This window comes from Coregonus clupeaformis, unplaced genomic scaffold (assembly GCF_020615455.1).
Source record: "Coregonus clupeaformis isolate EN_2021a unplaced genomic scaffold, ASM2061545v1 scaf1113, whole genome shotgun sequence".
Taxonomy (NCBI): domain Eukaryota; kingdom Metazoa; phylum Chordata; class Actinopteri; order Salmoniformes; family Salmonidae; genus Coregonus; species Coregonus clupeaformis.
Window position 1 is genome coordinate 2,025 of NW_025534567.1, and position 144,179 is coordinate 146,203.

General features: G+C 43.0%; 1 protein-coding gene and 1 non-coding gene across 2 annotated transcripts; one reads left to right on the top strand and one right to left on the bottom strand.

Annotated features, from left to right (window-relative positions):
• Nucleotides 1-5,975: 5,975 nt before the first annotated feature.
• Nucleotides 5,976-83,801, top strand: svild (supervillin d; the record flags this gene model as incomplete). The annotated part of the gene is given in 26 exon segments (XM_045217550.1): nt 5,976-6,076; nt 11,285-11,399; nt 22,759-23,076; nt 23,509-23,761; nt 24,110-24,231; nt 38,446-38,593; nt 38,838-38,921; nt 39,350-39,436; nt 39,908-40,091; nt 45,839-46,011; nt 51,589-51,744; nt 52,112-52,248; nt 58,223-58,370; nt 58,740-58,885; nt 58,965-59,140; nt 59,808-59,937; nt 60,450-60,762; nt 64,407-64,561; nt 64,756-64,861; nt 74,330-74,537; nt 74,755-74,888; nt 77,133-77,288; nt 77,442-77,585; nt 80,028-80,140; nt 80,478-80,633; nt 83,374-83,801. Coding segments are annotated over 26 exon segments (4,050 nt in total), but the record flags the coding sequence as incomplete, so codon positions are not given.
• Nucleotides 83,802-90,713: 6,912 nt separating this feature from the next.
• On the bottom strand, nt 90,714-90,789 carry trnae-uuc. Its single transcript has one exon. It is a non-coding gene; the product is annotated as a tRNA-Glu (tRNA).
• Between the last annotated feature and the right edge of the window lie 53,390 nt (nt 90,790-144,179).

Sequence of the window (144,179 nt, forward strand, 5' to 3'; positions counted from 1 at the left end):
CATCCCAAACCATCTCAATTGGGTTGAGGTTGGGTGATTGTGGAGGCCAGGTCATCTGATGCAGCACTCCATCACTCTCCTTCTTGGTAAAATAGCCCTTACACAGCCTGGAGTGTGTTGGGTCATTATCCTGTTGAAAAACAAATGATTGTCCCACTAAGCGCAAACCAGATGGGATGGCGTATTGCTGCAGAATGCTGTGGTAGCCATGCTGGTTAAGTGTGCCTTGAATTCTAAATAAATCACAGACAGTGTCACCAGCAAAGCACCCCCACACAATGACACCTCCTCCTCCATGCTTCACGGTGGGAACCACACGTGGAGATCATCCGTTCACCTACTCTGCGTCTCACAAAGACACAGCGTTTGGAAGCAAAAATCTCACATTTGTGTCTGTTACTTGAACTCTGAAGCATTTATTTGGGCTGAAATTTCTGAGGCTGGTAACTCCAATTAATTGATCCTCTGCAGCAGAGCTAACTCTGGGTCTTCCTTTCCTATGGCGGTCATCATGAGAGCCAGTTTCATCATAGCGCTTGATGGTTTTTGCGACTGCACTTGAAGAAACTTTCAACGTTCTTGAAATGTTCCGTATTGACTGACCTTCATGTCTTAAAGTAATAATGGACTGTCATTTCTCTTTGCTTATTTGAGCTGTTCTTGCCATAATATGGACTTGATCTTTTACCAAATAGGGCTATCTTCTGTATGATGTCCAAACTTTTGACTGGTACTGTATGTATGTATATGTATATATGTGTATATATATATATATATATCTAAAACAAAAAAGATATCCCAGTACTGCCCCTTTTCGTGCACGCACACACATTTTTAAATCAAATTACAGAAAAGTACAGTAACAGAGTAACTGACATTTCCCAGGCCATTGGGCTTCCATGAGGGAATTGTATAGTCGTAGGCCTAAAAGAAGGAAGCTGTGCTGTTGTGGTTCTAAACTTGGCCTCAGGGGAGTGCCAAGGGTTGGCCAAGTGGACCCAGATGGTAGCAAATGACAGTGTTTTAAGAAAGAGATGCAACCACTTTGTGTGTGTGTCTGTGGGTGCTCATACTCGTAGTCTATGTGCCTTTGGAAAGTATTCAGACCCCTTGACCTTTTCCACATTTTGTTATGTTACTGCCTTATTCTAAAATGGATTAAATAAATAAAAATCCTCAGCAACCTACACACAATACCCCATAATGACGAAGCGAAAACAGGTTTTTAGACATTTTTGCAAATTTATTAAAATAAAAAACAGAAACCTTATTTATGTAAGTATTCAGATCATCCTTGAGATGTTTCTACAACTTCATTGGAGTCCACCTGTGGTAAATTCAATTGATTGGACACGATTTGGAAAGGCACACACCTGCCTATATAAGGTCCCACAGTTGACAGTGCATGTCAGAGCAAAAACCAAGCCATGAGGTCGACGGAATTGTCCGTAGAGCTCCGAGACAGGATTGTGTCGAGGCCCAGATCAGGGGAAGGGTACCAAAAAAAATTCTGCAGCATTGAAAGTCTCCAAGAACACAGTGGCCTCCATCATTCTTAAATGGAAGAAGTTTGGAACCACCAAGACTTTTGCTAGAGCTGGCCGCCCGGGCCAAAGTGAGCAATCGGGGGAGAAGAGACTTGGTCAGGGAGGTGACCAAGAACCCGAAGGTCACTGACAGAGCTCTAGAGTTCCTCTGTGGATATGGGAGAACCTTCCAGAAGGACAACCATCTCTGCAGCACTCCACCAATCAGGCCTTTATGGTAGAGTGGCCAGACAGAAGCCAGTCCTCAGTAAAAGGCACATGACAGCCCGTTTGGAGTTTGCAAAAGGCACTTAAAGACTCTCAGACCATGAGAAACAATATTCTCTGGTCTGATGAAACCAAGATTGAACTTTTTGGCTTGAATGCCAAGCATCACGTCAGTAGGAAACCTAGCACCATCCCTACGGTGAAGCATGGTGGTAGGAGCATAATGCTGTGGGGGTGTTTTTCAGTGGCAGGGACTTGGAGACTAGTCAGGATCGAGGCAAAGATGAACGGAGCAAAGTACAGAGAGATCCTTGATGAAAACCTGCTCCAGAGCACTCAGGACCTCAGACTGGGGCTAAGGTGTTCTTTCCAACATGACAACGACCCTAAGCACAAAGCCAAGACAACGCAGGAGTGGCTTCGTGACAAGTCTCTGACTGTCCTTGAGTGGCCCAGCCAGAGCCCGGACTTGAACCTGATCGAACATCTCTGGAGAGACCTGAAAATAGCTGTGCAGTAACGCTCCCCAGCCAACCTGACAGAGCTTGAGAGGATCTGCAGAGAAGAATAGGAGAAACTCCCCAAATACAGGCGTGCCAAACTTGTAGCGTCATACCCAAGAAGACTCTAGGCTGTAATCGCTGCCAAAGGTGCTTCAACAAAGTACTGAGTAAAGGGTCTGAAGACTTATGTAAATGTGATATTTCTGTTTTTAATTTCTAAAAATCATCAGTTTTTACTTCGTCATTATGGGGTATTGTGTGTAGATTGAAGAGGAAAGAAAACAAACAATTTAATCAATTTTAGAATAAGGCTGTAACCTAACAAAATGTGGAAAACGTCAAGGGGTCTGAATTCTTTCCGAAGGCACTGTATGTGCGTTTGTTTATACAGGAGTTTGTTATCTTTTATAATATATTGAATTGAGCTCTGAGGCTGTAGACCCTGGACCACATACAGGAAAAGAGACTAGTGTAGTGGTGGTGTGTGTTCATCTTTGAGAATAGTTCAAAACCATAGATAAAGAAATATATATTCAGGGTCATATTCATAAGGGCCCATGGTAAATTTTTTTCAATGGAGAATGAGCATTTGTTATTAGACAATTTTGTGTTGTTCCTCCCTGTTTCAGTCCTTTTTTTTATTTGGTGCCTAATTAATACAACCCAGGCACCAAATAGACAGAGACACTTATACGTTGTAGACTTTAGACCGTATGGTTCTCATTGACATCTGCTTTGCTGTAGGTCTGGGCTCACTTGTTGTCCAGTCCCCTGTGTGTTCTCTTGGTTTATTTATACTGAGGGCTCCAGTCCAGCACTGGCTGGCTGAGAAACAGACTACTCAAGGGAGACAGAGACACAACTCTCCTCCCTCCTCCTCCATCTCTTTCTCCTCCTCCTCATTGAGTTTGTGAATGGAGCCACTGTGTGTGAAGGTGTGCGTGTGTATGCAAAGACACACTTTCACACACTTTCCATTCACTAGGGCTCATTCTAACTACTGTAGCCTTTTCCCATGGTGTGTTTGTGTGTGTGTGTCTTTGTATGTCACCGGCCTGACCCTTTTACACTGTACCCATTAGTGGGACAATGAGAGAGTACAATACCAGCCCAACTTCCGTGGACAAAAAATAAAATAAAATGTAATAATAATTTATTACATTTGTAAAGCGCTTTTCATTATAGGAGAATAATCAAAAAGTTAATATATATATATAACTAAAATACAAAATAAATTTAAATAAATATATATATATATATATACACTGCTCAAAAAAATAAAGGGAACACTTAAACAACACATCCTAGATCTGAATGAATGAAATAATCTTATTAAATACTTTTTTCTTTACATAGTTGAATGTGCTGACAACAAAATCACACAAAAGTTATCAATGGAAATCAAATGTATCAACCCATGGAGGTCTGGATTTGGAGTCACCCTCAAAATTAAAGTGGAAAACCACACTACAGGCTGATCCAACTTTGATATAATGTCCTTAAAACAAGTCAAAATGAGGCTCAGTAGTGTGTGTGGCCACCACGTGCAGAACCACTTCTTTATTGGGGGTGTCTTGCTAATTGCCTATAATTTCCACCTGTTGTCTATTCCATTTGCACAACAGCATGTGAAATGTAATGTCAATCAGTGTTGCTTCCTACGTGGACAGTTTGATTTCACAGAAGTGTGATTGACTTGGAGTTACATTGTGTTGTTTAAGTGTTCCCTTTATATTTTTGAGCAGTGTATATATTTACAGTGCCTTGAGAAAGTATTCAGACCCCTTGACTTTTTCCACATTTTGTTACATTACAGCCTTATTCTAAAATGGATTAAATATATTGTTTTTCTCAGCAATCTACACACAATACCCCATAATGACAAAGCAAAAACAGGTTTTTAGACATTTCTGCAAGTTTATAAAAAATTAAATACCGAAATACTTTATATACATAAGTATTCAGACACTTTGCTATAAGACTCGAAATTGAGATCAGGTGCATCCTGTTTCCATTGATCATCCTTGAGATGTTTCAACAACTTGATTGGAGTCCACCTGTGGTAAATTCAATTGATTGGACATGATTTGGAATGGCACACACCTGTCTATATAAGGTCCCACAGTTGACAGTGCATGTCAGAGCAAAAACCAAGCCATGAGGTCGAAGGAATTGTCCGTAGAGCTCCGAGACAGGATTGTGTCGAGGCACAGATCTGGGGAAGGGTACCAATAAATGTCTGCCACATTGAAGGTCCCCAAGAACACAGTGGCCTCCATCATTCTTTAAATGAAGATGTTTGGAACCACCAAGACTCTACCTAGAGCTGGCCGCCCGGCCAAAGTGAGCAATCAGGGGGAGAAGGGCCTTGGTCAGGGAGGTGACCAAGAACCCAGTGGTCACTCTGACAGAGCTCCAGAGTTCCTCTGTGGAGATGGGAGAACCTTCCAGAAGGACAACCATCTCTGCAGCACTCCACCAATCAGGCCTTTATGGTAGAGTGGCCAGACAGAATCCAGTACCAAGTTTGCCAAAAGTTTGCCAAAAGGCACCTAAAGGACTCTCAGATTGTGAGAAACAAGATTCTCTGATCTGATGAAACCAAGATTGAACTCTTTGGCTGGAATGCCAATTGTCACATCTGGAGGAAACCTTGCATCATCCCTACGTTGAAGCATGGTGGTGGCAGCATCATGCTGTGGTGATGTTTTTCAGCGGCAGTGACTGGGTGACTAGTCAGGATCGAGGGAAAGATGAACGGAGCAAAGTACAAAGAGATCCTTGATGAAAACCTGCTCCAGAGTGCTCAGGACCTCAGACTGGGGCGAAGGTTCACCTTCCAACAGGACAGCGACCCTAAGTACACAGCCAATACAACGCAGGAGTGGCTTCGGGACAAGTCTCTGAATGTCTTTGAGTGACCCAGCCAGAGCCCGGACTTGAACCCCATCGAACATCTCTGGAGACACCTGAAAATAGCTGTGCAGCGACGCTCCCCATCCAACCTGACAAAGCTTGAGAGGATCTGCAGAGAAGAATGGGAGAAACTCCCCAAATACAGGTGTGCCAAGCTTGTAGCGTCATACCCAAGAAGACTCAAGGCTGTAATCGCTGGTGCTTCAACAAAGTACTGAGTAAACGGTCTGAATACTTATGTAGATGTGATATTTCCTGTTTTTGCTTTGTCATTATGGGGTATTGTGTGTAGATTGATGAGAGAAAATAAGTATTTAATCAATTTTAGAATAAGGCTGTAATGTAACAAAATGTGGAAAAAGTCAAGAGGTCTGAATACTTTCCGAATGCACTGTGTGTATATATATATATAACCTTATGATGAAAGCAACAATCAAAGTGTAGGAGGAAGGATAGGCCAGCCGGTAGAGATGAGTCTTAATGCCTGCTTTAAAAGTCCCAACAGTATGAGCAGCCCTGAGATTGTCAGGAATAGCCATATAGAAGGAACCAAAAAGTATAGTTTACCTTTGGGGACAGTAAAACCACAATGTCGCCTCCCTAGGGATGTAGTAGGGTGAAGTTGCCCATAGACACTGATCTTGGGTCAGATTTGCATTTTCCCTTGCTAATGGTTGAGGGTAGAATTAGGGAGGAGAAGCTGATTCTAGATCTTTATCTAGGGGAAACTTCACCCTGAAACCCCCGGGGACACTGTCTAATGTGGGAAATACTGATAAGGCCCTTTTCCCTTTTCCACCAGGGGCTGGAGAAGACTGAAGCGTCGTCTCCCCTGACAACAGAGGGGAGCAGCCGAGCGCACACCCAGCCAATCACAAGCGAGGAGATGGTGGCGGCAGGCAGGTAGGCGGAGTCGAAGAGATATCATTGTATTATATTTATAAGGTCATGGGATTGTCTACAAATGTGCATGGTGGTAGACTCAAAACATAAACATAAGCACACACACACACAGTTATTATTTAAGTGTTTCCTGGTGCGTGGGAGGAACATGCCACTGTAGTCTGCTAGTCTAGTGAGTCAGCACAGATAAATACACAGTACACAGTACAGTCAGCCTGTCAGATAAGTAGTATCACACGGTGGTGGTGTACGTGTGTGTGTTTATGCGTGTTTATGTGTGGGTGGGTGTGTGTACGTGCGTGACCATGCACATCTGTTTCTTTGTGCACTTCCAGTACAGCAGTGTTCCCCAATCCTGGTCCCAAAGGGGGTGCACATTTTTGTTTTGCCCTAGCACTCACATACCTTAATCAATTCAAAAGCTTGATGATGAGTTGCTTAGTTGAATCGTGTGTGAGTGCTAGGCAGAAACAAAAAGTACACTGCTTTGGGCAACACTGCAGTACAGAGTTAAAAGTGTAATGATGCAAATGATATGCAATGATCATTTTGCTCATTTGCATCATCATACATTTTGCTCTATATTGAAAGTGCTCCATCTTGAAAACTTGATTGCTAACATCCAACATAAAAAAATATATATTAACATTGGACTAATGAACAAAATACTATAAGAAATTATTTTAGTAAAACATCCCTTTCAGAGCACCTACCACTCCATTCAGGAAAGCTGTGTCTAGTAACTTTTGCTCCATCGCCTCCACATCCTGGACACCCCTTGACTTTTTCCACATTTTGTTACGTTACAGCCTTATTCTGAAATTGATTAAGTTGTTTTTCACCCCCTCATCAATATATACACAATACCCCATAATGACAAAGCAAAAACTGGTTTTTAGAAATGTTTACAAATGTAATATAAAAAATATAAAAAATATATGACATTTACATAAATATTCAGACTCTTTACTCAGTACTTTGTTGAAGCACTTTTGGCAGCGATTACAGCCTAGAGTATTCTTGGGTATGAAGCTACAAGCTTGGCACACCTGTATTTGAGGAATTTCTTCCATTCTTCTCTGCAGATCCTCTCAATCTCTGTCATGTTGGATGGGGAGTGTCGTTGCACAGCTATTTTCAGGTCTCTCCAGAGATGTTCGATCAGGTTCAAGTCTGGGCTCTGGCTGGGCTACGCAAAGAGATTCAGAGAATGCCACTCCTGTGTTGTCTTGGCTGTGTGCTTAGGGTCGTTGTCCTGTTGGAAGGGGAACCTTTGCCCCAGTCTGAGGTCCTGAGCGCTCTGGAGCAGGTTTTCATCAAGGATCTCTCTGTACTTTGCGCCGTTCATCTTTCCCTCGATCCTGACTAGTCTCCCAGTCCCTGCCGCTAAAAAACATCACCACAGCATGATGCTGCCACCACCATGCTTCACCGTAGCTTGGCATTCAGGCCAAAGAGTTCAATCTTGGTTTCATCAGACCAGATAATCTTGTTTCTCATGGTCTGAGAGTCTTTAGGTGCCTTTTGGCAAACTCCAAGCAAGCTGTCATGTGCCTTTCACTGAGGAGTGGCTTCCGTCTGGCCACTCTACCATAAAGGCCTGAATGGTGAAGTGCTGCAGAGATGGTTGTCCTTCTGGAAGTTTCTCCCATCTCCACAGAGGAACTCTGGAGCTCTGTCAGAGTGACCCCTTCTCCCCCGATTGCTCAGTTTGGCCGGGTGGCCAGCTCTAGGAAGAGTTTTGGTGGTTCCAAAGTTCTTCCATTTAAGAATGATGTAGGCCACTGTGTTCTTGGGGACCTTCAATGCTGCATAATTTTTTTGGTACAATTCCCCAGATCTGTGCCTCGACACAATTCTGTCTCGGAGCTCTACGGGCAATTCCTTCGACCTCATGGTTTGGTTTTTGCTCTGACATGCACTGTCAACTGTGAGAGCTTATATAGACAGGGGTGTGCCTTTCTAAATCATATCCAATCAATTTAATTTACCACAGGTGGACTCCAATTAAGTTGTAGAAACATCTCAAGGATGATCAGTGGAAACACGATGCACCGAAGCTCAATTTCGAGTCTCATAGCAAAGGGTCTGAATACTTATGGAAATAAGGTATTTCTGTTTTATTTTTAATAGATTTTCAAACATTTCTAAACCTGTTTTTGCTTTGTCATTATGGGGTATTGTGTGTAGATTGATGGTGTAAGGGAAATGTATTTAATCCATTTTAGAATAAGTCTGTGGAAAAAGTCAAGGGGTATGAATATTTTCAGAATGCACTGTAACTAGCCATCGCTAGCTAGATCGCTCAACAAGGCTGACTATAGTTTGTGCGAAGTGACGAGGCTAGCTCACTCAACAACACACGTCCTATTGCGCAACAATAAGCCAAGGCCTAGTTTGTAGTGACACGGCTAGCTACAGTGGGGAAAAAAAGTATTTAGTCAGCCACCAATTGTGCAAGTTCTCCCACTTAAAAAGATGAGAGAGGCCTGTAATTTTCATCATAGGTACACGTCAACTATGACAGACAAATGAGGGGAAAAAATCCAGAAAATCACATTGTAGGATTTTCAATGAATTTATTTGCAAATTATGGTGGAAAATAAGTATTTGGTCAATAACAAAAGTTTCTCAATACTTTGTTATATACCCTTTGTTGGCAATGACACAGGTCAAACGTTTTCTGTAAGTCTTCACAAGGTTTTCACACACTGTTGCTGGTATTTTGGCCCATTCCTCCATGCAGATCTCCTCTAGAGCAGTGATGTTTTGGGGCTGTCGCTGGGCAACACGGACTTTCAACTCCCTCCAAAGATTTTCTATGGGGTTGAGATCTGGAGACTGGCTAGGCCACTCCAGGACCTTGAAATGCTTCTTACGAAGCCACTCCTTCGTTGCCCGGGCGGTGTGTTTGGGATCATTGTCATGCTGAAAGACCCAGCCACGTTTCATCTTCAATGCCCTTGCTGATGGAAGGAGGTTTTCACTCAAAATCTCACGATACATGGCCCCATTCATTCTTTCCTTTACACGGATCAGTCGTCCTAGTCCCTTTGCAGAAAAACAGCCCCAAAGCATGATGTTTCCACCCCCATGCTTCACAGTAGGTATGGTGTTCTTTGGATGCAACTCAGCATTCTTTGTCCTCCAAACACGACGAGTTGAGTTTTTACCAAAAAGTTCTATTTTGGTTTCATCTGACCATATGACATTCTCTCAATCCTCTTCTGGATCATCCAAATGCACTCTAGCAAACTTCAGACCGGGCCTGGACATGTACTGGCTTAAGCAGGGGGACACGTCTGCACTGCAGGATTTGAGTCCCTGGCGGCGTAGTGTGTTACTGATGGTAGGCTTTGTTACTTTGGTCCTAGCTCTCTGCAGGTCATTCACTAGGTCCCCCCGTGTGGTTCTGGGATTTTTGCTCACCGTTCTTGTGATCATTTTGACCCCACGGGGTGAGATCTTGCGTGGAGCCCCAGATCGAGGGAGATTATCAGTGGTCTTGTATGTCTTCCATTTCCTAATAATTGCTCCCACAGTTGATTTCTTCAAATCAAGCTGCTTACCTATTGCAGATTCAGTCTACCCAGCCTGGTGCAGGTCTACAATTTTGTTTCTGGTGTCCTTTGACAGCTCTTTGGGTCTTGGCCATAGTGGAGTTTGGAGGGTGACTGTTAGAGGTTGTGGACAGGTGTCTTTTATACTGATAACAAGTTCAAACAGGTGCCATTAATACAGGTAATGAGTGGAGGACAGAGGAGCCTCTTAAAGAAGAAGTTACAGGTCTGTGAGAGCCAGAAATCTTGCTTGTTTGTAGGTGACCAAATACTTATTTTCCACCATAATTTGCAAATAAATTCATTAAAAATCCTACAATGTGATTTTCTGGAGAGAAAAAAATCTCAATTTGTCTGTCATAGTTGACGTGTACCTATGATGAAAATTACAGGCCTCTCTCATCTTTTTAAGTGGGAGAACTTGCACAATTGGTGGCTGACTAAATACTTTTTTTCCCCACTGTATTTCCCTCATTAAAATGCAAATCAATTTATAACATTTTCGACATACGTTTTTCTGGATTTTTGTTGTTGTTATTCTGTCTGTCACTGTTCAAATAAACCTACCATTTAAATTATAGACTGATCATGTCTTTGTCAGTGGGCAAACGTACAAAATCAGCAGGGTATCAAATACTTTTTTCCCTCACTGTAAATGGCTCCTAGCCTCCCACGCATAGGCTTCTTTCTGTCCTTAACACATTAAAACTGAAACTAAGTAATATAATATAATACTTTAAATAAATAAAAAAATGTGTAAAGTGGATCTGAAAACTAACTGAAAATAAACTGAATGTCAAATAAAATTCTTAACTAATAGAAATAAAAATTTATGTAAAAACCCAAACTATAATAACAGTGGTGCATGCATGGTGTTTCTGTATAATCAGCTCTAGTATTGTCTGGTTGCAGGTGTCTACCACTGTGTCATGTCCACCTAGTGTGTGTGTGTGTGTGTGTGTGTGTGTGTGTGGTAGATAAGGAGTGGGTGGTATGTCAACGCGTACCCTCCCCCTACCCTAATGGAATTTGACCCGTTCAACTGATTGTCTTCAGTTTCATTCTGAGACCAGCCACTAATATTATAACTGTCATGAATTTGTGTCTGTGTCAATATTCATTCCTTTATAAATTCCACACATAACCTTGTTGCATTCACTTTCAGTTTATAGGCATGGGACACTTTTTTAAGTGTTCTACCCACATTTATGGTGCTAGGAGTTATTTAAAAAAAGGGTTTTCATTTAATTGAATACACATTTTAATGAATATACGTTGGAATTGTGGACAACACAAACGCACTCACTGATTTTATTTTACACAAATTATTTTATCAGAAGCCCTGAATGAGGCCAGTGCCACTATCAAATCAGAAGTCAAGATACATTTAGTGCCCATGATAAACACAAATGACAGCCAGCCAGCCAAGGTGTCATAATAAAGGGGAGATAGTTGGTGGCAGTAATAAAAGTGCTGGTAGCCTACCTGTATCAATGCCATCCTCAATTGTATTTTTTCTGTCCATCATTGTCCCTCTCCCTACTCATTCTCTCCCTATTTATTTCTCGATCTCTCGCTCGCTCTCTTCCTTTGTCTCTCACTCTGTCTCGCTCTCTTCCTTTGTCTCTCACTCTGTCTTTTTCTGCAGCCCTCCCAAGGAGGAAGAGTCTAAGGGCTCAGAGATGCAGGAGACTACAGACAAGCGCAGGTCGAAGGGGGAGCGCTCCCACACACAACCGGTCACTGAGTTTGAGGTGAAGAGGGTGAGTCTGTTAAAAATGAGGGTGATAGTCTGTTCTATTATAAGAGGAGTGTATTGGTGTATGCATGAGGATGTTACAATCGGATGAGTATGTTCTTAATCAATCTGTAGGGTATGCGTGAGGATTGATTTGTGTGTTACAAAGATGGATCATGCATGTTCATGCTGAAAATACACTTATTGTGGGTGGTAGGTACAGGCCAGGGTAGGCCTATTAGCAATGGAGTCTGCTTTTGAAGATGGGATGAAAAACGTCACACTGTAAATAACCTTTATCAGTGTTGCAATTCAGAAACATTTAGCAACAACATGCATCAACTCCTCAAATTCTTTCAATTTTTCGTTCATTTCTACCTTCTACTCCTATCCTCTATTCCCTCTGTCCTTATTTCTCTCCACCTCCTTTCTTCACTTCCTTTTCCTCATCCCATTCCTCTCTCTCTCTGTCAAATTCAAAAATGCTTTAATGGCATGAAGGACAAGGTCAGTGTTGCCAAAGCTAAGTGATACATATTAAAGAATAGTAGCTATTATACTAAAGAAAACAATACTAAAGGAGTATTTCTCTCTAATAAAGCCCTTTTGTGGCGAAAAACTCATTCTGATTGTCTGGGCCTGGCTCTCGAGTGGGTGGGCCTGCCTCCCCAGTCATGTGAACTCCATACTTACTTTTGTGTGTGTGTGTGTGTGTGTGTGTGTGTGTGTGTGTATGTATATATATATATATATATATTGTGATGTCACGAGAGGCTGTGTCCTGGAGGGACGTTACATCCCCCTGAGGTGGCTGCAAACCCAGACAGCTATGGCTCCATCTGCTGGTATGGTCGGGAACTCCACCCCTCTATGGCCAATCTTCCCACGCAGCTGAAACAAATGAGGAGCTGATGAGCTGAAGGTTTGGGAAGGGAAGAGACACAGTCTCCAGGCTGGGCTCTCTGGAGGACAAGAGTGCTGCACGTCCACTTCCATGAGGAATATAAGGATTTGGAGATACTTACCTTTGGGAAATACTCACCTTTGGATATATGCACCTGTGGAAATACGTGAGAGACATTTGGAAGGACTTTTTGCTGGGTTGGCCACTAGCTGCAACGTGGACTACAGTAAGGCTGGGGAAAAGTTATCCGAGCGAGTGAGAATTATGATTTTGGATGTGGAAGAGACATCCCTGAACTGTTAACCCTTAAAGAGCCACAAGAGAACAGAATTTTGTTATATTTTCGTTAATTTCCCAAGACCTATAATAAAATCCTTGTTTTGTTTGAACCTGGTCTCCTTGCACTACTTGAGCAATCCCGCTGAAAGCTGTGTAGCCTCTCGTGACGTCACAGATGGTGGAGAATACGGGCACGCTCAAGCGTTAATAGTGCATGTCAGAGGAGGATACCGAAGGTTTGATCACCCAGTTTTCCAAGTTGGCCGTAGGCTCCCCGCCGACTGAAATGGAGGACATATTGAAAGCCCTTGTTGCTGGCCAGCAAGCCCAGATGCAAGCAAACGTGGCTCTCTTGGAGGAGCAAAAGAAAGCCAACCTTCTGAAGGCAGAGGAATTGCAGTTGCAGAGACAGAGGGTTGTCCAAAATACCCGCCCAATAAAGGCAAGTGACTTTATATCTAAGATGGGAGCTACCGATGACATTGAGGCATACCTGCATGCATTTGAGGCCACGGCCACTAGGGAAGCCTGGCCCAAGCAACAGTGGGTTGGTCTGTTAGCCCCCTTTCTAACCGGGGAATCGCTGAATGCTGTCCGGGACCTGGGCCCTGACCAGGTTACTGACTATGATGCCCTGAAGTCTGAGATCCTCAGCAGATATGGACTCACAAAGTTTGGTATGGCCCAGCGCTTTCACAGCTGGACCTTCCAACCAGACCAACCTCCTCGGGCGCAGATGCATGAACTTGTCCGAATCGCAAGGAAATGGCTGGATCCGCAGAGGAATACAGCAGCGGCGGTGGTGGAGGCCGTTGTGGTGGATCGTTACCTACGCGCCCTGCCTTATGAGGCAAAACGGTTCATCAGTCAACAGGCCTTGACCACGGCTGATCTGACCGTGGAAGCTGTGGAAAAGTACCAGGCCACAGCGGAGATGCTGAATGCTTCCCGAAAAGACCCCAGGAGTGCGGCCCCACCACAAATGGGAAGAACCCGTCCAAAGGACCCCAAGGTCTCGAACCCAGCCACGTCAGGACTTATCCCGGCTCCAGGGGGAGCCAGAAACCAGGCGGGTCCAAGAAGAGTACACCAGGAGGGGGAAACTCGACAGTGTTACCGGTGTGGGGAGATGGGACATATCTCCTGGCAGTGTGGGAAACCAGCCGATGAACCTATGCCCACTGCGGAGTCCTCCAGCTCAGCACCCACACACCGTTTTGCCTCGCTCTTGGGAGTCGTAGATGGCGGCCCAGATCGACCCCCCACCTGCCCGGTAACTGTGAATCACCATGATGTGGAGGCCTTACTGGATTCTGGTAGCCGGGCCACCCTGGTGCGTAAGGATTTGGTGGGCCCAACGTGTCTGACCCCGGGAAAGTCCTCCCAGTTTCCTGTGTCCATGGGGACACCAGAGAATACCCCATTACTGAACTTACAATGACCAGCACACGGGGAACCATACACACGACGGCGGGGGGTGGTGGATTCCCTCCCCGTCCCTGTCCTAATTGGACGAGACTGCCCAGCCTTTTACCCACTCTGGAGAGAGTCTCAGGAGAGGATAACCCGAGTACCTCGGAAACGGAGAGGCAAGACTCATCCTGGGAAGGCTCCGGTGCAATCCTCCGAATTACTCACTCCCGCCCGGGCTCTGATAGGGAGGGCAGGTGCCCAGACCGACACAGAGACGGAGCTACAGAATCTGGACAAAGAACTGTCTGGTCTGAAGGGGACCGCTGAGAGGTATCGTTTGTTAAAGCAACAGTTAGACATGAAGACAGAAGAGTTAGATATCCTCCAGGCTAAACTCCAACAGAGCTCCTTCCCTAAGCAACAGGAGGAGCTGGAGAGGCTGCGCAGGACCATCGAGGAGTGTGAGGAGACCCTGCGCAGTAGTAAGGAGGTCCAGAAGAAGGCAGAGGAGAAGTACAAGGTGTTGGAGAACAAGATGAAGAATGCGGAGGCAGAGAGAGAGAAGGAACTGAAAGCTGCTCAACAGAAGCTAAACTCTGCTAAAACCAAGGCTGATGCGTTCAGTAAGAAACTCAAGGAGAGACAACAGGAGGCTGAGTCCCTGGTCCTAGAGTTGGAGGAGTTGAAGAGAGAGCAGTCTGGGAAGCACCACGGCAATGCGGACGCCCTCTCCCGGCGTGATGCCTTCTTCGCTGCCTTTACCCCGACGAGGACGTCGGTCCCGAGGAGGGGATGTGTGATGTCACGAGAGGCTGTGTCCTGGAGGGACGTTACATCCCCTGAGGTGGCTGCAAACCCAGACAGCTATGGCTCCATCTGCTGGTATGGTCGGGAACTCCACCCCTCTATGGCCAATCTTCCCACGCAGCTGAAACAAATGAGGAGCTGATGAGCTGAAGGTTTGGGAAGGGAAGAGACACAGTCTCCAGGCTGGGCTCTCTGGAGGACAAGAGTGCTGCACGTCCACTTCCATGAGGAATATAAGGATTTGGAGATACTTACCTTTGGGAAATACTCACCTTTGGATATATGCACCTGTGGAAATACGTGAGAGACATTTGGAAGGACTTTTTGCTGGGTTGGCCACTAGCTGCAACGTGGACTACAGTAAGGCTGGGGAAAAGTTATCCGAGCGAGTGAGAATTATGATTTTGGATGTGGAAGAGACATCCCTGAACTGTTAACCCTTAAAGAGCCACAAGAGAACAGAATTTTGTTATATTTTCGTTAATTTCCCAAGACCTATAATAAAATCCTTGTTTTGTTTGAACCTGGTCTCCTTGCACTACTTGAGCAATCCCGCTGAAAGCTGTGTAGCCTCTCGTGACGTCACAATATATATATATATACACACAGTGGGAAAAAAAATATTTTGTCAGCCACCAATTGTGCAAGTTATCCCACTTAAAAAGATGAGAGAGGCCTGTAGTTTTCATCATAGGTACACGTCAACTATGACAGACAAAATTAGAAAAGAAAATCACATTGTAGGATTTTTAATGAATTTATTTGCAGATTATGGTGGAAAATAAGTATTTGGTCAATAACAGAAGTTTCTCAATACTTTGTTATATACCCTTTGTTGGCAATGACACAGGTCAAATGTTTTCTGTAAGTCTTCACAAGGTTTTCACACACTGTTGCTGGTATTTTGGCCCATTCCTCCATGAAGATCTCCTCTAGAGCAGTGATGTTTTGGCGCTGTCGCTGGGCAACACGGACTTTCAACTCCCTCCAAAGATTTTCTATGGGGTTGAGATCTGGAGACTGGCTAGCCACTCCAGGACCTTGAAATGCTTCTTACGAAGCCTTACGAAACATCATGCTTTGGGGCTGTTTTTCTGCAAAGGGACCAGGACGACTGATCCGTGTAAAGGAAAGAATGAATGGGGCCATGTATCGTGAGATTTTGAGTGAATACCTCCTTCCATCAGCAAGGGCATTGAAGATGAAACGTGGCTGGGTCTTTCAGCATGACAATGATCCCAAACACACCGCCCGGGCAACGAAGGAGTGGCTTCGTAAGAAGCATTTGAAGGTCCTGGAGTGGCCTAGCCAGTCTCCAGATCTCAACCCCATAGAAAATCTTTGGAGGGAGTTGAAAGTCCGTGTTGCCCAGCGACAGCCCCAAAACATCACTGCTCTAGAGGAGATCTGCATGGAGGAATGGGCCAAAATACCAGCAACAGTGTGTGAAAACCTTGTGAAGACTTACAGAAAACGTTTGACCTGTGTCATTGCCAACAAAGGGTATATAACAAAGTATTGAGAAACTTTTGTTATTGACCAAATACTTATTTTCCACCATAATTTGCAAATAAATTCATTAAAAATCCTACAATGTGATTTTCTGGATTTTTTTTTCTTTTTGTCTGTCATAGTTGACGTGTACCTATGATGAAAATTACAGGCCTCTCTCATCTTTTTAAGTGGGAGAACTTGCACAATTGGTGGCTGACTAAATACCGTAATTTTCGGACTATAAACCTCGCCTTTTTCCCAATTTTTCGACCCTGCGGCTTATATAACGGTGCAGCTAATCTATGGATTTTTACAGCTAACGGCCACTAGAAGACCTCCTAAATCTATGGATTTTACAGGTTACAGACCACCAACTTTAACTCTATGGGCTCTTTGACCGGTCCGCGCCCCCCACCTTTAAGCGGCGGGCTCCAGCAGGAAAAGCTGGAGGCCGGAAAAGAGTGAGACAGGTAGCGCGCAAAAGTAAAAGTGGAACAGAGAGTGGTACGAGAGACAGAACGAGAGCAAGACAGACAGACATTACGAGAGCGAGACAGTTTGTGCAAAGGAAGTTTTCATGCACAAACCCTCATTATGGAAAACAAACGAGAAATGCATATGATGCAGCTTTTAAGTTAAAGGCAGTCAATCTGGCTGTAAAAAGAAGGGAAATAGAGCTGCTGCACGTAGCCTTGGCATCAATGGGTCAATGGTGAGATGTTGGAGACGCCAGCGGGAAGAACTGTCTCAATGCAAAAAGTCAAAAAAAGCTTTCAGAGGTAATAAAAGCAGATGGCCCGAACTTGAAGACTTTCTTGAAGATTGGGTGAACACACAGAGAGCAGACGGCCGAGGTGTTTCCACCGTGCAGATCCGACTGAAAGCTGAAACAGTCGCCACCGAAATTGAAAATTTTAGAGGTGGACCATCCTGGTGTTTCAGATTTATGAGACGAAAGGGACTGTCCATCAGGGCGCGGACGACTGTGTGTCAGCAACTCCCTCCCGACTACCAGGAAAAAATAACAAACTTCGGCGAATTCACACAAAGAAAGATAGAGGAATATTCCATCGGACCGGACCAGATCATAAATATGGATGAAGTGCCTTTGACGTTTGACCTGCCTCTCACTAGGACTGTTAACAAGAAAGGTGAATCGTCCATCACGTTGAGAACCACTGGCCACGAGAGAACGAATTTCACTTGTGTTCTTGGCTGCACAGCATCTGGATTAAAGCTTCCGCCAATGGTGATTTTTAAGCGGATTACAATGCCAAAAGAAAATATCCTGAATGGCATCTCCTTTAAAGTCAACAAGAAAGTGTGGATGATGGAAAGCGTAATGAATGAGTGGCTGAATGAGTGCTACGTCAAGCGCCCTGGAGGATTCTTTCGCCAAAAAAAACTTTGCTCGTTTTGGACAGCATGAGGGCCCATATAACGGATTATGTGAAAGCAGCCATCAAGAGCACAAACTCGATTCCAGCTGTGATTCCTGGGGGCACAACGAAGCATCTGCAGCCACTCGACATCAGTGTCAATCGTGCGTTCAAAGTGGCACTACGCGTTCAGTGGGAGGCGTGGATGACTAGCGGCGATAAATCATTCACCAAAACTGGTCGCATGCGAAAAGCAACTTTCGCTCAAGTTTGCGAAGTGGATCCTGATAGCGTGGAGGAGTGTCAAAACATCCACGATCATTAACGGGTTCCGAAAGGCTGGACTGCTGCGTGATGAAGAGGAGGACGCCGCCACAGCTGAGGCCCTTCAGAGGCTGTTCGATTCCGACAGTGACGAAGAGGAGTTCGTTGGTTTTGAGAGCGACAACGAAGGAGAGAGGAGAGTGGCTGACGAAGCCACCCTGAGCCTGTTCGTTTCCGACACTGAAGATGAGGACTTTGGTGGTTTTAGTACGCAGGAAGAAGACGGAGATGAGGATTAATGACTTGACTTTTCTGGTTACAGCCGTGTACTGCACCTTAGCCTAAAAGATGAAGACGAGGATTAATGACTTTTCTGGTAGGCTGATTACCGTATATTTTAAGCAGCCGTGTTGCTGCAACTTTAGGCTTACGCGCTTACTGTCGTGTTACAGGCACTTTATTTTGCACTTTAAAAAAACACATTTAATTTAGCCATTGATATTGCCTCGTCAAGCGCTGTAAGCTTTGTTTTTTGGTATGGTACTACTGTAGGCTATAATGTAGATACATATTCAAAGATGTGCACACTTTTTCAAGGTTTTTCAAAAATAACCAAAGTTAAGTGGTTAAATGATTGTGACGCTATTAACTAATTTTGCTGGTGAACCCCTAGCACTCCCTCAAGGACCACTGGTTGAAAACCACTGCTGTAGATCACTGCCGGTATGTGCGCTGGGAGCGCACCGTTTAAGTTTGAAAGTTGAAAAGTTTGTGTGTCTGAAACGCTATGTGATACAGTACAGTTTACACAGCACAGTATATGTTCTGTAGCTACTATTGCACTAAATGGTAACACTTGAATACGTTATGCAAATATGCAACTTGTTTGTTGAAATGTTAATAAATGGGAGCTTCCTCAAGCAGCCATCTCTTTCCCGACAATCCCCTCTGTGCACGAACCCTTACATATGGTAATTAAACATTAAAACACCTGCGGCTTATAGTCCAGTGCGGCTTATATAGGTACACATTTTCAATTTAGCTGCTGCGGCTTATACTCCGGTGCGCCTTATAGTGCGGTAAATACGGTACTTTTTTTCCCCACTGTATTTGGTACAGAAACCTTTGTTTGCAATTACAGAGATCATACGTTTCCTGTAGGTCTTGACCAGGTTTGCACACACTGCAACAGGGATTTTGCCCCACTCCTCCATACAGACCTTCTCCATATCCTTCAGGTTTCGGGGCTGTCGCTGGGCAATACAGACTTTCAGCTCCCTCCAAAGATTTTCTATTGGGTTCAGGTCTGGAGACTGGCTAGGCCACTCCAGGACCTTGAAATGCTTCTTACGGAGCCACTCCTTAGTTGCCCTGGCTGTGTGTTTCGGTCGTTGTCATGCTGGAAGACCCAGCCACGACCCATCTTCAATGCTCTTACTGAGGGAAGGAGGTTGTTGGCCAAGATCTCGCGATACATGGCCCCATCCATCCTCCCCTCAATACGGTGCAGTCGTCCTGTCCCCTTTGCAGAAGAGCATCCCCAAAGAATGATGTTTCCACCTCCATGCTTCACGGTTGGGATGGTGTTATTGGGGTTGTACTCATCCTTCTTCTTCCTCCAAACACGGCGAGTGGAGTTTAGACCAAAAGCTCTATTTTTGTCTCATCAGACCACATGACCTTTTCCCATTCCTCCTCTGGATCATCCAGATGGTCATTGGCAAACTTCAGACGGGCCTGGACATGCGCTAGCTTAAACAGGGGGACCTTGCGTGCGCTGCAGGATTTTAATCCATGACGGCGTAGTGTGTTACTAATGGTTTTCTTTGAGACTGTGGTCCCAGCTCTCTTCAGGTCATTGACCAGGTCCTGCCGTGTTGTTCTTGGCTGATCCCTCACCTTCCTCATGATCATTGATGCCCCACGAGGTGAGATCTTGCATGGAGCCCCAGACCGAGGGTGATTGACCGTCATCTTGAACTTCTTCCATTTTCTAATAATTGCGCCAACAGTTGTTGCCTTCTCACCAAGCTGTCCTGTAGCCTATCCCAGCCTTGTGCAGGTCTACAATTTTATCCCTGATGTCCTTACACAGCTCTCTGGTCTTGGCCATTGTGGAGAGGTTGGAGTCTGTTTGATTGAGTGTGTGAACAGGTGTCTTTTATACAGGTAACGAGTTCAAACAGGTGCAGTTAATGCAGGTAATGAGTGGAGAACTGGAGGGCTTTTTAAAGAAAAACTAACAGGTCTGTGAGAACCGGAATTCTTACTGGTTGGTAGGTGATCAAATAATTATGTCATGCAATAAAATGCAAATTAATTACTTAAAAATCATACAATGTGATTTTCTGGATTTTTGTTTTAGATTCCGTCTCTCACAGTTGAAGTGTACCATGATAAAAATTACAGACCTCTACATGCTTTGTAAGTAGGAAAACCTGCAAAATCGGCAGTGTATCATATACTTGTTCTCCCCACTGTGTATATATATATAAATAAAGGGAACACTTAAACAACACAATGTAACTCCAAGTCAATCACACTTCTGTGAAATCAAACTGTCCACTTAGGAAGCAACACTGATTGACAATAAATTTCACATGCTGTTGTGCAAATGGTAAAGACAACAGGTGGAAATTATAGGCAGTTAGCAAGACACCCCCAATAAAGGACTGGTTTTGCAGGTGGTGACCACAGACCACTTCTCAGTTCCTATGCTTCCTGGCTGATGTTTTGGTAACTTTTGAATGCTGGCGGTGCTTTCACTCTAGTGGTAACATGAGACGGACTCTACAACCCACACAAGTGGCTCAGGTAGTGCAGCTCATCCAGGATGGCACATCAATGCGAGCTGTGGCAAGAAGGTTTGCTGTGTCTGTCAGCGTAGTGTCCAGAGCATGGAGGCGCTACCAGGAGACAGGCCAGTACATCATGAGACATGGAGGAGGCCGAGGAGGGCAGTAACCCAGCAGCAGGACTGCTACCTCCGCCTTTGTGCAAGGAGGAGCAGGAGGAGCACTGCCAGAGCCCTGCAAAATGACCTCCAGCAGGCCACAAATGTGCATGTGTCTGCTCAAACGGTCAGAAACAGACTCCATGAGGGTGGTATGAGGGCCCGACGTCCACAGGTGGGGGTTGTGCTTACAGCCCAACACCGTGCAGGACGTTTGTCAAAATTCCCTGTCTTAGGTCAGTTAGGATCACCACTTTATTTTAAGAATGTGAAATGTCAGACTAATAGTAGAGAGAATGATTTATTTCAGCTTTTATTTCTTTCATCACATTCCCAGTGGGTCAGAAGTTTACATACACTCAATTAGTATTTGGTAGCATTGCCTTTAAATTGTTTAACTTGGGTCAAACGTTTCGGGTAGTCTTCCACAAGCTTCCCACAATAAGTTGGGTGAATTTTGGCCCATTCCTCCTTGTTTGTAGGCCTCCTTGCTCGCACACACTTTTACAGTTCTGCCCACTAATGTTCTATAGGATTGAGGTCAGGGCTTGTGATGGCCACTCCAATACCTTGACTTTGTTGTCCTTAAGCCATTTTGCCACAACTTTGGAAGTATGCTTGGGGTCATTGTCCATTTGGAAGACCCATTTGCGACCAAGCCTTAACTTCCTGACTGATGTCTTGAGATGTTGCTTCAATATATCCACATAATTTTCCTTCCTCATGATGCCATCTATTTTTTGAAGTGCACCAGTCCCTCCCCCCAATTTCATGACTACCCCATGAAGCTGGTTGAGAGAATGCCAAGAGTGTCATCAAGGCAAAGGGTGGCTACTTTGAAGAATCTAAAATCTAAAATATATTTTGATTTGTTTAACACTTTTTTTTTTGGTTACTACATGATTCCATATGTGTTATTTCATAGTTTTGATGTCTTCGCTATTATTCTACAATGTAGAAAATAGTAAAAATAAAGAAAAACCCTTGAATGAGTAGGTGTGTCCAAACTTTTGACTGGTACTGTAAATTGGCTTAAAAATCTACGGCAACAACCAACTTGACAGAGCTTGAGGAAATTTAAAAAGAATAATGGGCAAATATTTTTTCAGTCCAGGTGTGCAAAGCTCTAAGAGACTTACCCAGAAAGACTGACAGCTGTAAGCGCTGCCAAACTAACATGGATTGACTCAGGGGCTTGAATAATTATCGAATAAAAAATATATTAGTATTTTATTTTCAATAAAATAAAATAAAAGTTCAAATTTTTCTTCCACTTTGACAGAGTATTTTGTGTTGATCCTTGACAATGTATATTTAAACAAATAAATAATAATCTCCCCCCAATTTCTATCTTGTTTCATTGCTGCAACTCCCCAACGCACGCGGGAGGCGAAGGTCGGGTCATGCGTCCTCCAAAACATGACCCGTCAAACCGCACTTCTCAATACCCGCCCGCTTAACCCGGAAGCCAGCTGCACCAATGTGTCGGAGGTAACACTGTTCAACTGAAAACAGAGGTCAGCCTGCAGGCGCCCGGCCCTCCACAAGGAGTCGCTAGAGCGGGATGAGCCAAGTAAACCCTCCCCTAACCCGGACGACGCTGGGCCAATTGTGCACCGCCCTATGGGACTCCTGATCACGGCCGGTTGTGATACAGCCCGGGATCAAACCCGGGTCTGTAGTGACGCCTCTAGCACTGCGATGCAGTGCCTTAGACCGCTGCGCCACTCGGGAGGCCCTTGACAATTGTTTTTACAATAAAATCATGTAAAAAATCTGTTTCTCATTTATTTAGCTTACCATTGCTCACTCTAGATGTTATAAATCCAGTTAAGTTTTCTTAATCATAATTCGATAATTCCCTTTTCCCTTCTTCCTCCCCCCCATCCAGCTCTTGTCTTTCAGTTCCCCACAACCCCTCTCCGACCAAACACCATACCCCACAAGCAAGGACGAAGAAGACAATTCCCCTACACCCTCCCAGCCTGTCTTGCTGCAGCGCCAAGACTCGGGCGCCCGCAGCAGCATTAAGGGTATCCTCAAAAAGAGTCGTTCCACTAGTGTCGAGTCAGACTACAGCGAGGGAGGGGCCCCTGAAAGCACCCCCACCACCGGGGTGGTCCGACAAACCAGCGTCACCCTGAGCCACCCCGAGAGCGACGAGGAAGAGGAGGAGGAGAAAGAGGAGGTGGAAGAAGAGGAGGATGAGGTGTGTTTTCTTACCTCTTATTATGTAAAACAGTTTGAGTATCTGAATTTATATACATCTCTATATAATTTCCATTGAACATGCGTTTTAGTCTAGGACTGGGCTCAATCTGTGCCTGGGAAATTGGCCCTATGTAATATAGTCTCCACACTAGTTTCCCACTATGAGCATCTGGAATAGATAAATCGCCCTTAGTCAGTTAAAATTTCAAGATCAAATTGTTCCGATGATAATACCCACCAGAGGGCGAAATCGTCTTGGAAAAGTTGGTTGCAATCAGGACTAAAAGATAACCCCGACATTCACTTTATGGCGCGGTAAACCGGTGACTGATGATGGTTGCAATTGAGATCAGCTGTGCGGGTGATTTTAGCTTGTGTTGATGGTTTAACGAGAGATCAGCCCAATCAATAATGATTGTTATTATTACAGGAAGATGAGACGATAGTGGACGATAGCCCTGACGGAGGGTGTTTCAGTACCCCCCGGATGCAGAGGGGCAATGGGCGTGGTGGTAGCAGTAGTTCAGGGGAGGACCTCCAGAGCCGGACCCCCTCTCCAGACGAGAGCCTGGGGGAGGAAGAGATGGAGAAGATGTCGTCGGTGGACACGGAAGATGGAGAAGATCAGGATGTGGATAGCAGTCTGGACAGCAGTGTGGGGTCATCCCTGAAAGAGAGGTACAGTAGGGGAAGTTTAAATGCATGCACGCACACACGCAGACACTCACATACGTGTTCATTTTGTAGACATCGCCTACCTATCATAAAACAAATGACTGATACAGGTCTGCGCACTTCATACGTAGACATTTAGAGCACACCTACCTACAGTGTCTTTTGTATAAACATACTGTAAAATGCATATTCTATGATATTGTATAAATACAATATGTATACTTACAATTCAGATGGAGTCTTTCACACTTTGTGTGTTACTCTGTTTGAAATATAGCCTATAAATTACATGTGACTGTCTTGGCTAGTAAGGCCTACATTTACTGACCTCCTCTCCTTCTCCCAGGTTGGCTGAGTTGAACAGTGGCGAGGGGAGGAGTGGAAGGCCAAGCTGAAGAAGCCCAAGGATCTGGTGCAGAAGTCCCTGGCTGACCGTTTCAACCAGCTCCAGGACTCTGGAGATGCCTGGAAGAAGAAGGTAAGCTTGGGCCTCTGTGACTGGAGCTGTTTGTGGGGCTAGGATTGAGGCTCGATTTGGGGTTTGATGGAGGGATGGAGAAACTCTGGGTCGGACAAGGTTAATGACTGGAGGCCTCTGAAGCCTGGGCCTCTGGTAGTGATCGCGACCCAGGAAATGTGACCTGTCTGTAAAGACTGAGGCTCGGTCTGGGTTTTGTGGTGGAAATGTGCTGAAAGCTTGTTTTCCTGTGTGTGGTGCAAAGAAGAGTAGGGTGGGGAAGACGAGGAAGACGGGGGGAGTGTAGTAGGGTGGGGAGGAGGATGAGGAAAGGGTAAGTGTGGCTGAGGTGGGGAGGGGGAGTGTGGTGGGATGGGTGGGGAGGAGATGTGATGTGGGGAGGGAGATTTGGGAGTGGCGGGCATTGATCCCAAATCCAGGGCTTAGCCATGCAGCCTCCCAGAGAGAGAGACACTCGTAAAAATAAAATACCACGCAGCACAGGGTGTTTCCTGTGGCTCTCCTCTCCTCCCACGAGCTGGTCTCTACTTCCTGTTCTCTCTCCCTTTATTTGTCTTTCTCACTTTCTCTCCTACACATACATATACACCCTCTCCCTGTCTCTCACTCATAGAAATAAGAAATGAAAGTTCTCTCTGTACTTTTCTGTGCTACACACACACTCTCTCTATCTCTCACACACATAGAGACAAGTATAATTTCCTGCTCATACTAAAATATGTTCAGTCTCTCCATCCGCTCTCATTCATACTTTTTCCATCTCTCTCTCTTTCACTCACACCAAACTCCCTTACCTAATCAATCTCTCTGTCTCTACCTCCCTCTACATCTCATGTGCACTCTCTCCATTTTGTTTTCCAACTCTGAATGCATCATCATTTTACTCATTAAATGACTTTGTATATGGCACATATTTGTGGAACTCTTCACAAATCCCCAGAACATTCAGTAGGACACTAGAAAGTATGTCATCTTTATTCATATGGATGGACCATCTTTCTAGGCTTCAACATGACACACAAGCCTCGATGGGTTTACTGGTTGTGGTGAAGCTTCCATCCAAGAGTAGCCGCCAACTTCCCTATAAATCCACTCTTAGCCTGAAAAGCGCATCTCAAGTGTTCACCGAGAGCCAAAGCATTCTCAACATAAAACCCCGAAACATTCAATTGGGCTCCAGAAATGATGTAATCTTCCTTTATGCAGACGGTCCCTTAACTATTTTTATATCAACTTTATTTAACCATGTAGTTCCATTAAGGTCAGAATACCTATTTCCCAAGGGAGACCGGACTGTTAATCCAATGTATGTCTATAATTTGTGGATAAATCCACAGTTAACCTGAAAAGTGCATTTGAGGCATTCACAGACAGCCCAGCAACGTCCCAGGAAAAAATTGGCTGCAAAGCTTCCAATATGCCTGTGGATTCCTTCCTTTAATCCATCTGAGGTCATTACTGGTGAATTGGACTGGAACCCATCATGATGCAGCTGTCAGCACTGCAGAGAGAGAGAGAGGGAGCACAAGTTTATAAGGAGGCTAGCTCCCACCAGAGCCAAGGTTTGGAATGTGTATGGCGACCATATTGACACCACAATTAAGAGGTAAGCATGCCAATTAGAATTTGGTGCCAACATGGAGGATAGTTTGACAAATTGTGTGTTAATGGCTCTGGCTCTGGCTCTGGTTTGGTGGTGCTCCTGATATTGGAATGTGGAGGTCTGGAGGGTGCCAGTGTTCCCCCGCCACCTGAAAGAGTTTGGCTTCCATTGGTATCAATTGATCATTTTGATAACAAATTTGACCCCGAATGAAACAGCATGAAAACTGTCAAGAGAGCTAGGAGGGGGGAAATTAAGTGTATTCAATCAATAATCAATTCAGTCATTATTCCAGATACTGTCATTTTTTACTCTAGGTAGCACCTTTGGTTTTCCAGGCACACGTTTAGGAAAAACAGGAACTCTCCTCTGAGTCACTGTGTAACCGAGCTGGAACAGATGTTGCTCTTTCGTCGTCGTCAGGAGAACGGGGCATGGCACATACACAGCCGCCACCTTCTCTCAGAAGCTACAGATGTTTCCTGTTAGGGCAGCATTTTCCACTCTGGTGTCATTTTTTTATTTGAAATGCTATTGGCTGTCACTTATTAGTGTACTCTACATGCAAAGTTCTAATGTCATTCAGTGGAGTAAGCTTTCGTAGCTAAAATGCTAGTTCTCATATTGAATCCCAATGTGACTTGTTGCTGGGTTAATACTTGACCAGAGCTTTGCAGAATTCAGTGTTCCGAATACTTTTGTGTAGATAAGATGGGTACTCCAGCCTTGCTATGTTCCCCTCTACCTAAAAATAATTTGACCTAAATTGGTGACATTGAAATGTTATGTTAAAGAGGTCCTGGATGTTGATTTTATGGGTGCTTTGCGGTGACTGCCTGGAAAATAATCTAGCTAGGGGAAACACTGGCTAATCCTTTTATATTTTTTTACATCAACAAAGACCACAAAGCTTATGAAATTCATTCTCACCTCTCCCAACGTGCAGTAAACCTGTGCAAGTCACGCTCCAACTTTCCCCTCTTGACTCGCCAGTAACTGGAGGTCTGCCTGACATCTGTCGACTAGGCTATAGACGGATTGGTTGTTTAGCAACAAAACTGATGTGTGCACAACTATGGGGCAAAACAGATGGGGTTGGCTTAGATTGTTGATAACATGTCAACTATATTTCGTCTCCAATGTTTATTGAAAACAAACATTTGCACACTGAGCACTCTCTCTCAAAAATGTTGTTACAGTTGTTGGTTAGCTAGCTAGCAAATTGTAGCCATATTAGCATAGACATGGTATCAAGAACAAGATAAAATGAGCTGAAACAAGCCACTTTCGATTCACCACATGGCAGGTTCTTGTCATTGTTGCTAGCTGGCCATCCAGAATCATAACAACACACAGCTTCTGCCCCTTTGAAGTGCGTGCATCGTTTTCGTGACGTTGTCTGTCAGCTAACCCATCTATAACAGCCCTAGAGTGAAAAACATAAATGTAATGACATTTAGTACTCACAGGTTGCCTCCAGTGCCATTACAATGAGCTCACCGCAACGATGTAACCCCCCACCCCCGCCCACTCCCACCTGCCTGGGCTTGGGATTGGTTGATTTGGAGGAACAGTCTTGTCTGTGGAGATCAAAGACTTGCAGGTTGAAAGACGAGGGCCATATCCTAGGTCTGCAAGGGTCGAGTCTGTCTTACAAGTCATCTGTTGTGTGTAGATTCTGTTATATTCGTTGGGAGAACCTGGGTAACCATTTACTTAAAGCCTGCAGGTATTATGCAGTTATAATGCATTGTAGTACTGTCACGTCATACACAACCCTCTTACTCATACTGATCCTGACTAAATACCACACATTTTGAGTCTTGAAATGCTGATACATAGGGACTTAAAATATTATGTGTTATTATGAGATTTTATAAAGACATGCATACATACTTATAACAAGTTATTTAGCAGACGCTCTTATCCAGAGCGACTTACATTTAGTGAGTGCATACATTTTCATACTGGCCCCCCGTGGGAATCAAACCCACAATCCTGGCGTTGCAAACGCCATGCTCTACCAACTGAGCTACACAGGGCCTCATCTAATCAAGTATCCCCCCTCTTCTCACTGAATAGGTCCACCTTTTCACCTCCCTCTCTACTTTCCCCTCTCTCTTCCCGCATTCCCTCATAGGTTGGGAATGACTCCTGTTGCTTCTCTGCATGGTCTCAAATCCCAATTTCCTCCCAGTCCAGCTGTGGTCTTGCCGGATATTAAGGATGACCCCCCCCTCTCCTCTCCCCCCTCTCCCCTCTTCCTCCCCTGCTTCCACCTCATGACCTTTTCCTCATCTCTGTATGAGACCCTGCCTTTTCTGTCAACCCTACACACTGACAAGTCAGTAGTACTCAGGTGAGTTAGTAGGCGCGTCTGTGTGTGTGTTTAATGTCTCTCTGTGTGTGTGTACACGCCTAGTGTGTGTGTGTGCGCGCTTGTATGTACATCTCAATGCCTGTGTGTGTGTTTGTATGGGCACCTCCAATGTGTCTAATGTCTCTGTGTGTGTGCGCCTAGTGTGTGTGTGTGCGAGCGAGCGCTTGTATGTACGTCTGTGTCTGGGTTTGTATGTGCACCTTGTGTGTGTGTGTGTGTGTGTGTGTGTGTGTGTGTGTAGCGGTGTATAGTAAGTACGGCGATATGCCCAAAATAGCATATCAAAATATTTGTTTTACTTTTGACTGTATGATGGTATTTGAAGGTATGTTGACAATAAGTTTTCAAATTATACAATTTCTAGGGTGGCAACACATACACTACCATTCAAAAGTTTGGGGTCACTTAGAAATGTCCTTGTTTTCGAAAGAAAAGCTATTTTCTTGTCCATTAAAATAACATCAAATTGATCAGAAATACTGTGTAGACATTGTTAATATTGGAAATGCTATTGTAGCTGGAAACGGCTGATTTTTTATGGAATATCTACATAGGCGTACAGGGGCCCATTATCAGCAACCATCAGTCCTGTGTTCCAATGGCACGTTGTGTTTGCTAATCCAAGTTTATCATTTTAAAAGGCTAATTGATCATTACAAAACCATTTTGCAATTATGTTAGCACAGCTGAAAACAGTTTTGCTGATTTAAAGAAGCAGTAAAACTGGCCTTCTTGAGACTAGTTGAGTATCTGGACCATCAGCAATTGTGGGTTCGATTACTGGCTCAAAATGGCCAGAAACAAAGAATTTTCTTCTGAAACTCGTCAGTCTATTCTTGTTCTGAGAAATGAAGGCTATTCTATGCGAGAAATTGCCAAGAAACTGTGTACTACTCCCTTCACAGAACAGCGCAAACTGGCTCTAACCAGAATAGAAAGAGGAGTGGGAGGCCCCGGTGCACAACTGAGCAAGAGGATAAATACATTAGTGTCTAGCTTCATTAAATAGTACCTGCAAAACACCAGTCTCAACGTCAACAGTGAAGAGGCGACTCCGGGATGCTGACCTTCTAGGCAGAGTTGCAAAGAAAAAGCCATATCTCAGACTGGCCAATAAAAAGAAAATATTAAGATGGGTAAAAGAACACAGACACTGGACAGAGGAAGATTGTGTTATGGACAGACTAATTGAAGTTTGAGGTGTTCGGATCACAAAGAAGAACATTTGTGAGACGCAAACTAAATGTAAAGATGCTGGAGGAGTGCTTGATACCATCTGTCAAGCATGGTGGAGGCAATGTGATGGTCTGGGGGTGATTTGGTGGTGTTAAAGTGGGAGATTTGTACAGGGTAAAAGGGATCTTGAAGAAGGAAGGCTATCACTCCATTTTGCAACGCCATGCCATACCCTGTGGACGGCGCTTGATTGGAGCCAATTTCCTCCTACAACAGGACAATGACCCAAAGCACAGCTCCAAACTATGCAATAACTATTTAGGGAAGAAGCAGTCAGCTGGTATTCTGTCTATAATGGAGTGGCCAGCACTGTCACCGGATCTCAACCCTATTGAGCTGTTGTGGGAGCAGCTTGACCGTATGGTACGTAAGAAGTGCCCATCAAGCCAATCCAACTTGTGGGAGGTGCTTCAGGAAGCATGGGGTGAAATCGTCATCCAGGGTAGGGGAGGGAATGGCCGGCAGGGATGTAGCTCAGTTGGTAGAGCATGGCGTTTGCAACGCCAGGGTTGTGGGTTCGATTCCCATGGGGGCCAGTATGAAAAATATCATGTATGCACTCACTAACTGTAAGTCGCTCTGGATAAGAGTGTCTGCTAAATGACTAAAATGTAAAATGTTTCCTGTGGGGCTCAGTCGCTGGGGTCCTGTATGGGCGAGGTATTTGCCCTTACTGATCGACTCCAGAGTTGTGCTGTGGGGCTGGGTTAAGGGGTACTGGTGGGTGTGTAGTGTGTATTTTTGCAACCCAAAGCTGGGTTGTGTGGTACTGCAGAGTGTAGTGTGTGTATTTGGGTGTGTTTAACCAACAACGTGCTATGTACGTACCCTATTTGTGAGTGCCCCTATGCAGTGAGTATTTTGTAAGCCAAAGCATGGGCATGGCTTTGTGTGCAGTCAGTGTGTTTATTTTGTATTTGTGTGTATGTAGCCCTTTCCTGCAGTCAAATGACCTCATGGCCTCATGGGTGGAATGGTATTAATATGTTTAATAATTTCATAATGAATAAACATTATTATTTTTTTAAATGCCGTAAATCCAGTGTTAAAATGTCAAACGGTGTTGTTATATTTCAGTCTTCTGTGATGTATATAAAGTGTAATATTGGGATGCAAACTTTTCAACTCTACATCTGACATGGTACAGGTGTCTTCTTTTTTTTAAGCCCATAACCTTGTGTGTGAGGTATATACTTTTATTTCAAAGTACACTATATATACACAAGTATGTGGACACCCCTTCAAATGAGTGGATTAGGCTATTTCAGCCACACCCGTTGCTGACAGGTGTATAGAATCAAGCACACAGCCATGCAATCTCCATAGACAAACATTGGCAGTAGAATGGCCTTACTGAAGAGCTCAGTGACTTTCAACGTGGCACCGTCATAGGATGCCATCTTTCCAACAAGTCAGTTCGTCAAGTGCATGCCCTGCTAGAGCTGCCCCGGTCAACTGTAAGTGCTGTTATTGTGAAGTGGAAACTTCTAGGAACAGCAACGGCTCAGCCGCGAAGTGGTAGGCCACACAAGCTCAAAGAACGGGACCGCCGAGTGCTGAAGCGTGTAGCGCGTAAAAATCGTCTGTCCTCGGTTGCAACACTCACTACAGAGTTACAAACTGCCTCTGTAAACAACATCAGCACAAGAACTGTTCGTTGGGATCTTCATGAAATGGGTTTCCATTGTCGAGCAGCCGCGCACATGCCTAAGATCTCCATGTGCAATGCCAAGCGTCGGCTGGAGTGGTGTAAAGCTCGCCGCCATTGGACTCTGGAGCAGTGGAAACGCGTTCTCTGGAGTGATGAATCACGCTTCACCGTCTGGCAGTCCGACGGACGAATCTGTGTTTGGCGGATGCCAGGAGAACGCTACCTGCCCGAATGCATAGTGCCAACTGTAAAGTTTGGTAGAGGAGGAATAATGGTCTGGGGCTGTTTTTCATGGTTCAGGCTAGGCCCCTTAGTTCCAGTGAAGGGAAATCTTAATGATACAGCATACAATGACATTCTAGACGATTCTGTGCTTCCAACTTTGTGGCAACAGTTTGGGGAATGCCCTTTCCTGTTTCAGCATTACAATGCCCCGTGCACAAAGTGAGGTCCAAACAGAAATGGTTTGTGGAAGAACTTGACTGGCCTGCACAGAACCCTGACCTTAACCCCATCGAAAACCTTTGGGATGAATTGGAACGCCGACTGTGAGCCAGGCCTAATCGCCAAACATCAGTGCCCGACCTCACTAATCCTCTTGTGGCTGAATGGAAGCAAGTCCTCGCAGCAATGTTCCAACATCTAGTGGAAAGCCTTCCCAGAAGAGTGGAGGCTGTTATAGAAGCAAAGGGGGAACCAACTCCATATTAATGCCCATGATTTTGGAATGAGATGTTTGACGAGCAGGTGTCCACATACTTTTGATCATGTAGTAGATTTAGTTTATGACTACACTCTGTGTGACCCTGATTTTGCCCACTGCAGTAAATTAACCAACAATATGGTACTGTGTAGCCCTTTACAGTTACAGTATTTCGAAGCAAATTGTGTGTATGAGTGTGTATAGAGCTTCATGCCATGCGTTTGCATACCTCTGCATGTAAAATATGGGTGATTCCATGGGAAAGTCAACATAAGCATGTACCAATAAAGTTAATAATTTCCAAATGAAACCACGTTCGTAATGATCCTCAATACGTTGGAGTTCAGGCTTTATTTGATCCGTTATAGTAGGAAATTGCATGGATTTTGACCATTACAGAGTAGTAGGCCAACTCTCAAATAAGGCTTTTCAGTCTATCATATTTCAAGAGTTTTAGAGCAGGCTCACAGAGCTTTTATTTCCACTCACAGCTGTCCCCCCATGGCAATGTGTAGAATAGCAGGAAAATATTTTAAAACGGGCGGGGGCACTTGCTCAGTTCTTTACACACATGTGTTTGTGTGTTAAAAAAAACAACTAATAATGAAATGTTAAAATACCTATCACATTACACATTCAGTAATGACAGCATTTGTTTTCCAAACTGTATGTTTTATTGCTTAATTTGTAGTTTGTAATTTTGCGAAAGGCAAACTGACAGCCACAACCAACCATAGACATATAATACATAGATGGCAGTTCCCATTCAAGTCAAGACTGGCAGCCATTGCTATAGTGTACCTTACATTTACATTTACGTCATTTAGCAGACACTCTCTTATCCAGAGCGACTTACAAATTGGTGCATTCAACTTATGATAGCCAGTGGGACAACCACTATTTTTTTTTTTTTTTTTTGGGGGTAGAAGGATTACTTTGATACTATTCCAGGTATTCCTTAAATAGGTAGGGTTTCAAGTGTCTCCGGAAGGTGGTCAGTGACTCCGCTGTCCTGGCGTCGTGGGGGAGCTTGTTCCACCATTGGGGTGCCAGAGCAGCGAATAGCTTTGACTGGGCTGAGTGGGAACTGTGCTTCCGTAGAGGTAGGGGGGCTAGCAGGCCAGAGGTGGATGAACGTAGTGCCCTCGTTTGGGTGTAGGGTCTGATCAGAGCCTGAAGGTAAGGAGGTGCCGTTCCCCTCACAGCTCCGTAGGCAAGCACCATGGCCTTGAGTTTAACAGTTAAATTTCCAAGGTTAGAGGTTCCAAAACCAAAAACCTGTGCAACAAGCTGTTCCCCAGATAGAAGGAGTGATAGGAGTGGGAAAAAGGTGCTTGTGCATTGATAAGAACACCAAAGACTGTATTAACAATAATAAAGTAAAGACGCCACTTTTAAAATCCTATTTCACACCATAGCCTGCTGAATTTGCCAGATCACTTTTCTTCTGTTTTGATTTCGGTACAAATGAAAATATGGCACTGACTCGCCCATGGATTAATGTTTCAGCACTTTCTCAATGAAGTGTTCAGCATTCGATTAGCCATATGCGACATGCAAAAGCAGTTACAAGCCTGCTATCAGCTGCTGAACAAACAATATCCACTGTTGTAGTACGGATGAAACCTGACCTTGAATGTGAAGCTGAAGCTGTCTAGCTTTATAAAAGCCTGAGTAGATCTAGCTTGCTTCGTAGTATACCACTCTGGAGTGTCTTTTTCAAACAAAAGCCCTCCAAAATATACTGACTTCATCCAGTGTCACGAAAAGTGGATTGGCAGTATAGGCACATTAATATGTTCTCATTTGCATATTTCAACAACAACAAATTATACACAAATGTTTTATTTGTCTACATTCAACTGGTAAAGGCTAATTTTGATATAATAATAATAATATAATATGCCATTTAGCAGACGCTTTTATCCAAAGCGACTTACAGTCGTGCGTGCATACATTTTTGTGTATGGGTGGTCCCGGGGATCGAACCCACTACCTTGGCGTTACAAGCGCCGTGCTCTACCAGCTGAGCTACAGAGGACCATATACACTACCAGTCAAGTTTGGACACACCTACAGTACTCATTCCAGGGTTTTTCTTTATTTTTACCAAAAAGGTGTTAAACGAATCAAAATATATTTTATATTTGAGATTCTTCAAATAGCCACACTTTGCCTTCATGACAGCTTTGCACATTCTTGGCATTCTCTCAACCAGCTTCACCTGGAATGCTTTTCCAACAGTTTTGAAAGAGTTCCCACATTTGCTGAGCACTTGTTGGCTGCTTTTCCTTCTCTCTGAGGTCCGACTCATCCCAAACCATCTCAATTGGGTTGAGGTCGGGGGATTGTGGAGGCCAGGTCATCTGATGCAGCACTCCATCAGTCTCCTTACACAGCCTGGAGGTGTATTGGGTCATTGTCCTGTTGAAAAGCAAGTTATACTCCCACTAAACCCAAACCAGATGGGATTTCATATCGCTGTAGAATGCTGTGGTAGCCATGTTGGTTAAGTGTGCCTTGAATTCTAAATAAATCACAGACTGTGTCACCCGCAAAGCACCCCCACACCATAACACCACCTCCTCCATGCTTTACGGTGGGAACTAAACATGCGGATATCATCCCTTCACCCACACCGCATATCACAAAGACACAGCAGTTGGAACCAAAAATCTCCAATTTGGACTCCAGACCAAAGGACACATTTCCACCGGTCTAATGTCCACTGCTCGTGTTTCTTGGCCAAAGCAGGTCTCTTCTTATTATTGGTGTCCTTTAGTAGTGGTTTCTTAGCAGCAATTCGACCATGAAGGCCTGATTCACACAGTGTCCTCTGAAAAGTTGATGTTGAGATGTGTTTGTTGCCATAATATGGACTTGGTATTTACCAAATAGGGCTATCTTCTGTATACCCCCCTCCCCTCCCCCCACACCTTGTCACAACACAACTGATTGTCTCAAATGCATTAAGAAGGAAATACATTCCATAAATTAACTTTTAAGAAGGCACACCTGTTAATTGAAAAGCAATTGACTACCTCATGAAGCTGATTGAGATAATGCCAAGAGTGTGCAAAGCTGTCATCAAGGCAAAGGGTGGCTATTTGAATAATCTATTTTCATTTGTTTAACACTTTTTTGGTTACTACATGATTCCATATGTGATATGTCATAGTTTTGATGTCTTCACTATTATTCTACAATGTAGAAAATTGTAAAAATAAAGAAAAACCCTGGAATAAGTAGGTGTGTCCAAACTTTTGACGGGTACTGTATATAATTTATATATAAAGACAAAACAATGACCTGTTAGTGTGTGGTGCCTGGTCTTGTATAGTATTCAGGCTACCTCTATTTATGCAATCCTAAGGTACTATGCCTTCTGCTCACATTTTAAAAACATTCCAAATGACAACAAATGTGTTATGATAGATTTTGATCAAGAAATCTTTAAGATTTGAATGTCTATTTCAGACCCTGTAACATCCATAACGGTCGTTTTTCCTCTCTAACGTAAAAATGGAAATGACAATCTTTTCAAAATTATCGTTTTTGTAATCAACCAAGCCTTTCCTTCAAAATGGCTATCCATGTTTTGACCCAAGACTTTCAAACTCAGACCTTTTCTAATATGTTCAGGTGTGGGTCTGTCGAGCGTGGAGAAATGATGTTATATGGAGCCTTGGGGCCTGAAACCCTATCTCTTTTATGTCTGCATATAACACTTACTTATACTCACATAGACCGTTTAGCTGTCCGCTAAAGCTGAACTGTCTTAGTCATTCTGTTCAATGTATATCTATCTTGCTCTATTTCTATGTAATATCAACTGTCTCAATAATCTAGATTGGGACCAATGCATTACCTACAGTTGAAGTCGGAAGTTTACATGCACTTAGGTTGAAGTCATTAAAACTCGTTTTTCAACCACTCCACAAATGTCTTGTTAACGAACTATAGTTTTGGCAAGTCGGTTAGGACATCTATTTTGTGGATGACACAAGTCATTTTTACAACAATTGTTTACAGACAGATTATTTCACTTATAATTCATTGTATCACAATTCCAGTGGGGGTCAGAAGTTTACATGAAAATTATGTCATGGCTTTAGAAGCTTCTGATAGGCTAATTGACATCATTTGAGTCAATTGGAGGTGTACCTGTGGATGTATTTCAAGGCCTACCTTAATATTCAGTGCCTCTTTGCTTGACATCATGGGAAAATCTAAAGAAATCAGCCAAGACCTCAGAAAATAATTGTAGACCTCCACAAGTCAGGTTCATCCTTGGGAGCAATTTCCAAACGCCTGAAGGTACAACGTTCATCTGTACAAACCATAGTATGCAAGTATAAACACCATGGGGCCACGCAGCCGTCATACCGCTCAGGAAGGAGACGCATCTGTCTCCTAGAGATGAACGTACTTTGGTGCGAAAAGTGCAAATCAATCCCAGAACAACAGCAAAGGACCTTGTGAAGATGCTGGAGGAAACAGGTACAAAAGTATCTATATCCACAGTAAAACAAGTCCTATATCTACATAACTTGAAAGGCCGCTCAGCAAGGAAGAAGCCACTGCTCCAAAACCGCCATAAAAAAGCCAGACTATGGTTTGCAACTGCACATGGGGACAAAGATCGTACTTTTTGGAGAAATGTCCTCTGGTCGGATTAAACAAAAATGGAACTGTTTGGCCATAATGACCATTGTTATGTTTGGAGGAAAAAGGGGGTCAGCTTGCAAGCCGAAGAACACCATCCCAACCGTGAAGCACGGGGGTGGCAGCATCATGCTGTGGGGGTGCTTTGCTGCAGGAGGGACTGAAGCAACATCTCAAGACCTCAGTCAGGAAGTTAAAGCTTGGTCGCAAATGGGTATTCCAAATGGACAATGACCCCAAGCATACTTCCAAAGTTATGGCAAAATGGCTTAAGGACAACAAAGTCAAGGTATTGGAGTGGCCATCACAAAGCCCTGACCTCAATCCTATAGAAAATGTGTGGGCAGAACTGAAAAAGTGTTTGCGAGCAAGGAGGCCTACAAACCTGACTCATTTACACCAGCTCTGTCAGGAGGAATGGGCCAAAATTCACCCAATTTATTGTGGGAAGCTTGTGGAAGGTTTGACCCAAGTTAAACAATTTAAAGGCAATGCTACCAAATACTAATTGAGTGTATGTAAACTTCTGACCCACTGGGAATGTGATGAAAGAAATAAAAGCTTAAATAAATCATTCTCTCTACTATTATTCTGACCTTTCACATTCTTAAAATAAAGTGCTGATCCTAACTGACCTAAGACAGGGAATTTTTACTAGGATTAAATGTCAGGAATTGCGAAAAACTGAGTTTAAATGTATTTGGCTAAGGTGTATGTAAACTTTCGACTTCAACTGTATCTACCTTACTCCAGTTTCCTGGACACATTAAGCCTAGTCCTGGACTAAGCAACATGCTCAAAAGGGGAATCTGTGTCTGGGATGCCGGCCCTATGTGTTTAGGTTGGTACTCTATTGTTGAATGTATCAGTGAGTCAGTAGGCTTAGTTACTTCCTAGTTGTCAGCTTAACAAAAACGCATGCAGACTTTGACAGGCCAGGTGGTTCTAGGAGTAGTCCTTTTGATCTATGTATGTGAAACAGATGATTCCCTTCTCCGCGTGGCGCTAGGCAACATTCCCTCGACGTTCATTCAATCATTGTAGTCTGTTTTATGTTTCACAATTTTCACAATTAGCGTTAACTCTCCCCAGAGTAAATTAGCAAGATGAAATATCACATTGTTGTTCTTTTCTAATGAGTAGACAACAATTGCCATTTTGAAACCATGCAGTCTCCCGAAAGGGAGTGTTTCACAGCTCACACACACACCGTTGTACTGTACTCAGCCATTGTAAATCAAGCCAAGGCCATAAAATGCATCACGTATATTTAGTGCTGGAATATAATGAATTACTGTGCAACAGCTCGTGGGACTGGTGCCTGGAAAAATTCCACGGTAATTCATTTTAATGGTGGAATTTAGGTGCAGAAACAGCAGTGGCAATGAAGGTTAGGAATCATGTTGGAAATAATAGAAGTGCGTTTGATAAAATTCATGAGTACACATTTGTTTTTCTACCGATGGGGGAAATGGGGTAGTGTAGCTCATAAGTTTCCTTAAGACCAATGTAGTTTCGGAAATGTTCCAATATGTCTTTGTGCTCTGTTCCTCTTTGTCTCTCTCGCTGTCTCTCTCTCTCTAACCCCCCCCACCCCCTCTCTGTCTCCCTCTTGCTCTCTCCCACACTCTTTGTCTCCAACGTTCAGCCGTAGAAATAGCCCAATATTCTCACAAAAATCCAGGTACGATGCTGTAACACGTGTCAACACATGCATTTGTAAAGTATGTCACGCTGCTTGCTTAGCGAGTGCCACTTCCTCCCGATTCGGCCCATACCTGGCACGAACTCGGGACCTCTGCCTTGCCAGCACACGTGACTGCCTTCCTGAATCGTCTTACCAATCGGCGCCACGCGAAAGGCTAGCTATTCGCTGGCGCAGGTCACACATCCCCATGTGCTACACATTCATTAGCCTATTTCTAACCTGTATCCCCTCTACATCCCTCTCTCCTTCCTCTCCCTTCCCACATCAGAAGTCCAGTGCAGACGTGGAGACCAAGATGTCCCTGGCGGACAGGATGAAGATCCTGCAGGAGAAGGAGGAGGCATGGAAGAGCAGGGGGCGTGGCGCCGCCAACGACTCCACCCAGTTCACTGTGGCCGGGCGCATGGCCAAGAGAGGTCCGAGTCAGACATGCCCCCTTCTATCAGACAAACCCCTTTTATCACACCTATCGCTCCATACAATGGGCATGCTGCTCCACACACGCATGCTGTTTTTATATGGGCTAATCCAATTGTATGTGGAGTGTGCTTAGAAAATGCAGCTTGGAAATACTATATTTAAGAGTATTTACTCACACTTCATATAAATTGCAGAAGGCCACTTTGACGTCAATATGACCCCAGTGTTCTTTCCCATCAGGTCTTGTGTCGGAGACTGGTAAAGAGGAGTCTCCCATTTCCCACATTAAGAAGTCCAGCGCCACGCCAGTCAAGCCACATGAAGGTATACTATGTTCTCCTTTTGATGATTTGATAGACTGTCTGGCCTAGTTTTGGATGGTCATATGTAGTCTAAACATTTTCAGTCAGAATTTTTTGCGGCACTTAAGGGATAGTGTGAAATTTTGGCAATTAAGCCGCCCTTTTTCTACTCGAGCCTATTCTATCTAGTGTTAGCGCAATGACTGGAAGACTACCAGAAGCATGGCATGCTTAAGGGCATAATTGCCAAAATCTCACACTATCCCTTTAAACCTCTGCTTGCTATTTGGGGTTTTAGGCCCATAGTTAGTTGCCCCATGACATGTATTTGTAAAAAGTGCTATACAAGTACCATTTTCCTTGACTCCTAAACCTAGGAAACTAACCATACATCAAGTGACCTGTTGTCAAAATGGCCGCCTGTATGTTGTCATCTCTTTCGCTGAGCAGAAATCTCCACTCCGAGTGGCGTCAAGGTAGAAGGGGACAAGAGGCTGGACAAGTTAGAGTCCTTCCTGGACAAGCTCCACAGTAAAGGTAAATCCCACACACTGACACTATTAGGTTTCACCATGGCCACATTTTTTGTTATGACACCTTTTAAAAATAAAGCCACTATCAGGTTTCTCCATAGGCACACTTTTTGTCATGACACCCTTTGCGCCATAGAACCTTGAAAATCGACAGACTCAACACACAATTCCCAATAAATAAGAACGTTTCTCTCTCCTATTGACTTCTGTCGGAATCTTCCTCACACTCGTAGGAGTTACAGGAAGTAACTGGAATTGCTTGTTGAGTTTCTCGATGTTCAAACTTCTCTGACACATTGGCTTGCAGGGCTATAGCGCGATAATGGGTAAACTGCTAATGAATCCATAATGTGTCATACACAGGGGGTTTGTAGAAAACTAGACAGTGGTGGCCTTTTGATCTACAGTGGTAAGAGTTCAGTCAAACTGGTTGAATCCTGAAAGTTCTAATTTCCTGCTTTCTGTTTCTTGCCAGGGCTGGGGCACAGCCGGACTTCCACCATCGAGGTGACTGCCGAGACGGAGAAAGAGGTCATGACCCTGGATGATGAGGAGACGTTTGGCCGCTTTTACAAGCCTGTGTCGCCCACTGCCCGAGGCGCCGGCGTTACTGCGCTGACCGAGGAGGACCTCAGCGACCTTCAAGCCGACACGCCAAAGTACGGTTCAGTCTGTCAATGTAGCAATCTACAAACTGTATGGGAATCAGTCCTGTTATGTTGAATATAGTTCTCATGGCGAGAATAAGTCAGGGAATTCCACTGGTCAATTTGATTAGATGAGTGTGCTGATCTACTAGAGTAGTTGGTACTTGAGGTGAGATTTGGAAACACTGTGTTAACATAAAAAAAATGTAGATAGTAGTTTTAGTTTAGTCTTTTTTCCCCAGATTCATTTAGGCAAATTGCTCTTCTTTATTTATTCCTACGAACATGACTATACAGAACCTTCCATGACTATACAGAACCTTCCATGCCAATGTACTTTATGAGATGTACTGTACAATTTCACTTGATCATTGTGGAGGCCATAGGCATTGATTGAAGCTCAATGTTAAATGCAAATCTCCCTACCATCATATCTAAGCCAATATGACACCAATCTTGATGAAAATTTGCAAATCAACTTGATTGGAGGTACACAACACACTCCCCGCCACTCGTCACGGCCGTTACCGAGAACCACATACCGGATTTAAAAAAAGGGTTGTTAGCAATTGATTTTTAAGACTATTTCTTGCACCTACCTAGCTCAAATTCTAAACGTCGGATTAAAACGAGACTATAGCATCCTTAAAGTTACCATTGGACTTTAAAAAACGCCAGATTTACCAAATGTGTAGGTGCGCAGTTTTTATAAAATGTATAATTTATCGCTCTCACATGCACATTTCCATCCGTTAAGAAACAACAATGTGCTACCTTTCTGTAGCATTTATGACAATGCTAAACATTTTTTGCCGAAGCTTAGTTCTATAACATCGGGTCGGTTGCTCGGCAACAACACAGCTGCTTGCACCATGCTGCCAGTCATAAGAAGTGTATGCGAACAAACCTAGGCTACTGTATATAGCTAGAAATATGGCGGTATTGAAGCCGAGGTTAATCAATAAATGCAAACAGGTAACTAGCTAATGTTGCGTAGCTGAAGTTAGCTTGCTTGTACAAACTCCAGCAGCTAGCCTCTGTAGCTAGCTAACACCAGTCAGCTGAAAGCTAGCTAGCTAATGAACAGGTAAATAAAGGTAAACTAGCGAACGTCCTTGGCTGCTATGATAGCCAATTAACTTTAGCTAGCTAAGTAATCTTAGCCAACATAAGATTGTAACGTTAGCTAACATGTATGGCCAGTTCATGCACCAAAATAGCTCACAATAGAGATCTTACACAAAACATAACTAGTTAGTTACGTTAAGTTTAAAATCACCAAACTTTAGGAAACTGCCATGCTACTCACGTTCATTTGCATTGCACAGACCATATTTCAGACAGGACAAATACTGCTGTTAGCTACGCTACATTTCCTCGAAGAACAACCAAGACCACACAAACCATAGCCGAGAAAACTAATTGTTTTGTTAAGAAACAGTAAGGTAGTTATGAACCGCATATAGTAAATGGTGGAACCCCAAACGCACACCTTAGTTGTGCATGCTAGCATCAATTTACCAGACTCGACTGACAGCATTACTGTTTCAAACATGTAGAATAAATTCCAGCTCCGGCATAAACTCTCTCTCCTGCTGTCTTGTCATTATTATAATCCACATTTGTGCTGACTGATCAACAGTGTCAAGTTACTTTTCAGTGTGTTCAAGTAAAATCTGAAGTCGCCATGCACAAGTGAAAAGTAGTCAGGGGGGTGCACGAGGGTAAAATAACAACATCATAATAACTCCTAACGCTAACCTTAACCCCTAGCCTAGTTAACATTAGCCACCTAGCTAACGTTAGCAACAACAAATTGGAATTCGTCACGCAATACGTATTGGAAATTCATAACATATTGTACGAATTAAAATTCATAACATATCATATGAATTGCAATTCATAACGTGTCATACAAATTGTAATATGTAACATATCATGCGAAATAGATTATGGAAAGCCACAAATTAAAACATACCATACATATCATACGAAATGTTATGAGATCAGGTTGCCGCACAGCCAGCCAGCAACGTGCAGTCAAAAGAAAAGGAAATTAATGCTACTTGATTAAATGTCTGTTTTCACCAAATAAGTCAATTAAACATGCAATTACGCTTCCAGACATTTAAATAGTATGTTGAAGTCATTTATTAAGAATTGTTGAAGTCATTTATTAAGAATTTATTAAGTAATTGTTAGTGTTCCTGCTTGTGGATTAGAACATTGCAGGTTCGACTCCTGGAGGAGATATTTTGACCATTCTTTCGTTAAACCTCTTAGATGTAAAGTCCCCTGTTTAGTGGACCTGCGTGGTTCTGGTACCGGTTCCGACCAATATTTTAGCTTATAAATCGATCTATGGACACCGTACTCTCCTTCTCCGCTCTTCTTGGCATTTTAATCCACGTGTGTTCTTCTTCAGTGGGGTTTATCAGTGGTTGGCATCCAACGTTATGGTGCATTACCGCCAGAGACAGGGAGAATCTAAATCCTACCTACCAGCTGCTTTGCTCTTTAAAAAGATAACAAAATATTTGACATTATGACGTTCTACTCAATATACTCTTTAAACTCATTTGCTGTATCCGCTTCTCCCTCATACCAGATCACATCCTCTCTCTTTCCCTGTGATACTGCCCACACTGTAGCAATACATGCTCCATGGTCTCTGTTTCCTGACAATAATCACACTTTCCTGTTGGATGCTTTCCTATCACATTTAATGTCTCATTCAACTGGCTGTGTCCCACCCTTAATCTTATAAAAATAGCCTCCTCTCTTCTGTCCCTTCCTGCCGTCCTCCCCGACTTTCCTCTGTACTTGAAATAAATGCCTTCCCTTATTATTTCTATTCCACTGCTCCTGCCATCTCTGCACTATCACTGTATATATCAGTCTTTTTGCCTTGCTCATTGAAACTTCAACGTCAACATCCCCACTACTAAGTGCACTAATACCTCTACCATGTGTTGGATATTTTTTTAACTCTGCCGTGCACACCTGTGTGAAGCTAGCCACAGTAAGGATTAGCCACAATAATGGAATTTGCGGTTCGCCTTCATAATAAAAGTGAGTCAAACTGATACAAATGTGGAATAATGCCATATTTAGAGTAGATAATGCTAGACAAGGTCAGAATGTTGAACAGCCCTTAGCCATGGTATATTGGTCATATACCACACCCCCTCGGCCCTTATTGCTTAATTATAATATTGTATAATAATTTTGCATAATCACCTTCTGGTGTAAAAAACATGGAAATTAAAAAACAAAAAACAATGTTTTATGTGAGAATAGGTATTGGTCTGAAGCCGAAAAAGAAAGGAAATTCACAAATGTGTATTATTGTTGCGTCGCCATCTTTATTGCAAAAAGAAATACAAGTACAAACAACTTTAAGCTACATATTATTTTGACAGAGGTAATGAACTGGCCATTCATTAATCAGCACGGCAATTGATAAAACAGCATCATGTTTGAAACAAATGGTTCTGAACATAATTCAGTATTACACAGCTGACAGTTACAGAAATCAGGAATGCAGACAGGCTCTATCGATCTGCGCTACTGTGTCCAACACACAACCACCTGTTATGTTTGGCACCTACTGACCAAAAAAGGATGTTATTATGATCTTTTTTTTTTCAATGACATGTTAAGCTAAAATAAAGTTTTAAGGAAATATAGGCATGCACCACATTACTTCAAGACAAATCAGCTCAATCAAGCCTGATTGTCTTGTAAGTATAAAAGCAAAGCTTGCATTCATTTAATAAAAAAAGCATGAAAAGGTAATGTAATGGGATAGTGTCTTACTGTGGGTGAAGATTCCAATACTTTACCTTGTACAGTGGGGAAAAAAAGTATTTAGTCAGCCACCAATTGTGCATGTTCTCCCACTTAAAAAGATGAGAGAGGCCTGTAATTTTCATCATAGGTACACGTCAACTATGACAGACAAAATGAGAAAAAAAATCCAGAAAATCACATTGTAAGATTTTTTATGAATTTATTTGCAAATTATGGTGGAAAATAAGTATTTAGTCAATAACAAAAGTTTCTCAATACTTTGTTATATACCCTTTGTTGGCAATGACACAGGTCAAACGTTTTCTGTAAGTCTTCACAAGTTTTTCACACACTGTTGCTGGTATTTTGGCCCATTCCTCCATGCAACGATTTTCTGGTGATGTTTTGGGGCTGTCGCTGGGCAACACGGACATTCAACTCCCTCCAAAGATTTTCTATGGGGTTGAGATCTGGAGACTGGCCAGGCCACTCCAGGACCTTGAAATGCTTCTTACGAAGCCACTCCTTCGTTGCCCGGGCGGTGTGTTTGGGATCATTGTCATGCTGAAAGACCCAGCCACGTTTCATCTTCAATGCCCTTGCTGATGGAAGGAGGTTTTCACTCAAAATCTCATGATACATGGCCCCATTCATTCTTTCCTTTACACGGATCAGTCGTCCTGGTCCCTTTGCAGAAAAACAGCCCCAAAGCATGATGTTTCCACCCCCATGCTTCACAGTAGGTATGGTGTTCTTTGGATGCAACTCAGCATTCTTTGTCCTCCAAACACGACAAGTTGAGTTTTTACCAAAACGTTCTATTTTGGTTTCATCTGACCAATCCTCTTCTGGATCATCCAAATGCAAACTTCAGACGGGCCTGGACATGTACTGGCTTAAGCAGGGGGACACGTCTGGCACTGCAGGATTTTAGTCCCTGGCGGCGTAGTTTGTTACTGATGGTAGGCTTTGTTACTTTGGTCCCAGCTCTCTGCAGGTCATTCACTAGGTCCCCCCGTGTGGTTCTGGGATTTTTGCTCACCGTTCTTGTGATCATTTTGACCCCACGGGGTGAGATCTTGCGTGGAGCCCCAGATCGAGGGAGATTATCAGTGGTCTTGTATGTCTTCCATTTCCTAATAATTGCTCCCACAGTTGATTTCTTCAAACCAAGCTGCTTACCTATTGCAGATTCAGTCTTCCCAGCCTGGTGCAGGTCTACAATTTTGTTTCTGGTGTCCTTTGACAGCTCTTTGGTCTTGGCCATAGTGGAGTTTGGAGTGTGACTGTTTGAGGTTGTGGACAGGTGTCTTTTATACTGATAACAAGTTCAAACAGGTGCCATTAATACAGGTAACGAGTGGAGGACAGAGGAGCCTCTTAAAGAAGAAGTTACAGGTCTGTGAGAGCCAGAAATCTTGCTTGTTTGTAGGTGACCAAATACTTATTTTCCACCATAATTTGCAAATAAATTCATTAAAAATCCTACAATGTGATTTTCTGGAATTTTTTTCTCTATTTGTCTGTCATAGTTGACGTGTACCTATGATGAAAATTACAGGCCTCTCTCATCTTTTTAAGTGGGAGAACTTGCACAATTGGTGGCTGACTAAATACTTTTTTCCCCCACTGTATGTGGTACAAATCACATTGTGGATGCAAGAGTATGAATTAGGGTGTTTGAGAAGGTTTGAATCCTAAGCAACCTGTCTACACATAGTTTAAAGTACAATACCAACATAGCTACTGTAGCAGGTCAAAGCTGTGTGCTGGAAAACCTCGGTAGAGCATGGGTGGAATAGGCATTGTGGTGCTCATGTGAATTTCCTTTATTTTTCGCCTTCAGACCAATGTCTATTCTCACTTAAAACTTAGTTTTTTGTTTTTTATTTACTTTGGCGTTTGTAAATTATCTCAAAGTGTATATCTCTCCTTCTAACCTCTCCCTCTTCTGCGTATGATTCTAGGTTGACATCGGCAGTGACGGAACACAAGCGTGCTGTGCGTCCTACTAGGAATAACCAGGGCTCACGCAACCCCCTCCGTGCCCTGGCGGCCCGCAACGACATCCGCCAGGTCTACACGGAACAGAGACTCAATGTAGCTACCGTGGAAACCAAGAGGATGCAAGTGGAGAGGAGTAAGCCATCCCATCCTATAATATGCGTTCTATATTTTTTATTAGCATTTTTAACCCCTTTTTCTCCCCAATTTCGTGATATCCAATTGGTAGTTACAGTCTTGTCCCATCGCTGCAACTCCCTTACTGACTCGGGAGAGGCGAAGGTCGAGAGCCATGCGTCCTCCGAAACACGACCCTGCGGCACACTGCTCGCTTAATCCGGAAGCCAGCCACACCAATGTGTCGGAGGAAACACTGTACAACTGGCGACCGAGTCAGCGTGCATGCGCCCGGCCCGCCACAGGAGTCGCTAGAGTGTGATGGGACTAGGACATCCCAGCCGGCCAAACCCTCACCTAACCCTGATGACTCTAGGCCAATTGCGCCCCGCCTCATGGGTCTCCCAGTCGCGGCCGGCTGCGATACAGCCTGGGATCGAACCCGGGTCTGTAGTGATGCCTCAAGCACTGCGATGCAATCAGTGCCTTCGACAGCTGCGCCACTCGGGAGGCCCATGCAACGTGTTTAAAAAAATAACTATCCCTTTAACAAGTTGTAAATAGATCATTTTCTAAAAGGTGAATCCAAAGGCAATCTCCAGGAGGCTAAGGAAGTGCTATTCTATTTTATTATATTCTGTCACTACACTGTTCTTGATCACAGTCTGCATTTACCTTATGCAAGAGGAAAATAATTGCGCATGAGAGTTAAATTCTGTTAAGTAAATGCTTGTATTGTCAAATGTATTGTATTGTGTAGCAAACAGGCCATACAACACATATTTGCAAAACAGCACAGCAAGGAAAATATTATGGTTGATAGCCAGCTAAATGTAGCTGAAAAAGTAGCAGTTATAGTATGAACTTGACTCTGTTGGGGCAGGGGTTGTGGTTAGGGCTGTGGCGGTCATGAAATTTAGTCAGCCGGTTATTGTCATGCAAAAGACTGCCGGTCTCATGGTAATTGACCGTTAATTAACATAAACATGTTTAGCATCTCTAGGCCTCCACACATACAAGCCACTGATGCGCACCTTTGGAACATCTACATTTTAAAAAAGGATAATAAATCAATTTAATATACATCATAACAATAAATCCATTATTTATTTTAGTCATGTCTAAAGAAACATTATGATATGAAGAAAACTTATTTCAGAAAAACAGAATGAGTTCGCCTATGTTATCTAGCTATGCTCCCATGCCATAGGCTGTAGGCTTGTTCATTTAGCTGACAAGATATGCTTATAAGTACCATGCCATTCTTTTATTTTATCAGATTTTATAGTAAGAAGAATATAATTGAACTTAGCTGAATAAAATATACTTAACAAAAATATAAATGCAACATGCAACAATTTCAAATGTTTTACTGAGTTACAGTTCATAGAAGGAAATCGGTCAATTTAAATAAATAAATTAGGACCTAATCTATGGATTTCACATGACTGGGCAGGGGCGCAGCCATGGGTGGGCCTGGGAGGGCATAGGCTCACCCTCTTGGGAGCCAGGCCCACCCACTGGGGAGTAAGGTCCAGCCAATCAGAATGAGTTCTTCCACACAGAAGGGCTTAATTACAGGCAGAAATACTCATCGGTTTCATCAGCTGTCTGGGTGGCTGGTCTCAGACGATCCCGCAGGTAAAGAAGCTGGATGTGGAGGACCTGGGCTGGCGTGGTTACACGTGGTCTGCGGTTGTGAGGCCGATTGGATGTACTGCCAAATTCTCCAAAACAACGTTGGAGGCGGCTTATGGTAGAGAAATTAACATTCAAATCTCTGGCAACAGCTCTGCTGGACATTCCTGCAGTCAGCATGCCAATTGAATGCTCCCTCAACTTGAGACATCTATGACATTGTGTTGTGTGACAAAACTGCACATTTTAGAGTGGCCTTTTATTGTCCCCAGCACAAGGTGGACCTGTGTAATGATCATGCTGTTTAATCAGATTCTTGATATGCCACACCTGTCAGGTGGATGGATTATCTTGACAAAGGAGAAATTCTCACTAACAGGGATGTAAACATATTTGCGCACAACATTTGAGAGAAATAAGCTTTTTGTGCATATGGAACATTTCTGGGATCTTTTATTTCAGCTCATGAAACATGGGACCACAAGTGTACATGTTGCGTTTATGTTTTTGTTCAGTATATAAACATTACTAAGAGCAAAGTACATTACAAAAGGAGAATGGCACTCAAAAAAGAGCATGCACAAAAATACAGGGAGGGGAAAACAACAACAAGATCATCAAAGGCAATTCAAATTGAGAGGCTAAATTCAAAAACATGTTAAAAAGACAAGAGAGCAAGACCAAGGTTAAAATGCTATAGGCTGAATGCTAGTTGTTGAAGGTACCAAACTGTCTGTTCTAGCAGTTGACACACAGTTCGGACACTCATCGGTACAACACAAGACATCAGTGGTCTCTTCACAGTCCCCAGGTCCAGAACAGAAGCTGGGAAACGCACATTATTAAATAGAGACATGACTACTTGGAACTCTCTGCCACCCCAGGTAACTCAAGCCAGCAATAAAACCAGATTAAAAGAACAATTTACGTCACAACGGGGACAGTGAAGAGACAGACGTTTTTATATATTTTGTATTGTAATTTGCACTGTATTATGTATTGTATTATGTAGGGGCTCATAGGGCAGGAGCCATCTCCTGTTTCTGAAGCGTGAGGCAGAGGCAGGAGATAATGGAGTATTATGTAGTATTATCTACAGTGCATTCGGAAAGTATTCAGACCCCTTGACTTTTTCCACTCATTTTTGCAAATGTATAAAGAATTTTAAACTGAAATATTACATTTACATAATTATTCAGAACCTTTACTCAGTACTTTGTTGACGCACCTTTGGCAGCGATTACAGACTTGAGTCTTCTTGGGTATGACGCTACAAGCTTGGCACACCTGTATTTGGGGAGTTTCTCCTATTCTTCTCTGCAGATCCTCTCAAACTCTGTCAGGTTGGATGGGGAGCGTCGCTGCACAGCTATTTTCAGATCTCTCCAGAGATGTTCGATCGCGTTCAAGTCCGTGCTCTGGCTGGGCCACTCAAGGACATTCAGAGACATTTCCCGAAGCCACTCCTCTATTGTCTTGGCTGTGTGCTTAGGGTCGTTGGCCTGTTGGAAGGTGAACCTTCGCCCCAGTCTGAGGTCCTGAGCAGGTTTTCATCAAGGATCTCTCTGTACTTTGCTCCGTTCATCTTTCCCTTGATCCTGACTAGTCTCCCAGTCCCTGCCGCTGAAAAACATTCCCACAGCATGATGATGCTGCCACCACCATGCTTCACCGTAGAGATAGTGCCAGGTTTCCTCCAGACGTGACGCTTGGCATTCAGGCCAAAGAGTTCAATCTTGGTTTCATCAGACCAGAAAATCTTGTTTCTCATGGTCTGAGAGTCTTAAGGTGCCTTTTGGCAAACTCCAAGCGGGCTGTCATGTGCCTTTTACTGAGGAGTGGCTTCCATCTCAACATGATCAAGACAAAGGAGATGATTGTGGACTACAGGAAAAAGAAGAGGACCGAGCACGCCCTCATTCTCATCAACGGGGCTGTAGTGGAGCAGGTTGAGAGCTTCAAGTTCCTTGGTGTCCACATCACAAACAAACTAACATGGTCCAAGCACACCAAGACAGTCGTGAAGAGGGCACGACAAAACCTATTCCCCCTCAGGAGACTGAAAATATTTGGCATGGGTACTCAGATCCTCAAAAGGTTCTACAGCTGCACCATCGAGAGCATCCTAACTGGTTACATCACTGCCTGGTATGGAAACTGCTCGGCCTCCGACCGCAAGGCATTACAGAGTGTAGTGCGTACGGCCCAGTACATCACTGGGGCCAAGCTTCCTGCCATCCAAGACCTCTATACTAGGCGGTGTCAGAGGAAGGCCCTATAAATTGTCAAAGAATCCAGCCACCCTGGTCATAGAATGTTCTCTCTGCTACCGCACGGCAAGCGGTACCAGAGCACCAAGTCTAGGTCCAAGAGGCTTCTAAACAGCTTCTGCCCCCAAGCCATAAGACTCCTGAACAGCTAATCAAATGGCTACCCAGACTATTTGCATTGTCCCCCCCTCTTTTACTCTGCTGCTACTCTCTGTTTATTATCTATGCATAGTCACTTTAATAACTCTACCTACATGTACATATTACCTCAATTATCTCGACTAACCGGTGCCCCCACACATTGACTCGGTACTGGTACCCCCTGTATATAGCCTCGACTATTATTATTTTGTACTTTTATTTTGTATTATTTTATATTGTATTTCTTCTGGTGTTTTTTTTTTTTTTGGGGGGGTATTCTTTCTTAAAACTGCATTGTTGGTTAAGGGCTTGTAAGTAATAATTTCACTGTAAGGTCTACACCTGTTATATTCGCGCATGTGACTAATACAATTTGATTTGATCTGGCCACTCTTCCATACATGCCTGATTGGTGGAGTGCTGCAGAGATGGTTGTCCTTCTGGAAGGTTCTCCCATCTCCACAGAGGAACTCTGGAGCTCTGTCAGAGTCACCATTGGGTTCTTGGTCACCTCCCTGACCATGACCCTTCTCCCCCGATTGCTCAGTTTGGCCGGGCGGCCAGCTCTAGGAAGCGCCTAGGTGGTTCCAAACTTCTTCCATTTAAGAATAATGGAGGCCACTGTGTTCTTGGGGACCTTCAATGCTGCAGACATTTTTTGGTACCCTTCCCCAGATCTGTGCCTCGACACAATCCAATTCCTTCGCCCTCATGGCTTGGTTTTTGCTCTGACGTGCATTGTCAACTGTGGAACCTTATATAGACAGGTGTGTGTCTTTCCAAATCATTTCCAATCAATTGAATTTACCACAGGTGGACTCCAATCAAGTTGTTGAAACATCTCAAGGATGATCAATGGAAACCGGATGCACCTGAGCTCAATTTCAAATCTCATAGCAAAGGGTCTGAATACTTATGTGTATATGTAATTTTTTAATAATATTTTTGACAAAGATTTCTCTAAACCTATTTTTGCTTCGTCATTATGGGGTATTGTATGTAGATTAATGAGGGAGGGGGAAAATATAATTTAATACATTTTAGAATAAGGCTGTTATGTAACAAAATGTGGAAAAAGTCAACAGGTCTGAATACTTTCCGAATGCACTGTATATTAGATTATGTATATTATGTATTTTATTTGTTGTTTTGTTTCCTGTTTGGACCACATACAACTAAATACTATTACTAAAAGGTGGGTTTTGAGACTGGACTTGAAGGTTTGGATGGAGTCAGATTCGCAGGTTTGGGGGGGAGAGAGTTCCAGAGAGTGAGGGCGACATTTACATGTTTTTTTTGTGTGTTTTTTTGTCATTTTAGCAGACGCTCTTATACAGAGTGACTTACAGTTAGTGAGTGCATTCATTTTCATACTGAAGGCACGATCCCCCATGGAGTCAGAGGATCGGAGGCTGCGGGTGGGGGTGTAGATGTGTAGCTGCTAACCTCCATTTTGGATTGCTACCCACCCCCGTTTCAGCTCAATCAACATTGGCCAAGCACAATAATGGCCTACTAACCTCCATTTTGGCTCTTCTCATCCACAGTGGCCAAGCATTCCAACCTGGCGGACGCAGCTCTGGCCGGCCTGGCCAGTAAGGAGAACTTCCGCAAGGTCAACCTGCGCAGCACCAAGTCCACTGAGGTGGTGACCAACAACAGCACGCTGCCCTTCAACAAGCTCATGCTCATCCGCATCAAAGGTCAGTCAGAGGGCAAAGGTCACGGGGTCAGGGATGGCATTTTTCTGTTCAGAAATTGCACCATGTTCTCTATATACTGCACTACGTTTTATTTACAATGATTCTTCATTGTAAATACAATTCACAAATGTATTTTTATTTTTATTACCAGTACTCTTGAACAATACAACAGTGGCACATATTTAAAACTTGGCTTCACCCATCCACTTCGTCTCCAAAGGAGTACAGTAGCATATATTTTAGAAAAATCTCTGAGTAGTTCCTTGACTCTTTCCATAAACTTCCATAAGCAGAGGAATGACTGGTTGGAGTAAGTGGGTGTGTCTGGTTTCTAAAGTGGGTCTGTCTGTCTGGGTGTGGTCTTCAGGTCGGAGGCACGTGCAGGTGCGTCTGGTGGAGCCCACGGCCCGTTCCCTGAACAGCGGCGACTGCTACCTGCTCATCACCCCCAAACACTGCTTCATGTGGAGTGGAGAGTTCGCCAACGTCATCGAAAAAGCCAAGGTACTAGACATGCACTATATATACAAAAGTATATGGACACCCCTTTACATGAATGGATTTGGCTATTCCAGCCACACCCGTTGCTGACAGGTAAATAAAATCGAACACACTGCCATGCAATCTCCAAAGACAAACATTAGCAGTAGAATGGCCTTACTGAAGAGCTCCATCATAGGATGCCACCTTTCCAACAAGTCAGTTCGTCAAATATCTACCCTGCTAGAGCTGCCCCGGTCAACTGTAAGTGCTGAAGTGGAAACATCTAGGAGCAACAACAGCTCAGCCGCGAAGTGGTAGGCCACACAAACACACAGAACGGGACCGCCGTGTCCTGAAGCGTGTAGCACATAAAAATAGTCTGTCCTCGGTTGCAACACTCACTACAGAGTTCCAAACTGCCTCTGGAAACAACGTCAGCACAAGACCTGTTCGTTGGGAGCTTCATGAAATGGGTTTCCATGGCCGAGCAGCCGCACACAAGCCTAAGATCATCATGCGCAATGCCAAGTGTCGGATGGAGTGGTGTAAAGCTCGCCGCCATTGGACTCTGGAGCAGTGGAAATGCGTTCTCTGGAGTGATGAATCTGGCAGTCCGACGGACGAAATCTGGGTTTGGCGGATGCCAAGAGAACGCTACCTGCCCGAATGCATAGGGCCACCTGTAAAGTTTGGTGGAGGAGGAATAATGGTCGGGGGCTGTTTTTCATGGTTCGAACTACGCCTCTTAGTTCCAGTGAAGGGTAATCGTAACGCTACAGCATACAATGACATTGTAGATGATTCTGTGCTTCCAACTTTGTGGTAACAGTTTGGGGAAGGCCCTTTCCTGTTTCAGCATGACAAAGCACCCGTGCACAAAGCGAGGTCCATACAGAAATGGTTTCTCGAGATCAGTGTGGAAGAACTTGACTGGCCTGCACAGGGCCATGACCTCAACCCAATCTAACAACTTTGGGATGAATTGGAACGCCGACTGCGAGCCAGGCCTAATCGCCCAACATAAGTGCCCGACTTCCCTAATGCTCTTGTGGCTGAATGGAAGCAAGTCCCTGCAGCAATGTTCCAACATCTAGTGGAAAGCCTTCCCAGAAGAGTGGAGGCTGTTATAGCAGCAAAGGGGGACCAACTCCATATTAATGTCCATGATTTTGGAATCCGATGTTCGACGAGCAGGTGTCCACATACTTTTGGTCATGTAGTGTACAGATGCATATACAGTGCATTCGGAAAGTATGCAGATCCCTTCCCTTTTTCCACATTTTGTTACGTCGCAGCCTTATTCTAAAATGAATTAAATAAAACATTTTCCTCATTAATCTACACACAATACCCCATAATGACAACGAGACAACCATTTTTTTTTTGTTGTTGCAAAAACCAGAAATACCTTTTTTACATAAGTATTCAGACCCTTTGCTATGAGACTCGAAATTGAGCTCAGGTGCATCCTGTTTCCATTGATCATCCTTGAGATGTTTCTACAACTTGATTAATGTCCACCTGTGGTAAATTCAATTGATTGGACATGATTTTCATGATTCCCACGGGGGGCCAGTTTGAAAAATGTATGCACTCACTAACTGTAAGTCGCTCTGGATAAGAGCGTCTGCTAAAAGACTAAAATGTAATGATTTGGAAAGGCACACACCTGTCTATATACGGCCTCACAGTTGACAGTGCATGTCAGAACAAAAACCAAGCCATGAGGTTGAAGGAATTGTCCGTAGAGCTCCGAGACAGGACTGTGTCGAGGCACAGATCTGGGGAAGGGTACAAAAACATTTCTGCCGCATTGAAGGTCCCCAAGAACACAGTGGCCTCCATCATTCTTAAATGGAAGAAGTTTGGAACCACCAAGACTCTACCTAGAGCTGGCCGCCCATCCAAACTAAGCAATCGGGGGAGGATGGCCTTGGTCAGGAAGGTGACAGAGCTCCAGAGTTCCTCTGTGGAGATGGGAGAACCTTACAGAAGGACAACCGTCTCTGCAGCACTCCACCAATCAGGCCTGTTTGGTAGAGTAGCCAGACGGAAGCCACTCCTCAGTAAAAGGCATATGACAGCCCGCTTGGAGTTTGCCAAAAGGCACCTAAAGGACTCTCAGACCATGAGAAACAAGATTCTCTGGTCTGATGAAACCAAGATTGAACTCTTTGGCCTGAATGCCAAGCATCACGTCTGGAGGAAATCTGGCACCATCCCTACGGTGTAGCATAGTGGTGGCAGCATCATGCTGTGGGGATGTTTTTCAGCGGTAGGTACTGGGAAACTAGTCAGGATCGGGGGAAAGCTGAATGGAGCAAAGTACAGAGAGATCCTTGATGAAAGCCTGCTCCAGAGCGCTCAGGACCTCAGACTGGGGCGAAGGTTCACCTTCCAACCGGACAAGGACCCTAAGCACACAGCCAAGACAACGCAGGAGTGGCTTCGGGACAAGTCTCTGAATGTCCTTGAGTGGCCCAGCCAGAGCCCGGACTTGAACCCGATCAAACATCTCTGGAGAGACCTGAAAATGGCTGTGCAGCGACGCTCCCCATCCAACCTGACAGAGGATCTGCAGAGAAGAATGGGAGAAACTCCCCAAATAAAGGTGTGCCAAGCTTGTAGCATCATACCCATGAAGATGCGAGGCTGTAATCGCTGCCAAAGGTGCTTCAACAAAGTATTGAGTAAAGGGTCTGAATACTTATGTAAATGTGATATTTCAGTTTAAAAACCTGTTTTTGCTTTGTCATTATGGGGTATTGTGTGTAGATTGATGAGGGGAAAAACTATTTCATCAATTTTAGAATAAGGCTGTAATGTAACAAAATGTGGAAAAAGTCGAGGTCTGAATACTTTCTGAATGCACTGTAATTAACGAGTGTCTGCGTTTCCGAATTCTTCAGAACCCTCTTCCCGATAGCAAAAAATCAGAAGCTTCTGCACATGCGCGGGATTCTCTACTTTACTAACAGTGTCTGCTCTACTCGTTCGGCTGCCTTGAGAACAGTCTGCTCTGGTGAATGGTGCTCGTTTAATAAAGTTACATCAAAGCTGAATCAATGTCTTTAAGATCACATAAAGATAGTATTCTACAATCTACAGAACAGAATATAACAGCATATATTATAACAATACTGTAAGACAAAAAACACCACCTCTTGAGATTCAAGGATGATTGTGCGAATGGTCAAATTTTTCTCTCATGCGGCCAAAACTCAACAGCACGCGCCACTAGGCAAAATGTGTTTTGATTGAAACAAAACACAGGTATGCTACAGTTCGTTAACACCATCTGCTAAAAAATTCGGTCACTGTACATAATTCAAAACAACACTGTACTTCGAAACACTGTACATAACTCAAGAAGATCTAAATGCATATTCCCATTAAACTGATTGAGATCAGATGGTTGGCATTGACAGTGAGAAATGTGAAGGGAGGTTGACCACAAAAATGTGTGCGTCAAGTAGAGGTAAAGAAACATATGCGCAGAACGTGATACAGATTTTTTGCTCTGGGGAAGAGGCTCCCATGGGGGTTGTGACAGGGCCGGAATGGGGGGGTTACCTTTGGAACCGCAGCCTCTGTCTATAATTAAACACAAAAACAATGTTTTAGGATAACATTTTGGACTGATCCATAGAATCCATAGAAAAATCCAGGAAATTCAAATGAGCACCATAGCCCTAACTTCACTCATGCACTTCCATGGATTTTCATCACACAGCAGTTCAGTTCAGTGCTTGGCCCTCTTCCTCTGAGACTGCTGACACTTTGGCTCCAAGCTGATGTCCACGTCTATCTGGGGAGCGTAGTGTCTCACGCCCAATGTCTCCTCCACCCCCACCCGTCCTTCAGCCAGCTGTGTGATGGTGAAGGTGGGGCACCAGAGCGCCTCCCACAGGCGCTGCTTGATCCTGCGGCCCAGGTTCAGGCTGTAGCGGGGGGGCTGGACAGAGGCAGTGACCAGCATGGAGTCCACCACCGAGTGGTAGATCTGCTGGTACTCTGGGATGGAGTGACCGTGGATTAGGGGCTCCTCCTGAGCCTCAGACCTGCCAGTGGGGCTCCTCTCTGGGTACGAGGATGGGGATGGGATGGAAGTCTAGGAGAACAGCAGTGTTTTGGAAGAACCTGTTCTTCAAGGGCTCCTTGAGCTCCCGCAGGCTCTCCTCCTGCTCCACCTCCCTCTTCCTCCTCTCCTGATGCTGGGGAGATGGATGGACAGAGAGAGAGAGAGAGAGAGAGTAGGTCAACACCACACAGTATGACAATAATCAGACCCTTAACTCTATCAAATGGAAAATTGTTTCAGAGTGGCTCTCTAACAATGCAGCTGTACAATACGGTGACATGACTCTACCTCGGTCATGAGAGAAGAGTCGTCCAGTTTGGTGAAGAACATGGCTGAGCTGGGCCTGGGGACACTCCATCTAGAGGAGCTCTCTCCCTCACCCCCTCCCTGCCTCACCTGGTCATCTCCCTGGTCAAGAACTGGGGCCCTCCGCCTGTTGACCATGGGCCAGCTGGAAATGTGGGAGGCTTGGTCTCCACCCTGGGCCTCACAGTGATGGCGGCGGGGACTAGCCTGTTTCAGTTGCCGGTGTACTTTGACCTGGCAGACCAGTGGCTCAACAGTGGAGGTGACTTCAACCTCTCCACACTGCTGCTGCTCCTCAGGTGAGAGGAACTGCGGGATGGCCTGGTGGAGGCTGGAGGTCCCAGTGCTGCTTCTGGTGTCAACAGTAGTGGGTGAAGAGGACAGAGAGACACCATCTTGGGAGAAGGAGGAGGATGGGGAGGAAGAGGAGCAGCTCTCTACCTTCTCAAACTCTGTGGCCTGCTCAGCCGAGCGGCATTTCCCAAGGGAGAGACTTGCCCCCTTCACTTAGTAGTCATTCCAACGCCCAGAGGGCGCTACACTCCTCCTAAGGCAGTACAGCTGAAGTCTTAGATTTTAGGATACATATTTGAAGAGTAATGTTTCACAGCTAGTTTCCGAGTAGAATGTCTTTTTTGGGGGGCTTGGTTGCCAACATGCCAAGGTTCTAGAGAATGTTGGGGATGAGTTCTAGCCTAGAGCTAGAGCCTAGAGTTTAAAAGTAATCATGTCATAAGAGACACTGATGCACATAGAAACCAAAGGTTCCATTTGGTGCATTCAGTATTATATGGCTGCCAGTTCTAGAGTTAAGTAGATCAGTAAAGTCAAATGTTTCAACAGTTGTATGTATTTGCTCTATGGCCACCATGTGATACAATGGCAACATTCTTCTGAAATGTGTTACTGTTCAGCTCCACACTACCCTCTCTCCTTCCCCTCTCTGCAACCATACTCACATTGATCTGGTCATCTCCCTCTGTTATAATACTTTTCTATTTGATCAACTTTTCTATTTGATCAATGTACTGTAGTTGAGGCCCCATCCAGAAACAGTGTCTAGGTCCTAATCCTCAGACACTTCTGTTGATCTGAAAATAGTCAGTTTCAGTCATGTCAGGAAGTTAGTCGAAATACAAATAATGAATTGAAAAATCGTCATAGAAAACAATGGGCTATTTTCAGTTAATGGAAGTCAATTTCGCTTCTGGAAATGAAAACTGAATTGCCCACAACCTGGCATCAAACATTACATGATATTTATCCAGTTGACGATAATGCATGCTTTAGGGGAATGTCGGGCTGTGTGTGTGTGTCTCCAGTCAGTATTGAGCCCCGTGTTCAGTAGGTGGAATATGTTTTGAAGCATTTTGATAGTGGGATGTACTACCTGAATTTGTCCAATAACAACACACATTTTAATTTTTTTGTGTTCATTAGGCACTAAATTAGAAAAAAACTGACAAACAGGGAGGGACTACCTGGACTTGTCCAATAAGAAACACTCATTTTAATTTTCTGTTGCAAAACATTTTGAAAAGTTTTACAATGCTTGCCCGAATGAACACGACCCTGGTCTAAGCTCTGTGGCCTGTCCTGTATCCCTAGGCCTCAGAGATGGCGTCGTTCGTGCAGGCTAAGAGGGACCTTGGCTGTAAGGCCTCCCAGGTGACTGTGCTGGAGGAGGGCATCAACACTGACAACAAATGGGCTAAGGAGTTTTGGGACCTACTGGGGGGCAAGACAGACTACAGAGGTACATGCGTGCATTTTCGCACGCACACACAAACACACACATAGTGTGCTCATGGATTGTACACACACACACACCAGTAGATGTGCACACACAGTCACACACACACACATAGTGTACACACAAAATAAATGCATGTGCAGACATAAATACACTCTTGTACACACACACACATACACAGTGGACCAGGTCGTAAACATATCCAAGGTGCACACTCGAACACAGACCACACACAGATGACTGTATATTATTTGATGACCATATCTAATACACCCCATCACACGCACACACACCACCTTCCAAAACCCAAAATACCACCTCCACCTCTCAACACACACATTTATGTCCATTTCCATGTCCATTTGTGTGCAGGTGCAGGGGAGCCAGAGGAGGATGAGCTGTATGAAAGTGGTGTGTTAGACTCTAATGGGGTCTACGGGCTGCAGGAGGGAAAACTGGTGCCCCACAAAGAGGCCTGGGCTTCCATCCCCAGTGTCACCCTGCTCAACTCTAAAGAGGTATATAGCTGTGTGTGTGCACATGTGCGTGCGCGTGTGCATGTGTGTGTCTGACTTTCCAGATTCCCTCTCTCTCTAGGTGTTAGTGTTTGACTTTGGCAGTGAGGTGTACGTGTGGACGGGGAAGGACGTCCCCCTGGGTGACAGAAAGGTGGCTGTCCAATTAGGGAAGCAGCTGTGGAGCGGTTCTTACGACTACAGCAGCTGCAGGGTCAACCCCCTGGATGCCTGTTCATCCAATACTGATGTCCCTGAGTGAGTCTCAAGCTCTTAGCCTGCCTTTTTTATGCACACTGTCCAATCACATCGCTAAGTTTTTGATGGCCACAGGACAATTCAAAAGGTCTTTGCAGGTTCATGCCACAAAAACGTTTGGAGTTGCTTGAAGGACTAGTGTTTGAAGGACCAGTGCTCTCATTTGAACTGAGTGCCACTAACACGAATATGCAGAGGCAAAGGACTGTCTACACTACAGTATGGCAGCATATGTCTGGCATCTGTTTAGCAGTGATAAGTATTTGCAAATGTTGAAGTCAGTGTAGATGGATAGAAGATGGGGAGAAGACAACACTTTAGATTAGGGCTGGGAATTGCCAGGGACATAACGATATGATATTATCACGATACTTTGGTGCCGATATGATATGTATTGCTATTCACGATTCTATATGTATTGCGATTCGATATTGCGATTTGATGATCCAAACATATTGCTCACTACATGTCTGCTACAGAGAGACATACTCTGAGTCAAAGTATCATTATAATATCGTCCAAAATAATATTGTGATATGCAATTGTATTGATTTTTTTCCCCCCATCAAAACTTTAGATGCACCGCTTGTATCTGTCTGTGTGAAAGTGTTTTTGTTGGTGTCGTTTTCTCAATGTTTGTGTGTGTCTGTATGTGTTTTGTGTGTAGGCAGGGTGAGGGACGTCCCAGCTGGGCTCTGTTCGGCCGTCTGTCGGAGCACAACGAGACGGCTCTGTTCAGAGAGAAGTTCCTGGACTGGGCCGAGAGGAAAGAGGAGGCTGCCATGGAGGAGGCCAAGGTATGGAAATGGGCTTAAGGTTTAGGGTGAGGCCATGGGCTTTATCTCAATCAATCAATACTTTTTTTTATAAAGCCCTCTTTACATCAGCAGTTGTCACAAAGTGCTTATACAGAAACCAGCCTTAAACCCCAGAGAGCAAGCAATGGATTGGAAAAGACAGGTGAAAGCAATATGGTGCAAGCTCATCATTAGGCTGTCTTTCACCTGGTCAGTTCTTTCAGATCAGTGCAGATGAGGAGACGGGGAGAAGAATGTCTGTGTAGACAAATGAAAAGCGTCCTGGTATCGGGATTCTAGTTTATTTTTGTAACCTTATGTTAAAGTATAAAAAATAATAGATAAATAGGTTGCACCCTTTTCAGGCCCTTTGTCACATTGGGTCATCATGTTATGAGGTATAATCACGTACTTAGTCATACAGTATACGGTCCCATTGCTTTTGTGGAAAGCTACGTCATTTAAAAAACTGCTAACAAGACCTATTTCCCCCACTCTCTCTCCCCCTCCAGAGCCCTGTCCACTCTACCCTCCGCTCGCCCCTTGAGGCGGCCAAGCCTGACGTCTTAAAACCGTGCGACGCCAAGGCCCTGCTGGACAGTGCGGGAGGCCCTGTACGTAGCCTCCTGGAGGGCGTGGACGTGCAGCGTGGCTACGGGCTGGTCCAAACAGAGGACGGACGCCAGGCAGAGCTCGCCACAGTGGCGGTGGACGCCTGGCATATCCGGGAGTTTGAAGAGGAGGAGCTGGTGGCGGCGAGCTTGGGCCAGCTGCACGAAGGAGACACCTACGTGATCCGCTGGAAGTACTCGGTCACCACTGTGGGTGAGTAATAGTGTCATACGCACATCATATAAAAAATACTAAAGGTGCTGGACGAAGGGCCGCTGTGGGTGAGTCACGGTATTAGATGTAACATTATATTGTATCTCTATGGGAGGAGAAGTAGTACAGGGGGTCGTTGAGAAGAGGGAGATTTTTGCACACTGTAGTTGTTCATAGTTCCAGAGGCATGGAGGAAAAGACTGTTGTGAGAAACTCCAGCTCACAGATATTATATCTTGAATTTCATAAACAATCATCATCAAATGCTTTGATCAATGCTTTACCAGGATTAAATACGCAATCTGTGACAGTTAGACATTTTTGCCATATATGTATACCTGTTGCTTCTTGAAGAATAATATCTCATGAGCTTACTATAGCTAACGTTAGCCCCAGATGAGTTTTCCAATGGAGCCCTCTGGAGAGGTAAATTAACGGTTCCAGCGCTGTAGGAGCTGTATCTACTACGCTTTGTTTCGGGACAAACTGGATCACTCAAAGTTCCAATGCGGCAATTGTTTGCTTGCCGTGCATTATAGGCTTGAGGTGGCTTCCTTGATCACACAGGTAGCCAGCCTACATAAGAAACTGGGGAAAACGCAGAGTGGAATGTTTACCTTTTCTACACCGGTGGCTGAATGGCGTTCGCGCATATTGGATGCATCTCCGTCTTGTCGTTTGTCATTATCCGACTGGCCGGTGTTGCCCGGGGTTCCTTCACCAGGGGAGCCATCTCCTGCCTCTCCTCCCCATCTGATAGCGGAGTCGAAGGAGCACAGCAAGAGGAGCATGGCAATCATCGATGGTCACGTCACGAGCCGTGGAAGCCGAAGACAGCGGCCTGCCGCAAAGCAGCCTATACTCCCAACGAGAGGCCCGGAGCGGATACAAACAACAAATAGTTTTGCCGCCCTGGAGCCTGATCTTCCTGCACCTTAGTCGCTGGAGGTACCTGTGTCTGCGGCCACTGTGCCTACTCCTTCCCCTACGATTTCGAAGTCGACGTCGGCAACCTTCCGTCCCTGCTCTGGATCGAGCGGGGCTTCTCCATCTGTCGGAGGCCTGCACCATCCTGTAAAGCGTGGAAGTGGGTGGATTTCCTCGTCCTTCTCGCCAGCCGTGATTTTGGGCAGCTCCATGGTAAGAAATGTGACTGTTCCTCGTGCAAAAACAATGTCCTGTCCCGGAGCTCGAGTAAATGACATTACTAAACTGCAACCAAATATACTACGCCAGGACATGGACATCGATTCTATCATAGTCCATGTGGGTTTTAATGACATTGTGAAGGGCAGCTCTGAACAGTTGAAACTGAATTTCAAAGAGCTGATTGACTCTCTGCTAGACACAAATAAAATATCCATCATATCTGGCCCTGTACCCTCTCTGAATCGTGGCATTGAACGCTTTAGCAGGATTCTTTCTCTTAAATTTTTTACATTTTTAGTCATTTAGCAGACGCTCTTATCCAGAGCGACTTACAGTTAGTGAGTGCATACATAGAAAAATAAAAATACATTCATACTGGCCCCCCGTGGGAATCGAACCCACAACCCTGGCGTTGCAAACGCCATGCTCTACCAACTGAGCTACACAGGGCTTCACAGCTGGCTACTTGGTTATTGCAGCTCAATGGGTGTAACTTTTGTTGACAATTTCGATACCTTTTGAAAACAAAATGGGATCCACCAAAATAATTTCACCTCATTAAAGGCTGCATTGAGATAATGACTTATCAATGACCCAAGCCCAGCTCAGTTAATCCCTACCATTGTGTCACTGAGTCATCATAATGCTTTAGCAAATGTACATTATACCAGGGGCATTGGTAGACACAATGTAAGTAACCTAACTTATGTCCCTCTAACTGCCCTGAATGCCTCTGCTGATCCTACAGCTATTGTATGCAGCAATCATGTGTCTATGAACCAGATTTATGCTGTTAGCACTGAGGAGGTGTGCCCTAGTAGGAAGTCCACTGTATGCAGCTCACCCTGCACTAACATAAATAACATGAGAATATCTACTTCTGCTAAGCTTCCCAGTAAAGCAATGAAAACAATCAAGCATCCCAGAAAAGTGCTCGAAATAGCCCATGTTAACATATGTAGCTTAAGAAACAAGGTTCATGAAATTAATAACTCGTAAGTAGCAGATTACATTCATATTCTGACTATCACAGAAACTCACTGGAAAAAACATTTGATGATACAGTGGTAGCAATACAAGGTTATAACACTTACAGAAAAGACAGAAATGCCAGTGATGGAGGTGTTGCTGTTTATATTCAGAACCCCATTCCTGTAAAGATTAGAGAGGATCTCATGTTAAATACTGTTGAAGTAATATGGCTACAGGTTCATCTGCTTCACCTAAACCCCATTCTTGTGGGAAGCTACTATAGACCACCAAGTGCTAACAGTCAGTATCTGGATAGCATGTGTGAAATGCTTGATAATGTATGTGATATCAACAGAGAGGTATGTTTTCTGGGTGATTTAAATATTGACTGGCTTTCATCAAGCTGCCCACTCAAGAAAAAGCTTCAAGCTGTAACCAGTGCCTGCAACCTGGTTCAGATTATCAGTCAACCTACCAGGGTAGTTACAAATAGCACAGGAATGAAATCATCAACATGTATTGATCACATCTTTACTAATGCTGCAGAAATGTGCTTGAAAGCAGTATCCAGATCCATTGGATGTAGTGATCACAATATAGTAGCCATATCTAGGAAAACCAAAGTTCCAAAGGCTGGGCTTAATATAGTGTATAAGAGGTCATACAATACGTTTTGTAGTGATTCCTATGTTGTTGATGTAAAGAATATTTGTTGGTCCGTGGTGTGTAATGAGGAGCAAACAGACGTTGCACTTGACAAATTTATGAAATTGCTTATCCCAGTTACTAATAAGCATGCACCCATTAAGAAAATGACTGTAAAAACGGTTAAATCCCCATGGATTGATGAGGAATTGAAAAATTGAATGGTTGAGGGATGAGGCAAAATGAATGGCAAATAAGTCTGGCTGCACAACCGATTGGCAAACATACTGCAAATTGAGAAATCATGTGACTAAACTGAATAAAAAGAAGAAGAAACTACACTATGAAACAAAGATAAATGCCATAAAGAATGATAGTAAAAAGCTTTGGAGCACCTTCAATGAAATGTTTGGAAAAAAGGCAAACTCAGCTCCATCATTAATTAAATCAGATGTCTCATTCATTACAAAACTGACTGATATTGCCAACTACTTTAATTATTTTTTCATTGGCAAGATTAGCAAACTTAGGCATGACATGCCAGCAACAAACGCTGACACTACACATCCAAGTATATCTGACCAAATTTTGAAAAACAATAATTGTCATTTTGAAATCTGTAAAGTGAGTGTGGAAGAGGCGCAAAAATTATTGTTGTCTATCAACAATGACAAGCCACCGGGGTCTGACAACTTGGATGGAAAATTACTGAGGATAATAGTGGACGATATTGCCACTCCTATTTGCCATATCTTCAATTTAAGCCTTCTAGAAAGTGTGTGCCCTCAGAGGAAAGCAAAAGTCATTCTGCTACCTAAGAATAGTTTTAATTCACATTTTAATTTGTATGTTTGTTTGTTTCATTATTTGTCTTCCAGTGGGTAAGAGGCAGAAGCCGGGGGAGCTGAGTAGTGGGGGTCCGGGTCGGGAGCGAAGCGCCTGTTTCTTCTGGCAGGGCCGTCACTCCAGCGTCAGCGGCAAGGGCACCTCCGCACTGATGACCGTAGAGCTGGGGAACCACAGGGGGGCGCAGGTGAGTCCACAGCACTCAAAGGGATCACTTGTGCAGGGATGCCTAACACTTCCCCGGGACAGTTACCCTCCTGCAGGCTCTCGCTCCAGCCCTAATCTAGCACACCTGATTCTATGAATTAGCTGTTCAACAGGACCTTGATTGGTTGAATCAGTTGTGTTACAATGGGGTCTGTCTTTCTTGCTGGTGGTTAGGTGTTGGTGACACAGGGCAAGGAGCCTCCATGTTTCCTGCAGCTCTTCCAGGGAGGCCTGGTTATCCACAAGGGCAGCAGAGAAGATGATGGCGTCAACAACACAGGTATATGCAGGGCTCTAAATACACGCCTAAATATTTTGCTGTGCAACTTGGAATTTTATTTGGGAGCACCAGTGCACCTAGAAAAAAAATCACCCTGATAATAATTGTTGTAATGATTAGTCTTCACTCCGTTTTTTCGGAGTGCCCTACAGAAGAAAGGGAGCGCATCTTCATTACCATCATGGTTGTACCATTACTACAGCTTGTTTATAGCCCAAACAGTTCAAAAGATTTGACCCCTATGATATGACCTATATTACCAACCTATATTTTTCCTTCCTATGTCAGATCCTACACCTAGTAGGCTAAGGAGCAGGCGTTGCGTGTTAAATTGGGACTGTTTTTATCATAATACTCATAGAAAATAGCAGTCTATATTTTCAGAAGCAGGTGAGTCTCGTGTTCATATTTCACAACCTCCACAGGCTTTTGGAGATGCCTATGCACTAGTCAATAGCTAAACAATAGGCTACCCTTGATTTAGGCTACTTTATAGCATGCTAAATGTTTCTGATAAGTGATAAATGAGCAAACAAATAGATAATCTATTATTATTTATTATTATTATAATCTTCACTCCACTTATTTGCCCAGCCAGAGATGAATTAACCAAATACAGACAAAGATTCAGTGAAACTAAATCCGATTGATTATCAGACAAGTCACAGGCTTTTGGTCGGGAGTAGCCTAGCCTAAGCAAGTGAAGAGAAAAATAATCCACTAGGCTACATAACACATAGCAAAATGTTCTGGTTAGTCCTGCTAATAGATGAGCAAACTAGACTAATGATCATAGACACTCACCTCAACTTAGCTAACATTCCCAGCCTAATTGGAATGTGTCTGGATCTCTCAAGTGAGGCATAAGACGGACTTTCCTAATTCACAGGAGAAATATTTGAAAAAATATAGTTTTTTTTTTTCATCAAAAGGCTTACATTTTTTATGCCTTCTTGAACATGTGAACTTTCATGTGCCTTAATAACAAACTTGTTGGTGATCTGTAAATATGAATGAAAATGTTAATTAAGAGCCTAGTTTATTTCTCACGGAGGAACAAATTATTTTTCCTGGTTAGTCTTGATTGGCTGAGATATTGGCGGAGCTGGTCATGCCGAGAGATGAGTCCTGATTGGTCTGCCATGCCACAAGCTACTGTCTGTAACATAATGGGGGCTTCCCTGATCAGTAGTCTACCGCAGATATAAAAAAAAAAAAGATCATAGCAATGGACAACTGCAAACGTGTTGCTACAGCTCTCAACAACATTGCTGCCCTGAATTTAACCGGTGCTATCGACAAAGCTCAGTGGGAGAATGTTGTGATGGACTATTTTTATTTATGTAAAAAAAATTTAAACTGTGCTTTTTCACAAAAGTTCTGAACCTTTATATTCTCATAGTTTCTACAGATTGTAAATTGAAGATAAACATTTTTTCTAAGAGTATTAATTATATTATTGATCGAATGACTATGTATTTTCAAATCACCCAGCAGTGCTATTTGCAGAGTTAGCTCTAGGTAAATGTTGCAATTCTTCAGTCATTCCTGAACCTGCGACCAAAAACAAGCTACATATGGGCAGGTCCAAAACAAATGATTTAATGATTCTGTCTATTCGCAGCCAAGTCTGCAGAGCTGGGATGTTTGTATCCCACATTATTATACACAATTCTTACAACTAATAGAATGTTTTATATATATATATATATATATATATATATATATATATATATACATACAGTGAGGGAAAAAAAGTATTTGATCCCCTGCTGATTTTGTATATTTGCCCACTGACAAAGAAATGATCCGTCTATAATTTTAATGCTAGGTTTATTTGAACAGTGAGAGACAGAATAACAAAAAAAAAATCCAGAAAAACGCATGTAAAATTTTTTATATTTTCATTTGCATTTTAATGAGGGAAATAAGTATTTGAACCCCTCTCAATCAGAAAGATTTCTGGCTCCCAGGTGTCTTTTATACAGGTAACGAGCTGAGATTAGGAGCACACTCTTAAAGGGAGTGCTCCTAATCTCAGCTTGTTACCTGTATAAAAGACACCTGTCCATAGAAGCAATCAATCAGATTCCAAACTCTCCACCATGGCCAAGACCAAAGAGCTCTCCAAGGATGTCAGGGACAAGATTGTAGACCTACACAAGGCTGGAATGGGCTACAAGACCATCGCCAAGCAGCTTGGTGAGAAGGTGACAACAGTTGGTGCAATTATTGGCAAATGGAAGAAACACAAAATAACTGTCAATCTCCCTCGGCCTGGGGCTCCATGCAAGATCTCACCTCATGGAGTTGCAATGATCATGAGAACGGTGAGGAATCAGCCCAGAACTACACGGGAGAATCTTGTCAATGATCTCAAGGCAGCTGGGACCATAGTCACCAAGAAAACAATTGGTAACACACTACGCCGTGAAGGACTGAAATCCTGCAGTGCCCGCAAGTTCCCCCTGCTCAAGAAAGCACATATACAGGGCCGTCTGAAGTTTTCCAATGAACATCTGAATGATTCAGAGGAGAACTGGGTGAAAGTGTTGTGGTCAGATGAGACCAAAATGGAGCTCTTTGGCATCAGCTCAACTCGCCGTGTTTGGAGGAGGAGGAATGCTGCCTATGACCCCAAGAACACCATCCCCACCGTCAAACATGGAGGTGGAAACATTATGCTTTGGGGGTGTTTTTCTGCTAAGGGGACAGGACAACTTCACCGCATCAAAGGGACGATGGACAGAGCCATGTACCGTCAAATATTGGGTGAGAACCTCCTTCCCTCAGCCAGGGCATTGTAAATGGGTCGTGGATGGGTATTCCAGCATGACAATGACCCAAAACACACGGCCAAGGCAACAAAGGAGTGGCTCAAGAAGGAGCACATTAAGGTCCTGGAGTGGCCTAGCCAGTCTCCAGACCTTAATCCCATAGAAAATCTGTGGAGGGAGCTTAAGGTTCGAGTTGCCAAACGTCAGCCTCGAAACCTTAATGACTTGGAGAAGATCTGCAAAGAGGAGTGGAACAAAATCCCTCCTGAGATGTGTGCAAACCGGGTGGCCAACTACAAGAAACGTCTGACCTCTGTGATTGCCAACAAGGGTTTTGCCACCAAGTACTAAGTCATGTTTTGCAGAGGGGTCAAATACTTATTTCCCCCATTTAAAATGCAAATCATTTTATAACATTTTTGACATGCGTTTTTCTGGATTTTTTTGTTGTTATTCTGTCTCTCACTGTTCATATAAACCTACCAATAAAATTATAGACTGATCTTTTTTTTCTTCAGTGGGCAATACTTACAAAATCAGCAGGGGATCAAATACTTTATTTCCCTCACTGTGTATATATATATATATATATATATATATAGATAGATATATTATGCAAGAATTCTGTATAATAATTTCAATAGAAAAACGTTACATTTTGAATCCGGCGTCGTTTTGTGTATCAGTTCATAAACCATGTGCCATGGAATCGGTACATCGAAAATCTCTTCCCAACTATTTTGCAATCTATATGGCACAGCTGTCAATCTTTTGGTCCTTAAATGAAACTGGTATACTTTTGTATTTATCACAATTTTCTTTAACGATTTTTGGTCATTAATTCAGGGCCGACAGACAAGTTCCTTACTTTCTCACCCTTCCACTTGCCTCTTCCATTTTTGTGGTAATGCTGCAATTAGTTGGTTGTAATTTTGGATAGAGCAGACATTTCCATATATTTTTGTTAGCTGCATGTGTGACACAACTCCACCAGTCCTATTTATGATATAATTTACAAAGATTATACTGTTTTTAAACACTTTTAAACTGGATTAAACTGAAATTTCAACTAACTTTCAATGGCTTGTTTTAAAAATAGCGTTATTTTTTTAGATTTAATTTTCAAATAACCGAAAGTGAGAGGTTGTAATCTGAATAAAGGGAATAAGGCCATTCTTGAACATGAGGTGAGACATTCTTACTAATCTGCTAGAAAACCATTTCGGATTTAAGTATAATTTTTGTATGACTGAAGCCTTTAATGAGAGGTCTAATGCTTTAATATTTAATCATTTCTGCCCTCCGAATTCATATTCATAATATAAATAGGCCCGTTTAAATTTCTCTGACTTGCCGTTCCAAATACAATTGAATATTTTTTGCTCATATAATTCAAAAATCTAGTCGCTAGGTGTAGGCCATAAGCAAATAAGTCAACTGGGAAATGACTAAAGAGTTCATCAGGGTGATTTTTCCACAAATAGACAGGTATTTTCCTTTCCATGGTAGCAAGATCTTATCTATTTTTGCTAACTTTCTATTTAAATGTATTGTTGTGAAAAAAAATTGTTATTTCGGAATATGAATACAGAGTATTTCCACTTCACCGTCAGACCATTTTATTGGTAAAGTACATGGTAATGTAAAGATTCTTTTTTTTTTGTGATCCAATACGTAAAATAGTACACTTATAATAATTTGGTTGTAATCCAGAGAAAAAATTATCTAGATCCTCTGTGCAGGGATCCAAATTGTGTATTTAAAAGAAAACATGAATCATCAGCATACAATGACACCTTTCTTTTTAATCCCTGGATTTCTAGCCCCTTGATATTATTGTTGGATCTGATTTTAATAGCTAACATTTCAATGGCCATAATAAATAGATATGCCGATAGTGGACAACCTTTTTTCACTCCTCTTGACAGTTTAATACCTTCTGAGAACTAGCCATTATTTGCTATTTTACATCTAGGGTTACTATACATAACTTTAACCCATTGTATAAGAGATTCTCCAAAATTGAAATTTTCCAGGCATTTATATATAAATTCCAGTTGTACTTTATCAAAAGCCTTTTCAAAGTCAGTTATGAGTACCAGGCCTGGTTTCCCTGATTTTTCATACTGTTATTATATTGTTTCCAGTCTTATATTATCTCCAATGTATCGTCCATGTAGAAAACCTATCTGATTAGGATGAATCATATCCAACAATACCTTTTTAATTATATGCTCTACGCATTTTGCTAGAATTTTTGCATCACAACACTGAAGGGAAGGGTCCTTCCGTTTTTTAAATGGACTGGATCTTTCTATTTACCACTTGGTCCTGTTTCAGTAATAATGAAATTAGACCTTTTTGTTGAGTATCTGTTAATCTACAATTTTATATGAGTGGTTAAAACATGCTAATAACGGTCCTCTGAGTACATCAAAAAGGTTTGGTATACCTCAACTGGTATGCCATCCAACCCTGGAGTTTTCCTGGACTTAAAGGCTTTAATTGCATCAAGAAGTTCCTCCTCTGTAATTTGGCATTCACATGAATCTTTCTGTACAGCTGTTAATTTTACGTTATTAACAGAAAAACATTATTTTCCACATAGAAATGCTATCAAAAAGAATGCACTGAAATTTACAGTAAATTCTTTTTGGTAGCATTTCTATGTTGAAGATTAAAAAATGTCTCCCCATATTCCATCCAGTTCGCTTTATTTTGATAATATATTGCACTTGATCTTTCTTGAATAAGTTCCTCCATTTATTTTTGTGTTTCCTCTAATTTATTCTGTGCCTCTAAGGTACAGTTTTTATTAGTTCCTCTATTTCCTTTGTTAATAAGAACTATTTTGACCTAAATTGATTTTGTTTTAAAGATGAGTATTGAATTGCATGGCCTCTAAAGGCACATTTTTAAGTGTTTAAAGTGTCCCATACAGTAAGGGGATGGACTACTTTCTGGAGGACGATGAGCTGAATGAATCGGATGATGAAGAAATCTTTGATTTGGTTAACAACAACATTGTCATTGAACCAAACATTGCAGAGTTTTCTTATGACAGTGATGGGGAAGAAACGGAGATCAACAGTGTTGTAACGGAAGAAGATGAGCGAGTTTTGAACTCAGTGGAATGGCTGGTAGAAGCAGAGTATGAGAAGGACAAAATTGTGAAGTTTGATTGCAAATGCGGAGAAAGTCGAAAAGAGAACTCAGAAGACTCTTGTATAAAACAACTCTCACAGAATTATATCTACAAGCAAATACCACGGCATCCATGACAGAGACAAAAAAAGATGTGATGATTCTTGGCATATTGAACACTGTCAGTGTGAACTGGAGCGACATGACATAACGTTCCAAGAAAGCTGAGCAGACGAAATGCAAACGCTAAACTATATGGGTTGGGATTATGGTTCATGAACTTGTTTAGCTAGCTAGCTGGCTTGCTACATGTCTAGACAAAAGTCTCCACTTAGCCAGCTAATTACATGACCCATACATTTTGCCAGGTGTGATATGGCCATCTACTGCATTTTTATGTTCTATTTTTTTCTATTGATACTTTTCTATTGATATTACATGTTGAAGAAGAGCTTGCAAGGAAGCATTTCACTGTACTGTTTACCTTCTGTATCCTGTGCACATGACAAATAAACTTTGATTTGGATTGATTTGATATAGTGTGTTTACCATGTGAAGAACAACATGTTTTGATATAGGCTAAGGACTAGATAAAGTGTATTTTTACCTGGAGATTTTCCTTATTGTAGGCTACTACTTTCACCACTTGTTTACTATACTACCTTAATCACTCTGTTTAGCACATAGCCACACATGAATACTTAAAGAGATGGGTGGGGCTAAGGTTTAAGAGGGTGTGAACAATGCTAAATGGGCGTACTTAAAAAAGAGCTCTCGAGCAAGTTTGAAACTTTAAAGGGAATTTTCTGCTGTTTGTCTACAAGGTGGAATAAGTTTATCGCATTTAAAATAAGAATAACTTTCCCATGTTTCCCCAAACTGCAGTGTATGACAGTGGAGGCTCCTCAGCGGAGGGAGGAGAGGACAATCCTCCTCAGTGAATTTCATAAAAATGAAATTGTAAAACATTTAAAACGTTATCCTTTTAGGTAAAACTATACTAAATATAATCACGTCACCAAATAATTGATTAAAACACACAATTTTACAAAGAAGGTCTACAGTAGCCTCAACAACCACGGTGTAGCCGGAGGACAGCTAGCTTCCGTCCTCCTCTGGGTACATTGACTTCAATACAAAACCTAGGAGGCTCATGGTTCTCACCCTCTTCCGTAGACTTACACAGTAATTATGACAACTTCTAGAGGACGTCCTCCAACCTATCAGAGCTCTTGCAGCATGAACTGACATGTTGTCCACCCAATCAAAGGATCAGAGAATTAATCTAGTACTGAAAGCATAAGCTACAGCTAGCTAGCACTGCAGTGCATAAATTGTGGTGAGTATTTGACTCAGAGAGAAAGACAGTAGTTGAACAGTTTTGAACAAATTAATTTATTCCAAAATGAAGGAGAAGCAAGATTTCGTGCATTTTTTTCAGTTTCACTTACTTAGCTAGCAAATGAAGCTAGCTAGTTTAGCATACTGAAACACCCTGCTCAAACAGAGGGATGCTATGTTAGCTAGCTGGCTTTCCAACACAACACTGGAACTCTTCCAAGTCAAGGTAAGCTTTTGGTTTTATTGCCACCGGGGCCCGCCGGTGTAACTGCTTACTGACTGTACACTGTAACGTTACTGCATGATTGTATCGGGTTTACAAACGTGTTAGTTCTATTAGCTATGCTGACTGTGACGTTACTTTAACTAATATGGTGACAACGATGTAGGCTGTGTGTAGCTGTTTGTCTTGGAAAGGTTTTTTCCCCTGGTCACATACAGCTGATGTGTTGTGCATTGAAGTCCACAAGTGAAGGGAAGAGGTGAGAGGAGGAGAGCGCATAGATGCGAGAAGGAATACAGCTTGGCTGCTATGAAAGTGAACTGTGTTTACATGTGATCAGGGGTGTATTCATTCTGCCAATTCTGTTGAAAAACGTTTCTTAAACGAACTATAACTATAAACAATCTATATCACCCTATATCAGCTAGATGCAGGCAAGAGTGTGCAAGGCGATATTGAATGTCACTGTCTGTCCATGTGTCACTGTCTGTCACCTCAAATTTGTCTCTCGACCTGTGTGCACCTACGTTGTAAACTGTCATTCAGTTGTAGCAACCTCATGATGGGTATAGGGAAAATTAGAGTATCATGTAGTAGCCTAAACCTATTGCTGTTACTTTGAACTGGGTAAATGGAATATGAATAACAGTCATCCAATATGCTGTAATAGAATTAAGGCCATCCTCATGAAAAGAAAGTGGTCCTACCTAATCTTAAACGGCATTGACCGCCACTAGTGTATGATATACCATTTTGAAACTCTGAGTCTGGCTTTTTTGTACATTTGATAAAAGTACAATCTTGGAAATGGTACATAAGACTCAAATGGGAAATGTAGTCACAAGTATCCAATCGGAGATTGGCCTTTTAACGCTATATCGGTATTCACAGATAACCGATATTCAATAAATAGGATGAAAAAAAGGGAATCTCATGCTTATCTGAACACTTGTGGCCATTCTCATGTGTGATTATTGTCACAATATAAGCATATTTCTTCGACAATTGCTCTTTTGGATGGAATTTTATGAGAATTCAGGATGGAAAAATAAAACGTTTTAATTTCCCTACTGTAAAACAGTATATCGGCAGATATATCGGTAGGTTTTGTCCCTAAAAAAATCTGAATCGGTATCGGACCCCAAAAAACATATAGGTCGGGCTCTATTATCAAGCATCATATCTCATGAATGAGCATTGCGACTAGTCTTATTTTGGTTGGTGCAACAGGTGTAAATTCTGGTCACAGACGTAGCTACGACTGACCTAGCATTAAGACCAACTGTTGTAATGAAATGCATCTCAATAGGAAATAGGGCTTTTACACAATGTAGAAACCTATTATTCCACAAATTACATTGTCATTTCAATGATAGGTATTTGTATCAACATTTGAGATTTTTATAATAAACAAATGTATTTACAGGGTTACATTAGTTTCTAGGGCACAATATGTGCTTCAGAAGTAGGTAGAATACATATAGGCCCAATATAGGCTATATCTCAATCGATTAAACATATTTTCTGGTGCTCCTAAATTTTATGTTGTGCTCCTAACTGTTATAAATTGGGAGCACCAGTGCTACCAATGACATTTTTTTATTTAGAGCCCTGGGTATATGTTTCACATGAGCACTTACTACTACTAATAATAATAATTGATAACATTTATACTGCATATACAGTATATATAGCACTCTTTTCATTACTGCAAAGATAATCTCGTAGGCTCTTTCAAAACAAAATCAGAATTAGGGATATGGCTAGTAGCTGGGCGATCACTTATTTATAATTCACTTAGCACTACTAGAACGGATACCTTGAGTGGCATTAAAACAGTGCTTCCAACTTGATTTGTGATTACCACACGTTGTCTCAGTCTGTTTTGTGCCACTGAGCTTGTGTGTGTCTGCTTTAATACGTTTGTGTGCATACTTAAATGTGTGTGTCTGCTTGAATTTGTCCGTGTGTCTCCCTGTCCAGGCGGCTGGCGTCTGTACTGCGTGCGCGGGGAAGCCACGGTGGAGGCTTCCCTGGTGGAGGTGGAGTGTTGCTGTGCCAGCCTGCGTTCCCGTGCCACCCTGGTTCTGCTGGCGGCCCACCAGGAACAGCTCTACCTGTGGCATGGATGTAAGTCCCACGCCGGCGCCAGGGAGGTGGGCACCAGGGCCGTGGAAATGCTCAAGCAGAGGTGAGGATCTTATACTGTCTCTGTTTATGGGAGAGACTTGGTGCTGTCTGCTTTATTTTGACATAGCAACTCTGCGGCTCTGACCAAACGTAAAGCAAATACATTCGTTTTTAGGCTCTGACTAGTTGTTTGGTGTGCCATTTGTTTAGTGTATGGAAATAAATGTGTTTGTTTGTTAATGTGTGGTTGTGTGTCTGCTTACGTGTGTGTCTACCAGGCATCCTTCTGAGCTGGGCCTGAACAGTAACAGCAGTCTGAAGGTGGAGGAGGTAGAGGAAGGCACGGAGCCAGTTGGGTTCAGGAATGCTCTGGGACAGCAGGACAGGAAGGCATATGACTGCATGCTCCAAGGTACCGTACCACTTCTTACAGTAACACATTCACACTCCTTACCGTAACCCTCTCTCCTTATCGTATCACATTCTGACTACACTGTAACGCACGTCTTAATGGTAGTCTTACTGTAACATACAGATTATTTAGCGTAAAATACAGATTCCTTACCCTAACATACATATTCCTTACCGTAGGCATTCTGAAAGTATTCAGACCCCTTTACTTTTTCCACATTTTGTTACGTTACAGACTTTTTCTCAAATTGATTCAATTGTTTTTTTCCATCATCAATCTACACACAATACCCCATAATGACAAAGCAAAAACAGTTTTTTGTTTTTTAAAATAAAAAACTGAAATATACATTTACGTAAGTATTCAGACCCTTTACGCAGTACTTTGTTGAAGCATCTTTGGCAGCGATTACAGCCTCAAGTCTTCTTGGGTATTATGCTACAAGCTTGGCACACCTGTATTTGGGGAGTTTCTCCCATTCTTCTCTGCAGATCCTCTCAAGCTCTGTCAGGTTGAATGAGGAGTGTCGCTGCACAGCTATTTTCAGGTCTCTCCAGAGATGTTCGATGGGGTTCAAGTCCGGGCTCTGGCTGGGCCACTCAAGGACATTCAGAGACTTGTCCCGAAGCCACTCCTGCATTGTCTTGGCTGTGTGCTTAGGGTCGTTGTCCTGTTGTAAGGTGAACCTTCGCCCCAGTCTGAGGTCCTGAGCGCTCTGGAGCAGGTTTTCATCAAGGATCTCTCTGTACTTTGCTCCATTCATATTTCCCTTGATCCTGACTAGTCTCCCAGTCCCTGCCCCTGAAAAACCTCTCCACAGCATGATGCTGCAACCACCATGCTTCACCGTAGGATGGTGCCAGGTTTTCTCCAGACGTGACGCTTGGCATTCAGGCCAAAGAGTTCAATCTTGGTTTCATCAGACCAGAGAATCTTGTTTCTCATGGTCTGAGAGTCCTTTAGGTGCCTTTTGGCAAACTCCAAGCGGGCTGTCATGTGCCTTACTGAGGAGTGGCTTCCATCTGGCCACTCAACCATAAAGGCCTGATTGGTGGAGTGCTGCAGAGATGGTTGTCCTTCTGGAAAGTTCTCCCATCTCCACAGAGGAACTCTGGAGCGCTGTCACGGTGACCATCGGGTTCTTGGTCAACTCCCTGGCCAAGGCCCTTCTCCCCGATTGCTGAGTTTGGGCGGGCGGCCAGCTCTAGGAAGAGTCTTGGTGCCAAACTTCTTCCATTTAAGAGTGATGGAGGCCACTGTATTCTTGGGGACCTTCAATGCTGCAGAAATTGTTTGGTACCCTTCCCCATATCTGTGCCTCGACACAATCCTGTCTCGGAGCTCTGCGGACAATTCCTTCGACCTCATGGCTTGGTTTCTGGTCTGACATGCACGGTCAAATGTGGGACCTTATATCGACAGGTGTGTGCCTTTCCAAATCATGTGCCTTTCCAAATCATGTCCAATCAATTGAATTGACCACAGGTGGACTCCAATCAAGTTGTAGAAACATCTCAAGGATGATCAATGGAAAGTGGATGCACCGGAGTTAAATTTTGAGTCCCATAGCAAAGGGTCTCGATACTTATGTAAATAAGGTATTTCTGTTTTTGTTTTTTTATACATTTGCTAAAAATTCTAAAAACCTGTTTTTCGTTTTGTCATTAAGATGTATTGTGTATATATAAAAAAATTTGTTTAATCTTTTAGAAAACGGCTGTAACGTAACAATGTGGAAAAAGTCAAGGGGTCTGAATACTTTCCGAATGCACTAGGCTCCAATACCATAACATAAACTGACTCCTTACCGCAACACATTCTTACTGTACCGTAACATACACATCTTATCATAACATACGCTCCCTGGATGGTAACACACTCTTTATCGTAACTTACACTAACCGTACCGTAACACACTCCTGAGTGTAACACACATAGTTTCTACTTAACACATACTCATTCCGTAACATTTCCTACTTACCGTAACACGCACTCCTTACCGTAATGCACATGCCTTATTGTAACACACACTCCTTATTGTAACACTATTCCTTACTATAACACACACTATACTGACTATATGTATTGAGTATGTCTCTTTGGATATTAGCATCTACCAGATAATTATTATAGGATATTATATGTTGCTATTGTCCTGCACTTGCTACACATCCAGCTTACCTCAGTCAGCTGTGTTGTTGTTGTTGTTGTTGTTTTTCACCTGTATGTTGTTGTTTGGTCCAGATCCAGGGAAGTACAACTTCACCCCGCGTCTGTTCTGTCTGAGCGCCAGCTCAGGGGTATTTGAGGGGGAGGAACTGCTGAGCCCGGCCCGTGTGACAGGGGCTGTCATGGCCATGCCCTTCCTCCAGGAGAACCTCTACTCTGCACAACAGCCAGGTACAGACCCTGGAAGGATAGCTCTATCTCTAGCGCTCTTCTTACTCGTTCTGTTTCTGTCCTCAATATTTATTGCATGCACACGCCCTCTCTGCTTTCTACACCTCTCTTTCATTCATCTCCCTCCATCTCCCTTACTCTGTCTCCCTCCAGCCCTCTTCATGCTAGATAACCGTATGGAGGTGTACCTGTGGCAGGGCCGGCAGCCCGACGACGGAGAGTGTACAGGCTCAGCCAAGATCCGCTGGGAGAACCAGAAGAAGTGTGCCATGGAGACTGTGCTGCAGTACTGCAAAGGTCAGTCAGAGGTCACGAGAGTGAAGGAAGACGTTGACAGAGAGGTGAACAGAAGCATAAGAGAAAGGAAAAAGAGATAGTTAAATCTAATGTATTATGATCATTATTATATTTATTAGACTCAACAGAGGCTATATTGACACAGTGCTGTTAGTTTAGGTTTTGTGTATTTATATGTTTAAGTAGATGTAGTGAATATGATATAGTAGTTGAGGTTACTATTGATAATGTGTTATATGTAAATTAAGGTTGTGATAGTTGAGTTGACTATTGATAATGTTGTGTTATATGTATATGAAGGTTGTGGTAGTTGAGGTTACTATTGATAATGTGTTATATGTACAGTGGGGAGAACAAGTATTTGATACACTGCCGATTTTGCAGGTTTTCCTACTTACAAAGCATGTAGAGGTCTGTAATTTTTATCATAGGTACACTTCAACTGTGAGAGACGGAATCTAAAACAATAATCCAGAAAATCACATTGTATGATTTTTAAGTAATTAATTTGCATTTTATTGCATGACATAAGTATTTGATACATCAGAAAAGCAGAACTTAATATTTGGTACAGAAACCTTTGATTGTAATTACAGAGATAATACGTTTCCTGTAGGTCTTCACCAGGTTTGCACACACTGCAGCAGGGATTTTGGCCCACTCCTCCATACAGACCTTCTCCAGATCCATCAGGTTTCGAGGCCGTCGCTGGGCAATACGGACTTTCAGCTCCCTCCAAAGATTTTCTATTGGGTTCAGGTCTGGACTGGTTTGGCCACTCCAGGACCTTGAGATGCTTCTTACGGAGCCACTCCTTAGTTGCCCTGGCTGTGTGTTTCGGGTCGTTGTCATGCTGGAAGACCCAGCCACGACCCATCTTCAATGCTCTTACTGAGGGAAGGAGGTTGTTGGCCAAGATCTCGCGATACATGGCCCCATCCATCCTCCCCTCAATACGGTGCAGTCGTCCTTTCCCCTTTGCAGAAAAGCATCCCCAAAGAATGATGTTTGCACCTCCATGCTTCATTTTTTACATTTACATTTTAGTCATTTAGCAGACGCTCTTATCCAGAGCGACTTACAGTTAGTGAATACTTTTTTTTTTTTTTTTTTTTTTTTTTTTTTATACTGGCCCCCCATGGGAAACGAACCCACAACCCTGGCGTTGCAAACGCCATGCTCTATCAACTGAGCTACATCCCTGCCGGCCATTCCCTCCCCTACCCTGGACGACGCTGGGCCAATTGTGCGCCGCCCATGAGTCTCCCGGTCGCGGCCGGCTGCGACAGAGCCTGGATTCGAACCAGGATCTCTAGTAGCACAGTTAGCACTGCGATGCAGTGCCTTAGACCACTGCGCCACTCAGGAGACGGTTGGGATGGTGATACACTGCCGATTTTGCAGGGTTGGGATGGTGTTCTTGGGGTTGTACTCATCCTTCTTCTTCCTCCAAACACGGCGAGTGGAGTTTAGACCAAAAAGCTCTATTTTTGTCTCATCAGACCACATGACCTTCTCCCATTCCTCCTCTGGATCATCCAGATGGTCATTGGCAAACTTCAGATGGGCCTGGACATGCGCTGGCTTGAGCAGGGGGACCTTGCGTGCGCTGCAGGATTTTAATCCATGACGGCGTAGTGTGTTACTAATGGTTTTCTTTGAGACTGTGGTCCCAGCTCTCTTCAGGTCATTGACCAGGTCCTGCCGTGTAGTTCTGGGCTGATCCCTCACCTTCCTCATGATCATTGATGCCCCACGAGGTGAGATCATGAATGGAGCACCAGACCGAGGTTGATTGACCGTCATCTTGAACTTCTTCCATTTTCTAATAATTGCGCCAACAGCTGTTCCCTTCTCACCAAGCTGCTTGCCTATTGTCCTGTAGCCCATCCCAGCCTTGTGCAGGTCTACAATTTTATCCCTGATGTCCTTACACAGCTCTCTGGTCTTGGCCATTGTGGAGAGGTTGGAGTCTGTTTGATTGAGTGTGTGGACATGTGTCTTTTATACAGGTAATGAGTTCAAACAGGTGCAGTTAATACAGGTAATGAGTGGAGAACAGGAGGGCTTCTTAAAGAAAAACTAACAGGTCTGTGAGAGCCGGAATTCTTACTGGTTGGTAGGTGATCAAATACTTATGTCATGCAATAAAATGCAAATTATTTACTTAAAAATCATACAATGTGATTTTCTGGATCTTTGTTTTAGATTCCGTCTCTCACAGTTGAAGTGTACCTATGATAAAAATTACAGACCTCTACATGCTTTGTAAGTAGGAAAACCTGCAAAATCGGCAGTGTATCAAATACTTGTTCTCCCCACTGTATATGAAGGTTGTGGTAGTTGAGATTACTATTGATAATGTTGTGTTGTATGTATATGAAGGTTGTGGTAGTTGAGTTGACTATTGATAATGTTGTGTGTTGTGCTGTCGTATTTCAGAGAAGAACTCTCGCCGCCCCCCTCAGGCCTACCTGGTCCTAGCGGGCTCTGAACCACTGACCTTCACCAACATCTTCCCCTACTGGGAGAGAGATCCCAACATCACCACCCAGGCAAGAGACCGACTGCCCTACTCCCAAACTAATACGAGAATACCCTTCTAGTCAGTAATAAAGTAGTTGATCGTGAGAGACTTAACACAAATGTCTTTGTGTTAAGGAGGGGTGGGAATCTTCCTGTGAGGTGGATTAATGTTACACTGCTAACCTGCAAAGTGATTGATACCTCCATGTTGCCATACAGTTCATCTTGTACAGCCCAAATTGTAAACTAAGGTGTACTTTGGGACAGGGGAGGGGTTAGGGTGGTGCCTTCCCCTAATATAGCATGTTGTGTTTTTCCTTTTAAGTCTGAGTATGATAAGCTGTTGCTGATATCCTGTGTGTGTAGGCGGAGGGGGCGCGCAACAAAGTGACGCTGGTGCAGGACGCCCTGAACCGGCTGAGTAAGAACCAATACTCTGTGGAGGAGCTGACGGCCAAGCCTCTACCAGAAGGAGTGGACCCCCTCCGCCTGGAGATCTACCTTTCAGACCAGGACTTCCAGGTACAGGAACTTACTGGAACCATACTAGGTGGAACTGAAACTATTTAGCTGAATGTAAAAGTTGTATTGATATATTTGAGACAAATCTTCCATAAACAACAATAGACACATTTACAACATCAAAATACGATATGTACAACAATCCAATAGGGCATAAAAGAACACACCAAAAATCTAAAAGGAAAGACATAATTTATACCTAGATTAATATTACATATAGCTTTACAATTGGAGCAAGGTTTTATTGTTTTGAAATACTGGTTAATATAACACATAAAAGTTGTATTGATATATTTTGAGAGTGAACGAGATGGAGGTAGCCGAGCGGTTATACTCTACACTGAGTATACAAAACATTAAGGACACCTGCTCTTTCCATGACATACTATAGACTGACCAGGTGAATCCAGGTGAAAGCTATGATCCCTTATTGATGTCACTTGTTAAATCCACTTCAATCAGTGTAGATGAAGGGGAAGAGACAGGTTAAGGAAGGATTTTTAAGCCTTGAGACAATTGAGACATGGATTGTGTGTGTGCCATTCAGAGGGTGAATGGGCAAGACAAAACATTTAAGTGTCTTTGAACGGGGTATGGTAGTAGGTGCCAGGCGCACCGGTTTGTGTCAAGAACTGCAATGCTGCTGGGTTTTTCACACTTTCCCATGTGTATCAAGAATGGTCCACCACCCAAAGGACATCCAGCAAACTTGACACAACTGTGGGAATCATATGAGTCAACATGGGCCAGCATCCCTGTGGACCACATTTGACACCTTGTAGAGTCAATGCTTCAATGAATTGAGGCTGTTCTGTTTAAAATGTTTATTATTTTAGAAATAAATGATCTATAGGGAATCTGTTTTTACATACAGTGGGGGAAAAAAGTCTTTAGTCAGCCACCAATTGTGCAAGTTCTCCCCCATAAAATGATGAGAGAGGCCTGTAATTTTCATCATAGGTACACGTCAACTATGACAGACAAAATGAGAAAAAAAAATCCAGAAAATCACATTGTAGGATATTTAATGAATTTATTTGCAAATTATGGTGGAAAATAAGTATTTGGTCAATAACAGAAGTTTCTCAATACTTTGTTATATACCCTTTGTTGGCAATGACACAGGTCAAACGTTTTCTGTAAGTCTTCACAAGGTTTTCACACACTGTTGCTGGTATTTTGGCCCATTCCTCCATGGAGATCTCCTCTAGAGCAGTGATGTTTTGGGGCTGTCGCTGGGCATCACGGACTTTCAACTCCCTCCAAATATTTTCTATGGGGTTGAGATCTGGAGACTGGCTAGGCCACTCCAGGACCTTGAAATGCTTCTTACGAAGCCACTCCTTCGTTGCCCGTGCGGTGTGTTTGGGATCATTGTCATGCTGAAAGACCCAGCCACGTTTCATCTTCAATGCCCTTGCTGATGGAAGGAGGTTTTCACTCAAAATCTCACGATACATGGCCCCATTCATTCTTTCCTTTACACGGATCAGTCGTCCTGGTCCCTTTGCAGAAAAACAGCCCCAAAGCATGATGTTTCCACCCCCATGCTTCACAGTAGGTATGGTGTTCTTTGGATGCAACTCAGCATTCTTTGTCCTCCAAACACGACGAGTTGAGTTTTTACCTAAAAGTTCTATTTTGGTTTCATCTGACCATATGACATTCTCCCAATCCTTTTCTGGATCATCCAGATGCACTCTAGCAAACTTCAGACGGGCCTGGACATGTACTGGCTTAAGCAGGGGGACACGTCTGGCACTGCAGGATTTGAGTCCCTGGCGGCGTAGTGTGTTACTGATGGTAGGCTTTGTTACTTTGGTCCCAGCTCTCTGCAGGTCATTCACTAGGTCCCCCCGTGTGGTTCTGGGATTTTTGCTCACCGTTCTTGTGATCATTTTGACCCCACGGGGTGAGATCTTGCGTGGAGCCCCAGATCGAGGGAGATTATCAGTGGTCTTGTATGTCTTCCATTTCCTAATAATTGCTCCCACAGTTGATTTCTTCAAACCAAGCTGCTTACCTATTGCAGATTCAGTCTTCCCAGCCTGGTGCAGGTCTACAATTTTGTTTCTGGTGTCCTTTGACAGCTCTTTGGTCTTGGCCATAGTGGAGTTTGGAGTGTGACTGTTTGAGGTTGTGGACAGGTGTCTTTTATACTGATAACAAGTTCAAACAGGTGCCATTAATACAGGTAACGAGTGGAGGACAGAGGAGCCTCTTAAAGAAGAAGTTACAGGTCTGTGAGAGCCAGAAATCTTGCTTGTTTGTAGGTGACCAAATACTTATTTTCCACCATAATTTGCAAATAAATTCATTAAAAATCCTACAATGTGATTTTCTGGATTTTTTAAAATCAATTTGTCTATCATAGTTGACGTGTACCTATGATGAAAATTACAGGCCTCTCTCATCTTTTTAAGTGGGAGAACTTGCACAATTGGTGGCTGACTAAATACTTTTTTTCCCCACTGTACATTTAACCACATACACACATCCATCTCGAACATGCACATTGTCATGTGTGTATAATAATTTGTCATAATTCTGAGTGCACTCCATGACTCGAGAGCTATTTAGAGAATCCAATTGGGTTGTTAGCGAAAATGACATCCATTTATCATATTACCGGAGTGCTTTGTCTGGTACCGAGAAAAAAAAAACTGTGCTGTGGCATAATGGTAATGAATATGACTGCTATCACACTTATTCTATTTTCCTATGAATGTCTGTGTTACAGAGTGTCTTGGAGATGACTCGCACCGAATTCAACGCCCTGCCAAACTGGAAACAGAAGAACCTGAAGAAAAGCAAGGGCCTTTTTTAAAAAGCTTTCCTTTTTTTGTAAACAAACCAAAAAACAAGAGGACATTTTAAAGTCCATATGGCACCTTTTTCATACTGTTTTGTATTCTGAGGGAAATTAAGTTGTTTTTTCATGTAAACCGAAAGAACAAAACACATGTACAGACTTGTGTCTGTTTTAAAACGATAACCTCTTTTAATGCCCATTTTATAGACCTTTCCTACAAAGCAATGTATCGTAGCCAAATATATACAGTATATGCAAATTTACTTTTTGGCAGCGAGGTTATGTTCATTATAGTGAACTACATATGCCCCTGAATTATAAATATGTATTATAAATGTCTGTTCTAACATTGTCAATTTTGTCAAGAGTGGGAGATTGTCTTTGTGTCTGTTGTTGTGTTGAATGGCTGTGACCCTATAGGGTCATTCAAACAGTTAACCATCACCTAAAAGTTGGCACCAGATTCTCCATTGAGATAGCTTTTTAGTCCAGGACTAGGCTTAATCTGTGTCCGGGAAACCGCCTTTTCAACTTTCAGGTTTCTCTTGCAAAAGTGAGTTTATCTCATTGAGACTAACCCGTATAATTAAAGATGAAATGAAAAGTTGGTTAATACTAATGGTTCTTACAAAAACAAACCAGGTGCTAGATTTGTTTTTTTTTAAGTATTATGAATACAGTACAACCTAAGAGCCGGTTTCCTGGACAGAGAATTAGCCTAGTTCTGGACTAAAAAGCGCTTTCAATTGAGAATTATTTTTTTGTCCAGGACAACGGTTAATCTCTGTCCGGGAAACTGGACCCAAATCTTTGGAGCAACTGCATGTGTTTGCTAATGGTGTGACTGCTTCTCTAGGACCAAACCTCTGACTGTATTGTACCTCCTCACTTTGAATTTCTTGGAGTGTGTGGTGGATGAGTAAGAGTTACAGTGCCTAGTGAAAGTCTACACACCCTTGCCCAGTTTTCACATTTTGCGGCCTAAAACTTCAATCAAAAAAAAGATTAAAATGGGATTTTTTCTTACTGATTTACACGACATACTCCCCCATTTTCCAAGTAAAAGATAATTTGATACAAAGATTCACTTCATACAAAATCACACAATTTGTTAAAGGAGGTCCATCTGTTTGCAAAAGTTGTGGTTTTCATGATTTAAGAACAACTTTCCCTGTCTCTGTAAGGTCCCTCTATTGGATAGTGAATGTCAAACAATGATTCAACCTCAGAACCACCCCCAATGAGCTTTAAAAGCATGTCTGGGATACATTTTTGGACAGGCATAGATCAGGGGAGGTTAAGAAATAATTCTAAACCACTGAATATCCCTTTGAGTGTTGTCAAGTATGGTAATTGATCTGTGGATGGTGTGTCATATCACCCAGATCAGTGGAGGAGGCTCACAGGAGGAAGGGGAGGACCATGCTATTAAGTGAATTAGATTTTTTTTAAATAGTCAAACTTTTAAAAAATGATCCTTTTTAGATAAAACTATATTAAATGTATTCACATGTCACCAAATAACTGATTAAAACACACTGTTAAAACACAACTTCCAGAAGACGTCCTCTAACCTATCAGAGCTCTTGCAGCATGAACTGACATGTTGTCCATCCAATCAAAGGATCAGAGCATTAATCTAATAATGAGAGCATAATCTACTGCTAGCTAGCACTGCAGTGCATAAAATGTGAGTAGTTGACTCCGAGAGAGAGAAAGACAATAGAAAGACAAATTAATTTCTTAAAAAATGAAGGAGAAGCAGCAGAGAATGAAAGAGTTATATTTCATTGTATTTATTTTTAGTTTACCTTTCACTTACTTAGCTAGCTAATGCAGCTAATTTAGCCTACTCAAAAACCTGAATCAAACAGAGAGGAATGCTACACTGAACAAAAATATAAACGCAACATAATTTTTTGGGGAATGAGTTACAGTTCATATAAGAAAATCAGTCAATTGCAATAAATTAATTTGGCCCTAATCTATGGATTTCACATGACTGGGAATATAGATATGCATCTGTTGGTCACAGATACCTTAAAGGTAGGGACATGGATCAGAAAACCAGTCAGTATCTGGTGTGCTCAAAGTGTGACATGTCTGGTGAGTATGCAGGCCATGGAAGAACTGGGACACTTTCAGCTTACAGGAATTGTGTACAGATCCTTGCGACATGGGGCCATGTATTATCATGCTGAAACATGAGGTGATGGCGGCAGATGAATGGCACGACAATGGGCATCAGGATCTCGTCACGGTATCTCTGTGCATTCAAATTGCCTTTGATGAAATGCAATTGTGTTCGTTGTCAGTAGTTTATGCCTGCCCATACCATAACCCCACCGCCACCATGGGGTGCTCTGTTCACAACGTTGACATCAACAAACCGCTCGCCCACATGACGCCATACACGTCTGCCATCTGCCCGGTACAGTTGAAACCGGGATTCATCTGTGAAAAGCACACTTCTCCAGCGTGCCTGTGGCCATTGAAGGTGAGCATTTATCCACTGAAGTCTGTTACGGTGCCGAACTGCAGTCAGGTCCCTGGTGAAGGCGACAAGCATCCAGATGAGCTTCCCTGAGACGGTTTCTGACAGTTTGTGCAGACATTTTTTGGTTGCGCAAACCCACAGTTTCATCAGCTGTCCAGGTGGCTGGTCTCAGACGATCTCACAGGTGAAGAAGCCGGATGTGGAAGTCCTGGGCTGGCGTTGTTACACATGGTCTGCGGTTGTAAGGCTGGTTGGACGTACTGCCAAATTCTCTAAAACGATGATGCAGGTGGCTTATAGTAGAGAAATGAACATTCAGTTCTCTGGCAACAGCTCCTGTGGACATTCCTGTAGTCAGCATGCCAATTGCACACTCCCTCAAAACTTGAGACATCTGTGGCATTGTGTTTTGTGACAAAACGGCACGTTTTAGACTGGCCTTTTATTGTCCCCAGCAGAAGGTGCACCTGCGTAATCATCATGCTGTTTAATCAGCTTCTTGATATGCTCACTAACAGGGATGTAAACAAATTTGTGTACAGCATTTGAGAGAAATAAGCTTTTTGTGCTTACAGAAAATTTTTGGGATATTTTATTTCAGCTCATGAAACATGGGACTAACACTTTACATGTTGCGTTTATATTTTTGTTCAGTATACTTCTGGCGTACCAAAATGCAGTGATGCTGCTGGTCTGGTCGAGGCGTAGGTTGCGGGTGGTACTCCATGCAGTGTGTCGCAAGCGTTCCATTTTTTTCAGTTTGTCCATTGCTTTGCCATGCAGTACTAGTAGTAAGCCACCAATGTCTAGCATGATAATTTTTGTTGTGTTGCGGTACATGGATTGTGAAGACTATATAAAAAGTAATGCAGTGTAATGATTACACCCCAGATCAGCTAGATGCAGTCAAGAGTGTGCAAGGCGGTATTGAATGTGTCACTGTGCCACCTTGATTACTCCAATTTGTCTCTCGACCTATGCATCTACGTTATAAACTTTCATTTGTAGGCTAGGTTTTAGCAACCTCATGATGGGTATAAGGCTAATTTGAATATCATGTAGCCTAAACCTATCGATGTTACATTGAGCTGGGTGAATATAATATGAATAACAGTCATCCAATATGCTGTAATAGAAATAAGGCCATGCTCATAAAAAAAAAAATGAGTCCTCCCTAATCCTAAATGGCACCGACCGCCACTGACCCAGACACTGCAAAGGTCTGGCCATCATTCCTAACTGAGCTGTGAGAAAGAATGGAAACTGCTCAGGGACATCACTATGGGGTTTAAAATAATTTTTAATTGGACGCAGAATTCAATGGCTGAGCTGAGAGAACAGTGCATGGATCAACAACATTACATTCACTCCACATTACTGGCATGTATGATGAAGTGAAAAGAAGGAACCCTGTGTTAAAAAATCTAGTCCAAATCTTCCATTATGTTTGCAACAAGACTGTTAAAGCTTGAATCCGCATTAGGTGAAACAGCACCACTGGTTGCCCCAGGCGCATTTGTTATTGTTTTTGTTTTGTTTATGAATCGAGGAGAGGAGCATCCAGCATCTTGGTAAAAAAAAAAAATGGCAGTACATACTCTGCTGTTTTATCACGTGTGCAATGATGTGCAATGATGTTTTCTTGATTTGAAGTAACATCTTTGTTGTTGTAATATTGTAAACCTACGTGGCAGTTTCATCGCTACGGTTTCCAGCTTTAAGTAATACTGCAGTACAACATGGCAAAGAAATTCCCTTTTTCGCTTAAATTAAAACTTAAGTGTCGGTTGGAAAGCAGACTGAACCAGGTTTTCCTATTGGATTTTGCCTGTGCTTAGCTCTATTCCATTTCTTTTTTATCCATAAAAACTACCTAGTCCTTGCCGATGACAAGCATACCCATAACATGATGCAGCTTTTTAGTGACTGGGTGTGTTGATACACCATCCAAAGCGTAATTGATAACTTCACCATGCTCAAAGGGATATTCAGTGTCTGCTTTTTTAAAAACTCAGCTACCAATAGGTGCCCATCTTTGCGAGGCATTGGAAAACCTCCCTTGCCTTTGTGGTTGAATCGGTGTTTGAAATTCACTTCTCAACTGAGGGACCTTACAGATAATTGCATGTGTGTGGTACAGAGATGGAGTAGTCATTCAACAATTATGTTAACCACTATTATTGCACATAGAGTGAGTCCATGCAATTTATGTGACTTGTTAAGCACATTTTTACTCCTGTATTTATTTAGGCTTACCTTAACAAAGGGGTTGAATACTTACTCACTCAATACATTTCAACTTTTCATTTTTAAGCATTTTTTTTTTTAAATCTCAAGACAAAAATTCCGCTTTGACATTATGGGCATTGTGTGTAGATCAGTTTCACAAAATCTCAAATTCAGGCTGTAACACAACAAAATGTGGAAAAGTCAAGAGATGTGAATACTTTCTGAAGGCACTGTATGTTGCCCTAAAGTTGTGCAAAGTTGGTAGAATCTTATTAAAAATGATTCACAGCTGTAATTGCTACCATAGGTGCTTCCGCCAAGTATAAACTGGGTTTTTTTCTAAAATGTTTCTTTCACTTTGAAAACGTGGAGTAGATCAGTAGGACAAAAATCAAATGTATTTCCTTTTTAGATTTAATTTCAAGGCAGCAAAATGTGAAAACTGCAAGGTGTGTGTAGACTTTCACTAGGCATGGTATAAAGCTGCCTTCATAGCTACAACTGTATGCACAAATGTATAGTACTAAATGTGCCCTTTTTGACCAACGCAACATGTTACAATATAGAATATACTGTGTAAAATATACTGTGGATGCATCTGCCTTGTTTGTCTGTGTTGGATGTCAATGATATAGGCAAGTGAGATAAGATGTTCGTTTTTTTAATGTACATTCAATAACAAGATTCCATATACTGTACAATACAGATGAAATGGCATTTAGGCCCTAGTGCTTCAGGTTTTAAAAATACGTTTTCAACATGTTTTTATTTAAACACCAGGTGGCAGTGTTGACTTATTAAGCAGGTAGGTGTATATTTTCACTCAACTATGCTAAAGGTTATGGTGATTCATTACAAAACAAGCATCACATTTTAATCAACTAATTTATGAGCAGAAGCATATTGTGATGGTAATACTAACAAAAAATATGGCTGTTAATTATCGAAGGCTTAAACCATATGTAAGTAAGGGAAGAAAAGTAATGGCCTTGCTGAATCGATTACCCCCAAGGTGGGTGCACATTTCTATAATTAGGAGGATAGTTTCTAGGGTCTACTAGGGTCTATCCACTTACCATCAGTGGAGTTCAAAGGTAACATATTACCATGTCCAAAATTGCATGATGGATTTTCACTGTGTCCTACCTGACTCATACTGTACGTAATGTAATAATGTAATGGCTGTTTTAAAATAATATCTGCTATTTTAGATACTACCTGCTAGTTATTGGGTATCATGGGTATCATCAGGGTCCCTGATGCAAACACAACCTCTGCTTCTGAATTTGTTTACACGCACGCACGCACGCACACACACACACACACACACACACTTTTCCTCTCTCTCTCTCCCTCACTCATACATACACACACACACACACACTTTTCCTCTCTCTCTCTCCCTCACTCATACATACACACACACACACACACACATACAGAGATGAAGTCATTTCCACAGCAGATGGCCTCATCCAGCGATGGCTTCCTAGAACAGCGGCTGTGTTGGTTTATTTATTTATTATCTCTGTCCTGGGAGCATTAATCACATGGACCATGCAGCAGCTTGTTGGCACAGGTGTCAGACATACAGAGACCAGCCCACAACAACAACGCTGCTGCAGACCAGCTGGAAAACAATGCAGTTAATAAGACTCCAATTAACTTGTAGTAATAACATGATGGGGATAGTCTGGTTGTACTGGACCCACAAGCCTAATCCTGGAATATATAGCATTGTTAAATTGAGATTTAGTGTGATTTTAGTCCAGGACAAGGTTTAATCCGGGTCCGGGAAATCAGACCCAATGTTGTACAGGGGTAATGGAGCTGTAGCCTACAAGAGAATGAATACCAATAAGGAAGGTTTTATAAGAAATTGTTAATTTAGGATTATTGAATTTGATTAGGATAAAGGTATCTGTTGATAAAGCAATACGTGATTTCAGTGCTTAGTACACCAACCGGGGTATCGAGCACAGGTCGTTTTGTGTTCGAAGACCATGTTAGCACTCTGCGCTAAAGCCCTGGGGACTGGGCTCTGAGAGCTAACATGGTCCTCAGCTCACAAGGAAGGTTACTAGTCACGAGTTAAGTTGACGAACCATCTTCGTTAAACCTACTTTAGTGCATATACTGTAACTACTGTAGTTTACTCTGTTTCCTTTTATCTTTATTTTAGCAGGCTCAATTAGACTTTGATATAGAGTCTCCTTTTACTAAATATTTCAAGTTACACAGTTCACTCTCAAAACAAATCACTTGAGACCCTCTAGCCCTTGTCGATTGTCCAACTTTAGAGCAAATACTGTATGTTTTCTCCTCCAAGGAATACATTTGTGAACTTGAAAATGTACAAAAATAATGGTGTCTGAGGAATCAACCAAAGAGCCAAAAAAATTATAATTAAGCTTCTTCGCAAGCATTTTCAATACTCCTGTGCAATCAATAATAATTTACGTCATTTAGCAGACACTCTTATCCAGAGCGACTTACAGTTAGTGAGTGCAAACATTATATATATATATTATTTTTTTCATACTGGCCCCCCGTGGGAATCGAACCCACAACCCTGGCGTTGAAAGCGCCATGCTCTACCAACTGAGCTACACAGGGCCATGCTCAGTGGTTTGCACTCTTTCACTCATTCCTCTATTCTTATAATGAGAGGAGAGGAAGTAGAGGAGACAAACTGTTACTTGACCATGTCCTTCAGACGTACTGTAGAGAAGTAGCATTTCATCAGGTAAAAGCTCTAGGTTTTTATGCTTGGGAAATTCAAGGGCTTGAAAAAAATTCATTGTTCAATAGAGAATATATTACCTCGAAACAAGCCCTGCTTTGACCTTGAGCATGTGGGAAAGTGTATGTTTGAGGTGTGCATGTGAGAGAGGTGTGCGTATGTGCGTGTGTTTTGCGAGAGGTGTGTGTGTGTGCGTGCGTGCATGTGTGTGCGCGATTGCATTTATACTGTATGTGTGTCAGCCGTGCACCAACACTGTTGAACCTTTTTCAATCTAGTTTAGAATCAGAAGGAATGAGGTGATAATGTAGCTAATCAATGTTTGTTTTTGGCCCTCGTTCCATAAGTTATAAATCTAGAAGATTTAGAAAGACCATATAAAGAGACACTTGGCTCAGACCTATAGTGGCAAGTTATGCTTGCCTAATGCACAGCTGGGCCCTCAGTCCCTTGTTTTAGATCTTATTCATTATCATTCACTAGTGCTAGGGAGGTCCAGGCAGACTTGATAAAAAAATAAATAAAATAAAAAAAGCAATTTTTCAGTAACACTTTCATGAATAAACAGTGACAAACTATTAATAGTGTACATACCATTAATAAATGAGTATTTCAACATTTGTTTATTTTTTAACAGAGAAAAAATAATTGCATCAATGTAGAAAGCATTTTTATAGACGCATAAGCATTTGTAATGGCTTATTCATGAAAGTTATTATAAAGTATAACCAACATTTTTACAGGTAAACAGCATTCTGTTACAGATTTTAGTTATTGACAAAGTGGACTTTCTCTACCCCATCCACATTCAATCATAGTTAAGCTGTTTAATGTTGGTCCATTATTATTAAGCTGTTTAATGTTGGTCCATTATTATTGTATTATTATTAGGCTTGCTCTTCTGCTCTTTAGATTTTATCAATCTCTTAACTCACCCACGTTTTTTTTTTATAGCAAATTAGCAGCAATGGTATCTGCTATGTTAACAAGGGTCCCGAACAAATTCTATGGGTGCAGATATTTTTGCATATATACATTGCATTACTTTCTTATTTAGTCCTCTTAATTCTCCTTGGGGACATAAGGCCACAATAGCATATGCATTTCTATTTCAATGGAACATGTTTCAATGGAAAGGAGTTGAAACTGCTGCCAGGAAGACATGATGGCCGCCAAGGTCGTTCCTGTCCACGGACTCCCACATTGATCACTCAATTTGCCATAGATCTACAATATCCTTGTGTATACACGTGCTTGTGTGTTTGTTAAAACCCTTTGTCCAGGCACATGCTAGAATGACCCCCCCAAGCCCCTGACACATGCACATGCATACACAAACACCGTGTGTGTGTGTGAGATAAAGGCACATTTGTCTTGACCGTGACATGAGACAGGAATGAGAGATGACAGATTGATTGGCCTTCCTTTCTCTCACCCTTATCCCTCTCTATCTCTCTCACCCCCCTCTCTGTCTCTCATTCCTCTCTCTCTCTCGTCCCTCTTTCTCTCTTTCACCAGTCTGTCTGTTTATAATTTCCTGTTTACTGTGGCCATCTTACAATGGACACAGACAGCCTTGGCCACACTGCCAGAGCTCAGATTGGGGTTTTTGGTGAAGGTGTTTGGCTGTCCCAAGATGATTTGTTAATGATAGTTCTATGTTTGATGGACAATACTGTACATCTGACCTTGTCTTTTTCACTCTGACGGTGGAGAAAAACTATCTTCCACTGTGATATGTCTTCAATGAAATCCTGCGTATTGCTTTATCTGTTGGTCATACCAGTGTCTTGTGTAATTCGATTAATTATATTTCATTGTCATTTAATCTGATGTATTAATCACCTATAATTACAGTAATTAATCAAATTATGTTAAATGTAGTGGTACCAAACTGTAATGTTTACAGTAATGTGACATCTGGGTCATGTTCAGTAAGGAGGAAATGTTGTGAAGCAGGGAGGTACTACCTGAACTTGATTTTCTTTCTCTTTTGCAAAACTTGCTACAGTGTGTCCTATTTAACATTACCCTGAATTCAGGTTCTCTACACAACATATTCTCATTTCCGACCAGTCTGTTTTGTCCATCCCCCCTCTCCTTCCCCTTTGCCATTTTTCTGTATGACTGTGCAGCTTTTTTTTTCAATGTGGCCTCTAATACTAATTGTGCTAGATATTGTGGTTTCTTAAATACCAATTTTATTCAATATCTTGTCTTTTGTTTGATTAGCATTTGATCTTGTTGGAGCACTAAGGCTTATCCTCGTCTCTCTAGTGTTAGACCTTACAGCCTTCTGTGTCTGTTCCCTAAACTCAGCGAAGACTGCTGGATCATGTTCATTAGGCACCAAACAGACTAAAACAGACAGGGACAGGTACATTCACGCTCTCTCCTCTTCCCCCTTCTCTCCCCCCTTCCTTCTCTTTCCCTCTTCCTTTCCCTCAGTCTTCCTCTTCTCTCCTCCTCCCCACTCTTCCTTTCCTCTACCTTCTCCCTCCCTCTCTCTCCTCCTTCTTCCTCCCTCCACCTCTCCATCTCTACCTTTTTATCCCAGAGCTGAGAATAGTACAGTAATATTCTCTGCTCTCTCTAAAATGTAATTTACAATCCAGCACCCTAAGAGTCTTTCAATACAATACTATCCCGCTTGTCCCATCCAGCAGTGTTGACCGCGAGTGGCCCGCTCTCTTAAGATGAATCGACTCATCTCCATTGTATTCTGTAATTGACTGCAGAATGTGTTAGCACTGATTTGGTCTCAAGTGGGGAATGGTAGTTATGGTGGTTAACTCCCATTGTATGAATTCATCAAAGAAAGTCAAAGTATTACGGCCTGTCAAAAGAACGATGAAACAGCTGCAAGTGTCCAGTGTAATGGAGGCTTTATAGGTGGTATGTGTCCAGTGAGGTTGCCGGTGGATACCTTTGTGTAACCCTCTTGAGGGGATTTAGCTGTAACTCTTTCCCCTTCTCTCTTCACACTCCATCACCTTGCCTTTTTTCTTGTTCCTTTGTGTTAAGATAGTGTAGCATTATGTACTACAGTACCCGCAATGCTCTGTATAAGATATCCGGTAGATATTAATAAAGATGTTCGGAAGCTAACATAATGGTGTCTCGAACAGGCACCTCCATAATTGATGAGATACACAATTTGTTAGATGTTTTCAGTTGTTGGGTCTTGTTGGCTTTCACACCATATTTGTTTCAGAAGTTATTTATTGTACTCTCTTAACGAAAAGTTTAATCATACCTGTTTCAGTATTAAAGCTTTATTTGTTATATATGAAATGCAGCTAACCACTGAGAGCATTTGAAATGGCTTTTATGGCTATGATGCTCACACACACACACACACACACACAGACAAATGAAAGGTGAGGTGTAATAGAAGTACAGAAACACCCTCCACCCCTTTCCTTACAACCGCTCCATTCCATTCCACTCCTTCCCTATTCCCCCATTGCCTTTTTATTCACAACAATTAACTCCAGGGAAGGCTATTGTCTCCCCACGATACAACAGTGGCTGCTCCAATTTGGGCTTGGGATTGCTGTTACACACCTCAAAGCCCTATAGCGACAACAGAGGAATGTGGGTAATTTGGTGGCCTCAGGGAGCTCTCTAGGTTCAAACAGGCATTCCTTATTTACTGCAATTTTGTGTCAAAATACAAGTCAGTCAGTCAAGCCTCAGATTGGAAGGTCTGTCTGATTTGGGGACAAAGTGGCAGTAAGATGAGGTACATCTTCACTGTAGTGGATAAAAAATGCCTGTCACCGGGGTATAGACTAGAGCTCATTGAGAGACTGCTTGATATATAGTACCAGTCAAAAGTTTGGACACACCGACTCATTCAAGGGTTTTTCTTTATTTTTACTATTTTCTACATTGTAGAATAATAGTGAAGATATCAAATCTATGAAATAACACATATGGAATCATGTAGTAACCAAAAAATATATTTTATATTTCAGATTCTTCAAATAGCCATCCTTTGCCTTGATGATAGCTTTGCACACTCTTGGCATTCTCTCAACCAGCTCCACATGGAATGCTTTTCCAACAGTCTTGAAGGAGTTCCCACATGTGCTTAGCACTTGTTGGCTGCTTTTCCTTCACTCTGCCGTCCGGCTCATCCCAAACCATCTCAATTTGGTTGAGGTTGGAGGATTGTGGAGGTCAGGTCATCTGATGCAGCACTCCATCACTCTTCTTCTTGGTAAAATAGCCCTTACACAGCCTGGAGGTGTTTTGGGTCATTGTCCTGTTGAAAAACAAATGATAGTCCCACTAAGGCCAAACCAGATGGGATGGCGTATCGCTGCAGAATGCTGTGGTAGCCGTGCTGGTTAAGTGTGCCTAGAATTCTAAATAAATCACAGACAGTGTCACCAGCAAAGCACCCCCACACCATAACACCTCCTCCTCCATGCTTTACGGTGGGAACTACACATGCGGAGATCGTCCGTTCACCCACACCATGTCTCACAAAGACACAGCGGTTGGAACCAATAATCTCCAATTTGGACTCCAGACCAAAGGACACATTTCCACCGGTCTAATGTCCATTGCTCATGTTTCTTGGCCCATCCGGTTTGCTCATGTTTATTGGTGTCCTTTAGTAGTGGTTTCTTTGCAGCAATTCGACCATGGGATGCCTGATTCACACAGTCCCCAATGAACAGTTGATGTTGAGATGTGTCTGTTACTTGAACTCTGTGAAGCATTTATTTGGGCTGCAATTTCTGAGGCTGGTAACTCTAATGAACTTATCCTCTGCAGCAGAGGTAACTCTGGGTCTTCCATTCCTGTGGTAGTCCTTGTGAGAGCCAGTTTCATCATAGGGCTTGATGGTTTATGTGACTGCACTTCAAGAAACTTTCAAAGTTCTTGAAATTTTCTGGATTGACTGACCTTGATGTCTTAAAGTAATGATGGACTGTAATTTCTCTTTGCTTATTTGACCTGTTCTTGCCATAATATGGACTTGGTCTTTTACCAAATAGGGCTATCTTTTGTATACCCCCCTACCTTGTCACAACACAACTGATTGGATCAAACGCATTAAGAAGGAAAGAAATTCCCCAAATTAACTTTTAACAAGGCAAACGTGTTATCTTTTTTTAAATGAGTTTTATAATGTTTATTTTTGTTAAAAAAATAATAATAATAATTTTATTATAGATATATATATATATATATATGTGTGTGTATATATATATTTTTTAGGGTAGATCAGCTTTAATATTGCAGATTGATTGTAACTTCCATCAATATAATTGTCTGCATCACATCCAATCCCCCATATGTTTTTTTCCCACAAATATATATATATATATATATATTAGGGCTGTCAAATGATTAAAATTTTTAATCAAATTAATCAGAATTTTCAGTGGATTAATCATGATTAATCACTATTTGCAATTACACCTGAATCCTAACCATTTTTTTTCTGAAATGCATACCAAAAGATAAATAACAGGACACAGATACATAATTTTCATATTATGTCTGTTTATTAACACAGCCAAATAATGGTGTTTTAAATCAAGCTGAAACATACTACACACCATAACATTTGTCTTTGTAATGTTCCATCACTTCCTCTTTGGCATTCCTCTTAACCAGGATGTACAATTTACAGTATTCAATTGAACAGAAAGCAATAAATGTAGTCAAATCATAACAGTGACCTACCACATTTTTGCACAATTTGAGTCATCTGTGGAGAAAAACATTTTCAATAAAACTTTTAAATCAAACCAAAGAACAATCTTTTACCTTTTCCTCCATTCTTTAATCCAGTTGTCCAAAATCCAGTTGCTAACTACTATAACATGTTGCACTGAAACTGGTCTTTTTGTTTGAACATCACCTTTCAAATCTACTGAGCTTCATCATCTTTCAGCCAGTTGCTGAGGCAAACTAACTTGTTCACATTTTACTGTAAAGCTGACCTTTTCTTGTTCAATGTGACCTGCAACTGAGAAAAGTCGTTCACAGGGAACAGTGGTTGCAGGAGTGGCTAGATATCAAATTATCTGAGGTTGATTTTGTTAATTGCCTGCAAACATTGAGCGTGGTCTGGCGCAAACCACTGCTGGCTGAATCTGACCACCAGCAAACGCATGTTTGGCGTTGACATGGTACTCCAAGCTTGAACAGCTCGTGAAATTGAAACTCCTTCTTACAAATCTTGCAAATAACCTTGTACTTGTTAACTGTACCATCATCATTCTTTTTATATTTGAACCGCCAATAGGTCCACTTTGCTCACCTTGCTCCATCTCGCCTCTAGCTCCCAACCACTTTCCTGACCTGAATAATTTGTCCACTGCGCATGCGTGAAATGCGTTAAAAAAATTGGACGTAATTAACAGCAAACAACTAATTAACGTTTACCGCTTATTTTTGACAGCCTAATATATATATATATATATAAATATATATATATATATATATATATATATATATATATATATATATTTATGGGAAAAAACATATACACATATACACATACATACATATAAATATATACAGTGGGGAGAACAAGTATTTGATACACTGCCGATTTTGCAGGTTTTCCTACTTACAAAGCATGTAGAGGTCTGTAATTTTTATCATAGGTACACTTCAACTGTGAGAGGCGGAATCTAAAACAAAAATCCAAAAAATCACATTGTATGATTTTTAAGTAATTAATTAGCATTTTATTGCATGACATAAGTATTTGATCACCTACCAACCAGTAAGATTTCCGGCTCTCACAGACCTGTTAGTTTTTCTTTAAGAAGCCCTCCTGTTCTCCACTCATTACCTGTATTAAATGCACCTGTTTGAACTCGTTACCTGTATAAAAGACACCTGTCCACACACTCAATAAAAAAGACTCCAACCTCTCCACAATGGCCAAAACCAGAGAGCTGTGTAAGGACATCAGAGATAAAATTGTAGACCTGCACAAGGCTGGGATGGGCTACAGGACAATAGGCAAGCAGCTTGGTGAGAAGGCAACAACTGTTGGCGCAATTATTAGAAAATGGAAGAAGTTCAAGATGACGGTCAATCACCCTCGGTCTGGGGCTCCATGCAATATCTCACCTCGTTGGGCATCAATGATCATGAGGAAGGTGAGGGATCAGCCCAGAACTACATGGCAGGACCTGGTCAATGACCTGAAGAGAGCTGGGACAACAGTCTCAAAGAAAACCAATAGTAACACACTACGCCGTCATGGATTAAAATCCTGCAGCGCACGCAAGGTCCCCCTACTCAAGCCAGCGCATGTCCAGGCCCATATGAAGTTTGCCAATGACCATCTGGATGATCCAGAGGAGGAATGGGAGAAGGTCATGTGGTCTGATGAGACAAAAATAGAGCTTTTTGGTCTAAACTCCACTCGCCGTGTTTGGAGGAAGAAGAAGGATGAGTACAACCCCAAGAACACCATCCCAACCGTGAAGCATGGAGGTGGAAACATCATTCTTTGGGGATCCTTTTCTGCAAAGGGGACAGGACGACTGCACCGTATTGAGGGGAGGATGGATGGGGTCATGTATTGCGAGATCTTGGCCAACAACCTCCTTCCCTCAGTAAGAGCATTGAAGATGGGTCGTGGCTGGGTCTTCCAGCATGACAACGACCCGAAACACACAGCCAGGGCAACTAAGGAGTGGCTCCGTAAGAAGCATCTCAAGGTCCTGGAGTGGCCTAGCCAGTCTCCAGATCTGAACCCAATAGAAAATCTTTGGAGGGAGCTGAAAGTCCGTATTGCCCAGCGACAGCCCCGAAACCTGAAGGATCTGGAGAAGGTCTGTATGGAGGAGTGGGCCAAAATCCCTGCTGCAGTGTGTGCAAACCTGGTCAAGACCTACAGGAAACGTATGGTCTCTGTAATTGCAAACAAAGGTTTCTGTACCAAATATTAAGTTCTGCTTTTCTGATGTATCAAATACTTATGTCATGCAATAAAATGCAAATTAATTACTTAAAAATAATACAATGTGATTTTCTGGATTTTTGTTTTAGATTCCGTCTCTCACAGTTGAAGTGTACCTATGATACAAATTACAGACATCTACATGCTTTGTAAGTAGGAAAACCAGCAAAATCGGCAGTGTATCAAATACTTGTTCTCCCCACTGTACATACTATATACATTTTATGGACACAGTCAATTTTACAATAATCCTATTTTGTTTGTTTTTACTCCTGAACTTCCTCTACCCTCAACCTCTCTGATCATTTTCATGATGTCCATCCGGTTTGCCTCTACATGCCATACAGTGGGGGAAAAAAGTATTTAGTCAGCCACCAATTGTGCAAGTTCTCCCACTTAAAAAGATGACAGAGGCCTGTAATTTTCATCATAGGTACACGTCAACTATGACAGACAAATTGAGATTTTTTTTCTCCAGAAAATCACATTGTAGGATTTGTAATGAATTTATTTGCAAATTATGGTGGAAAATAAGTATTTGGTCACCTACAAACAAGCAAGATTTCTGGCTCTCACAGACCTGTAACTTCTTCTTTAAGAGGCTCCTCTCTCCTCCACTCGTTACCTGTATTAATGGCACCTGTTTGAACTTGTTATCAGTATAAAAGACACCTGTACACAACCTCAAACAGTCACACTCCAAACTCCACCATGGCCAAGACCAAAGAGCTGTCAAAGGACACCAGAAACAAAATTGTAGACCTGCACCAGGCTGGGAAGACTGAATCTGCAATAGGTAAGCAGCTTGGTTTGAAGAAATCAACTATGGGAGCAATTATTAGGAAATGGAAGACATACAAGACCACTGATAATCTCCCTCGATCTGGGGCTCCACGCAAGATCTCATCCCATGGGGTCAAAATGATCACAAGAACGGTGAGCAAAAATCCCAGAACCACACGGGGGGACCTAGTGAATGACCTGCAGAGAGCTGGGACCAAAGTAACAAAGCCTACCATCAGTAACACACTACGCCGCCAGGGACTCAAATCCTGCAGTGCCAGATGTGTCCCCCTGCTTAAGCCAGTACATGTCCAGGCCCGTCTGAAGTTTGCTAGAGTTTATCTGGATGATCCAGAAAAGTATTGGGAGAATGTCATATGGTCAGATGAAACCAAAATATAACTTTTTGGTAAAAACTCAACTCGTCGTGTTTGGAGGACAAAGATTGCTGAGTTGCATCCAAAGAACACCATACCTACTGTGAAGCATGGGGGTGGAAACATCATGCTTTGGGCCTGTTTTTCTGCAAAGGGACCAGGACGACTGATCCGTGTAAAGGAAAGAATGAATGGGGCCATATATCGTGAGATTTTGAGTGAAAACCTCCTTCCATCAACAAGGGCATTGAAGATGAAACGTGGCTGGGTCTTTCAGCATGACAATGATCCCAAACACACCGCCCGGGCAACGAAGGAGTGGCTTCGTAAGAAGCATTTCAAGGTCCTGGAGTGGCCTAGCCAGTCTCCAGTTCTCAACCCCATAGAAAATCTTTGGAGGGAGTTGAAAGTCCATGTTGCCCAGCGACAGCCCCAAAACATCACTGCTCTAGAGGAGATCTGCATGGAGGAATGGGCCAAAATACCAGCAACAGTGTGTGAAAACCTTGTGAAGACTTACAGAAAACGTTTGACCTGTGTCATTGCCAACAAAGGGTATATAACAAAAGTATTGAGAAACTTTTGTTAATGACCAAATACTTATTTTCCACCATAATTTGCAAATAAATTCATAAAAAATCCTACAATGTGATTTTCTGTAGAAAAAAAATCTAATTTTGTCTGTCATAGTTGACGTGTACCTATGATGAAAATTACAGGCCTCTCTCATCTTTTTAAGTGGGAGAACTTGCACAATTGGTGGCTGACTAAATACTTTTTTTCCCCACTGTATCCCCCAAACTGTGCTCTTTATCACAAAAGTTCTCAACCTATGTACTTATTATGGACACTGTATGTTTTACATTCATTATTTTGTTGTTATTAGCTGTTATTAGTCCCAACCTTCAGCTCCATTCAACCCCTCCCATCAATATCTTAACACCATCCATATTGGATTTCTACTTGCAATATATCACAACTGTACTGTGATGTTTCACAAAAGTTTGAACCCTTCTATTCTCATTGTTTCTACAGATTGCAAATAGAAAATAAACATTTTTGCTAAAAGTATTATTATATTATTGATCGATTGACTATGACTTTTCAGATCACCCAGTAGTGCTATCTGCAGGGTTAGCTCCAGGTAAATATTGCAATCCTTCAGTCAAAAAGTATAAACAATTTATGTCCTCACTAACTGTAAGTCACTCTGAATAAGAGCGTCTGCTAAATGACTAAAATGTAAAATGTAATTCCTGGACCTGTGACCAAAAACAAGCTACAAATGGACAGTACCAAAATAAATGATCTAATGATTCTGTCTCTTCCAGGCAAAATCTGCAGAGCTGGGAAGATTGTATCCCCCATATTAATAGCATTCTATTGGTTGCAAGAATTTTGTATAATAATTTAAATTGAAAAAGTCAACGTTTTTAATCCGGCTTCGTTTTGCGTATCAGTTCGTAAACCATTTGCCATGGAATAGGTATGTCAACAATCTCTTCCCAACTATTTTTCAATCTATATGGGACAGCTGTCAGACAAGTTCCTTACTTTTCCCCTTTCCACTTTCCTCTTCCATTTTTGCGGTAATGCTGCAATTATTTGGTTGTAATTCTAGGTAGAGCAGACATTTCCATATGTTTTTGTTAGCTGCATGTGCGACATAACTCCACCAGTTCTACCTATGATATCATTTATGAATACTATACCTTTTATAAACATTTCTTCAAAAAATAATGTTTTTGTTATCAATTAGTATATTTGAGTTTAACCACAATATTTGTTGCATTATTTGTTCTGTCGTTTCTGGAGGAATACATTGAAATTGCAACCAACTTTCTATGGCTTGTTTTAGAAATAGTGATATTTGGGAAATTATTTCCTTTTCAAATAACTGAAAGTGAGAGGTTGTAATCTGAATAAAGGGAAAAATGCCATTCTTGAACATGGGGTGAGACAATCTTACTAATTTGCTAGAGAACCAGTTCGGATTTAGGTATAACTTTTGTATGACCGAAGCTTTTAGTGTTAGGTCTAAGGCTTTAATATTTAATAATTTCTGTCCTCCGAATTCATATTCATTATATAAATAGGCCCGTTTAATTTTGTCTGGCTTGCCGTTCCAAATAAAATGTAATATTGTTTTCTCATATAATGTAAAAAACTGTTCGCTAGGTGTAGGCAAGACCATAAGCAAATAGGTAAACTGGGATAATACTAAAGAGTTAATCAGGGTGATTTTTCCACAAATAGACAGGTATTTACCTTTCCATGGTAGCAAGATCTTATCTATTTTTGCTAACTTTCTATTAAAATGTATTGGAGTGAGATCATTTATTTCTTTTGGGATATGTATTCTGAGTACATCCACATCACCATCAGACCATTTTATTGGTAAAGTACACGGTAATGTAAACATTGTATCTTTTGGTGTTCCAATATGTAATATAGTACATTTATCATAAATTGGTTGTAATCCAGAGAGGTTAGAAAATGTGTTTAGATCCTCTATGAGGCTGTGGAGGTATTCAAGTTGTGGATTAAAAAAAAAACATGAATCATCAGCGTACAATGACACCTTTGTTTTAAGACCTGGATTTCTAATCCCTTGATATTATTGTTGGATCTGATTTTAATAGCTAACATTTCGATGGCCATAATAAATAGATATGCCGATAGCGGACAACCTTGTTTTACTCCTCTTGACAGTTTAAAACTTTCGGAGAAAAAGCCATTATTTACTATTTTACACCTAGGGTTACTATACATGATTTTAACCCATTTATAAGAGATTCTCCAAAATTGAAATGCTCCAGGCATTTATATATAAACTCCAGTCATACTTTATCAAAAGCCTTTTCAAAGTCAGCCATGAATAGCAGGCCTGGTTTCCCAGATTTGTCATAGTGTTCTATTGTTTCCAGTACTTGCCTTATATTATCTACAATGTATCATCCAAGAATAATGTCCGACTATACCTTTTTAATTCTATGCGCTATACATTTTGCTCGAATTTTTGCATCACAACACTGAAGTGTAAGGGGCCTCCAATTTTTTGAATGGACAGGATCTTTATATTTCCCACTTGTATCCTGTTTCAGTAATAATGAAATCAGACCTTCTTCTTGAGTGTCTGATAATCTACCATTTACATAGGAGTGGTTAAAACATGCTAATAACGGTCCTCTGAGTATATCAAAAAAGGTTTGGTAAACCTTAACTGGTATGCCAGCCAACCCTGGAGTTCTCCCGGACTTAAAGTCTTTCATTGCATCCAGAAGAATCACATGATTATTTCTGTATGGCTGTTAATTTGACATTATCAATAGAAAAATAATCCATACAATTAGCTTCAGTTAGAGGAGATGGAGGCGACTGAAACTAAAACATATGCTAAAGTACTTTGCTTCCTCCTTCAAAATATAATTTGGTGAATCATGGGTGACTGTCATTTGTAAGCAGTTTCAGTCAATTATTTTTGGTAGCATTTCTATGTTGAAGATAAAAAAAATAATTTGGTGCATTTTTCCCCATATTCCAACCAGTTTGCTTTATTTTTATAATATATTACACTTGATCTTTCTTGAATAAGTTCCTCTTTCTTTTTGTTTTTTTCTCTAATTTATTCTGAGCTTCTATGTTACAGTTTTTATTGCTATCTATCTGTTCTGTTAGACCTTCTATTTCCTTTGTTAGTATGGACCCTTTTGACCTAAATTGCTTTTGTTTTCGAGATGAGTACTGAATTGCATGGTCTCTAAAGGCACATTTAAAAGTGTCCGATACAATAAGGGGATTTGCTGTACCTACAGTGGAGAATTTTTTTTTTTTGTCAGCCACCAATTGTGCAAGTTCTCCCACTTAAAAAGATGAGAGAGGCCTGTAATTTTCATCATAGGTACACGTCAACTATGACAGACAAAATTAGAAAAGAAATTCCAGAAAATCACATTGTAGGATTTTTTATGAATTTATTTGCATATTATGGTGGAAAATAAGTATTTGGTCAATAACAAAAGTTTCTCAATACTTTGTTATATACCCTTTGTTGGCAATGACACAGGTCAAACGTTTTCTGTAAGTCTTCACAAGGTTTTCACAAACTGTTGCTAGTATTTTGGCCCATTCCTCCATGCAGATCTCCTCTAGAGCAGTGATGTTTTGGGGCTGTCGCTGGGCAACACAGACTTTCAACTCCCTCCAAAGATGTTCTATGGGGTTGAGATCTGGAGACTGGCTAGGCCACTCCAGGACCTTGAAATGCTTCTTACGAAGCCACTCCTTCGTTGCCCGGGCGGTGTGTTTGGGATCATTGTCATGCTGAAAGACCCAACCACGTTTCATCTTCAATGCCCTTGCTGATGGAAGGAGGTTTTCACTCAAAATCTCACGATACATGGCCCCATTCATTCTTTCCTTTACACAGATCAGTCGTCCTGGTCCCTTTGCAGAAAAACAGCCCCAAAGCATGATGTTTCCACCCCCATGCTTCACAGTAGGTGTTCTTTGGATGCAACTCAGCATTCTTTGTCCTCGAAACACGACGAGTTGAGTTTTTACCAAAAAGTTATATTTTGGTTTCATCTGACCATATGACATTCTCCCAATCCTCTTGTGGATCATCCAAATGCACTCTAGCAAACTTCAGACGGGCCTGGACATGTACTGGCTTAAGCAGGGGGACACGTCTGGCACTGCAGGATTTGAGTCCCTGGCGGCGTAGTGTGTTACTGATGGTAGGCTTTGTTACTTTGGTCCCAGCTCTCTGCAGGTCATTCACTAGGTCCCCCCGTGTGGTTCTGGGATTTTTGCTCACCGTTCTTGTGATCATTTTGACCCCACGGGGTAAGATCTTGCGTGGAGCCCCAGATCGAGGGAGATTATCAGTGGGCTTTGATTAAATTTCCAATATCCTCGCCCACGTGGAAATTCAGTAAGAGTAATGTGTATGCCAATTATACGATGGTCCGACCGCACCCAATGAGAATGACATAAGAACGAAGTCAAGACGACTAGCTTGATTGTGTCTTCGCCATGTATATCTCACTAGGTCAGGATATTTAAGCCTTCATCTATCCACTAGTTCTAATGTACCCATGACGTTCATGATTTCATTAAGAGCATGAGGGTGATAGTTTGTAGTGTGATTTCCTTTACGGTCCATTGACCTATTTAAAACAGTATTATAATTTCCTACCATTATAATAGCGTCTTGTATTGCTTGCAGGGTTGATAATTTATTATATATATTTTCAAAGAAACGTGGATCAGTAAATGTTGAAGGAGTTTCCTATAAACAATAGAGATTATATTCCTTCTCTTTGAGCCAGGTAAATATTGTTCTTTTCTTATTATCTGCTAAGCCATTACAATTATAACTGGCTATACTTATTTCACCATTTACCATAATGAGATACAAGTTTCAAATCTATTTATCATAATATATGTTCCTAAATTTACAATTAAAAAGTACCAAAGTGATTGAGTGTCCATATAGCTGTACCATGATTTTTGTATTGCTACTAGGTAACCATCCAATTGTTCTCCACTATTCCCCCTGCCAAGTTGGGTTGTCATCCCAATGATCGGCAGACCACCCCCGTCCCCCCGGATCCCTAGGCCCCCCGAGAGGCCAGGACCCATCCTTTGAAAACAGCACACAGTGCCACCCACAAAACATAAGCAGGTCAACAGCCAAAAGCATTTCCAATGCTCTCACCTCAATTTGCTTTAAATATAGCTATAAAAATATTTATCTATTCAAATATCTTGTATATCTTAATTTCCATCATTATCAATTAATATGCGTAATAATGTCAGCAGTTCATGCAAAGGATTGTTACCTATAACCCATTACATTTTTGTCAAGCAATTATTATTTTAGCAAACAATTATTGTGGTTCTTCCAATATTCTCCCTTACATCCTTACCCCCTTGCAACAGATGTGGGATACACACACACACACACACACAACTCCTTTCCTCCACAATCAACCATAAACTCAGATGCTCAACGGTTGTTACATCCCAGAGCCCAACTCAAGAGAGGACCTGATTTACGAATGCATATACAGTTACAGCTGTTTGAGAAAGCATGCAAGATTGAGCAAAGATTGACAAAAATGTGAGATTTGATTAACCTATGTCAAGTCCTAGGTGATGGAGATCAGATCCACCCCCTTCCGCTGAAACACACACACTCTGGTCCCCCGTTGTGACCATTTTCCCATATGCCCCCTCTCTGATTGTCCGAGTGTGACCAACTCCCCATGGGTTACTTCATCCAGTGTTGCCAGCACTGCCACTACCTGGGTGGGGGTACCCCACCGGAATCCCCACCGGCTAGGTACAAGGTCATCAAGGTTCTCATTAGCAACTTAGAGAATTTCCTTGTATATTATGCTCTCCCATCAGGGGGCTCTAGCTTTGTAGGACCAACCCTGCCAGGCAGGGTCAGAATCTTGAGGGGCAGTGCTGCTCTAGTAGGTCTCTGACTGCATTTATCTTTCTGTTTTGGCTGCATTTAGGCAACTTACAACAGGGCCATAAAACAGATGGGGACTTCTCTTTGGAGTATGGTTCGCTCAGGTGGGTGTATAGGGTATAGGGTTGGGGACCGTTCCATCATGATAGGACAATAAAAAATCAATTAGATGTATACTTTTATTTGAAAATGTATATCCCTCATCTGCACAAAATTGAAAGCTCTCTCTCACAACCCCTGCTCACAGACACATATTGGTTCTGGGATATGCAACCATTTCCGTTCTCACTCACTTAACACCACACTTTTCCAAACACAAAAACGCTCACCTTCCATCACAATACATCCACACATACCCACATACTGTGCCTTCTATGTCTTCTGTTTGCTATGTTTTTATCTCTACTAGGGACGGCAGGTAGCTTAGTGGTTAAGAGCGTTGTACCAGTAACCGAAAGGTCGCTGGTTCTAATCCCCGAGCCGACTAGGTGAAAAATCTGTCTATGTGCCCTTGAGCAAGGCACTTAACCCTAATTGCTCCTGTAAGTCGCTCTGGATAAGAGCGTCTGCTAAATTACCAATAATAATAATAATATATTGATTGAGTAATTTTGTGTTCTAATTAGTTAATGCCGTCTTATCCCTTTATAAAATACTATAAATACTATAAATGTGTTTTATTATTACGATCCCTACCATGGCTAGTATTGGGTGTTCCATTATTCGACTCCTCTATTAGAACTTTCAGAATAGCCATGGAGTAGTCTTTGTGTCACGGAACATTTGGTTGTCATTATACAGTTTATCGACTATGAGAGCAACGCGCTTCCCTTTTAATCTATTTTCCTTGAAGATTGGGTACAGAACTTTGCGCCGTTCTGCAATCTCCGTCGGGAACTAATCATTCATGCCTATTTTGGTGCCAACAAGTATTTTACCTAAGCTTTAAACCATTACTTTATCCTTAAAGAAAGCAAATTTGGCAACGATTGGACGCTCATATCTCTGTCCTCTTTGTCCGAAACGGTGTACACGTTCGAGTTGGCTTTTATCGACAGCATCGAGTGGGATTTGAAGCGCTGTATACCCCCCCTAACTTGTCACAACACAACTGATTGGCTCAACCGCATTAAGAAGGAAAGAAATTCCACAAATTAACTTTTAAGAAGGCACACCTGTTAATTGAAATGCATTCTTCATGAATCTGGTTGAGAGAATGTTGCGAGTGTGCAAAGCTGTCATCAAGGCAAAGGGTGGTTATTTGAAGAATTTGTTTAACACTTTTTTGGTTACTACATGATTCCATATGTGTTATTTCATCGTTTTGATGTCTTCACTATTATTCTACAATGTAATAAATAGTAAAAATAAAGAAAAACCCTTTGACTGGTAGTGTATGTATTTGTTGCAGAGGATGGTGAATTAAACGTGATCAAACACATGGAAACCATGTCTTTGATACAATTCCATTAATTCTGTTCCAGCCATTTCTATGAACCCATCTTCCAATTTAAGTGCCACCAGCCACCACTGATTCATTGGCATCATCAGTCATTTATGCTGTTTAGATGGTTTGTTGATCAGTTGTATTTGTCAGTGGTGGATACTAAACCAAAGTTTTTCCTTCAATGTCAGAGCACCCTCTAATTCAGGGATGGGCAACTGGTGGCCCCCCTTTCGTAGACCCGCGGATCAATTGGTAGTCTTAAATTTACCTTGAAACAAAGGTATACACCTCACACACATGTGGATGGTCTTAAAAAAAGAAAACACCTGTACCATGTCAGATATAGAGTTGAAATGTATTCCATTTTGAGTTTGCATCCCAATATTACACTTAACATACATCACAGAAGACTGAAATATAACAAATCCGTTCGACATAGAAACACTGGATCTTCTGCGAATTTTTTGAAATGTCGATTTATTATTAAATTGTGGGCTCTAGGTCTCTGACGGCATGTCTGGGTATGGATGTAGGTACTCAGACCCACGAGCCACTGCGGCCCCTTATGACGAGTTCAGATTTTTGGTGGCCCCCACCCCCATCAAAGTTGCCCATCCCTGCTCTAAATGGTTTGAAAAGGTTGAAATTGGATTGTTTAGTTTTTGTATATTATGTTTGAAATATATATTTTAAAAATGGTGGAGAAATAGATTGAGGTTAGACTAGCATTATTGTGTAATAGCCTAATTCTGATAAATGTGAGATTCTGATGTCTTGGCATAGTAGGCTAGTGGAAAGCCATAGACACATGTGTTCTATTTAATTCTGTGTGGAAAACGCTGTCAACTAACTAACCCTGCTGTGCAGGTGGGAAACAATGAAGTCAAGCAGTTGACTCAATTATCATCTCCCACTGGCATGCTTCACACACCACACACACATACGTATCAACAACAACACACACACATATACAGTGGGGAGAACAAGTATTTGATACACTGCCGATTTTGCAGGTTTTCCTACTTACAAAGCATGTAGAGGTCTGTAATTTTTATCATAGGTACACTTCAACTGCGAGAGACGGAATCTAAAACAAAAATCCAGAAATTCACATTTGTATGATTTTTAAGTATACATTTGCATTTTATTGCATGACATAAGTATTTGATCACCTACCAACCAGTAAGAATTCCGGCTCTCACAGACCTGTTAGTTTTTCTTTAAGAAGCCCTCCTGTTCTCCACTCATTACCTGTATTAACTGCACCTGTTTGAACTTGTTACCTGTATAAAAGACACCTGTCCACACACTCAATCAAACAGACTCCAACCTCTCCACAATGGCCAAGACCAGAGAGCTGTGTAAGGACATCAGGGATAAAATTGTAGACCTGCACAAGGCTGGGATGGGCTACAGGACAATAGGCAAGCTGCTTGGTGAGAAGGCAACAACTGCTGGTGCAATTATTAGAAAATGGAAGAAGTTCAAGATGACGGTCAATCATCCTCGGTCTGGGGCTCCATGCAAGATCTCACCTCGTGGGGCATCAATGATCATGAGGAAGGTGAGGGATCAGCCCAGAACTACATGTCAGGACCTGGTCAATGACCTGAAGAGAGCTGGGACCACATTCTCAAAGAAAACCATTAGTAACACACTACGCCGTCATGGATTAAAATCCTGCAGCGCACGCAAGGTCCCCCTGCTCAAGCCAGCGCATGTCCAGGCCCGTCTGAAGTTTGCCAATGACCATCTGGATGATCCAGAGGAGGAATGGGAGAAGGTTATGTGGTCTGATGAGACAAAAATAGAGCTTTTTGGTCTAAACTCCACTCGCCGTGTTTGGAGGAAGAAGAAGGATGAGTACAACCCCAAGAACACCATCCCAACCATGAAGCATGGAGGTGGAAACATCATTCTTTGGGGATGCTTTTCTGCAAAGGGGACAGGACGACTGCACCGTATTGAGGGGGGGATGGATGGGGCCATGTATCGTGAGATCTTGGCCAACAACCTCCTTCCCTCAGTAAGAGCATTGAAGATGGGTCGTGGCTGGGTCTTCCAGCATGACAACGACCCGAAAGGTTGGAGTCTGTTTGATTGAGTGTGTGGACAGGTGTCTTTTATACAGGTAACAAGTTCAAACAGGTGCAGTTTATACAGGTAATGAGTGGAGAACAGGAGGGCTTCTTAAAGAAAAACTAACAGGTCTGTGAGAGCCGGAATACTTACTGGTTGGTAGGTGATCAAATACTTATGTCATGCAATAAAATGCACATGAATTACTTAAAAATCATACAATGTGATTTTCTGGATTTTTGTTTTAGATTCCGTCTCTCACAGTTGAAGTGTACCTATGATAAACATTACAGACCTCTACATGCTTTGTAAGTAGGAAAACCTGCAAAATCGGCAGTGTATCAAATACTTGGTCTCCCCACTGTATATATATATATACACATATCCGCATCAACACACACACACACACACACACACACTCACACACACACACACACACAGCCTATATTTTCCATACAGTGAACTTGTTTGTGCTTCACTTTCCCCAAAAGACTAGGGATATGAAGTGTCAGTTGTTTTGTTACAAACATGTTTATCTTACACAACATCAAATAATCTCATATTTATGAATTCATTAATGAATCTCATATTCTCTAGCAAATTCTGTATTTTTTGCCACCCCTCAAAATGTTTTCTTAAAATGTTTCCCTTCACTGTCATGTCTATGTAGTCTGACCTTGTTTCATATACAGTGCAAGGCAATTCCATGGAAACAGAGTGATGCTGAAACTCACTTTTTCACTTTAAAATGTATGCCAAGCAAAAACCATTGATTGCAAAGTTTTAAAAACCATACACCTACAGTATATGCAGAAGTCTACTTTTAACAATTGCCATTGAAACACAAGTTGCTCTGGATAAGAGCGTCTGCTAAATGACTAAAATGTAAATGTAATTTACTTGAGGATCAGTGCAGATGCCAAGTTTGGTAACAGAATGACAGTAAAATCTCCCTCAGTTTTTTATGTGACCATGTTTTCCAAAAACCCTGTTAAATATCTACTATGAATGAAGATTTTAAAAAAATCTGCAGAAAGGATGTCAACTACGATATGACACCGTGAGTTAAAATAAAAAAAATTGGTTATTGAACTACAGTAAGTTAAGTGGATCAACACCCGGTAACATAATGACGGTAACAGAAATACATCATGGGTCCTTGATCTGTACTATACAGAAATGCATAATTATGAATGATCTTCATGGTGATGTATCCTGAATAGGTACACAAAGGTAGAAAAATTTAATATCCTCCTTTGCATGTTTGGGTATTATTCTACCCACTGTCTATTATGCTAATGAGCTCCGCCCCAAACAAGACCAAATTTGGTTGGTCCTGACCGTACCAAATCTATACCAAACCTAGACGTCTATGTTTCACAAGTTTGGACATCACAGTAGAGTACAGCTCAGTAGAGTACAGTACAGTAGAGTCAAGAAAAGTAGAGTATAGTTGAGTACAGTAGAGTACGGTAAAGAAAAGTATAGTACTGTACCGTAAAGTCAAGAATAGTAGAGTATAGTTAGAGTACAGAAAAAAGTAGAGTACAGTATATTACACTGTACTCATGTGTGCTCTACTCTACTTTCCTTTACTGTACAACTCTACGGCAACTGTGATTTGTGACTTCTATGATTTCCTATTGTGGCCAATTCAATTGCAGTCATTCTGTTATAGATATTTCGGTTTCCGATTTGGTAGCAGTGACGTGTTTTAATTACTTAATTTTGTTTTTGAATTATTATCAATAACAACACTAACTATAGTGAACAAAAATATAAACACAATTTCAATGATTTTACTGAGTTACAGTTCATATAAGGAAATCAATCAATTGAAATAAATGCATTAGGCCCTAATCTATGGATTTCACATGACTGGGCAGGGGTGTAGGCCCACCCACTTGGGAGACTAGCCCACCCACTGGGGATCAAGGCCCAGCCAATCAGAATGAGTTTTTCCCCACAAAAGAGATTTATTGCAGACAGAAATATTCCCCAGATTCATCAGCTGTCCAGGTGGCTGGTCTCAGATGATCCCACAGATGAAGAAGCCTGATGTGGAGGTCCTGGGCTGGCGTGGTTACACGTAGTCTGCAGATTATGAGGCCAGTTGGACATACAGCAAAATTCTCTAAAACGATGTGGTAGAGAAATGAACATTCTCTGGCAACAGCTCTGGTGGAAATTCCTGCAGTCAGCATACCAATTGCACGCTCCCTCAAAACTTGAGACATCTGTGGCATTGTGTTGTGTGACAAAACTACACAATTTAGAGTGGTCTTTTATTGTCCCCAGCACAAGGTGCACCTATGTAATGATCATGCTGTTTAATCAGCTTCTTGATATGCCACACCTGTCAGGTGGATGGATTATCTTGGCAAAAGAGAAATGCTCACTAACAGGCATGTTAACATATTTGTGCAAACATTTTTTGAGAGAAATAAGCTTTTTGTGCGTATGGAACATTTCTGGGCTCTTTTATTTCAGCTCATGAAACATGGGACCAGATATTAAATGGTAAGGGATCATGGACATGGGAAGAGATCCAGGCTGGGATGGATCGCCTTCCTTGGGAGCAGACAGAGGCAGCAAGGGAGGAGAAACGGCGACTTAAAAGGACTCGGTCACGAAGAAAGCCCGAGAAGCAGCCCCAATAAAAAAAAAATGGGGGGCACATGGGGTGGTTGGCGGAGCCAGGGTTCAGAGCAGAGCCAACTCACGTATTCACGCTAAGAAGCGTGTGACCGTGCAGGCTCCGTGTTATGCAGAGATACGCATTGTTTCGCCAGTGCGCCTGCACAGTCCAGTGCGTCCTGTGCTAGCGCCACGCACGAGCCGTGCGAAAATGGGCATCCAGCCAGGATGGGTTGTGCCGGCTCAATGCTCCTGGTCTCCAGTACGCCTCCTCGGTCCAGCATATCCTGCGCCGGTTCTACGTACTGTGTCTCCAGTGCGCGTTCACAGCCCAGTGTGTCCTGTGCTAATGCCACGCACGTACCGTGCGGAAGTGGGCATCCAGCCAGGACGGGTTGTGCCAGCTCTACGCTCCAGACCTCCAGAGCGCCTCCACAGCCCGGTATGGCCCGTACCTGCTCCCCGCACCAAACCAGTGGTGCGTGTATCCAGTCCGGCACGGCCCGTGCCTGCTCCTCGCACCAAACCAGTGGTGCGTGTCTCCAGTCCGGCAAGACCCGTGCCTGCTCCTCGCACCAGACCAGTGGTGCGTGTGCCCAATCCAGCTCCGGTCAGCTGCTCCACTCCGGAGCCAGAGCAGTCCGCTCCACCGGTGCCTAGTCCAGCTCCGGTCAGCGGCTCCACTCCGGAGCCAGAGCAGTCCGCTCCACCGGTGCCCAGTCCAGCTCCGGTCAGCGGCTCCACTCCAGAGCTAGAGTAGTCCGCTCCACCAGGGTCCAGTTCAGCTCCGGTCAGCGGCTCCACTCCGGAGCCAGAGCAGTCCGCTCCACCGGGGTCTAGTTCAGTTCCGGTCAGCGGCTCCACTCCAGGCCCAGACATCAGTCCCTCTCCAGGGTCGGGGTCTCCCACACCAGGGTCCAGACAGGGCTTGGTGCATCGTGGGAGGAAGGAGGGGGGGAAGCATCGCGCCGAGGTCCAGACCAGACCAGGTGTGCAACAGGGAGGCAGAGAGGGAGAGGTCGTCACGCCCGGAGCCGGAGCCGCCTCCGAGGCTGAATGCCCACCCGGACCCTCCCCTAATGAGTCAGGTTGGTGCGGCTGGGGTACGCACCTTTGGGGGGTACTGTCACGCCCTGATCTAGAGAACTCTTGTTGGTTGAGTCAGGGTGTGAGTTTCAGTTGAGATCTACAGTGGGGAAAAAAAGTATTTAGTCAGCCACCAATTGTCAAGTTCTCCCACTTAAAAAGATGAGAGAGGCCTGTAATTTTCATCATAGGTACACGTCAACTATGACAGACAAAATTAGAAAAAAAAATCCAGAAAATCATACTTGTAGGATTTTAAATGAATTTATTGGCATATGATGGTGGAAAATAAGTATTTGGTCAATAACAAAAGTTTCTCAATACTTTGTTATATACCCTTTGTTGGCAATGACACAGGTCAAACGTTTTCTGTACGTCTTCACAAGGTTTTCACACACTGTTGCTGGTATTTTTGGCCCATTCCTCCATGCAGATCTCCTCTAGAGCAGTGATGTTTTGGGGCTGTCGCTGGGCAACACAGACTTTCAACTCCCCTCCAAATATTTTCTATGGGGGTTGAGATCTGGAGACTGGCCAGGCCACTCCAGGACCTTGAAATGCTTCTTCACGAAGCCACCCTTCGTTGCCCGGGCGGTGTGGTTGGGATCATTGTCATGCTGAAAGACCCAGCTACGCGTTTCATCTTCAATGCCCTTGCTGATGGAAGGAGGGTTTCACTCAAAATCTCACGATACATGGCCCACATTCTTTCTTTACACGGATCAGTCGGCCTGGTCCCTTTGCAGAAAAACAGCCCCAAAGCATGATGTTTCCAACCCCATGCTTCACAGTAGGTATGGTGTTCTTTGGATGCAACTCAGCATTCTTTGTCCTCCAAACATGACGAGTTGAGTTTTTACCAAAAAGTTATATTTTGGTTTCATCTGACCATATGACATTCTCCCAATCCTCTTCTGGATCATCCAAATGCACTTCAGACGGGCCTGGACATGCATGGCTTAAGAAGGGGGACACGTCTCGCACTGCAGGATTTGAGTCCCTGGCGGCGTAGTGTGTTTGATGGTTGGCTTTGTTACTTTGGTCCCAGCTCTCAGCAGGTCATTCACTAGGTCCCCCACTTGTGGTTCTGGGATTTTTGCTCACCGTTCTTGTGATCATTTTGAGCTTCACGGGGTGAGATCTTGCATGGAGCCCCAGATCGAGGGAGATTATCAGTGGTCTTGTATGTCTCCATTTCCTAATAATTGCTCCCACAGTTGATTTCTTCAAAACCAAGCTGCTTACCTGTTGCAGATTCAGTCTTCCCAGCCTGGTGCAGGTCTACAATTTTGTTTTTGGTGTCCTTTGACAGCTCTTTGGTCTTGGCCATTGTGAAGTTTGGAGTGTGACTGTTTGAGGTTGTGGACAGGTGTCTTTATACTGATAACAAGTTCAAACAGGTGCCATTAATACAGGTAACGAGTGGAGGACAGAGGAGCCTCTAAAGAAGAAGTTACAGGTCTGTGAGAGCCAGAAATCTTGCTTGTTTGTAGGTGACCAAATACTTATTTTCCACCATAATTTGCAAATAAATTCATTAAAAATCCTACAATGGGATTTTCTGGATTTTCTTTTCTCAATTTGTCTGTCATAGTTGACGTGTACCTATGATGAAAATTACAGGCCTCTCTCATCTTTTTAAGTGGGAGAACTTGCACAATTGGTGGCTGACTAAATACTTTTTTGCCCCACTGTATGTCATTGTAGATCTATGTTTAGATCTAGTTTGATATTTCTATTTTGGGCCAGGTGTGATTCCCAATCAGAGGCAGCTGTCGCTCGTTGTCTCTGATTGGGGATCATACTTAAGTAGCCTGGTTGCTACCTTTGTTGTGGGATCTTGTTTGTGTTCCTGTTAGGCTTGTTGTGTGTATAGCCCATAGGACTTCACGTTTTCGTTGTTTTGTTATTTTGTCAAGTGTTTAATCGTCTTAATAAACATGTACGCATACCACGCAGCACCTTGGTCTGACCCATCTCTCAACGATCGTGACATGATGATCTGGATGAGACTGACGAATCGAGGAAAAGGTAAGAATCTCTGGATTAACTATCTAATGTTAGCTAAATGTAGTAATGAATTTGAGAGGAGTAAAACAGTGAGCTGACATTCCCTTTTATCTATGCATTGTAGGCGAGCCCACATTATTTTAGCCATGCAGGTCCTGTTTTGGACGTGCGTAAAACCCCCTCCATGATGTACAGTGCATTTGGAAAGTATTCAGACCCCTTCCCTTTTTCCACATTTTGTTACGTTACAGCCATATTCTAAAATGGATTAAATTACATTTTTTCCTCATCAATCTACACACAATACCCCATAATGACAAAGTGAAAACAGGTTTTAAGAAATGTTTAGAAATTTAGAAAAAATACCTTATTTACATAATTATTCAGACCCTTTGCTATGAGACTCTAAATTGAGCTCAGGTGCATCCTGTTTCCATTGATCATACTTGAGATGTTTCTACAACTTCATTGGTGTCCACCTGTGATAAATTCAATTGATTGGACATGGTTTGGAAAGGCACACACCTGTCTATATAAGGTCTCACAGTTGACAGTGCATATCAGAGCAAAAACCAAGCCATGAGGTCGAAGAAATTGTCCGTAGAGCTCCGAGACAGGATTGTGTCGAGGCACAGATCTGGGGAATGGTTACAAAAAATGTCTGCAGCATTGAAGGTCCCCAAGAACACAGTGGCCTACATCATTCTTAAATGGAAGAAGTTTAGAACCACCAAGACTCTTCCTAGAGCTGGCCACCCGGCCAAACTGAGCAATTGGGGGAGAAGGGCCTTGGTCAGGGAGGTGACCAAGAACCCGATGGTAACTCTGACAGAGCTCCAGAGTTCCTCTGTGGAGATGGGAGAACCTTCCAGAAGGACAACCATCTCTGCAGCACTCCACCAATCAGGTCTTTATGATAGAGTGGCCAGACGGAAGCCACTCCTCAGTAAAAGGCACATGACAGCCCACTTAAAGTTTGCCAAAAGGCACCTAAAGGACTCTCAGACCATGAGAAACAAGATTCTCTGGTCTAATGAAACCAAGATTGAACTCTTTGGCCAGAATGCCAAGTGTCACATCTGGAGGAAACCTGGCACCTTCCCTACAGTGAAGCATGGTGGTGGCAGCATCATGCTGTGGGGATGTTTTTCAGCGGCAGGGACTGGGAGACTAGTCAGGATCGAGGGAAAAATGAACTGAGCAAAGTACAGTGAGATCCTTGATGAAAACCTGCTCCAGAGCACTCAGGACCTCAGACTGGGGCGACGGTTTACCTTCCAACAGGACAACAACCCTATGTGCACAGCCAAGACAACGCAGGAGTGGCTTCGGGACAAGTCTCTGAATGTCCTTGAGCGGCCAAGCCAGAGCCCGGACTTGAACCCCATCGAACATCTCTGGAGAGACCTGAAAATAGCTGTGCAGCAACGCTCCCCATCCAACCTGACAGAGCTTGAGAGGATCTGTGGAGAAGAATGGGAGGAACTCCCCAAATACAGGTGTGCCAAGCTTGTAGCATCATACCCAAGAAGACTCGAGGCTGTAATCGCTGCTAAAGGTGCTTCAACAAAGTACTGAGTAAAGGGTCTGAATGCTTATGTAAATGTGATATTTCAGTTTGATTTGTTAATATTTATTTATTTTTAAACTGTATTTGATTTGTCATTATGGTGTGTTGTGTGTAGATTGATGAGCGAAAAAAAACTTTTTAATCCATTTTAGAATAAGGCTGTAACGTAACAAAGTGGCAAAAGTCAAGGGGTCTGATTACTTTCCTAATGCACTGTAGGCTACGTGTCCATGCCCAGCATGAAACGAGAGATAAGAACCTCGGTGAATACCGGTGCACGTTGTATTTAGAAGTTATCGGTAACCTGTAACAATTGCCTGTTTTCATATGTTCAAAACCCAAGCCCTCCCTTAGGCCTACTATAATGAAGGCTGGTTCTCCAGCAATGCGTGTCTTTTTTATCCTGGCGATTTTACATGTATTGATTGTTTAATAAAAACAGATTTTTCTTATTAGAATGATTCACCTTCCTGGTTTTATGGTTACAACATCCATGGCGCGCATACAATGCAACTTCTGGAGATGTGTGAATGAGATCTGATCTGTAAAATGGTTCAGATTATGTTAATAAAACAGGCCTATTTGGAAGGGAGCACTTTAACGGTGTGTGGACATTCTCCCTTTCTCTTTATATTGGATCTTTGTCTATTTACTGTGAAACGTTTGGATGTGCCGTAAACCCTCCATAGTCTGCGTTGTTTTAATATTATATGGCCCCGGGGAGAAATGATGGTGCCTGTAAGTGTGACATAGCCTATTTGAAACAAGTTGTTTTGTTTAGAATTTGATTGAAATGATTTGTTCTCTTTTTAGGCCTTAGCAATAATAAATGTAATCTTTCTTATTGAAAATGTCTGGCATGTCCATGCTCAGCCATAATGCATTTTACAGTTGTCCTAGCCCCTATATCAGTGTGAATGCTATTGAAGCCATGCAATTACTTAGAACAATGCGGACTGCAAATGGGTTCAAGTTAATGTATTTAGCAAAGATAGGTCTACTTTGTTATTTATTATCAGTAAGCCATTTAACAAACTATAAAGGACTAATATTAGATTTGGAGTTCTAAGGCAATACATAAAATACCATAAATACACAACTTGAAGCAACCACATATTTCTCAATGGAGCACGTTCTGATTGGCCAGTGAGGGGCCAAGCCTCGACACACCTACAACTTGTTTATTCATCAAAACCCAGCCCTTTTGTGCCAACCCCAGCAGTGCCCCCAATAATTGTGATCGTGAAAATAGCAAAAATATTTCTGACACACCCCTGAACCTATAGCGCTGCCACCTGGGCTTAGATTTACCATTGCGTTAGGTTTGTTAAAATAGAGCCCTAAGTGTTGAATGAATGGTGGGAAAAACTATTGGAACCATTTCTCTGTTTGACCGCTAGGTTTTATGGGTATTATGACAACTCCACTGTGGGGCTCTATATTCGCCCACTCAAAAAGACATCCAAAAGTTAGTTGAATTTCCAATGCCTTATCACTGCTTTCAACCATCTGAAATCACAACCAACTTCCAATGGAAAGATAATGACAGATTTTTGGTTTAGTTGTCACCCAAATTTCTATCACTGTGCTTTCAAACATTTAAGTGCACAGCAAAGTACAAATGGGAATCCAATGTCAGATATTTTCTTTATGTATACAACATATTAATGTGATATCACTGTGCGTCTTCTAATTAATAAAATGGCCACCCAGACTATTTACATTGACCCGCAATATTTATTTAGTAAATATTTTCTTAACTCTATTTCTTGAACTGCATTGTTGGTTAAGGGCTCGTAAGTAAGCATTTCACGGTATTGTTGTATTCGGTGCATGTGACAAATAAAATTTGATTTGAAATGCAGAACCAAATGACCTGGATTGCAGTTGAGATTACATTAAAAGTACATGGTGCAAGTGATCAATGCCGTTCAAGATTCTGAGCAGATCACAGCAATTGTGAAGATCTCCACAGACCTGTGATGACCTATGCATGCTGTCTTGAACGTGTCAAAAGCAGGGTTTTAGGATCCCACGGCAAACAACCACAGAGACAGTCAAAGGTTCTTTATTATAAATTCTGCTTTTACAACAATGACAATACCAGAGTATCACTACGGCCGATTTAAAATGTATAAAAGGGCTAGGATTTAGGGCTATTGGCTAACCATGCACACCGGGGCAAACTAACACAGCAGTTGATTCACTCACAGAGCAGTGGCCAATGTTCGTTCGTCCTGCTTTTTCCAAACAGGGTTCGTTCGGCTCTACCCGAGCAGGGTTCGGTTCTTCCTCCAGAGCAGGAGTCGTTAGTCGATGGCTGGTTCGGTTGTAAATGGCAGGTCGCCGGCTGTCCCCCTCTCCGCACCGGCTCGGCTACGTGGTAGCGTTGGGTGTAGCCTCTCACAGCTAAATGTCTCTAGTCACCGGGAACGTGGATGGTGTTCCTAGTGAGTTTGCTGAAGTTGTGGTCTGTGTTAACTTGTCCCTGATGGTGGTTGCTCCAAGTCTCTTATCGCTGGCTTCATATCAGATGGAGCTTGGCGCTTGTGACCATGGGCTGAGTGAATGGAGTTGTCTCTCAGTTTAGAACCAGAGGGGTTACAGGTTGTCCCTTGGTTTGATCATGTCAGAGACTTTTGGCAGGAAGACATTACCTGAGTGCAAAGCAGTGAATTGGATGTTGTTTTTTTACTTTGGACTGGTTTCCAGTTTTGAGAAAGGCGTTACCTCTGAGTCGAGGGTTTCGGTAGTCAGTTTGTGTAACTGCAGCTTTAGTGTTTATTGTGTACATATTTGGTCTCTTTAGTTAAGGAAGTTTTATGGAAAATAAATAGAAAAAGGCGTTATGGGGAGGCGTCTGGCCAAACAAAGCCATTTACCTGTGATTGTATTCAGCACATAGCACTGCCTCTTGTGGCTTTTAGCTAAATTGTATTGGTACAATGTGCTGCAGGTTAGATTATACGTTGTGGTCATAGGTATTTGTCAAGAGAAAATATACTGAAGTAGATGATCAGTTTTTGTCTTTGGTCTTTAGCAAGGATTAAGTGGCAAAATAAAGGTGTTCGAGATGTCACATGCCTAGTCATGTGTTGCGCTAATTTAGCGTGTGTGTAAGTGCTATGAAAGAAATGTCCATGTAATCTTATTCATTGTGATCTAAAGGTAAGACTGATCCTAAATCTACTCTTTTTTAATAATTTGCAATTACACTATATACTCATCACACTCATATCAAATAAAGTAAACTTTCTGTAAATAAAGTTTTGAATCTGTTTTAAACCAGTTTAGACCTCCACAGACAGTTGTTTTGAGTGGGAGGAATGAGTTCTCATTGACCAATTCGTCCTTGAGGAGAGACTTCCATTAGCTTAAACACACACACACACACACACACACACACACACACCAAGGGACATTTACATTGTTGTGTGGGGGTGGGTGGGATAGGGACTCGTTCAGCTCTGAAGAGGCTGTGGTTTTTGATGGAGTCGGTCAAATTGGGTCACTATGAAGTTTATCTTATTATGAGAGCTGGATTTATAGAAGTGTGTGGGTGCAATGTGACTCGATGGGCTTGTATCTAATTACCTGAAAATCATGTAATTAGAGAAATGAACTGTGTGTGTTTGAGCGCTCATGTTTTTATGAACACTTTTTCATCTCCTTGCTGGAATGTAATGCCTATAAACCATATTCTGAATCTGTAATACCATTCGACATGACAGTAGCTTATATCCCTGCAATAAACCCATTTATTGTCAGACCTAGATTTTAGAAACACTTAGAGAGAGAGAGCTTATTTGATATTGTTCCCATTCGCCAAGTATAGAATTGTAAACTAATAGAAGTGGGAGACTATTGCGAGCACTGCTCCAGATCACTTGTTATCCACCACAAGGGGAAGAGGGACAGGGAGGAGGGAGACAGAGATCCGACTCAACTCAAACTAAACTGTTTATCGTACAGCAGAGCTTGTTTGACTCCAAACCCCCACAACTTCATAGATAATAGCATAAATCATGAGCGCACCGCTTACAAAACAGAGCTGAGAGCTCTCCATGCAGAATCGGGTCTGTGCCACCCAACTAAATCCAGCAAAGTGGACTCACTTAACAGCAGATCCTCCCACCAAAGCACACAATCATTAGAAATAATTGCTCAACAAACCACAACACAACAACTGCATTCAAGAAGAGAAAAAGCACTATTGACTAATTTCAGTAGCAAACACAAAACTATTCACAAGCTATTGTGCACAAGATAGCCAACACATTAACATTACAATATTGCATTTTGTAACACAACAAAAAACAATTAATACAGCCCCAAAACACATTGAATAAAGAATATTAACTGCAGTGCGGCAGCTTATTGAACCACCGTCTTACCACGTGCTACAGAGCCATGCGCGCCGGCAGTCATAAAACACCAAAAGTTGCCTTGCACTCAGGGGTGACGTTGATGAAGGCCCTGATCAGGACATGTAAGTCCAATGTGTCCAGAATTTCACAGTGAATGTACATAAGGGTCAGGTGTATCAGCCTTTTCTGGCTCATTGTGCTGCGCATTCACGTCTTTAGGTGGCGAAGGGTGGAGAAAGTCCTCTCCAAGGATGCGACAGAGATCAGAAGACTGAGGCACAGTTTGATTAGGGTTTCTACTTCTCTGAAGAGACCAATCGTTTGTGGTGTGAAGTTGGGCTCGAGTTGAAGCAACCTCTGGGACAGTGCTGCATGGGATATTTTTTGTGACGTCTCCCAACATGTGGAGTTGGAGCAGCAGGCGCCCTGTGTCTAGCTGGATGGGGCAGGTGATGGGAGTCAATGGACTGTGCATCCAGTTGAGTTGTGCTTCCTTTTGCTGGGTCAATGTTAGTTTTCTCATCTTGTTTATATCCCTAGCCCATCCTGGTCGAATCTTCTCTCCACTTCTCATTGCTCCAGATCCACCGCTTCAATGAACTCGTGACTCCACCTGAGTTTTCCTGCTTCGGCCACCACCACTACTGTCTCCATTGTGTGGCGATAGCAGGCTGGGTTTCTGCACAGTGCTCACTCTGGGGGCACATTGTCTGTGGGCATCTTGAGGCTGATTTGGGTAGCACATGCCATCATCATGGTCATAAATGGAATCATTCTTAATTCATATTTTAATCAGTCATTCTTATTAATTTTCTATAGATGTTTTCATTCTTACTTATTTCATTATCTTTGTTTTCTCGATGCTGCATGTCATATTAGTACATTATCATGTATGTCTTGCATCTGTTTTAACCTTGTGTAGTCTGTGTGTCATTCATTTCATAAAATTGTGTTTTAAGTTACTTTTGCACTTCCATTCGGACCTTGCAAACATCCAGTGTCGTCAGAGAAAATCAAAAAAACACTCCTCAATTTGAAGACACCTTGCATTCATGTGATTAGCCTAATTCTAATGATCACAAAAATTATTAACAGCTATTACATTATTGGCATTTTATTACATTACAGTGGCTTGCGAAAGTATTCACCCCCCTTGGCCTTACAACCTGGAATTAAGATTTTTGTGGGGTTTGTATCATTTGATTTACACAACATGCCTACCATGCAAAATATTTTTATGCTGAAATAAACAAGAAATAAGACAAAAAAACTGAATTTGAGCGTGCATAACTATTCACCCCCAAGGTCAATACTTTGTAGAGACACCTTTTGCAGCAATTACAGCTGCAAGTCTCTTGGGGTATGTCTCTATAAGCTTGGCACATCTAGCTTGGGATTTTTGCCCATTCTTCAAGGCAAAACTGCTCCAGCTCCTTCAAGTTGGATGGGTTCCGCTGGTGTACTGCAATCTTTAAGTCATATCACAGACTCTCAATTGGATTGAGGTCTGGGCTTTGACTAGGCTATTCCAAAATATTTAAACATTTCCCCTTAAACCACTCTAGCAGTATGCTTAGGGTCATTGTCCTGCTGGAAGGTGAACCTCCATCCCAGTCTCAAATCTCTGGAAGACTGAAACAGGTTTCCCTCAAGAATTTCCCTGTATTAAACACCATCCATCATTCCTTCATTTCTCATCAGTTTCCCAGTCCATGCCAAAGGAAAAACATCCCCACAGCATGATGCTGCCACCACTATGCTTCACTGTGAGGATGGTGTTCTCTGGGTGATGAGAGGTGTTGGGTTTGCGCCAGACATAGCGTTTTCCTTGATGGCCAAAAAGCTCAATTTTAGTCTCATCTGACCAGAGTACCTTCTTCCATATGTTTGGGGAGTCACCCACATGCCTTTTGGCGAACACCAAACGTGTTTGGTAATTTTTTCTTTAAGCAATTGCTTTTTTCTGGCCACTTTTCTGTAAAGCCCAGCTCTCTGGATTGTAGGGCTTAAATTGGTCTTATGGAGAGATACTCCAATCTCCGCTGTGGAGCTTTGCAGCTCCTTCAGGGTTCTCTTTGGTGCCTCTCTGATTAATGCCCTACTTGCCTGGTCCGTGAGTTTTGGTGGGCGGCCCTCTCTTGGCAGGTTTGTTGTGGTGCCATATTTTTTGTATTGGATTTAATGGAGCTTCATGGGATGTTAAAAGTTTCTGATATTTTTAATAACCCAACCCTGATCTGTACTTAAATTTACATTTTAGTCATTTAGCAGACGCTCTTATCCAGAGCGATTTACGGGAACAATTAGGGTTAAGTGCCTTGCTCAAGGGCACATCGACAGATTTTTCACCTAGTCGGATCCCGGATTAGAACTAGCGACCTTTCGGTTACTGGTACAACGCTCTTAACCACTAAGCTACCTGCCGCCCCACAACTTCTCCACAACTTTGTCCCTGACCTGTTTGGAGAGCTCCTTGGTCTTCATGGTGCCGCTTGCTTGGTGGTGCCCCTTGCTTAGTGGTGTTGCAGACTCTGGGGCCTTTCAGAACAGGTGTGTATATATATACTGAGATCATGTGACAGATCATGTGACACTTAGACTGCACACAGGTGGACTTTATTTAACTAATTATGTGACTTCTGAAGGTAATTGGTTGCACCAGATCTTATTTTGGGGCTTCATACCAAAGGGGGTGAATACATATGCACGCACCACTTTTCCGTTATTTATTCTATAGAATTTTCTGAAACAAGTGATTTTTTTTCATTTCACTTCACCAATTTGGACTATTTTGTGTATGTCCATTACATGAAATGCAAATAAAAATCTATTTAAATTACAGGTTGTAATGCAACAAAATAGGAAAAACGCCAAGGGGGATGAATGCTTTTGCAAGGCACTGTATCAGTTGCTACACGTCTGTTTGTGCAGTCCCCTGATTTTTGCTCTCGTTTCCCCCTTGACACACTTGTCATCCTTCAGTGTGGAGAGGAGAGTGCTGTACACAGAGCAGACGCGCAAGATGGCTTTCGTGTGCCTAGGATGTTGGTCACTACTTCCTCCACACCAAAAAGAGATTCACTCGTACAACTGTTTGCGCTTGTGTGATTCCCTTATGATGACTGCCAAGCCCTGCACAAAGTTCAGTGCGTCAGCCACAAGGCTCACCTCGCACACAACTACTTGAAAAAATCAGATCCAGTGAATGGTTGTCGTAACACACTGAACTTTGTATGGGGCGTGGCCCTGGACCCTGGACATACCTCTTTCAGTCGAGCCTGCACACCTGAAAAATGGCCAGACATGTTGCTTGCTCCATCAAAGCAATATCCCTGGAGCCAAAGGCAAAAATGTGTTCTACACACAAGAACAGAGTTTCAGCCGTAGAGTCGGGGGCATTGTAAAGCCCCCAAACTCAGTGTGACTCCAGGTTCTGGTCGATATACTGGAGACTGCATGAGGATTGTTCCATGGTGCTTACGTCAATGGTGCCATCAGCAGTCAGGCCATAGAAGCAGTCAGGCTCTGATACGCGTGACACAATCTCCCTCTGTACGGCGTGAGCCAGTTGTTGAATGATCTTATTCTGTATAGTGTCCGACATCCAGTTGTCTCTCCTCAGAACCCATAGATTACAATAGATTGTAAGTGCGTTCTATCATCAACTTGTAAAGCACACTGTCATGAGTTATTGTCTCTGAAAGGGACTCTCTTGCACAGAGAAATCGAATCTACCGAAACAGCAGCTCCAGGGAGTGCCCTGGCAGCCAAATCTATAAACAAGGCACTAATTGGTGTGCTACCTAGAGCAGCAAATCTTTTTATGGGCTCCATGTGTAGATGTGACTTTTCATGTTCCCTAAACTTCTGGAATGGCTGATCGGCTAGCTTAACCCTGGCTGCCAGAATGTTCTCTGTGGGTGTAGTAGGCCTAGCATGGGGCTAATGCGGAGCTGTTGCAGCCGGTGGAGTTAGCATCTTACTCCTTGGAGGCTATGGTTTCGGCGCCAGTCATGTTGGCAGGGCCCAGGCACGGGGTGGGTAACTGGTGGTGGACTTCTGCAGGTGCTAGATGCAGCAGGCCCAGGGTTTTCATCCATTGGGGCTACTGTGATGGCAGGTTTTTTTGGTTGGCTAGTGTCGTGGAAATTACATAATTAGTCATGCTATCCCATGTTTTACTGCTTAGAGAATTGGCTCTTGTTATATGCTAGTGTTTTTTTTCTAACCTGATACAAACTTGTCTTTGTGTGACTTAGTCACAAGACTGGGCATATAGCTAAGATCCGTTTGGGTGCGACCGCAGCATGTGACACATCCCATGGTTTTATTATCTGCAGGAAGTCAGTTGTAGGGAAATTGCAGGAAGGTGCAAATTATAGTGTGAACTGTGACGAACGCAGTTATACGGTTGAGCCCTCGTGCTATCAACCTCGGGCTATCTTAATCTGCACAGACAAACCAATCGCCTTTTATACGGCCCACATTAATGCCAGCATGCCAGGCACACTGGACCCACTCCAATTTGCATATTGTGCCAACATATCCACGGAAGATGCCATTTTTATCACTACACACGGCCCTAGCACATTTGGACAAGAGGAACACCTATGTGAGAATGCTGTTCATTGATTACAGTTCAGCGTTCAACACTATTGTTCCCTCCATGCTTGTCACCAAGCTCAGAGACCTGGGTCTGGACACTACCCTCTGCAACTGGATCCTGGACTGGCAACAACACCTCCTCCACACACTGACTCGTAACACAGGCCCCCACCCCACGGTGTGTCCTCAGCCCTCTGCTGTACTCCCTGTTCACCCACGACTGCGTGGCTTTGCACGACACCAACTCCATCATCAAGTTTTCTGACAACACCACGGTTGTAGGCCTGATAACCAACAATGACGAGGCAGCCTCAACAACAGCAAAACTAAGGAGTTGATTGTTGACTTCAGGAAGCAGAGGAGGGAACACGCCCCAATCCACATCAACGGGACTGCAGTAGAGAGAGTCAGAAGTTTTAGGTTCCTCTGTGTCCACATCACAGAGGACTTGACATGGACCAACAACACCACCACTCTTGTCAAGAGGGCGCAGCAGTTCCTCTACTTCCTAAGGCGGCTGAAAAAATGTGGCATGCCACCACCGGTCCTCTCCAAATACTACCTCTGCACCATTCGAGAGCGGCCTAACAGGTTACATCACGGCCTGGTACGGGAATTGCTCAGTCAACGACTGCAACGCCCTCCAGCGGGTGGGGAAGACAGCCCAGTGCATCACTGGGGCCGTGTTCCCACCCATCCAGGATATCTACTTGAAATGGTGCCTGAGGAAGTCCCCCAGCATCATCAAGGACCCCACACACCCCAGCCACGAGCTGTTCACTCCTTTACCGTCAGGCAGATGGTATCGGAGCATGAGGTCTGATACCTTTAGGCTCAGAGACAGTTTCTTTCTACAAGCGATCAGACTGCTGAACACTTGAACACTAATCACCTGCACTGACTCTCCGCAGCTTAGCACTCACTCACTCACTCACTCAGTCACTCACTCACAAACACACACACCTACACACCTACACACTGGCAGTTTCTCTGGATGTGTCAGCTCTCCCCTCCAGTCTTTAGTGCTTTGTAACCCACCCAGCATTGTGGCACCCTGGGAGTGCAGAACTGGTGTGGTGTCACAGCTAATGGCAAAGTAAACCTAAGGCCGCCTGGCCACAGACTCTCTCTCTCTCTCACACACACACACACACACACACACACACACACACACACACACACACACACACACACACACACACACACGCATACATGCATACATGCATACATGCATACATACATACATACATACATACATACATACACACACACACACCTACACACACACACACACCTACACACACACAATGTAGAAAACAATCTCTCTGGCCCTGGGACACAGAGGCACAAACTTTAGAGAGAAACTCTCCAACCCAGCAGAGGCTACCATCCCCAGTTTCACACCTCTGGCCCTGGCTACTCTGTTGCAAGGAGGTTGCCGAGGGCCCTTTCAGAACATGGACAAAGAGATGCAGAGAGACCACAGGTCAGAAGAACTCTGCACCACCTTATCTCAACTCATACTGGACCTTTCCTGACAAATACTCCACCCTGGACTTCCCCAACTGTGCGTTAGCGTGTCACAGACCATGTGAGTGGACTTGTAACCGGTTAGGGTTTAGTTTGTTTATTTAATTAGTAGAAATGTAACTTACTGCTTATACATGTTTTATTTAACCCCCTAAGTTCGATGTCTGCGCCCCGCGAAATCTAATTATCATAATAACAAAATCACATAAAAATCTATCCGTTTAAGATAGAGATGTTTTTTTTGCATTGGATGCGTCTCAATCCACTACATCCGCCTATGTCGCACTTCCGCATCTGCGGTGAAAGGTGACAGCACTAGCGCAGTGTCAGACCATGAGACATCCCGAAAATCGGTCTTCTCACAAAATTGACTGTAGAGTTTTGGCCTAAAAACTATTATGACCCTCTATGGAAAGATGGGACTCTCACGAACACGATGGTGTTCTCCGTTCTCCGGGACTCGTCTGAGGTCGGTACATCCGATCTGCCAACTTCTGTCTGTAGCGTCCAAACAGTTTGAGCTACACACTACTATGTGGAAAGGTGAGACTCCTTCCTTTGTGGAAAGGTGAGACTCTCACAAACTCGTACATGTCGGTTGTTTTGCTCTAAGACGCCCACAGGCCTCATAAGACTCGTCTGAAGGTCCCCCGGTACCAAAAAGAAAAGTATATATCAAATCAAATCAAATTTTATTGACCACATGCGCCGAATACAACAGGTACAGACATTACAGTGAAATGCTTCCTTACAGCCCTTAACCAACAGTGCATTTATTTTTAATAAAAAAAGTAAAATAATCCAACAACAAAAAAGTGTTGAGAAAAAAAGAGCAGAAGTAAAATAAAATAACTGTAGGGAGGCTATATATACAGGGGGGTACCGGTGCAGAGTCAATGTGCGGGGGCACCGGCTAGTTGAGGTAGTTGAAGTAATATGTACATGTGGGTAGAGTTAAAGTGACTATGCATAAATAATTACAGAGTAGCCGTAGCGTAAAAAGATGGGGTGGGGGTGGGGGGGCAGTGCAAATAGTCCGGGTAGCCATGATTAGCTGTTCAGGAGTCTTATGGCTTGGGGGTAGAAGCTGTTGAGAAGTCTTTTGGACCTAGACTTGGCACTCCGGTACCGCTTGCCGTGCGGTAGCAGAGAGAACAGTCTATGACTAGGGTGGCTGGAGTCTTTGACAATTTTGAGGGCCTTCCTCTGACACCGCCTGGTATAGAGGTCCTGGATGGCAGGAAGCTATATATGGAGACTGTTTAGTGCCAAAAATAAGGGGTTAAATACATGTAAAAAAATATATATATATAATTTTTCATTTACATTCCATTTAATCGTTTAGCAGACGCTCTTATCCAGAGCAACTTAGTTAGTGCATACATGATTTTTTTATTTTTCATACTGGCCCCCCGTGGGAAACGAACCCACAACCTTGGCATTGCAAACGCCATGCTCTACCAACTGAGCTACATCCCTGCCGGCCATTCCCTCCCCTACCCTGGGCCAATTGTGCGCCGCCCCATGAGTCTCCCGGTCGCGGCCGGCTACGACAGAGCCTGGATTCGAACCAGGATCTCTAGTGGCACAGCTAGCACTGCGATATACGTTGAAGCAACATCTCAAGACATCAGTCAGGAAGTTAAAGCTTGGTCGCGAATGGATCTTCCAAATGGACAATGACCCCAAGCATACTTCCAAAGTTGTGGCAAAATGGCTTAAGGACAACAAAGTCAAGGTGTTGGAGTGGCCATCACAAAGCCCTGACCTCAATCCTATAGTAGATTTGTGGGTAGAACTAAAAAAGCGTGTGCGAGCAAGGAGGCCTACAAACCTGACTCAGGTACACCAGCTCTGTCAGGTGGAATGGGCCAAAATTCACCCAACTTATTGTGCGAATTTTGTGGAAGGCTACCAGAAATGTTTGACCCAAGTTAAACAATTTAAAGGCAATGCTACCAAATACTAATTGAGTGTATGTAAACTTCTGACCCACTGGGAATGTGATGAAGGAAATAAAAGCTAAAATAAATCATTCTCTCTACTATTATTCTGACATTTTACATTCTTAAAATAAAGTGGTGATCCTAAATGACCTAAGACAGGGAATTTCTACAAGGATTAAATGTCAGGAATTGTGAAAAACTGAGTCTAAATGTATTTGGCTAAGGTGTATGTAAACTTCCGACTTCAACTGTATATATATATATATATATATACACAGTACCAGTCAAAAGTTTGGAGAAGCCTACTCATTCCAGGGTTTTTCTTTACCGCTCTCTAACAATACCGCTACAACGTTACAGCCTTATTCTAAAATTGATTAAATTAATTGTTTTCCTCATCAATCCACACACAATACCGCATAATGAAAAAGCGAAAACAGGTGTTTATACATGTTTGCAAATGTATAACAAATAATAAAACAGAAATACCTTATTTACATAAGTATTCAGACCCTTTTGTATGAGACTCGAAATTGAGCTCAGGTGCATTCTGTTTCCATTGATCATCCTTGAGATGTTTCTACAACTTGATTGGAGTCCACATGTGGTAAATTCAATTAATTGGAAATTATTTGGAAAGACACAGATCTGGGGAAGGGTACCAGAAAATGTCTGCAGCATTGAAGGTCCCCAAGAACACAGTAGCCTCCATCATTCTTAAATGGAAGAAGTTTGGAACCACCAAGACTCTGCCTAGAGCTGTCTGACCGTCCAAACTGAGCAATCGGGGGAGAAGGGCCTTGGTCAGGGAGGTGACCAAGAACCCGATGGTCACTATGAGAGAGCTCCAGAGTTCCTCTGTGGAGATGGAAGAACCTTCCAAAAGGTCAACCATCTCTGCAGCACTCCACCAATCAGGCCTTTATGGGAGAGTGGCCAGACGGAAAGCACTCCTCAGTAAAATGCATATGACAGCCCGCTTGGAGTTTGCCAAAAGGCACCTAAAGGACTCTCAGACCATGAGAAACAACATTCTCTGGTCTGATGAAACCAAGATTGAACTCTTTGGCCTAAATGCCAAGCGTCACGTCTGGAGGAAACCTGGCACCATCCCTATGGTGAAGCATGGTGGTGGCAGCATCATGCTGTGGGGATGTTTTTCAGCAGCAGGGACTGGGAGACTAGTCAGGATCGAGGGAAAGAAGAAAGTAGCAAAGTATAGAGAGATCCTTGATGAAAACCTGCTCCAGAGCGCTCAGGACTTCAGACTGGGGCGACGGTTCACTTTCCAACAGGACAACGACCCTAAGCACACAGCCAAGATAACGCAGGAGTGGCTTCGGGACAAGTCTCTGAATGTCCTTGAGTGAACCAGCCAGAGCCCAGACTTGAACCCGATCAAACATCTCTGGAGAGACCTGAAAATAGCTGTGCAGCAATGCTCCCCATCCAACCTGACAGAGCTTGAGAGGATCTGCAGAGAAGAATGGAAGGACCTCCCCAAATACAGGTGTGCCAAGCTTGTAACGTCATACCCAAGAAGACTCAAGGCTGTAATCGCTGCCAAAGGTGCTTCAACAAAGCAGAGGAAGGGTCTGAATACCTATGTAAATGTGATTTTTATGTTTTCTAAATTTGCAAAAAAAATCGAAAAACCAGTTTTTGCTTTGTCATTATGGGGTATTGTGTGTAGATTGATGATGAAAAAACAACAACGATTTAATCAATTTTAGAATAAAGCTGTAATGTAACAAGATTTGGAAAAAGTCAAGGGGCCTGAATACTTTCGGAATGCACTGTGTGTATATATATATACACACTACCAGTCAAAAGTTTGGACACACCTACTCATTCAAGGGTGGTGTAACACTGCATTACATTTACATTACATTTTTGTCATTTAGCAGACGCTCTTATCCAGAGCGATTTACAGTTAGTGAGTGCATACATTATTTTAATTTTTCATACTGGCCCCCCGTGGGAATCGAACCCACAACCCTGGCATTGCAAACGCCATGCTCTACCAACTTAGCTACATCCCTGCCGGCCATTCCCTCCCCTACCCTGGACGACGCTGGGCCAATTGTGCGCCGCCCCATGGGTCACCCAGTCTGCTTGGCGATGGTCTTGTAGCCCATTCCAGCCTTGTGTAGGTCTACAATCTTGTCCCTGACATCCTTGGAGAGCTCTTTGGTTTTAGCCATGGTGGAGAGTTTGGAATCTGATTGATTGCTTCTGTGGACAGGTGTCTTTTATATAGGTAACAAACTGAGATTAGGAGCACTCCCTTTAAGAGTGTGCTCCTAATCTCAGCTCGTTACCTGTATAAAAGACACCTGGGAGCCAGAAATCTTTCTGATTGAGAGGGGGTCAAATACTTATTTCCCTCATTAAAATGCAAATCAATTTATAACATTTTTGACATGCGTTCTTCTGGATTTTTTTGTTGTTATTCTGTCTCTCACTGTTCAAATAAACCTACCATTAAAATTATAGACTGATCATTTCTTTGTCAGTGGGCAAACGTACAAAATCAGCAGAGGATCAAATACTTTTTTCCCTCACTGTATATACACTACTGTTCAAAAGTTTGGGGTCACTTTGAAATGTCCTTGTTTTCAAAATAAAATAAAAATTGTGTCTATTAAAATAATATCAAATTGATCAGAAATACAGTGTAGACATTGTTAATGTGAGGCGTCTGTTTCTCAAACTAGACACTCTAATGTATTTGTCCTCTTGCTCAGTTGTGCACCGGGGCCTCCCACTCCTCTTTCTATTCTGGTTAGAGCCAGTTTGCGCTGTTCTGTGAAGGGAGTAGTACACAGCGTTGTACGAGATCTTCAGTTTCTTGCCAATTTCTCGCATGGAATAGCCTTAATTTCTCAGAACAGGAATAGACTGACGAGTTTCAGAGGAAAGTTATTTGTTTCTTGCCATTTTGAGCCTGTAATCGAACCCACAATTGCTGATGCTCCAGATACTCAACCAGTCTCAAGAAGGCCAGTTTTATTACTTCTTTAATCAGCACAACAGTTTTCAGCTGTGCTAACATAATTGTAAAAGGGTTTTCTGATGATCAATTAGCCTTTTAAAATGATAAACTTGGATTAGCAAACACAACGTGCCATTGGAACACAGGACTGATGGTTGCTGATAATGGGCCTCTGTACGCCTATGTAGATATTCCATAAAAAATCAGCCATTTCCAGCTACAATAGCCATTTACAACGTTAATAATGTCTACACTGTATTTCTGATCAATTTGATGTTATTTTAATGGACAAAAACATTGCTTTTCTTTCAAAAACAACGACATTTCAAAGTGACCCCAAACTTTTGAACGGTAGTGTATATGTATAGTTGAAGTCAGAAGTTTACATACACTTAGGTTGGAGTCATTTAAACTAGTTTTTCAACCACTCTACAAATTTCTTGTTAACAAACTATAGTTTTGGCAAGTTGGTTAGGACATCTACTTTGTGCATGACACAAGTCATTTTTCAAACAATTGTTTACAGACAAATTATTTCACTTATAATTCACTGTATCACAATTCCAGTGGGTCAGAAGTGTACATACACTAAGTTGACTGTGCCTTTGAACAGCTTGGAAAATTCCAGAAAATTATGTCATGGCTTTAGAAGCTTCTGATAGGCTAATTAACATCATTTGAGTCAATTGGAGGTGTACCTGTGGATGTATTTCAAGGCCTACCTTCAAACTCAGTGCCTCTTTGCATAACATCATGGAAAAATCAAAAGAAATCAGCCAAGACCTCAGAAAAAGAATTGTAGACCTCCACAATTCTGGTTCATCCTTGGGAGCAATTTCCAAATGCCTGAAGGTACTACGTTCATCTGTACAAACAATAGTACGCAAGTATAAACACCATGGGACCACACAGCCGTCATACCGCTCAGGAAGGAGATGAACGCACTTTGGTGCAAAAAGTGCAAATCAATCCCAGAACGACAGCAAAGGACCTTGTGAAGATGCTGGAGGAAACAGGTACAAAAGTATCTATATCCACAGTAAAGTCCTATATCGACATAACCTGAAAGGCCGCTCAGCAAGGAAGAAGCCACTGCTCCAAAACCGCCATAAAAAACCCAGACTATGGTTTGCAACTACACATGGGGACAAAGATCGTACTTTTTGGAGAAATGTCCTCTGGTCTGATGAAGCATAAATAGAACTGTTTGGCCATAATGACCATCGTTATGTTTGGAGGAAAAAGGGGGATGCTTGCAAGCCGAAGAACACCATCCCAACCATGAAGCACGGAGGTGGCAGCATCATGCTGTGGGGGTGCTTTGCTGCAGGAGGGACTGGTGCACTTCATAAAATAGATGGCATCATGAGGAAGGAATATTATGTGGATATATTGAAGCAACAACTCAAGACATCAGTAAGGAAGTTAAAGCTTGGTCGCAAATGGGTCTTCCAAATGGACAATGACCCCAAGCATACTTCCAAAGTTGTGGCAAAATGGCTTAAGGACAACAAAGTCAAGGTATTGGAGTGGCCATCACAAAGCCCTGACCTCAATCCTATAGAACATTTGTGGGCAGAACTGAAAAACCGTGTGCGAGCAAGGAGGCCTACAAACCTAACGCAGTTACACCAGCTCTGTCAGGAGCAATGGGCAAAAATTCACCCAACTTATTATGGGTAGATTGTGGAAGGCTACCCGAAACATTTGACCCAAGTTAAACAATTTAAAGGCAATGCTACCAAATACTAACTGAGTGTATGTAAACGTCTGACCCACTGGGAATGTGATGAAAGAAATAAAAGCTTAAATAAATCATTCTCTCTACTATTATTCTGACCTTTCACATTCTTAAAATAAAGTGGTGATCCTAATGTCAGGAATTGTGAAAAACTGAGTTTAAATGTATTTGGCTAAGGTGTATGTAAACTTCCGACTTCAACTGTGTATATATATATATATACAGCGGGGAGAACAAGTATTTGATACACTGCTGATTTTGCAGGTTTTCCTACTTACATGTAGAGGTCTGTAATTTTTATTATAGGTACACTTCAACTTTGAGAGACGGAATCTAAAACAAAAATCCAGAAAATCACATTGTATGATTTTTAAGTAATTAATTTGCATTTTCTTGCATGACATAAGTATTTGATCACCTACCAACCAGTACGAATTCCGGCTCTCACAGACCTGTTAGTTTTTCTTTTAAGAAGCCCTCCTGTTCTCCACTCATTACCTGTATTAACTGCACCTGTTTGAACTCGTTACCTGTATAAAATACACCTGTCCACACACTCAATCAAACAGACTCCAACCTCTCCACAATGGCCAAGACCAGAGAGCTGTGTAAGGACATCAGGGATAAAATTGTAGACCTGCACAAGGCTGGGATGAGCTACAGGACAATAGGCAAGCAGCTTGGTGAGAAGGCAACAACTGTTGGCGCAATTATTAGAAAATGGAAGAAGTTCAAGATGACGGTCAATCACCCTCGGTCTGGGGCTCCATGCAAGATCTCACCTCGTGGGGCATCAATGATCATGAGGAAGGTGAGGGATCAGCCCAGAACTACACGGCAGGACCTGGTCAATGACCTGAAGAGAGCTGGGACCACAGTCTCAAAGAAAACCATTAGTAACACACTACGCCGTCATGGATTAAAATCCTGCAGCGCATGCAAGGTCCCCCTGCTCAAGCCAGCACATGTCCAGGCCTGTCTGAAGTTTGCCAATGACCATCTGGATGATCCAGAGGAAGAATGGGAGAAGATAATGTGGTCTGATGAGACAAAAATAGAGCTTTTTGGTCTAAACTCCACTCGCCGTGTTTGGAGGAAGAAGAAGGATGAGTACAACCCCATGAACACCATCCCAACCGTGAAGCATGGAGGTGGAAACATCATTCTTTGGGGATGCTTTTCTGCAAAGGGGACAGGACGACTGCACCGTATTGAGGGGAGGATGGATGGGGCCATGTATCGCGAGATCTTGGCCAACAACCTCCTTCCCTCAGTAAGAGCATTGAAGATGGGTCGTGGCTGGGTCTTCCAGCATGACAACGACCCGAAACACACAGCCAGGGCAACTAAGGGGTGGCTCCGTAAGAAGCATCTCAAGGTCCTGGAGTGGCCTAGCCAGTCTCCAGACCTGAACCCAATAGAAAATCTTTGGAGGGAGCTGAAAGTCCGTATTGCCCAGCGACAGCCCCGAAACCTGAAGGATCTGGAGAAGGTCTGTATGGAGTAGTGGGTCAAAATCCCTGCTGCAGTGTGTGCAAACCTGGTCAAGACCTACAGGAAACGTATGATCTCTGTAATTGCAAACAAAGGTTTCTGTACCAAATATTAAGTTCTGCTTTTCTGATGTATCAAATACTTATGTCATGCAATAAAATGCAAATTAATTACTTAAAAATCATACAATGTGATTTTCTGGATTTTTGTTTTAGATTCCGTCTCTCACAGTTGAAGTGTACCTATGATATAAATTAAAGACCTCTACATGCTTTGTAAGTAGGAAAACCTGCAAAATCAGCAGTCTATCAAATACTTGTTCTCCCCACTGTATGTATGTGTGTTATATATATATATATATATATATATATATATATATATATATATATACTGTGTATGTGTATATCACAGGAGGTTGGTGGCACGTTAATTGGGGAGGACAGGTTCGAGGTAATGGCTGGAGCGGAGTAGGTGGAGTGGTATCAAAGACATCAAACACATGTTTGATGCCATTCAATGTTTTCTGTTCCAGCCATTATTATCCCCTCAGTAGCCTCCACTGGTGTATATACACACACACACACTCTGAACAAAAATATATACGCAACATGTAAAGTGTTGGTCCCATGTTTCATGAGCTGAAATAAAAAGGCAGAGGGGTTTATGGTATGGGCAGGCATAAGCTACGGACAATGAACACAATTGCATTTTATCGATGGCAATTTGAGTGACAAGATGTTTAGGCCCATTGTCGTGCCATTTATCCGCTGTCATCACCTCATGTTTCAGCATGATAATGCACAACCACATGTCGCAAGGATATGTACACAATTCCTGGAAGCTGAAAATGTCCCAGTTCTTCCATGGCCTGCAAACTCACCAGACATGTTACCACCCATTGAGCATGTTTGGGATGCTCTGGATCGACGTCTACAACAACGTGTTCCAGTTCCTGCCAATATCCAGCAACTTCGCGGTGGAAGTGTCAACCCACTGTTCACCTATCTTGGAATACCTGATGGTCAAATGCCGACCCTTCTACCTCCCGAGTGAGTTTTCAGCTGTTATCGTGACTGCTGTATACATTCCACCTCAGGACAATAAAAATAACAAGCTGGCACTTAACGAACTGTACAAGGCTATAAACAAGTAGGAAAACCTACACCTAGAGGCTGCTTTTCCGGTTGCCAGCGATTTTAATTTGGCGTCACTAAGACACGTCATGCCCAAGTTCCATCAACACGTCTCCAATGCCACTAGGGGCGATGAAGTCCTAGACCACTGCTATTCTACCCACAAGCAAGCATACAAGGCCCTCCCTCGTCCGCCATTTGGCAAATCAGATCATGACTCCATACTCTTGCTTCCTGTTTACAAGCAGAAGCTGAAACAGGAAGTACCCGCAATTTGCTCTGTTGAGAAATGGTCACCAGAATCAGAGGTTATGCTACAGGACTGATTTGCTAGCGCTGATTGGAATAGGATATGACGTATTTTTATACAGGATTTGTTAATGTGTTTGATATTGCGGGTTACATAGGATTTTGAGGATGAGGACATTCCATTTATTTCTGTCACTGGTGGGTGTCAGAAGGTATGCGTGCCAAGGAAGGCTGGGGGGCCACTGATGTTACTTTTAGAATGAGTATGATGTGATTGTGAGAGATTTTAGGTCATCTTATTATGGAGTAGTAACGAGGAATTAAATTTAAAACATAGATTCATGATTTGAGGGTAGACAGTGGAATTATTGCCGTCATGCTTGTTACTGATTAAGAGTGAATGTAAACGATATATATACTTTTTCTTAGAGGAGAAGGGGGTTTCATTATCTTTTTCAGATGTTCCCGTGTATGTGGACTTGGGAAGAGATCTTAGTTAAATTAGGCAGTTTGATAAGTATGAAGATAACCGGATTAGGTCATAAGAGGGAGCTACCAAATAAAGCAAGGCCATTTTATTTTATTTATTTTTGTTTGTTTTGTTTACCATATGTTTGCAAATAATAACACAATACACACTGGAAAGCCGAGAGACACGGGATGATGAATTTAAGGTCATTTATTATACCGAGTTGAGGGTCATTTGTAATACTGATAATTATGAAGAAGTTTATAGTTCTTAATCATATATATGATTGGGACCATAACAAGGACAGAGAGAGAGCGCTAGCCCTGAATGAGGAACACGTGTTAAGTTAAGTTAATTAAGTTAAGATATTATAAAGGTTGTCATTTTAATTTAATTGATTATTTTGGTTTAACAGGCAATGTTGTTGTTTTGTTTTTTGAACGCATGAATCACGATGTGAGTCATGTGTCCAAAGGGGGGAAGTACTGGTCGCATGGGGCCTTTTGGAAAATATGCAAATGATATTAAGAATATGAGCAGTAGTAATTAATTTGTTATGGGTTAGATGGAATGTTTTGTGTATGTGTAGAGGAGGCCTGTCTCTGAAACTAGTGAACTATAACAAGCTGCAAGAATTAGCACTTCCTAATCTCAAGACTTCTCCTGACTGATGAGAAGACATGGTACAGTAGCATACTGTGTCTCACCTAACAATGTTCTTAAGACTTTCTTCCCATGGGTGAAAGCTTCTATGAGCAACCTAGCAGGAGAATCTGGGCATTGTCGGCGCCTGGAGACTTTGTGGTGGTAAAAGATTCCGATCCTGTGATTCTACGGTGTAGTTGATAGGGTGATAAGGGGAGTATATGTTAGGCCTACTGCTGCTAGGTAGCTCTCTCTCTGCTCTCCCCCTCCCCTCTGTCTGTCCTTGATTGCAGGAGTGAAGTCTGTTGTGCGGGAGTCAGGGTTCCAGCTGCAGCTCATTCACCATAATCACCTCAGCCTTTAAGACCCGGTCAAACTTGCCACTCATCGTCAGATCATAGTCAAGACGACCATATTATTGGAACCTGACTCCTGCCTCCGCTTCACTCCTACCACCACCATCCTGCTTTCCACTACCGGACCTCCCTTTTGGACTCACCACGGACACTAGGACATTACGGTACCACACCTGCTCTGAACCTGGATCTGTTACCCTCCCTGTAAACCTGGACTTGCTCTTCCCCTATTATTGGAAACCTGGACAAATTGAACTCTGTAAATAAACCTGTTAAACCTTCTCTGGCTCGGTGTAGTTGTCTGCATTTGGGTTCAAATCCAGTTAAATCATGGCAGTATGATCTGACCAACATGAACCCAGCAGACAGTAGCTCGGATACCACCCCAGAGTGCACTCAAATTCTGACTGCCATAGCCAATCAGGGCATTTTACTTGGCCAACATGATACCCTGTTTAAGACTATATCCGAGAACAGTCAGGTGCTGCTTAATCAGGTTCAATTACTCACCAATCAAGTGTCTGCCCTTACTACCCAAGTTAATAATGCACCCCCTCGTTCATGGCATACAAACTGCTCCTTCTCATGCTCCGCCTGTTTTTCCGGCTCCTCCAGCCCAGATCAGAGAGCCTTTTGTTCCTGCTCCAGAGCGCTATGACGGGAACATGGGAACCTGTGGTGATTTTTTGACTCAATGCTCATTGGTGTTTGAACAACAGCCCCTCACCTACGCCTCAGAAAGAGCCCGTATTGCCTACCTTATCAACTCTACTAGCGGTTCCGCTCGTTCCTGGGGATCCGCGGTCTGGGAGAGTCAGTCGGACATTTGCAATGCTTACGTTGCCTTCACCACTGAGATGAGGAAGGTTTTCGACCACCCCGTACGGGGCAAGGAGGCTGCTAAACGTTTGTTTTCTCTTCGGCAGGGGTCTCGCAGTGTGGCGGAGATGGCAGTGGAGTTTCGGACTTTAGCGGCAGTGAGTGGTTGGAATGACGAGGCATTACAAGGAGTGTTCATTAATGCTTTGGCTGAGACCTTGAAAGATGAATTGGTGTCATATGATGAATCGCCTACGCTGGATAATCTTATTTCACTCACCATCAGGTTGGATAATCGGATTCGGGAGCGCCGCCGGGAGAGGAGTGGTAGTTCCAAGCAACCTGTCTGTCGTCAACCAACTCCTCCCCGCCTCTTCCCCTACGGAGAAGGCCGAGTCTTCCCGAGTCGATACTAGGAGCACTGAACCCGAAGCCATGAAGGTGGGTCGGGTACGGTTGTCCTCAGAGGAGCGTGCACGTCGTATTCAGGCTCGGGTCTGCCTGTATTGTGGAGAAGCTGGTCATTTCGTTCCTTCCTGCCCAGTTCGTCCGGGAAAAGGGCCGGCTCATCATTAATGGGAGAAGTTTTGGTGAGCCGAGCAGCGGATTCTTCCTCTTCTCCCCGCCTTCTGCTCCAGGCATCCCCTGGCAGTCCCAGGATTTCCCTGTTAGCGCGCTGGTTGACTCTGGTGCCGATGAAAGTTTTTTGGATCGAGAGTTGGCTCAACAAATGGATTTAGAGACTGTACCTATGGACCGTCCGCTGCAGGCTAAGGGTCTAAATGGACAATTGTTGACCCGTATTACTCATCAGACTGTGCCTGTTTGTCTCAGAGTGTCGGGTAATCATCAGGAGAACATTCAGTTTCACATCATTGACTGCCCACAGACCCCCCTGGTCCTTGGTATCCCCTGGCTCATAAGACACAATCCACACATTGATTGGGTGACAGGTAGAATTGTTTCATGGAGCACATTTTGTCATGTGAATTGTTTGTGTTCTGCTCAGACCCCTGCCAGCACTGTGCCTCAACCTCCACTGGAGTACATGGATCTCTCTGCTGTCCCTGACGTGTATCATGACCTGGCATCCGTTATCTGCAAACACAGAGCTACTTCTCTTCCTCCTCACCGGCCTTACGACTGCGCCATTGACCTCCAGCCAGGAGCCCCTCTCCCCAGCAGTCGCCTGTACAATCTCTCCCGCCCGGAGACGGAGGCTATGGAGAACTACATTCGGGACTCCTTGGCGGCAGGTATTATTCGTCCTTCCTCGTCACCTGTAGGAGCGGGATTCTTTTTTGTTGGAAAGAAGGATAAGACCCTCAGACCCTGTATTGATTTCCGTGGACTTAACAACATCACCATTAAGAACAAATATTCTCTGCCTTTAATTAATTCTGCTTTTTCCCCTCCTTCATGGTGCAACTATCTTTACCAAACTGGATCTACGAAATGCGTGTCACCTGGTGCGCATTCGTAAAGGTGATGAATGGAAGACTGCCTTCAACACACCCTTGGGACATTTTGAGTATCTGGTTATGCCTTTTGGGTTGTCTAATGCCCCTGCTGTTTTTCAGGCACTAGTCAATGATGTCCTTCGGAACATGTTGAATCGGTTTGTTTTTGTCTATCTGGATGATATCCTGATTTTCTCAGAGTCCTCCCAGGAACATGAACTGCATGTGCGCCAGGGGTTGCAAAGGTTGTTGGAGAACAAACTGTTTGTGAAGATGGAGAAATGTGAATTTCATGTGTCTGAGACCTCTTTTTTGGGTTACATCATAGCTCAGGGGGAGTTGCGGATGGACCCAGCTAAGATCTCTGCTGTCACGGACTGGCCAGCCCCCTCCACCCGCAAACAACTTCAACGATTCCTGGGGTTTGCGAACTTCTACAGGAGGTTCATCAAGGACTACAGCCGCATTGCGGCGCCACTCACCGCTCTCACCTCCATCTCACTACCGTTCGCTTGGAATGAAGGGGCCGAATCAGCGTTCGAAGAACTGAAACATCGCTTCGCCTCGGCTCCCATTCTGATGCAGCCGGACCCCGACCGCCAGTTTGTCGTGGAGGTGGATGCATCCGACACTGGGGTAGGTGCGGTGTTGACACAATGTTCTCCTGAAGATAACAAACTGCATCCCTGTGCTTTTCTTTCACGGAAACTTTCTCAGGCAGAGAGGAATTATGATGTTGGCAATCGTGAACTGCTCGCCGTTAAGCTGGCTCTCGAGGAGTGGCGGCATTGGTTGGAGGGGCGGAACAACCCTTCATCGTTTGGACGGATCATAAAAATCTGGCATACATCCAGTCAGCGAAGCAGCTCAACCCCCGTCAAGCCAGGTGGGCACTATTTTTTGGGAGATTCAATTTTTCTCTGTCTTACCGTCCTGGGTCACGCAACGTCAAGCCTGACGCCCTGTCTCGTGTTCATTCGGCTGTTGATACTGGTAGTAACCCTGAACCCATCTTGCCTCCTACCTGCAGTATTGCGGCCATCACATGTGACATCGAAGGGATTGTTAGACAGGTTCAACATCATCAAGCTGACCCTGGGAGGGGTCCTCCTAACCGGTTGTTTGTCCCAGAGTCTGCTCGCTCCCAGGTACTTCAGTGGGCTCACTCGTCTCCCCTTACCTGTCACCCTGGAGTTACGCGGACCCTTGACTTTGTGCGACGGAAGTTCTGGTGGCCCAGGATGGAGGCGGACACTCGAGCCTTCATTGCTGCTTGTACGGTATGTGCACGAAGTAAGAACTCCACCCAGGCCAGCGCTGGTCATCTACGACCTCTGCCAATACCCAGCCGGCCCTGGTCGCACATTGCTATGGATTTTGTCACTGGACTTCCCCCTCGTCTGGAAAGACTGTCATTCTTACTGTGATTGATCGTTTTTCTAAGTTCGCTCATTTTTTGGCCCTACCTAAACTGCCCACTGCCAGAGAGACGGCTGATATTTTGGTTGAACATGTGTTCCGCTCTCATGGTCTACCCACTGATATTGTCTCTGACAGGGGTCCCCAGTTTGTCTCCCAGGTATGGAAAGCTTTCTGTAAAGCTTTGGGCATCACATCCAGCCTGTCCTCTGGATATCACCCCCAGACCAACGGGCAAGCCGAGAGAGCGAACCAGGAGATGGAGACCGCTCTCCGCTGTGTCACAGGGTCTAACCCTGGGTCATGGAGCTCCATGCTCCCCTGGGTGGAATATGCTCATAACACCTTGACTAACGCTTCCTCTGGTTTGTCTCCCTTTCTGTGTGCTCTGGGTTATCAACCTCCCCTGTTCCCTTCTCAAGAGAGGGAACTGGCGGTACCCTCGGTGCAGTCCCACATGCGCCGCTGCTTCAAGGTCTGGAGGAAGGCCAGGGTAGCTCTGTCCCGAGCTTCGTCGTACATGCAGAGGCAAGCCAACCGTCACCGGTCCCAGGCTCCCGGTTACTCTCCTGGTCAAGAGGTATGGCTTAAGTCACGTGATCTTCCATTGAAAGTGGAGTCTAAGAAGATGGCGCCGCGTTTTATAGGACCGTTCAAGATACTGTCTATTGTTAACCCCTGCGCGGTTAAGCTACAGCTTCCTGCCTCCCTACGGGTTCATTCCACTTTTCATGTTTCCCAGATTAAGCCTGTGTCGGTTAGCCCTCTGTGCCCGCCCTCTCGTCCCCCTCCTCCGCCCAGGATCGTGGGTGGGGGTCCTGTCTACACTGTCCGGCGACTTCTGGATGTTCGCCGCCGGGGTCGTGGTTTCCAGTACCTGGTGGATTGGGAGGGTTATGGTCCTGAGGAACGTTCCTGGGTGCCCAGGAGCTTCATTGTGGATCCTGCTCTGGTCCGTGAATTTCATAGGTTACATCCCGATAAACCCTGTCGGCCGCCAGGTGGCGTCCGTAGAGGGGGGGGTACTGTTAGGCCTACTGCTGCTAGGTAGCTCTCTCTCTGCTCTCCCCCTCCCCTCTGTCTGTCCTTGATTGCAGGAGTGAAGTCTGGTGTGCGGGAGTCAGGGTTCCAGCTGCAGCTCATTCACCATAATCACCTCAGCCTTTAAGACCCGGTCAAACTTGCCACTCATCGTCAGATCATAGTCAAGACGACCATATTATTGGAACCTGACTCCTGCCTCCGCTTCACTCCTGCCACCACCATCCTGCTTTCCACTACCGGACCTCCCTTTTGGACTCACCACGGACACTAGGACATTACGGTACCACACCTGCTCTGAACCTGGATCTGTTACCCTCCCTGTAAACCTGGACTTGCTCTTCCCCTATTATTGGAAACCTGGACAAATTGAACTCTGTAAATAAACCTGTTAAACCTTCTCTGGCTCGGTGTAGTTGTCTTCATTTGGGTTCAAATCCAGTTAAATCATGACAGTATATTAGACATTGATATTAAGAATAATTGGTAAAACATAATAATTTGGTACAGTGAGGGGAAAAAAGTATTTGATCCCCTGCTGATTTTGTACGTTTGCCCACTGACAATGACAT